This window comes from Rattus rattus, chromosome 3 (assembly GCF_011064425.1).
Source record: "Rattus rattus isolate New Zealand chromosome 3, Rrattus_CSIRO_v1, whole genome shotgun sequence".
Lineage (NCBI taxonomy): Eukaryota > Metazoa > Chordata > Mammalia > Rodentia > Muridae > Rattus > Rattus rattus.
In genome coordinates this window covers 213,636,507-213,780,685 of record NC_046156.1, presented here as the reverse complement: position 1 = coordinate 213,780,685, position 144,179 = coordinate 213,636,507, and the positions used below count along the sequence as shown (strand labels likewise).

At 38.9% G+C, this 144,179-nt stretch overlaps 2 protein-coding genes across 4 annotated transcripts; one reads left to right on the top strand and one right to left on the bottom strand.

Moving 5' to 3' along the window:
- Positions 1-463: 463 nt before the first annotated feature.
- Positions 464-874, top strand: LOC116896077 (glyceraldehyde-3-phosphate dehydrogenase-like). The gene has a single exon (XM_032897058.1). The coding sequence runs from the start codon at positions 464-466 to the stop codon at positions 872-874; it is 411 nt and encodes a 136-aa protein (XP_032752949.1).
- A 34,560-nt stretch (positions 875-35,434) lies between these two features.
- On the bottom strand, positions 35,435-116,719 carry Tmem161b (transmembrane protein 161B). Of its 3 annotated transcripts, XM_032899082.1 has the most exons (12): positions 116,580-116,719; positions 82,791-82,894; positions 71,075-71,158; positions 69,243-69,340; positions 56,710-56,866; positions 48,450-48,601; positions 47,948-48,008; positions 47,216-47,356; positions 44,629-44,742; positions 38,691-38,865; positions 37,772-37,868; positions 35,435-36,696 (listed from the first exon to the last, which is right to left on the bottom strand). In XM_032899082.1, exons 1-12 carry the CDS (start codon positions 116,580-116,582, stop codon positions 36,419-36,421), a joined length of 1,464 nt encoding a protein of 487 aa, XP_032754973.1. In that variant the 5' UTR covers positions 116,583-116,719; the 3' UTR covers positions 35,435-36,418. The 3 variants fall into 3 exon arrangements, with proteins under 3 accessions (XP_032754973.1, XP_032754974.1, XP_032754975.1); XM_032899083.1 differs by lacking the exon at positions 56,710-56,866 and having other exon boundaries at positions 48,450-48,503; XM_032899084.1 differs by lacking the exons at positions 69,243-69,340; positions 71,075-71,158; positions 82,791-82,894; positions 116,580-116,719 and having other exon boundaries at positions 48,450-48,563; positions 56,710-56,823.
- Positions 116,720-144,179: the final 27,460 nt, after the last annotated feature.

The following is a 144,179-nucleotide window of genomic DNA, read 5'->3' as shown; positions in this document are numbered from 1 at the left end:
TACCAGGGCTTCTTTCATGTCTGAAAATGTACATGCTGTTGTCACCAATGACCCCTTCCTTGACCTCAACCACATTATCTGCATGTTCCTTATGACCCTTCCATATAAAGCTCAACCGCACAGTCAGGGCTGAGAAGAGGAAGCTTGTCATTAATGGGAAGGCTGCCACCTTCTTCCAGGAGAGAGATCCTGCCAACAGCAAATAGGATGATGTTGGTGTTGGGTGTGTTGTGGAGTCTGTTGGTGTCTTCATCACTATGGAAAAAGCTGGGACCCACCCACTTGAGTGGTGGGGCCAAAGGGTCATCATCTCTGCCCTTTCTGCTGCTGCCCATGTTTCTGATGGGTGCAAACCATGACAATTCACTCAAGATTGTAAGAAATACTTTCTATATTAACAATGGATTAGCCACCTGGCCAAGTCATCCATGACAACTTTGGCCTTATGAAAGGACTCATGATCATGGTCCATGCCATCACTACCACCCAGAAGACTGTGGATGTCTCCTCTGGGATGCTGTGGTATGATGGCTGTGGTACTGCCCAGAACCTCCTCCCTGCATTCACTTATGCTGCCAAGGCTATGGGCAAGGTCATCCGAGAGTTGAATGGGAAGTTCAATGGCATGGACTTCCATGTTCCTACCCCCAATACATCTGTCATGAATCTGACATGCTGCTTAGAGAAAGCTGCCAAGTATGATGACATTAAGGTGGTGGTGAGTTGGGTATCTGAGGAACCACCAAAGAGCATCCTGGGCTACACTGAGGACCAGTTTGTTTCCTGTGACTTTAACAATGATTTTCATTCTTCCACCTTTGATGCTGGGTCTGGCATTGCTCTTAATGATAACTTTGTAAAGTTCATTTCCTGATATGAAGATAAATATGGCTACAGCAACAGAGTGGTGAACCTCATAGCCTACATGGCCTCCAAGGAGTATGAAGCCCTGGATCACCCACCCAAGCAAAGAGATGAAAGCAAGAGAGAGGCCCTCAGCTGCTGAGGAATCCCTGGCCCAACTCAGCTCCCTATACTGAGTATCTCCCTCACAATAACGGGAGGGGCCTAGGGTGCCCTATTCTCTTGAATACCATCAATAAAGTTCACTGTACCTCCAAATGAATAAATAAATACAATGCTAACTCTATGGTCTTATAACTATTATACATACATATAAACTTAAAACGTGTTCTAATAGGATACAGTATTAAGTGGTATCCTAATTGCTATTTGATTAAGATTTATTTGACAATTAAAAGGCCAGCATTTAGTTAGGTTGGTTTGCCCATGCTGCTTGTCCAACATCCTGACTCTGCTTTCCTAATCTGTTATTTTGAGATAATTATCTGTTGCATTCAATATGAAACCAAGCAGCTAGAGTCTTTTGAATTTCAGAGGTAAACTTACATTCATTTTACTCCACAGAAAGGGCTGCCTTTGGTGATACGGAAGCCCAACTGAAGGAGGTCTGTGAAAGAAGACTAATTTGAGATCAGACTTAGACTTTCGTTACATAAATTTTTAAAATGTATTCTCTCATATATTATTACATCCTGACTGCAGTTTCCCCTCCTTCCTCTCCTTCCAGTTCCTCCACACCTCTTTCCTTCTCCCTCAGTCCATTTTGTTTCTCTTTAGAAAATAGCAGGCCTCCCAGGAACAACAACCAAATAAGATATATCGAGTAAGACTAGGCATCTCTTCTCATATAAAAGCTCCCAATAGGAGGGAAAGGGTCCCAAAAGCACACAAAAGAGTCAGAGATAGCCCCAATCCCACTGGATGGAGCCCCATGAGACCAAGCGACACAACCATAACATATATACACAGAAGGCCTAGATCAGACCCACGCAGGATCCCTGGTTGTCAGTTCAGTCTCTGTAAGTCTCTGTGAGCCCAGGTTAGTTGATTCTGTGGGGTTTCTTGTGGTTTGACAGACTTTCTAATCAAGTCATCTATTTTCCTGTAGGAGGAGATTTCCCTGTTCATAATGCTTTGCATGTTTAACATTTTTAATTGTATTAAGATAAAGCATATACAAAAATTTTAAAATATTGTAGAATAACTTATAATGAAAACCTTTAATCTCTCTCCTCTTTTACCCAGCTTTGGCTTTTGGATTTTCTCCTCTGTTCTTATTTCTTATGAATTTTTTTCCCATAGCCTTTTTCATTCACAGTGCAGATTTTCCTCAAATGACTAGAAATACTTTGTTTCTTTTTATAATTAAAGAATAATGAAAAGAGTTTAAGTGTGGTAGTGTGCACCTTTAATCTTACTACTGGCAAGGCAGAGTCAGGAGGATTTCCGTGAGGCCAGCCAGACTACACAAGGAGATACTGTTATAGTAAAACAATAAAAAATAATAAAAATAAACCATAGTAATAAATAATACAGTAATGTTATAAATTGACTGGTAGCTCCCCGATACGAGTGGTAGTTCACGTAGTGAAAATTGGCTGTATATGAAACACCCATACATTCCACAAGTTTGGAAAGCTTACATGCCTGTGTCAGCTTCCCTGAACTTTGCTAAATTATAGATGATCTTCCTACTTGCCTGGGAATTCGTATGGTTGTCCATATCGTACACAGTAGGGACCATTGATACTTCACCTAAAGTCAGTTTAAAAGACCGACTTTCCCCACAACTCTCGCCCATCTCTGATAGCCTGGGCTGTGAGCCTTCCAGTGTTATACAGAGCTGGTAGCTCCCTCCACTGTAGTCATTTCTGGGTGCGTTCTGTGGAGCGGTTGCTTCAGCCCTAGTCCATCATGTGCCATTTAAATCCATTTCAAAAGATGATGTATTTTTATTTCTTTGTTTAGTTTTGTTGTGTATGTGGAGGAGCACTGTTGGTGAAAGTGCCACTGGAAGCCAGGAACAGTTGTCAGAACCCAAGGAGCTGACCTTCCACGTGTTTGTCAGAGGTCTGCAGCAGATGCTGGGAACTGAACTCCAGTCCTCTGTCTGCAAGTGCAGCACTTAACTGATAAGCTCGGTCTCAAGGCCTCGTCCCTGATTTTTAATTTTGAGAACTTTCCATCTCTCTCTCTCTCTCTCTCTCTCTCTCTCTCTCTCTCTCTCTCTCGCTTTTATCATTTTCAGTGTTGAGTGCTTTCTGAAATTTTATATGGTTTCTGATAATTTATTTATATTGTAGGAAGGTCACAATGATCTATATTGAAGAAGAAATTTGTTTTAAAGTTTTAAAAAAATGTTAAGTATAGTTTTCTCTTATTTAATACAACACCATCCATTGACTTCTGTTGAAAATGGTAACCAGTCTGAGATTAATTTACTGTGAAATTTGGAATGCTCATTTTGTTCTAAGGTGACCTCTGATTATTTTAGTGATCTCACACAAATTTTCAAACTTTTGCTTTATACCATGAAATAAATGGGAAACATTTCATTTGCTATAGTCCTACATTTAGTATCAAAAACCTAAAGAAAAAAAAAACCTTTCACGTTTATTTTAATTTGTTCACACCCTGCATCTTTTCAAAAGCAACTTAAAGAAATAGGAAATCCTCCTTGAACCACAAACATTCAGACCAAGAACTGGCAATCGAACAGTGGCTCTAAGTTTGCTTAGTACAAAAATGGGATCTTTGATTCCTCAAAATTATCATCACTGCCACACAATGCCTAGTGTGTCACATATAATATTTCGAATGGTATAGATCCTTAGACTAACTCTTGCACTCACCACAGGTCGTACCTCTGCATTTCACCATTATACCTCCAGAGCCTGGGAAACGTGCACATCGTGGTCTATAGGGAACATTCCTAAGTTAGAGGGACACACATCCTGACAATGTTCTGAAACTGTCATGTGAGAATGAGAGATGAGATGCATCATCTTTACAGCAAGAATAAGAGCTTGCAGCATGTACATGTCATATGGGTCACCTAAGGAGAATGCAATAATAAGCATTCCAAATCGTCCATGAATGAACGATTAAACAGAAATGACCGAGTACCCAGTAGAAAAGTAAGGGATAGAATACGGGGGCCTGGAGAGATGGCACCGAGTGCTCTTCCAGAGGACCCAGGTTCAATCCCCAGTGCCTACATGGCAGCTCAGAACTGCCTGTAACTCCCTCACACAGACATACAGACAAAACACCAATAAAAAAAATAAAATAATTTTTAAAAGAATAAAAGAAAAAGAACCTGGATAAGTAGGAAGGAGCAGGGAAGAGCTTCAACCTGTGCAAAGATCTTAAGTCGAATATGAGCCAGCTTGCGTGTTTAACAAGAGTAACAAGCTTTAAAGAAACAGTTCCCTTATGAATCACTGACAATAGAGGCTTTCTTTTTCCCTAGATCTATTTATTAAATGAAAGGTTTAAATAGACATGAAGTTGTATTCATCATGTCATATAAAACCATGTTTTTATACAGGGGAGGAGTTTCATACTACATCTGCTTAATTTGGGGCAATTCCTTACTTGTGGTTGGCTGCTCAGAAAGCAAGGGAAAATACAATTTTCTCCTAGTTTGTGCAGATTCTCAGTTTCGCCTCATGACTCTAGATCTTCTTCACTGAAAACAAAATGCCTAGGCATTTGTCCAAACATTCAGATGTGTGTACCATAATCAAATGAACTGGAAGGTGAATTTAGCAAAATTCTGAACTGCCATGAGCAGATCACGGCTCTGGGATACATATTTGCAATGGGACCGCCCTCCGAACAGAGATAGAAGTCACCATCAATTCTAGTTTCTGTGACATGGGAAAACAGCATTTCTACCAGAGCAGAGACATCCAGGACTGAAGAAATGTAGCAGGCAAACAAGGGGAGAAAGTAATGATGGTAAAAAGGTCAATTGCCCTTGGTTCCTCACTCACATTCGCATTAGTTCATCTAAGGAGCCAAAAAAAAAAAAAAAAAAAAATCAGAAAGAAACAGTGTGTGTAGGGTTGGAGGTGGTAAATTCATTTTCTTAAAGTGTTGAGTTTCCTTACAACCACATATGACCTTCCTTTTGCCTTCTCTGAGGAAGGAGGAGGAGTTGTTTCTCTGCCTTATCTATTGTGGCTCTTAAGTCTTGTGAGACAGCAACCGACTTCTCAATTCAGGATAGAGAAAGCAGACAGAGGTATGCTTTAGAAATGCAACCAAGACCGCTAAATAGATGAAATAGTTAGGAGCTTTAAAAGTTTGGGTTGTAGGCACTTGGGTTAATTATATTAATAATCTTAATGCAAAAGTTTCCTCTATCATGACTAAAGTCTAGAGTGACATATTTATTTTAATAAACTATAACTGTTGTTACAACATAGGTCTTATTTTACAGTGGTGCATTGTGAACTTTAATGAGAAGAATGGGTAACATGGTAATAAATCGCACACAGCCAAGTGTTAGAACATGTGCACTCCAGCTCCCACTGGGAAACATCATCGATACGAAAAAACCACACACAGCAAAGTTACCCAGACACTTGTGACCTTGCTAGAACCTAGGGATCTCACAGACCCCTCCAAATAGGCTATTTCTTTGACCTTCTATGTCTTCAGCTTTTTTCTAGGTGAAGATGTCTTTTTTCTAGTTGAAGAGCCCCACAATTGTCATTCTACAGAGGACAATGCACTGTTAACAGTTATGACACCAAGGGGTCACATTTCACTCAGGCTGTCTCAGCTTCATGAAACCAACCGGAGAAGCAAAGTTAGCAGTATGCTGAAGTCGACCTTTAACATTACAAGTTAAATCTTGAATTGGCTGTTCATTTTAAACACCAAAGATCATGTCTCGTTTTCCAGTTTTATAAAAATGGAGCTGTTTGTTGTTTAAATATTTAAATCAAAGTAATGGTAACTAACGGTGGGACAGAAAGAAATTTTCAAAGCCTACTTTTTACAAAGCTTCTCAAAAGTATCAGATTTGACAATGTTAGTCTCTAATGTACTGCATACCTGCCTAGCCTCTATCAGGCATCAACAGAAAGCCCTACAATTGAATTCTGTTCTCATTAGAGCAATTATTTCTTCTTTTGAAAAAAAAATAGAGGGTTACCTTAGAGTTTACATCATTACCCTAAATGGGATCTGTGTGCGAGCAGGCGTTTGCTGTATCCCGCTCTGAGGACAGGCACTCAGCTGCTGCTGCTGCTGGACATCTCTGTGCACGTCTGTTCTAAGTCCCCACGTGTATAGGGAGGGATGCCTGGGAAGACTGTGAGAGCATCGCAGGCTGGACACAGACCCCAAAGCTGAGTCTGTCTGCTGTTGTTCTAGTCTGTCCCAAATTGAAGCACTTTATAAAATTTGTGGCTCTTCGAGAACTTTGAATCATTTTAACCTGCTCATGAAGTCTTTCTTAACCACTGCAAATGAACGAAAGGCACATCATCAAAATGACAGTAATCAACTTCTTCAATTTTAGGTATGAAATTTTTTTCTACCTCTCTCCTCTGTCTCTGTCTCTCTGTCTCTGTCTCTCCCCCCCTCACTTCTTCTCCCTCCTTTTCTCCCTCTCTGTCCCCTCTCTCTCCCTCCTTCTCCCGTCTTTTGCTTACCAAGTGAAAACAAGCAACAACAAGTCTTAAGGACAACATGGAGAACCTCCCTTTCTCAGCAGAATCAAGTGAGCCAATTCCAGAAGGTTCTTAGATAAACAAACATATTTCTTTTGGATCTCTCAAAGAAAGCTGTCTCCTCTCCCTCTCCCTCCCTCTCCCTCCCCTCCCTCCCCTCTCCTTCTCCCTCTCCCCTCCCCTCTCCCTCTCCCTCTCCCCTCCCCTCTCTCTTTCCTTCTCCCCCCCCCCTCCCCCTCTCCCCTCTCCTCCTCTCCCCCTCTCCCCTCCCCTCCCCTCTCCCCTCCCTCTCCCTCTCCCTCTCCTCTCCGTCTCCTCTCCCTCTCCCTCTCCGTCTCCCCTCCCCTCCCTCTCCTTTCCCTCCTCTCTCTCTCTGTGAATGTGCATCTGTCCAGGATCCTACATAATTGGAAAGAAGCCATCTAAAGGTACAAGGACCACTAGCGTAAGTCTTTAAGAATATTCTTGAAGTACGTACCATGTGGTCAGGGGGCGTGGTGCTGCAGCTGGAAGTGGAGCACGCTGTAGGAGTCGTTTCCTTTGACCTGCTCAGAACAGCAGCACTGCCAACCTCAGTGCTCCCTGGTTTTCCTCTGTATTTAAATTACTGAGTAGATTCTACTCGGGCTAGATACTCTCAGCTAATGCATCATTTCAACTCTTGTTCACAATAAAAAATAAACACATAAAACTAAGTACTGGTTTTTCAAGGAAAGTGTCTCAGGCAACTTGTTGAATAACTGTCTTCCATATCCAGGATAGTTTAATACAAGCATCCTATATCCATTTGGAGCACAATTTAAATATACTTTATAGGAATGTAGAAATGGCACGGCGGTTAAGGGCACTAGTTGCTCATGCAGAGGACACAAATTTGTTTTCCAGATTCCATGTGGTGGCTCACAACTGTCCCTGACTCCATTTTTATATCTTTTTCTGTTCTCCATGGGTACCGGGCACACACGTATATGCAGATGAAACACTCATACACATAAAGTATTATAAAATTCAAACACAGTTAAAAATACGTATAAAAGTAAGAACAGTCTTCAGAAGGTAAGGCTGTAGGAACACCCATTATTTCTGCTCCCCTCTAGCTCCCATTGGATGGCACAACCTGTCGCATTGTTCCCCATGTACACAACAAGATAGAAGGTGTCTTTAGAATTTCAGAAGGCACGGCAGGAGACACTGAGTGCTGTCCAGGCTTGTTTCCTAAAAGAAAATATTGACTATAGAAAGTGTGAGATTTCATTATGACATTTGTACACATACAAATAATATACCATGACCATAATCACCATTGCCCTTTTTATCTCACTTTTCTCCAGGTTTCATTTTTTATATAGCATTTTTATTAATTGAGAATTTCCTGCATATGTACAATGTAATTTGTTCATATTCATATTCCCCTAATGCCTTCAAGATCCACTCTCTACTTCTTTCCTCTCCAAAACCTTTACAAATTATTTTTCCTCCACATTAACAATGTTCCTCTTATTTCCATCCTGCCCCACTCAGGTTTCCAAATATGAGAGAAAAATATATGATGGGTGTTCTTGAGAGATGAGCTTTCTCATGGCTGAATACAACTCTATGGTGTTCTTCTTTTCCTACACAGTCTTCATATACTCATTCAACGATGGTCACCTGCACAGAGCCTGTAACTTTAGCCAAGACCTCCCCACCCAAGGGGGTTGCTTGTATAAACACTAACCCAGCTAATATAAACAGCTTCCATTTCATGGGCCTTAAATCCAATCAGAGAGTGATTGGTTACCCCTACATTTATGCCACCATTGCACCTATGTATCATGCAAACATGTTACCACTGTAGATTTCAGTGTTTGTAGCTGCATTAGTGTACATTTTTCCTCTGGGAGCATACAGTGTACTTTCCAGTACAATGAATATCTAGTAGAAGTGAAAGCTCTAGTTAGGAATCAACTCGACTTCTTCATGTTTGATGAGATATGTAAGTGTTGTCTTCAGCAATGCGGTCTCGGCATCAATTTTCAAAGAGCTAACAATAGCTTTGGCAGTAGCCTTAGTGGTTTGGGAGTTTCCATAGGGTCTTTTTGGCCAACAGCTCAAAATATAACCCATTCTCAGCATTGGAAGTTTCATGTGGTGACAGGAAATGTCTAGTTGGGGTTTTGTCTCTCTTGTTATTTTAGCCCAGACATTTGAAACAAGATTTTGGTTTGTCTAAACAGAGATAATCTTAAATTTGTATGAAAATAGATAAGAAGTCAATAGAACTCATATTTCACATATGGCACTTACACCTCCCGTTAAAGATTTTACTTACAATTGCTTCAGATGATCAGGTATCTCTGGAAGTTTTATGCTTTAATTCATTCAAGGAACATTTCAGTAACAGTGAAACTCCATTTCAAAGTAGCATCTGCTTTGGGACCTCTGAAGCCCAAATAAGATCAATAGGGAACATTTACCAGGGCAATCACGGTGTGATATTTCTTTTTTTTTTTTAAAGGTATCTTAATGCTACAAAATTAGAATACTTACGTAGAAGAAAACACCAATGTAGGTCTACTCCCTGTAAGTAAATCTGAGCCTAGGAATGTACTAGAAGTCACTATTGTATGAGTTGTAGAGTTCCGAGGATTATCAATTTTGGGGGATTATCATACTAAGAGATACTTGAATACTATATGGTTGCCTTTGTTTTTATATTTTGACAAATATTTTTATTTCGGGGTGCTGGGTAGATAGAATGGGGCAGCTACCTAGTGGCAACAGTGAAGGGGAATTTGGGTTGCAAAATATCTTTCAATGTTAGCGCAGTCCTATCATAGAAACTTGAGACTACTAAAAGTGTTTCTTTGAGAAATACTCAAATGCATAAACACAGATACGCTTAAGAATAAAATGAGAAAGCACCAATGTTTTGTTATATTACTCTTCAAAAGAACAGCTCTTCCCATCAAATACTCAGGCAAGTGTAGATTCTTCAGAAAGAAATGAGACACACCTAGACATTAAAGATTATGGAACAAAGTCAAAAATATTTTGTTTTAATTTTTATCTAGATATTTAAGGAGTACTCTTTTGCTCCTTCCTTTTCGTGAAAATGTAGTCTTAAAGACGTGGGATGGGCTGAGCAAGGTAAGTGTCTAAGTTGCAGGAGAAAGCTCCTGCTATAATCTGAAGAGATGATTAAACTCAAGTTCATAGGATAGGACCTAAGACCCTGGGAATGTTCCAGAGTTAAGAGGTGGGGCCTTTAGAAGACGATTAAGTCCTGAGAGTTCCAGTCTCACATATAAGGTCTTAATTAAATGAAATAGACTATTTTTCCCTTCTGCTTTTGAATGCTTTATGGTTGCCTTTGTTTTTATATTTTGACAAATATTTTTTTATTTCAGGGACAAAATGTAAGGGGACAACACGTGTTCCACCTAGAAGATATAATAGTATGGTCATCATTTCTGAAACGGATACCTAGGGCTCACTCAGACACCAAATCACTGACCATGACGTTCCAGTGTCCAGACAACGAGTAATAAATTTGTGTTATTTATACATTTTCCAAGCAACAATGTTTTTCGTTGTTTTTTAATTGTTTTTGAAAAAATGTATATGCATTGGTGTTTGGCCAGGTTCCCTGGAAGCAGAGTTACAGACAGGCGTGAGCTGTCATGTAGGTGCTGGGAAGTGAACAGAAGTCTTCTGGAAAAGGAGCCAATGCTTTTAACCTCTGAGCCATTTCTCTAGCACCCTACCTCCCACACACACCCACACATAGTGGTTTTAGTAGCAACATAAATGGACAAAGATATGCCTCATGTTGTAAAGCAGTACACTGAGCATGTCTAAGGTCTTAAGAGTCAGCTTGCAGAAGGTAGATAAATCTGGTATTAATGCACATGAAATAAAAGTGCTAATAGATAATGACTCATGCAATCAATGATGTAAACAAGTTGATTCATTTATAAAAATAGCCAAATTATTTGTATTATTTCTACATACCTCTCCATAATATACTGAAACATTACAGAATAGAATGCCTTTAAAGAGGTAAACAGTATCTTAATCAAGAGATTAAAATGATTCTCACCAGCAATTGTATACCAGCCTAACAGGACACAATGAGAGCAGCAGCAGCACAGGGTTATTCATGTCATAACCCTTCCCAGTGAGCAACTTGAACAGACACATGTGGAAACATCCAGGACATCTAATCTAAAGATCATTGCACAATCACTACATAGTCTTCAAAAACAGTTACAATCAAGAACAATAATTCAAGACAGAAGAAATGTAAGAATTAAACTCATTTTTAATTGGACTTTTTAAATTTGCATTTCAAAGGTTATCCCCTTTCCCAGTTTCCCATCCATAAACCCCCTATCCTATCCCCCCTTCCTCTTCTTCTAGGAGGGTGTTCTTCCACCAAGCAACGAACCCCTTCCCACCTTTCCGCCCTGCCATTCCCTTCCACTGGGGAGTTGACTTTGGCAGGATCAGGGGCTTCTCCTCCCATAGGTGCCCAAGAAGGCAATCCTTTAATACATATGCAGCTGAAGCTATGGGTCTGTCTATGTGTACTCTTTGGGTTTAGTCCCTGGGAACTATGGTTGGTTGGTATTGTTTTTCTTATGGGGTTGCAAACACCTTCAGCTCCTTCAATGCTTTCTCTAACTCCTCCAAAGGGGACCACATTCTCAGTTCAATGGTTGGCTGCCAGCAGATTCCATCTCTGTATTTGTCATGCTCTGGCAGAGCCTCTCAGGAGACAGCTATATCAGGCTCCTGTCAGCATGCACTTTTTGGAATCATTGTGATTGTCTGGGTTTGGGGGCTGTATGTATATGGGCTGGATCCCCAGGTGGGGCAGTCTCTGGATAGCCAAAATTCCTTCAGTCTCTGCTCCAAACTTTGTCTCTGTATTTCTTTCTGTGAATATTATTGTTCACCCTTCTAAGAAGACTGAAGCATCTACAATTTGGTCATCCTTCTTCTTGAGCTTCATGTGGTCTGTGGATTTTATCTTGGGTAATCCAAGCATTTGGGCTAATATCCACTTATCAGTGAGTGCATGCCTTGTGTGTTTTTTGTGATTGGGTGACCTCACCCAGGATATGTTCTAGTTCCATCCATTTGCTTATGAATTTCATGAAATCAATGTTTTTAATAGCTGAGTAGTACTCCATTGAGTAAATGTACCATATTTTCTGTATCTGTTCCTCTGCTGAAGGGCATTTGGGTTCTTTCCAGCTTCTGGTTATTATAAATAAGGCTGCTATGAACATAGTGGAGCATGTATCTTTATTATACATTGGAGCATTTTTTGAGTATATGCCCAAGAGTGGTATAGCTAGGTCCTCAGGTGGTAATATGTCCACGTTTCTGAGGAACCTTGAGACTGATTTCCAGAGTGGTTGTACCAGCTTGCAATCCCACCAACAGTGGAGGAGTGTTCCTCTTTCTCCACATCCTCTCCAGCATCTGTTGTCACCTGAGATTTTGATCTTAGCCATTCTGATTGGTGTGAGGTGGAATCACAGGGTTGTTTTGATTTGCATTTTCCTGATGATTTAGGATATTGATTATTTCTTTAGGTGCTTTTCAGCCATTCGATATTCCTTAATTGAGAATTCTTTGTTTAATTTTTAATACAGTTATTTGGTTCTCTGGAGTCTAACTTCTTGAATTCTTTGCATATATTTGACATTAGGCCTCTATCAGATGTAGGATTGGTAAATATCTTATCCCAATCTTTTGGTTGCTGTTTTATCCTAATGACAGTGGCCTTTGCTTTACAGAATCTTTGCAGTTTTATGAAGTCTCATTTGTCAATTCTTGATCTTAGAGCATAAGTCATTGGTGTTCTGCTCAGGAAGTTTTCCCCAGTGCCCATGTGTTCAAGACTCTTCCCCACTTTTTCTTCTATTAATTTCAGTGTACCTGGTTTTATGTGTAGATCCTTGATCCACTTGGACTTGAGCTTTGTACAGGGCAGTAAGAATGGATCGATCTGCATTCTTCTACATGCTGACCTCCAGTTGAATGAGCCCCCATTTGTTCAAAATGCCATCTTTTTTCGACTGGAAAGTTTTAGCTCCTTTGCCAAAGATCAAGTGACCATAGGTATGTGGATTCATTTCTGGGTCTTCAATTCTATTCCACTGATCTATATCCCTGCCTCTGTACCAACACCATATAGTTTTTATCACTATTGCTCTGTGATACTGCTTGAGGTCAGGGATGGTGATTCCCCCAGAAGTTCTTTTGTTGTTGAGGATAATTTTGGCTATCCTGGGTTTTTTGTTATTCCAAATGAATTTGCAGATTGCTATTTCTCACTCTATGAAGAATCGAGTTGGAATTTTGATGGTAATTTTATCGAATCTGTAGATTGCTTTGCCAAAATGTCTATTTTTACTATATTAATCTTGACAATCCATGAGCATGGGAGATCCTTCCATCTTCTGAGAACTTCTTCAATTTCTTTCTTCCGAGGCTTGAAGTTCTTGTCATACAGATCTTTCACCTGCTTGGTTAGAGTCACACCGAGGTATTTTATATTCATTGTGACTATTGTGAAGAGTATCATTTCCCTAGTTTCTTTCTCAGCCTGTTTGCCCTTTGAGTAGAGGAAGACCACTGGTTTGAATTAATTTTATATCCATCCACTTTGCTGAAGTTGTTCATGAGCTGTAGGAGTTCTCTGGTAGAATTTTTGGGGTCACTTATTTATACTATCATATTATCTGCAAATAGTGATATTTTGACTTCTTTTCCAATTTGTATCCCTTTGACCTCCTTATGTTGTCTGATTGTTCTGGCTAGGACTTCCTGTACTATATTGAATAAGTAGGGAGAGAGTGGGCAGCCTCGTCTAGTCCCTGATTTTAGTGGGATTGCTTCAAGTTTCTCTCCATTTTGTTTGATGTTGGCTACTGGTATGCTGTATTTCGCTTTTACTATGTTTACATATGGGCCTTGAATTTCTGACCTCTCCAAGACTTTTAACATGAAGAAGTGTTGAATGCTTTCTCAGCATCTAATGAGATGATCACATGGTTTTTGTTTGTTTGTTTGTTTGAGTTTGTTTATATAGTGGATTACGTTGATGGATTCCCATATATTGAATGAATTCCCTGCATTCCTGGGATGAAGCCTACTTGATCATAATGGACGATCATTTTGATGTGTTCTTGGACTCCCTTTGTGAGAATTTTATTATTTTTGCATTGATATTCATAAGAAAAATTGGTCTGAAGTTCTCTTTCTTTGTTGGTTCTCTGTGTGGCTTACATTTAAGTGTAATTATGCCTTCATAGAAGGAATTGGGTGGTTTCCTTCTGTTTCTATTTTTTGGAATAGTTTGGACAGTATTAGTATGAGGTTTTCTATGAAGGTCTGATAGAATTGTCCACTAAACCCATCTGGTTCTGGGCTTTTATTGGTTGGGAGACTTTTAATAACTGCTTCTATTTCTTCAGGAGTTATGGATTGTTTAGATGGTTTATCTGATCCTAATTTTACTTTGGAACCTGGTATCTGTCTAGAAAATTGTCCATTTCATCCAGATTTTCCATTTTTGTAGAGTCTAGGCTTTTGTAGTAGGATCTGATGATTTTTTTAATTTCTTCAGATTCTGTTATGTCTCTCTTTTCATTTCTGATTTTGTTAATTTGGATCCACTTTCTGTGCCCTCTGGTTACTCTGGTGTTTTGTTCAGAAATTTTCCCCAGTGTCCATGTGTTTGAGACTCTTCCCCCCTTTTTCTTCTATTAGTTTGAGTGTATTTGGTTTGATGTGGAGGTTCTTGATCCACTTGGACTTAAGCTTTGTACATGGTGATAATAATGGATAGATTTGCATTCTTCTACATGCTGACCTCCACTTGAACCAGCACCATTTGTTGAGAATGCTATCTTTCTTCCATTGGATGGTTTTAGCTCCTTTGTCAAAGATCGAGTGGCTATAGGTGTGTAGGGTCATTTCTGGGTCTTCGATTCTGTTCCACTGATCTTCCTGCCTGTCTCTGTACCAATACCAGTTTTCATATCTATTGCTATGTAATTCTGCTTGAAGTCAGGGATGGTGACTCCTCCAGAAGTTCTTTTATTGTTGAGTATAGTTTTCACTATCCTGGCTTTTTTGTTATTCCAAATGAATTTGCAAATTGCTCCTTCTATCTCTATAAAGAATTGAGTAGGAATTTTGATGGGGATTGCTTTTGGCAAAATGGCCATCTTTACTATGTTAATTCTGCCAATCCATTAGCATGGAAGATTTTTCTATCTTCTGAGATCTTTCTCAATTTCTTTCTTCAGAGATTTGAAGTTCTTGTCATACAGATCTTTTACTTTCTTTGTTAAAGTCACACCAAGATATTTTATGTAACTTGGGACTATTGTGAAGGGTGTCATTTCCTTAATTTCTTTCTCAGCCTGTTTATCCTTTGAGTAGAGGAAGGCTACTGATTTGTTTGAGTTGATTTTATACCCTGACACTTTGCAGAAGTTGTTTATCAGGTTAAGTAGTTCTCTGGTGGAACTTTTAGAGTCGCTTAAGTACACTATCATATCATCTGCAAATAGTGATATTTTGATTTCTTCCCTTCTAATTTGTATCCCTTTGACCTCCTTTTGCTCTCTGATTGCTCTGGCTAGGACTAGTACTATATTGAATAAGTAGGGAGCGAGTGAACAGCCTTGTCTAGTCCCTGATTTTAGTGGGATTGCTTCAAGTTTCTCTCCATTTAGTTTGATGTTAGCTACTGGTTTGCTATATATTGCTTTTACTATCTTTAGATATGGGCCTTGAATTTCTGATCTTTCCAGGACTTTTATCATGAAGGGGTGTTGAATTTTGTCAAATGCTTTCTCAGCATCTAATGAAATGACCATGTAGCTCTTATCTTTGAGTTTGTTTATATAATGGATTACATTGGTGGATTTTCATATATTAAACCATCCCTGCATCCCTGAGATGAAGCCTACTTGATCGTGATGGATGATCGTTTTGATGTGTTCTTGGATTCGGTTTACAAGAATTTTATTGAGTATTTTTGCGTCAATATTCATAAGGGAAATTGGTCTGAAGTCTTCTTTCCTCTTTGTTGGGTCTTTGTGTGGTTTAGGTATAAGAGTAATTGTGGCTTCATAGAAGGAATTTGGTAGTGCTCCATCTGTTTTCAATTTTGTGGAATAGTTTAGACAGAATTGGTATGAAGTTTTCTATGAAGGGCTGATAGAATTCTGCACTGAACCCATCTGGACCTGGGCTCTTTTTGGTTGGGAGACTTTTAATAACTGCTTCTATTTCTTTAGGAGTTATGGGGTTGTTTAGATGATTTATTTGTTCCTGATTTAACTTTGGTACCTGGTATCTGTCTAGGAAATTGTCCATTTCATCTAGCTTTTCCAGTTTTGTTGAATATAGGCTTTTGTAGTAGGATCTGATGATATTTTTTAATTTCTTCAGATTCTGTTATGTCTCCCTTTTCATTTCTGATTTTGTTAACTTGGATCCACTTTCTGTGACCTCTGGTTAGTCTGGCTAAGGGTTTATCTATCTTGTTGATTTTCTCAAAGAACCAGCTCCCGCTTTTGTTGATTCTATGTATAGTCCTTTTCGTTTCTACTTGGTTGATTTCAGCTCTGATTTTGATTATTTCCTGCCTTCTACTCCTCTTGGGTTTATTTATTTCTTTTTGTTCTAGTGCTTTCGGATATGCTGTCAAGCTGCTGACATATGCTCTCTGCTGTTTCTTTTTGCAGGCACTCAGAGCTATGTGTTTTCCTCTTAGTACTGCTTTCATTGTGTCCCATAAGTTTGGGCATGGTGTACCTTCATTTTCATTAAATTCTAAGAAGTCTTTAATTTCTTTCTTTCTTCCTTGACAAAGTTGCCATTGAGTAGAGCCTTGTTCAACTTCCATGTGTACATGGGCTTTTTGTAATTTTTGTTGTTATTGAAGACCAGTCTTAGTGTGTGGTGATCTGGTAGGATGCATGGGATTATTTCTATCTTCCTGTATCTGTTGAGGTCTGTTTTGTGACCGATTATGTGGTCAATTTTGAGAAGGTTCCATGAGGTTCTTAGAAGAAGGTATATCCTTTCGTTTTACGAAGGTATATCCTTTCATTTTACGATGCAATGTTCTATAAATATTTGTTAAATCCTATTGGTTCATAACTTCTGTTAGTTTCTCTATGTCTCTGTTTCATTTCTGTTTCCATGATCTGTGCAGTGATAAGGGGGGGGTGTTGAAATCTCCTACTATTACCATGTGAGGTGCAATGTGTGCTTTGAGCTTTAGTAAGGTTTCCTTTATGAGTGTAGGTGCCCTTGCATTTGGAGCATAGATATTTAGGATTGAGAGTTCATCTTGGTGGACTTTTCCTTTGGTGAATATGAAGTGTCCTTCCTTATCTTTTTTAATGACTCTTGGTTGAAAGTCAGTTTTATTTGATATTAGAATAAACTCTATATTCTAAGAATACAACACAGAATCTTTTTCACTTGATCTTCAAAGCGTAGCTGGGAAACAGGACTGTAGCTTTATTTGCCAAGGACAGCAGTGGCTGAACATGCCTTGTGGTGCGAGCTCAGCAGCCCTGGAGGACAAAGGGCTGAAAACTGAATGTTCCAAACTTTTGCTCTATCAAGTGACATAAAATACAAAATGCTACCACCTTCAGATTTATAGATAACATAATAATTTTCTACTCGAAAATATCCTCCAAACTTGATACAATACTTTCTTTATATGCGTTGTTCATTAAAACTTCGCAAGATTAAGATGCCATATTAAGCACCATTGTGAGAACTAGTAATCTTGTAAATGGACAGAAAGTACCAATCATTTCTAGTCTACACTGAAACTCTTTTGACATAGTTCAGGGACCATTGAGGTGGTGGATGACTTTTAAAAAAATGATATTTCCCAACCACAGCAGAGCAGCTCTACATATGAACTAATAGCTCGGGGGCAGCAAGTAGAGGGCCTGTTCAAGCAGGATACAATTCCAGCATGGAAAAGGAAGATGGACATTAAGTCCCACCTATAGTCAACACGCTACTGGTAACTGGTAGATAGGCGAGGGGTAATTCAGTTGTTTTTAAACATATAGTCCCTGAAAGGTAAAACCATAGTCTAGTGGGAGGCACACATCCAAGAGTATATGGGGAGCAGTAATTGGATTTGATGGATTTGACAAAAAAGAGGACACAAAGTTGCACTAGGATGAAGGGGGTTCTGAGAAATAGAGATAAATGTGATCGGGATACATTGTGTAAAATTCTCAAAGAACTAAGAGATTCCAGACCTGACAGCATTGATACAGTAAAGAGGGGTTACACCAGCTGAATGTTTCTAGTACATGTGATATCATTTGGCACACTAGCATATAACTGCTAATTAAATGACCTTTAATCATGCAGTTCAATTTAGGCCTCCAGTCTTACCTAGAAATTCCACTCATCTTGTGAAAATTAATTTAAAAGTTAAAATATTGCCTCAAGAATTCTGTAAGTAAAATTTCAGAAGTACAGCTCTCCTATTTATTTACTTTGAAACAGAGGCACAGCCCTCAGTCAGTTTCTTAAATGAAGGACTCCTGAAGGGAAACTTGTGATGCAGACATGAATTCTAATTCTATACCACTGAACATGTCTGTCAATCCATGTAAGCTCTGTGAAGGTTGAGTGTATGCACACTCACACATTCCCTCCCTAGTGCAGCCTCTCACCCTCCCTGTTTCTTATGAAACAGGGTTTTCATGCAGCCCAGGATAGTCTTGAATTCAGTTTATAGCTGAGGATGACCTTGAACTCTGGATCCTACCTCCCCAGTGCTCTGTCTGTCTATCTGTCTGTCTGTATGCATGCATGTATTACTAAGCAGCTGGCAGAATCCTAACCTTGGGAATTTAAGTAATTCAAGAATATGAATGTAAGTTTAACTGTTCACATTACTTTTCCCTTTTTCCTTCACATTGCTACTATTCTTCAATTTTTTGACTGAGCTTTTAAAACTAATAATTAAAAATTTAAGATAACTATTCTTTTTATAACCTAGCACTCTGATTTCTAGCCATAACAGAACACTTTTTAACTATAATCTACTTATTCAAAATAGGTTTTTAAAAAACTTCCTTATCATAACAATATAAATTTGAACATTTGGTAGAACTTTATTTTATGCTCGAGTTAACTATTAAAAGCAGTAAGGGAAGAGCAAGCATAAACATATCCACAAAACAACAATTGCAATAATTTCTGTACCCTTTCACTGCTGATTTGTACTTTCTTACTTCTAATCTTGGGATTTTTTTTATCAAAAGTATGAATTACCTCATTTTACTATTACAGAATGAAAAATTGATTACAAATAAAAATATGTGCTAAAGCCATGTAAAAGTAACTTTTATCTGTCAGATGTAATTGTTGTCTTGGAGGCTTACTGCTGAGTAAGTTCACCCTTTCTAGTTCTTTATGAACTCTAGCTGGCTGGTTCAACTCAGCGATTCCAACTCAAAACTCCTCTCCGAGCTGACAGATTCAATCTGGCTTCTCTTGGCTTCTCAGTAAATTGCTCCTGCTTGGAAAAACTGCCTCTGAACTCTGAACTCTATGCACTGAACTGCATTGACTTCATTGACCACCAGAGCTGAACAGAGCTGAAAAGAACTACACAAACTCAACTGCACTCAGATGAACTCACTACAGCGCCTGGACTCAGTTGAATTGCTCTCCACACCTGATTCACTCTGAACTGCTCTCAGGAAGCTACCCTTTCCTGTGTGCTTTCCTGAGAGTTGGGCATATCCTATCTCTGACTCATTCTGTCATATCTTTCTCTAATTTGTCAATTTGTCTGCCTCTCAATTAGATGTCATTTTCAAACATACCTGCTTCCTTCTACAAATTTTATTTTCATTGTTTGTGGTTAAAGGTGTATTGTAAGGGTGTTTCTGTATTCCAGCCAGAGGATTAAAGGGTATGTCATTCCAGCTGGATCGTACAGACCAGGTCTTTGAATGTGACTCCTTGCAAGTACAGCCATATTGTTGGATTAAAATCTCTCTATGAAGCTAATTTTGGTAGACAACGTTAAAACAACACAATATCATCTTTTTCTTAAAAAAAATAAATAAAAGCCATGCTGGAATCCAAATTGCACATGCTCTCAATCAGAGCTATCTACTACCTCATTTTTGAGGTATGGTATTTAATACACTGTATTTATTATATATTAATATCAGTATGAATTAAAATGGTAAGGTTTATACACATTTATTTCCATGGTGGTCTCATAGCAAGGAAAGTCCAACAGTCAGGTTGTTTGTCTGCTAGTGAGTGCACTACAGTAATAATGATATTATCAAGCTGTGTTCCTCTGTGCACACCTGTCCTTCATGTTCTGAGAAGCCAATCTCAGTGATACTTTCTGAACTCAGCCTACTTAAAATTTAAACGTTATCTCCAACTCCATGTTCCCCTTTGAGGACTTAACCTCCTACCTTGAATTTGCCAGATCTCATTCCTATTAACACAGCCTATGAGAGAGACATCCATCTGTTTATTTTAAGCATCCCTCACGAAATTCCATCCAAGGCAGTTTAGCTGCATTTAATTAGTAGGAATTGAGGGCCCAGTGCAAAAAATAAAATAAAAATAAAAACAAAAAACCCAAACAAAAAAACAGAAAATAAAACCAAGCAGCTAATTGCAGACTGAAATTGAATGAGCTAATTTTTTATTATTGTTAGTATTTCTGCAAAATCATGTTAGTTCATTCAAGAACATAAACTGTCTTTTGCCAAATAGAAAGGCTTATATGGAAGAAATGCAAAATGGATAAAAAAAAGAATGGAAGATCACAGACTATAAGCCTGTACCTTATTTTTCTTCTATAGGAAGAAAACGCAAATGAGTGAGAATATTTACTAGTCTAATGAAGGGAAATGTTGACCTCAGCTTTCTAAGCAAGTGTCAGGGCCTATGCAGCTTGTAAACAGCATAATGCATAATGACAAGAGTGGGGGCTAAGAGACCACATGTCCTTAAATCTGAATCTTCAAGCTACTTGAAGTTCTGTGAATATGAAGAATGAACCACATCAAAAAAATCACTTAGTTTTATTTTTCTGCATAAAGCCATATACTATAGGAGTATTTTCAATTATGTGATGGCTCAGAAAACGTGTATGAATTCAGAGAATGTTGAAATCTTATGCTTCACAATACTGAGAATTTAAAGTTTGCATTGAAAAGAACTTTAGTGATATTCCAATTATATATTTTATAATGAATTTGACTCACTGCTTCCTGGACCTAATAGTTCCATCAATACATGATTATCTGTTCTGAATCATGACTCTAGAAGACACGGCCGTATTTTTTTCCAATGGCATTTATTTAAGAAACAATAACACCTAGCACAACTGGAATTTGAAGGAAAGATAATAAATACCCATGTAAATACAGAGAAAAAATGACAGGCTTTCATTTTAGAAATGTGGGAAAAAAAGCTGTCATGAATTTTATAGCATTAGTTGGGAAAGGGCCAAAAATTGTCAAATAAAATTCTACAAATTGTGCAATGCAGTGTTGTAAGAGTTCCTACTTAACGTTTCAAACATAGATTTTAAAGAATGGACTTTGGAGCAAATAACAATGAGTCTAATACAAAAAGCACAAAGAACTATACTGGTCCAAGTGAAGGATACGAATATTACTTAGCAGATAGGTGTGATGGTGCAAGCCTTCATTCCAGCATTTTAGAATTCAAGGCCAGCCTGGTCTACACAGAGTTCCAGAGTTTCAGGACTCCCAGACCTACACAGAGAAACCCCGTCTTGCAAAACAAAACAACAACAGAGAAAAGAATAATAATTAAAAAAAGAAAAATGTGAAAATATTATTTGGTTTATATAAATTATAAAATATGATTCAATTAAAGAACATAATTTTGGGCAGAAAGGTAAAGTAGTTAAATATACTATAAAATAACTTATTTAAAAAATGTGTCTTTTGCCTAAGTCTACAGACTACTTAGGGAGAGTTCTATAAATAAATGAGCCCACAAAACATTAAGTATACACTGTTCCTTACAGCACTGAAGCATGTGTCTTTCATCTGACATACCATATGCAATATGTGAAACATAAAATAGAAACCTTTACAATTGCTGACCTTTAGTAGGAACAATTATAAACATGGGGTGCAATTCTCACCAAGATTAGCATCTCAGAACCTACATACCCAACATAAGCTCAAACTCACCCAATACAGTATTGTAATAAGGTATTGTACTGACTGGTTTTATGTGTTAACTTGACACAAGCTGGAGTTTTTCAGAGAAAGGAGCCTCTCTTGAGGAAATGTCTCCGTGAGAACATGTTGTAAAGCATTTTCTCAATTAGTGAAGAAGGATGGGAAGGCCCATTGTGGGTGGTGCCATCCCTGGGTTGGTACTCTTGGGTTCTATAAGAGGCAAGCTGAGCAAGCCAGGGGAAGCAAGCCAGTAAGTAACATCCCTCCATGGCCTCTGAATCAGCTTCTGCTTTGTGACCTGCTTCAGTTCCAGTCCTGACTGCCTTTGGTGATGAACAGCAATGTGGAAGTGTAAGCTGAATAAACCCTTTCCTCCCCAGTTTGCTTCTTGGTCATGATGTTTTGTGTAGAAATAGAAACCTTGATTAAGGGGGCTGGAGGGATGGCTTAGTGGTTAAGAGTGCTTCCTGCTCTTCCATAAGTCCTGAGTTCAATGCCCAGCAACCCATGGTAGGTCAAAACCATCTGTAATGGGATCTGATGCCGTCTTCTGGTGTGTTGAAGACAGAGAAAATGTCTCTCTCTCTCTCTCTCTCTCTCTCTCTCTCTCTCTCTCTCTCTCTCTCTCTCTCTCACACACACACACACACACAATTAAATTAGGAAAAAAAAGAAACACTAATTTTAAAAAAATTGGCACTGTAAGTGGGGTATTCCTGTGACAACCTGACTAAATTTTGGGGAACTTTGGGTTTCTTTCTTTTCTTTTTTAATTTTTTATTGGACAATTTTTCACTTACATTTCAAATGTTATCCCCTTTCCTGGTTTCCCATCCATAAAACTCCTATCCCATCTCCCCTCCCCATTCCTCTATGAGAATGTTCTCCACCCAACAACCCGACACTTCCTGCCTCCCATGCCATGACATTAAGCTGCACTCGGGGTTCCAGCGTTGGCAGGATCTAGGATTCCTCCCACTGGTGCCCGACAAGGCCATTCTCTGCTACATACACAGCTGGAGCCAAGGGTCTGTCCATGTGTACTTTGGGGTGGTGGTTTAGTCCCTGGGAGCTCTGGTTGGTTGGTATTGTTGTTCTTATGGGGTTGTAAACCGCTTCAGCTCCTGCAATCCTTTCTCTAATGCATCCAATGGGTACCCTGATCTCAATTCAATGGTTACCTGCTAGCCTTCAACTCTGTATTTGTCATACTCTGGCAGAGCCTCTCAGGAGACACCTATTTTAGTATATGTGCTGCCGAAGCGAGCACTCAGGAGACACCTATATCAGGTTCCTGTCAGCATTCACTTCTTGGCATCAGCAATATTGTCTGTGTTTAGTGGCTGTATGTGAATGGGTTAGATCCCCAGGTGGGGAGGCTCTGAATGGCAATTCCTTCAGTCTCTGCTCCAAATTTTGTCTGCATATCTCCTCCTATGAACATTTTTGTTCCCGCTTTTAAGTACTGAAGCATTTGTACTTTGGTGGTGCTTCTTGAACTTCATGTGGTTTGGGGATTGTATCTTGGGTAATTCGAGATTTTGTGCTAATATCAACTTATCAGGGAGTGCATACCATGTGTGATTTTTTGTGAGTGGGTTACTTCAATCAGGATATTTCTAGTTCCATCCATTTGCCTGTGAATTACATGAAGTCATGGTTTTTGATAGCTGAATAAGTACTTCATTGTGTAGATGTACCACATTTTCTGTATCCATTCCTCTGTTGAAGGACATCTGGGTTCTTTCTAGCTTCTGGCTATTATAAATAAGGCTGCTGTGAACATAGTGGAGCATGAGTCCTTGTTATATGTTGGAGCAACTTTTGTGTATATGACCAGTAGTAGTATAGTTGGGTCCTCAGGTAGGACTATGTCCAATTTTCTGAGGAACTTCCAGACTGATTTCCAGAGTGGTTGTACCAGCTTGCAATACCATCAACAGTGTTCCTCTTTCTTCACATCCTCGCCAGCATCTGTTGTCACCTGAGTTTTTGATCTTAGCCATTCTGACTGGTGTGAGGCAGAATCTCAGGGTTGTTTTGATTTGCATTTCCCTGATGACTAAAGATGTTGAACATTTCTATAGGTATTTCTCAGCCATTCAATATTCCTCAGCTGAGAATTCTTTGTTAGCTCTGCATCCCATGTTTTAATTGGGTTATTTGATTCTATGTAGTCTAACTTCTTGAGTTCTTTTTATATATTGGATATTATTCCTCTATCAGATATAGGATTGGTAAAGATCTTTTCCTAGTCTGTTGGTTGCCATTTTGGTCCTAATGACGGTGTCCTTTGCATTACAGAAGATTTGCAATTTTATGAGATACCATTTGTCAATTCTTGATCTTAGAGCATAAGCCATTGGTAATCTGTTCAGGAAATTTTCCCCAGGGCCCATGTGTTCAAGTCTCTTTCTCACTTTTTCTTCTATTAGCTTGAGTGTTTCTGGTTGTATGTGGATGTCCTTAATCCACGTGGATTTGAGCTTTGTATAGGGGGATAAGAATGGATTGATTTGCATTCTTCTACATGCTGACCTCCACTTGAACCAGCACCATTTGTTGAAAAGGCTATACTTTTTCCACTGGACGGTTTTAGCTCCTTTGTCAAAGATCAAGTGACCATACATGTGTGGGTTCATTTCTGGGTCTTCAATTCTATTTCATTAATCAACTTGCCTTTCACTGTAATAATACCATACAAGGTGGGTTTTTTTTTTGTTGTTGTTCTTTTTGTTTGTTTGTTTTGTTTTGTTTTTTATCACTATTGCTCTGTAATACAACTGGATGTCAAGAATGGTGATTCCCACAGAAGTTCTTTTATTGTTGAAGGTTGTTTTTGCTATTCTGGGATTGTTGTTATTCCAAATGAATTTGTACATTGCTTGTTCTAACTCTATGAAGAATTGAGTTGGAATTTGTGGTAGATTTTGCACTGAATTTGTAGATTGCTTTTGCCAAAATGGCCATTTTTACTATATTAATCCTGACAATTCATGAGCATGGGAGATTTTGCCATCTTCTGAGATCTTCAATTTCTTTCTTCAGAGACTTGAAGTTCTTGTCATACAGATCTTTTCCTTGCTTGGTTAAAGTCTCACCAAGGTATTTTATATTATTTGGGACTATTGTGAATGGTGTCATTTCACTAATTTCTTTCTCAGTCCATTTGACCTTTGAGAACAGCAAGGTTACTGATTTGTTTGAGTTAATTTTATACCCAACCATTTTGCTGAAGTTGTTTATCAGGCTTAGTAGTTTTCTGATGGAATTTTTGGGGTCACTTAAGTATACTATCCTATCATCTGCAAATAGCGATATTTTGACTTCTTCTTTTCCAATTTGTATCCCTGTGACCTCCTACTGTTGTCTAATTGTTCTGGCTAGGACTTCGAGTACTATATTGAATAAGTAGGGAGAGAGTGGGCAGCCTTAGGTAGTCCTTGATTTTAGTGGGATTGGTGCAAGTTTCTCTCCATTTAGTTTGATGTTGGCTACGGGTTTGGTGTATATTGATTTTACTATGTTTAGGTATGGGCCTTGAATTCCTGGTATTTCCAAGACTTTTAACAAGAAGGGGTGTTGGATTTTGTCAAATGTTTTCTGATGTGTTCTTTTGAGTTTGTTTATATAGTGCATTAAGTTGATGAATTTCGATATACTGAACCATCCCTGCATCCCTGGGATGAAGCCTACTTGATCATGGTGGATGATTATTTTGATGTGTTCTTGGATTCTGTTTTTGAGGACTTTATTATTTTTGCATCTATATTCATAAGGAAAATTGGTCTGAAGTTCTCTTTTTTTGTTGAGTCTTTGTCTGGTTTACGTATAAGTGTAATTGTGGCTTCATAGAAGGAATTGCATAGTGTTCCTTCTGTTTCTCTTTTGTGGAATAGTTTCAACAGTATTGCTATTGGGTCTTCCATGAAGGTCTGCTAGAATTCTCCACTAAACCCATCTGGTCCTGGGCTCTTTATGGTTGGGAGACTTTTAATAACTGCTTCTATTTCTTTAGGAGTTAGGGGACTGTTTAGATGGTTTATATAATTTAACTTTGGTACCTAGTATCTGTCTAGAAAATTGCCCATTTCATCCAGATTTTCTACCTTTGTTGAGCCTAGGCTTTTGCAATAGGATCTGATTTTTTTGAATTTCCTCAAATTCTGTTGTCTCCCTTTTCATTTCTGATTTTGTTAACTTGGACACACTCTCTGTGACCTCTGGTTACTCTGGCTAAAGGTTTATCTATCTTGTTGATTTTCTCAATGAACCAGCTCCTGGTTTTGTTGATTCTTTGTATAGATCTTTTGTTTCTACTTTGTTGATTTTAGCCTTGAGTTTATTTCCTGCCTTCTACTCCTCTTGGGTGTATTTGCTTCTTTTTGTTCTAGAGCTTTTAGGTGTGCTGTCAAGCTGCTAATGTATGCTCTCTCTTATTTCTTTTTGGAAGCACTCAAGAGCTATGAATTTTCCTCTTAGCACTGCTTTTATTGTGTCCCAAAAGTTTTGGTATTTTTTACCTTTATTTTCATTAAATTTTAAAAAGTCTAATTTATTTCTTCCTTGACCAAGTTATTATTGAGTAGATTGTTGTTCAGCTTCATGTGTATGTGGGCTTTTTGTTGCTTTTGTTGTTATTGAAGACTAGCCTTAGTCTGTGTTGATCTGGTAGGATGCATGGGATTATTTCAATTTTCTTCTATCTGTTGAGGCCTGTTTTGTGACCGGTTATATTGTCAATTTTGGAAAAGGTGCCATGAGGCACTGAAAAGAAGGTATATCCTTTTGTTTTAGGATGAAATGTTCTATAGATATCTGTTAAATCCATTTGGTTCATAACTTCTGTTAGTTTCTCTATGTCTCTGTTTAGTCTCTCACTAATCTGTCCACTGATTACAGTGGGGTGTTGAAGTCTCCCACTATTATTGTGTGAGGTGCAATGTGTGCTTTGACCTTTAGTAAGGTTTCTTTTATGAATGTAGGTGCCCTTGCATTTCAAGCATAGATATTCTAGAAGAGGTTTCATAATAGCAATTTTAATACTCCATCAGGAAACGCTAGAAGAAAAAGAAGAAATCATACCCAAAAGTAGTAGATGGCAAGAAATGAACTCAGGGTTGAAATTAATAAAGTAGAAAGAGAATAATATGAAAAGTAAAAAAAATAAATAAATAAAAAAATAAATGAAACAAAGAGTTTATTGAAAAAAATAAATAAGATCAACAAACCTTTATCCAAATTAACTAAAAGGCAGAGGAGTACACAGCAATAGACACCAAGCAAAGCCAGGTAATCATAAAGACATACTTTAAAAATATGTACTCTATGAAATTGAACAAAATCTAAATAGAAATGGATAATTTTGATATATACCTTGTACCAAAGTTAAACCAAGATCAGATAAACAATTAAAAAGACCTATAATCCCTAGAGAAGTAGAAGTAGTTATCAAATGTCTCCCAATCAAAAAAGCCCAGGGCCAGATGACTTTAGAGAGAGCCAGATGGTTTTAGCTCAGAATTCTACAAGACTTTCAAAGAATTAAAGCCAATACTCCCCAAATTATTCCACAAAATTGGTACAGAAGGAACAGTCCCCAATTCTTTAGGGCCACATTTACCTTGGTAACCTAAGCAAACAAAGACCAAACAAAGAAAATTATAGATCAAATTCCCTTATGAACAGAGATGCAAAAATACTAAAAAAAAAACAAAAAACAAAAAAACAAAACAAAACAAAAAAACAACCCACAAAAGATCATCTGCCAAGATCAAGTAGGGTCTTTCTCAGAGATGGAGGGTGCTTCAAAAAAAAAAAAATTAATGAAAGTATTCTACCATACAAAGTGCAGGAAAATGAAAACACATCATTATCTCATTAGAAGCATAAAGGGCCTTTGACAAAGTCCAATACCTTTCATGATCAAAGTCCTGAAGAGATTAAGGAAACAATGGAAATATCTAAACATAACAAAGACAAAGGCAATTTACAGTAGGCCCATTGTCAACATCAAAATAAATGGAGAGAAACTCAAAGCAACTGCACTGAAAGAAAGATAAGAAGGTTGTCCACTCGATAACTAGTCACAATAATACCTGAAGCCTGAGACACTTTCAGCTGATAGACACTTACAGAAAAATAGCTGGATACAAAATTAACTCACACTAATCAGCCCTCTGTGGTGGTTTGAATATGCCTAGTCCATGGGAAGTGGCACTATCAGGAGGAGTGGCCTTGTCACGGGAGGTGCAGTCTTGTTAGGAGAAATGCGTCACTGCAGAGGCAGCGCTTTGAAGTCATGAATGTATATTTTTCTCTGGTCAGGTCTACTCTGCTCAAGTTTGCCTTCACACTCCCACGCTTCCCACCATCATGATAGTCTCTGAAACTGTAAACTAGCTCCCACCAACTATTTTCTTTTATCAGAGTTGCCTTCGTCATGGTGCCTCTTCACAGCAATAAAACCCAAACCAAGAGAGGAGTTGGCAGAGACTGGGGCATTGCTGTGACAGGCAATTCCTTTTGTTTGGAGGGAAGTGGACTTTTGGGTGTAGCAGTAAATAATACAAAAAAAACCTGTGGAGACCAGTTCCATGCATACTGCTCCTTTCTTTCTCTCCCGGGCTCCCTTTGACCTGGGCAGTTGGCCAGCTGCTATAGCGTGGCACCCTGCCACACCCTGCGCTCACCCAGTTCCCTTGGCAGGTTGCCACCAGGCCAGACATACACATCCCAATTCTGTGGCAAGGCCCAGTGCAGCCCACCACCTCACACTCTTTTGAACTCAATTAAATCGCCACATGAAAGAACACACCACACAATAACCTCTGATCCAACTGATGATATAATTTGTCCATCAAGACAACACAAAATCCTAAACACACCCATCCCTTAAAAAGTCCTAACAACCTGTATCTGTGCGTAGAGAAGAATCTTAAATTCTGTCGCCATGTTCTCCCAGCTCCTCTTTCTTGCTCAGGCTCCTTCTCTCCTGCTCCTCCCTCCCTTCTAAAGCCTCTGTCCTGGCCTTCCTTCTCTCTCGTCCAATCACAGGCCTCATTTGATCTTGTCTGCCTTCACCTGCATAAGGACATCAATCTACCTTTGGGAAGCACTGGAATGCTTTACGTGGACCATAATAGGCCATACTAGTAAAAATATCAACTCTGGGGACCTAGCTCAAAAGAGATTTCAGAGAAGAATGTCAGCGTTGCCTAGAGATTGTTCTTGTGATAGTTTGGTGAAGAATGTGGTTGCTTTTTGACCTCGTCGAGTCTGCCTGACGCTAAAGTGATTTAGATTAATTGCCTTGAGAAAAGAAATGTCAAAACAGCCTACCATAGACTTTGTCCTCTGGTTCACTCTTATGAAAAATGTTTTGATCAAGAATACCAAGTTTAGACAGAAAATGTACATGTATGGTTTATATCACAAGGACACGTGTTCCACTATGTTCACAGCAGCTTTATTTGTAATAGCTAGAAGCTGGAAACCCAGATGTCCCTCAACTGAAGAATGAATACAGAATATATAGCCCATTTACACAATGGAATACTATTCAACTACTTAAAATAAGGACATCATGAATTTTGTAAACAAATGGACAGAACTAGAAAATATCCTGAGTGATGTAACTCAGACTGAAAAGGTCTTTATGTGCTTACTGATAAGTGGATATTAACCAAAAAGTACAGAATACCCATGATATAACCCACAGACTGTAATAAGTTTAACAGGAAAGGCCAAATTGAGAATGCTTCAATCCCACTTAGAAGGGGAAACAAAATAACCATGGGAGGAAGAGGGGATGAATTGGGGGTAAGGGGGGCAGGATCTGGTATGGGGAGAAAACAAGAGAGAAGCCCAGAAGAATGAATGAAAATATGCAGTTGTCTAGGGTAGGGAAAACCTCTACAAAGTTCCAGAGATCTGGGACATGAGAGGCTCCCAGGATTCAGTGGAGATAACCTTAGCCTATATGCCCAACAGTGGGGAGATACAATCTGAGGAAACCACTTCCACTAGATAAGACAGGGCCTCAGTGAAGGAATGGGGTCACCAACCCACCTTCAAAATTTTGACCCAGAATTGTTCCTGTTTAAAAGAAATACAGGTACAAAAATGGAGCAGAGACTGAAGGAAAGGCCACCCAGTGACTGGCCCAACTTTGCATCCATCCCATGAGTAGGAACCAAACCCTGACACTATTACTGATGTTATGTTGTATTTGCAGACGGAGCCTAGTATGGCTGTCCTGAGAGGCCCTATTAGCAGCTGATTCAGACAGATGCAAATACATACAGCCAACCATTAGACTGAGGTCAAGGACCCTTATGGAAAAGTTAGAAGGATTGAAGATCTGAAGGGGATGGCAACCCCATAGGAAGTACAACAGTGTCAATTTGGACCCCTGGGAGCTCCCAGAGATTAAGCACCAATTAAAGAGCATACAAGGGCTGGTCGACGGCCCTCAGCACATATTGTAGCAGAGGACTGTCTTATCTGGGCTCAGTGGAAGAGGATGTGCCTAATCTTGTACAGACTTGATTTCCAAGGGAAGGGGGATGCCTAGGAGGTGAAGGGAGGTACCCTCTCAGAGGCAAAGGGGGAACATGGGGTGAAGAACTCTGGGAGGGGGGACCAGAAGGGAGGCTCAATATTTGGAATGTAAATAACTAAACAAACAAACAAAAATGTATGGTTCAAGTATTAAAAGAGCAACAGGAAGTAGATGCAGCTAAATTCTGTGTTCAAGAAGATAAAACAGATTAAGGTTTTGAGTGGTGACCTTGGGGCAAGATCGAACCCAGTTATGCTTATTATTTATGTGTTTGCAGGTGAACAAGGAATAGTCATATCATATTAGGTTATGCCCTCGTTCTAATTTTCATTTGGACATAGGAGATATTATCCTGTGTCAAATTGACAAGGGATGATTGTTGATGGCTATTCTTGGTTGACAACTTGACTCTATCTGGAATGAGCTACAATCCAGAAATGGAGAACACATCTGTGATCCAGATCTTGAGGCATAGTTTACCAAGATCTTTGAAAAATAATTAAAGAAAAGTTACAGCAGTACACTTTTAATCCCCAAGGTAGAGAGGCAATCAAATCTCTAAATTCAAGGCTAGCTTGGTATAGTGCAAGTTCCAGGCAAAGAAAAGCTTAGGTCCAAGTGTGGTGGTACACACCTTTAATCCCAGCACTCAGGAGACAGAGCCTTGCAGATATCTGAGTAATATGTAACAGAACTAGGGGACCATGTTCCAGCTTCAGGAAGCAGCCAAACATGGTTGCTTCTGCCACATGATCCTAGCTTTAGAGTCAAATATAGAAAGGATTACTGGGACAAGTGATGCTTGTTAGCTAAGAAATTGGTGGTGATTAAGAAGAAACCAACATCACTGAGGTGAAATCTTCTGGGAAATGTTCTCTGAAAGCAAAGAAGCTGTTCTAGAGATAGATTATCACGCTGTCAGCTAGACTTGGTAATGTGTAAGAATTACCCAGGTGGTACTAGTTTTGAAGACACAAAGGGCTCATAGAGAGAAGCTGAAGGCTGAAGATTGAAGGTTTCCTGCAAAAGAGTTGAGGCTTGGCAGCATGAAGAAGCTGAGAGGCTACTGGCGAAAGTGCAGTCTAGTTGCAGCAGAAGACCCTGGCATACTGGAGATGTCAGTATCGTGGGGATAACCAGCACAAACAGCAGTAGTGAAAAGTTCTCAGGGAGAACTTCCCCTCAGGATGGAGGTCCTCCAACTCAATGACCAGACCGAGACCACCGGATGTAATCAGCAAGAGGAGGATTTGGTTTATTGTCGGGATACACAGGCACAGACACCTGTGGGCGCTTCAGTCACTCAGGGGACTGGCGCGCCCCACGGAACCAAGGATGGGCTTTTTATAGGATTTTGGGGAGCAGAAGCAAGCATACAGAAGCAGATGCATGGTTACAGGGATATAATTGGTGGATTCTAATGTGGCAAGGGTTCAGCCCGGGGGCAAGTTCCCTAGCTACCTTTCTGGAACATAACGACTGACTCGGCCCCCCAAGGGTTTAGCCCGGGGGCAAGTTCCCTAGCTACCTTCCTGGAACATAACGGTTGACTGCCCCCCCACCAGGGTGTGGGACCTCTCCTGGGGCTTTTCTCATTGTCAGGCGCCAACCGCAGTCGCCCTGTTGCCATGTTTTCAACCATACACATCTTGCTTGGCAGCCGCTGTGTACTCAGTGTTCTAACCTTTCCCTGAACCAGTCATCTTAAGTACAGCCTTGCAAAATGGCGTTACTGCTGCTAAGCTGGGGTCTTTCAGTAGTAGAGTGGAGTCAGCCAGAGCATGCAAAGTGCTACAAAGGGCAGAGCTGGAGATGTGACCCAAGGCATTTGGAGATGCTCAGACGACCATGTGTGGATCCCGGTCACTGGAACAAGAAGCCGTGAAGTTGAAGTTGACTTGGAGACCCCAAGATGTTAGAGATGCCAACGCCATGGAATACCAGCTGAGAAAAGCTGCCAACTAGAACAGTCGGCATAGGAGAAACAGTTGTGTTGTAGTCAACAGAGCTGAAAGGAGTTGGAGATTTGAAAAGCCTTGACATCTGATATACAGATACAGAATTTGGAGTTTGCCCAGTTGTTTTTGGTCTTGTATTGGTACAGTATTAACTCATTGTGCTCCCTACCCTGTTCTGGAATGATAATGTGCTTGTGTTGGAAATATGTGATCTCCTTTTTTGATTTTAAAGGGGATTACAATTAAGAGATTACACGAATCTCAGCAAAGACTTTGAACTTTGGACTTATTGACATTATTGAGATTATGATAGACTATGGGGAATTTTCAAGTTGCACTAAATGTGGATTTTTGCATTATGGCTAGGTGTGGCCCCATACACTCAAGTGTTTGAGCAAGTCTATGCAGGCAAGGGAGTGGAATGAGGTAGTTTGAATATGCTTGTCCTATGTGAAGTGGCACTACTAGGAGGTGTGGTCTTGTTAGAAGAGGTGTGTCACTGTGAAGGCAGTGTTCTGAGTGCGCGCTCTCTTTCTCTCTCTCTCTCTCTCTCTCTCTCTCTCGTGTGTGTGCGTGTGCGTGTGTGTGTGTGTGTGTGTGATGCAGTCTAGCCAGTGTGACACAGTCCATTCTGCTGCCTGTGGATCAAGTAGAACTCTTGGCTCCTCTAACACCAAGTCTGTCTTCATGCTGCCAAAATTCCCACCATAATACCCCAGCTAAATGTTTTCTCTTTTAAGAGTTGCCTTGGTCATGGAATGCCTTCACAGCAATGAAACCCAAACTAAGTCACCTTCCTCTACATAAATGACAAAGGGGCTGTGAAAGAAATTGAAAACAATACCTTTCACAGTAGCCCCAAATAATATAAAATAACTTGAAGTAACACTAACTAAACCAGTGGGAAAAATCGTATGATTAAAAACTTCAAGTTTTTGAAGACAGAAGTTGAAAAAGATATCAGAAGATGGAAAGATCATACATGCTAATGAATCAGTAGGATTAACACTGTAAAAATGGCCATTCTATCATCAAAAGCATCTACAGATTAAATGTAATCTTCACCAAAATTTTAACACAATTCTTAAGAGATCTTGGAAGGACAATTCTCAATTCCATATAGAAGTATTCAAAGTAAAACAAAATAAAAACACTTGACCTCAAGTCATATTACAAAGTAACAAAAACATCATGGCAATGGCACAAAAGTAGACACATTGGTCAACTGAATACTGGAACACAAATTCTACGAACATCAGTTTTCGGTAAAGATGGCAGAAATACACACTGGTAAAAAAGCGACAGCATCCCTAACAAACGGTGCTGTTTAAACTGGACATCTGTGAGTAGAAAAAAAGCAGGGAGATTGCTAGTTATCATCTCCAACTCTGCACAACGCTCAACTCAAAATGGATCCAAGACCTCAACTTAAAGCTGGGTACCCTGAACCTGACGGAAGAGAAAGTGGCGAACAGTGTTGAACACACTGGTACAGGAGACGATTTCCTAAACAGAACACGGACAGTACAGGTGCTAACACAGAGTAACAATTAGTAAATTAGACCTCCTCAAACTGAAATGCTTCTGGACAGCATCAATAGGACAAAATTGCAGCCCACCAAATGGGAAAAGATTTAGAGATTTTACCAACTTTAAATCTATTAGAGGACTAATATCCAAAGTCTATAACAACCTCAAGAAATTATACCTCAACAAACTAAATAATCTAATTTAAAAAGATATAAGAGATTTCTCAATAGAGGAATCTCACATGGCTGAGAAGCACTTAAAGAAATGTCTAACATCCTTAGCCATCAGAAAACGCAAAGCAAAACTACTATGAGATTTCATCTTTCACCTGTCACAACGGCATAAGTAGCAGCACATGCTGGTGAGGATGTGGAGCAAAGGGAACACTTCTTTATCACTGGTGGGAGTGCAAACTTGTATAGCCACTATGGAAATCAGTATGGTAATTCCTCAGAAAGTTCTCTCCCTCAAGATCCAAGCCTATGGTACTCTTGGTCAATGCTTTATCATACCACAAGTTTACCTGCTCAATCTTGTTCACTGCCACTGTATTCCTAACAGCCAGAAATTAGAAAGCAACCTAGATGTCCCTCATCATTAGATGGAGTAGATACAGAAAATGTGGTACATTTACACACTGGGTTATTATTCAGCTATTAAAAATGAAATTATGTAATTTGTAGGCAAACAGAGGGAAGTAAGAAAAAAAAAACTCATGCTGAGTAAACCGAGACCCACAAAAATAAATATGATATGTAGCTGTTAGCTGTTAAATAAGAATAAGCTACAAGTAGACTTTGAGAGGTTTTAGTATACAGGGACCAGTGAGGGGGCACATGGACTTTCCTGGAGGGGGATATAAAGTCCACTTTCTGACGGTAATGAAGCTGGTATGGGGTGGGAAGGCTGAAAGGAGACAGAGTTGAGAGGGAATGAGGGGAGACAGCTAGAACTGAAGGGCATTTGAGGGCCAGAAGGAAAGCTAGAGCAGTCAAAGGACAATAAAATGACTCCTAATGATTCTTGTATATTCACAGATCAGCGCCTCATTCAGCCGATATCAAAGACACTTCCTCTTACAGCAGATGGGAACAAAAAGAGACCCATTATTGGACATTATGAGGTGGGGAAGAAAGGGAAAAACAGACAGACTGATACATCTTGGAATACAAGGTATAACAAATTTGTCTCCATTAAATCCCTCTCCTCAGGGAATAAATGCAGAGTGGCCTCTAATTCTCATGCCTCTTATTTTTCTGTTAGCTTGGCTATGCTATGATGGTTTTTGTTTTATCTGATTATATTTTATTTTGTTATGTTTTGTTGTTATCTCTTGGAAACTTGTTCGTTTTAATGAGACAGAAAGGGAGTGGATCTGAATGTGAGAGGAGGTGAGCAGAAACAAAGTAGAGGGAGAGGGAACTGTATTTAGATACGTTGTATGAGGAAAGAATTTGTTTAATAAAAGGCAAAAACCAAAAAAAAAAAAAATGAAATTTGTGAGAAATCACCTAATCACCCATGACATTTTACGAACTATTATTATATATGTACAACAAATAAATTATTCTGTTGAGCTTTAAAAAATGTATTTTAATCTCATTCCAAACAGAAATTTCTAGATACAAATACATCTCATTCAATCATTGTTTAACGGACATTCTGTAACTTAAAATATTATAAGGATTCAATATTTTCATCTTTTATAACCTCAATATATTATATATTTAATATATAATATATATACAATACATACACGTAGTCAGCAGGATTACAAAGTAATTCTCAAATTTGATCAGTATTGATAAATATTTTTAGATTAAACATAACTATTTAGAATCAAAGAAAAAATAAAATACAGGAGGCCCAAAACTAACAGTGAGACTGCTAATGTTCGTTTGGCCAATCATTTCAAAAGAACTTTCAAGCCGGGTGGCATACACTTTAAAACAATATTCCTGCTACTCTCAAGTAACAGTGCTTGTGGACACTGGGCGATTTATATCTCCATTCAATTTAAAATTGACTATGCAACTTTTCTTACTGTAATATACAGTAGCTTCCTCTTCCTTTCTGTTGGATTTTTTTTGAAGACTAATACATTACCAACAGAAGTAATTGTAGTTCCTTTCCCTTCCCTCGAGCATGGCTCAGTTTGAAGATTGTTCTACAGGCAGCAACTACGAGTAATAACAGTACCACAACACCATGGAAAGCAGTCAGTTACTGGAGTCCTAGGAGAAGCCTAAAAGACTGTTGGAGGTTTGCAACTGTAAACCAAGGTAATCGGCAGGATTGCCTCTGCAGATAGCCCTCTCACATTAGTTATCCCGATGAGTTACAATTCCAATGCCACAGTGTAACAGTGTAACAACCTATCTTGTGATTTTTAAATATTACAACATGAATTCACCCTGAGAGCACAGAGGAAGCATTCAAAACAAGACACGCCGATACGTTTTTCTCCGTTGTATTTGCATTCTTCTTTTGTCAACCTTCAAGGGCACAGATATTTGAATTTAAAGTGTGACTTGGATATCCATTTTTGACTGAAATTCATGCCACTGTCAGATACTGATGATAGAAAAGCCCAAAAAGGCTTGTAGAAAAGAGGCAAGCAGCAATCCACCATGTCAAAAATGACAGAAGTCCTCGAAAAAGGAGAGGCGTGAAGATGTTTTTTAAGCTGCTCAATGCCACTGTGATTTGCGTAACAGTTACCTTCATCTTCCCATCAGGTGATGGTAGTTCAGGGTAAACCAAGTTGGATGGGAGATTATTATCCACTGGCAAGGGAGAGACAGCTTCTGGATAAATCCCCCAGGAATGATTACCTAGAATATTCAAGACACAAAACTTGATAAGTAAAATGACTCTAAGGCTCAAACAAAACAAAAAAACAGAAGAAAAGAAAACCTTAAATCCCCACCCATATCACACATTAAAAAGTTTGGTGATACAGTAAATCATGTTATGTTGAAAAATAAAGTAATTTTGCTATCTGTTAAAGTAATACAATTAATTAAACCATATTATAGAATGGTTTTAAGTAAAAGTATATTAAAAAAACCAAGTCTGACAGACTGTTAATTCAGTGCAGTGAATTCTGGCAATACATAAGCTATGAATCAACCGCCTTCACTGATAGAGCAGACTCATTAACTTCCTAGAAATCCTTTCTACCTCTACAGTATCATACCAAATATCTTTCTGAGAAACTCTATATGACGTCAATGTGAGAAACTGCTACTGGCTTTCAGAACTGGTTTCGCCCTAAGCTTTTTTACCTTGCACGGGATGTGAATCACACATTGTAACAGCTACCCGTCCCTTATGGTGCACAGGTTTGAAGACACACTCAAACTTAGGATCTGTTCTCAAATGTGAGTGAGTCTGTTCAGATCACACTTAAGAATTTCTTGGAGCTTCTAAAGCCCCACTGCGGCAGGCTGCACGATCTAAGAGAAGGGTAGGTAACCATGGGTAGTTCCTGCGTAATACCACACAAGGAGCCTTGACAGTCTAGACTCCACTTTCACCCTGAAAACCTAAGACAAACTATCTATTTAATCTGCAACCTAGCCAAGTTTACAAAGAGTTTGTAATAACTGAAATGTTAGACCCTAACAATTTAATTCACCTGCTTAGAACACTCAAGTCTAAACAACAGTGCTTAGCCACATAATTTGAGAACTCTGGAATTAACCTTAAGTGAAACCCTTTAGTCATATAATAAAAGTGCACACACCCTAGCTTCTAAACTCAAGACCAATCAACTTCTCCAGAAGATTTTCCCGGCTTCCTCCTAAAGCTACAACAAGCAGCAGCAATGTCATTAGGTTCACGTCCACGCTGGTGACAGAAAGCAAAGGGTGTCCCCTGGGTGCCAGGGCATGCACGCATGCCTACCTAGTGTTTTCAGAAGCAGAGTCATGTGAAGCAGCATCACCAGAGGTGCCACATATTGCAGGGCAATGACACACAGGTAATAAAAGACTCGCGCTACCTGTAACCAATGACAGCCGACAAGTTATGAGTGAATTATACTGTCTGAAAGCCATCACGCTGCAATGCTTATAACTAATTCTTTCATAAGAAAGAAGTGAACTATTATTAAGTTTACATTTCATTAAGTACCCTAACGTCAAAAAGGCTCAACCTAAAGAAAGAGTTTAGAATTTGAAAATATTACAAAATTGAAAAAAAATCTCAAAAGTAAAAGAATTACTAAAATTCCCATGGAGAGCTACTTAAACATCATAGTAAACAACTACTGCAGGATGTTATGGACACGAGCTCTTTTTAAATAAAACACTACATCTTCATTTCATATGAACGTATTTGAGGTCAACCTTTAAATAACACAAAAATATATAAAATATAAAGATGAAAAGCAGGGGTCAACATTCTAGATAATCTAAAAAAAGGATCAGACTCTAGACTCTAGGCCCAGTGTAGTGGTGACCCATCACCCACATCTAACGTCTGTGCTAAGGACTTAGAAGTCACATGGATGCACATGGAGGAGTTAGAGAGAATACTCAGAAGGGATGCAGACACTGCATCGCCCAGTCTCCTAGTCACAAGGTCTGACGACATACTGGAATGCCTTTCAGGTTAGATGGCTCCCCACTCAGCTTTCCCCACGTCACAGCTTTGCAGCACCCAACAGTATTGACACTTAAGGAGCCAAAGGCAGGAGGATAAGCCCTTTCAGCAGCAGAACTGGATAAAGGTCTCTGACAAACGCCAGCTTATGACGATTCCACTCGTTTACAGGACAGATATTACTGCCATTACTTTTTCTTTTGACTGTTATAAAACTTGCCATTTTCTGTAGCTCCACTGTACTTATTCGGCCTGCTTCTTTCTTCATTTGATCCACACATTTCTGGGCCAAGTTTAAATACGCTTGCAAGTGACTTCGCATCATGGCCAACCGCAAAACACATAGCAGGACTATTAACCAGAGTCGAAGAGTATCGAATGTGGCTTCTGTCATTCTAGAGATCAGAAAGTTGATATGGTGCTCTGAGGGATCACAATATATTAGCATAGTCATCAAGTTACCTACCATTCACCGCGTAGAACACAGGAAATCTATACTTTCCTAGACTGAACTGGGAGACCCAGAACAAAAGAACTCCACTCTGCCAAGAACATATCTAATGGCTTCATTTGTACAAAATAACTAAGCATATAAGTGCATAATTAAAATATAAGTCACAATAGAGCCTCCTTACTACCTATGTCTATGGAAAAAAAAGTGTGAGCTATAGCCTGAATGCTCACAGATGACTGTGCCCAAAGATATTATAGGTGAACACAGGTCAACTACTCAAGTCAATGACTCACTCACAACAGTTTTACATGTTTATATACTTATTCGGTTGGAGAGATTTCAGTCTGCTGTTTTTAATTAGGACCACTGGAAAACTAAATAAAAAAATATTCTCACAGTTTAGAAAACTCAAATTTCTCTTAATCTGTTATGTTCTAAGTGGTGCCTCAGCGGTAAGTTTAAGATTTTATTAGCACATATTGTAGTTCAAGACTGAGGTGACTGGGGGGAACAGAAGAGAAGTGATGCTCAGTGGGCAGACAGTCCAGCTGAATCAATGAGCCTCAAAACACTCTGTCCCAGAAAAATATTAGTAGAATGTGATCGAGGAAAGACACCTGATATTGACATTCACACACACACACACACACACACACACACACACACACACACACACACACACACACACACACACACACACACACACAGCATCACTACCATATATACATGCGCATACCCCCCTCCATTGTGGTGCTTTGAATAGGTGTCTCTTCCACGGGCTCATGTTTGAATGCTTGGCTTTATCAGGAACTGTGGCCTTTTTTTTTGAACAAAATGGGACAGGCTTTGAGGTCTCCTATGCTCATGCAACACCCAGTGTGGCATGCATTCTGTCTGCTACCTGCAGATGATAATGGACTAAACCTCTGAAATTGTACGCCAGCCCCAATTAAACGTCCTTTATAAGAGTTGCTTTGGTCGTGGTGTCCCTTCACAGCAATGAAACCAAGCTAGCCTCCACACACAATTTTCTCCTCTGCGTGTTTCTGTTCATTCTACCACTGATTGCAGGAGCATCTTAACGCCAGCTCTTTTTTTTTTTTTTTTTTTTTTTTTTTTTTTTTTTTTTTCCGAGCTGGGGACCAACCCAGGGCCTTGGGCTCGCTTAGGCAAGCGCCTACCACTGAGCTAAATCCCCAACCCCTTAACGCCAGCTCTTATTTGGGAAATCAGTGTGTGCAATTAACACCAAGCATCAACGAGTTAAATCACTCACAAGGTAGCCTTTATTCAAACAGAAACCAGTTCTTATAAAAGAACAATAAAATCTTTAAGCCTTAAAGAGAATCACAAAGTTCATCTTCATTATGAAACTACTTTAAGCTTTTCTGAGCAGTCTAGCTTTTGAAAAGATGTCATAAGAGTTTGTGTTGTCATGCCTGGCTTCTGATGTGGGTTTGGGGACCTGAACTTAGGTCTTTGTGCTTGTCCAGTTGTCAACTTTACTAAATGAACCATCTCCCAGTCTGAAACAATGAAAAAAGCCTAGAATGACTCACAGTAGGTCTTCCCTACACATGCTCTATCACTCCATCATCCCTGTCCAACACCAACTGTCTGGGGAGTGAGCTACAGGTCCCATGTGGGTGCTGGCACACCATGCTGTAGACTAAGAAAGTCAGAGGAAAGGCAGAGAATACTGACAACGTGATTTTGTTTGAGTGTTTTCTGAGCAGAAGGTCACAATGGGAATGAGCCAAAAAACTTGATAATCCATAGTGTTTTGTTCCCTTTATAAGGTTATGAATGCACACGAATATAAAACTCCAATGCAAAGGCACTGTTGGCAAGAAAACATAAACACATAAAACATTTCCACTAGAATAAGTGAGACAAACAGGCCAGTCAAACACACTAACAGTATACAGATGTAAGGGCTGTGCAGCCTTGAAGCTGTCATTCCAAGTGACCTGTCTAGAAATCTATTCCCTGGAGTGTGGAATAAGAACTGACTGGGAACAACGAAGATGGCTACTTCACAGCTATGCAGCAGAACAACATAAAAGTACTAGAATAAACTAGAAAATGACTGGCTCACTTTCCACGTTCAGGATCTGGAATCAGCGACTAAGTATCTTCTAACACATACTAAGGAAAGACAAATTTCTGATAATGTGATCTAATGGAAAGTCTCAAGCAGGAATCTGAGATGGGTTAAGTGTGTAGCTAACAAACAGGCAGAAGTCAAGTGCAGCAGTTCCAGGTGAGCTGTATCAGAAAGTGAAACAGAAGCTCGCATATGACAGACAGTATGGGGAGGCAGAGGCAGATGACCACTGTGAGTTCAAAGTCAGCTGGGGCTGCAGTAAGACACCAACCAACCAACCAACCAACCAACCAACCAACCAACCAACCAACCAACCAATCAGAGACAATGGGAGCAAGGATTCTTCCCATATTCCCAGGTGATAACAGTCTTTAGGATACCGTCTGGTTTTCCTTTCTGGCTATAAACACACGAAGACTGAATGCAGCCACATTTTACTTTTTCAATACTGTACCAGAATATAAACACAGACTTAAGAACATTTCCAAACAGAATAGCAGCACGTCTACTCTGCTTCTGACTACAAGCACAATGCCATATACTTGGTACTTTATGTGACAGAAAAGGAACCATCACTTTCTTTTCGACCAACAGTCATTGTTTCACCATCTACCACATGAAAGCTTAACTTTAAACACATTTTATTTTGAGACAGTATTTCTCTTTTCATTCTGGCTGTCCTGGAATTTGTATCATGGATCAGGCTGGCCTTGAACTCAAGACATTCACCTGCCTCTGCTTTCAATGTGCTGAGATTAAAGGTGGGTTCTACCAGTGGCCAGGATAGACCACTGGGGAAATCAGCCTGGAGGTTCCTCAGAAAACTGGACATGGTACTACCTGAGGACCCAGCTATACCACTCCTGGGCACATACCCAAAAGATGCCACAACATATAACAAAGACACATGCTCCACTGTGTTCATAGTAACCTTATTTATAATAGCCAGAAGCTGGAAAGAACCAAGATGCCTTTCAACAGAGGAATGGATACAGAAAATGTGGTACACCTACACCATGGAATATTACTCAGCTATCAAAAACAATGGCTACATGAAATTCATAGGCAAATGGATGGAACTAGGAAATATCATCCTGAGTGAGGTAACCCAATCACAAAAGAACACACATGGTATGCACTCACTGATAAGTAGATATTAGCCCAAAAGTTCAGAATACCCAAGATACAATTCATTGACCACATGAAGCTGAAAAAGAAGGATGACCAAAGTGAGGATACTTCACTCCTTCTTAGAAGGGTGAACATAATGCTCAAGGGAGCAAATACAGGGACAAAGTATGGAGCAGAGACTGAAGGAAAGGCCATCCAGAAACTGCCCTACCTGGGGATCCATTCCATATACAGACACCAAACCCAGACACTATTGCCGATGCCAAGAAGTGCATGCTGACAGGAGCCTGATAGAGCTGTCTCTTGAGAGGCTCTGGCAGAGCCTGACAAATACAGAAGCAGATGCTCACAGCCAACCATTGGACAGAACACAGGGTCCCAATGGAGGAGTTAGAGAAAGGAATGAAGGCGCTGAAGAGGTTTGTAACACCATAGGAAGACCAACAATATCAACCTACCAGACCCACCAGAGCTCTCAGGGACTAAACCACCAACCAAAGATTACACATGGCTCCAGCTGCATATGTAGCAGAGGATGCCTTGTTGGGCATCAATGTGAGGAAAGGCTCTTTGTCCTATGAAGGCTCGATGCCCCAGTGTAGGGGAATGCCAGGGTGAGGAGGTGGGAGTGGGTAGGTGAGTAGGGGAGCACCCCCATAGAAGCAGGAAAAGGGACGATGGGATGGTGGTTTGCAGAGGGGAAAATGGGAAAGGGGATAACATTTGAGATGTAAATAAATAAAATATCCAATAAAAAAAAAGTAAAAACACCAAATTATTAACTTACAACTAAAACAGAATAAGATAGAGTATATTTAGGCTATAATTTTGATTGTTTATGAAATAGAGAAAAAGCAAACATAAGAAAAAGGAGAAAAATGTTTCAAGACTATTACCTAGGATGTTGTATATAAACAAACTGGATAATGAATTTTGGTACTGCTACATTGGGAGGAGGGTGGGAGCAGGGAGAAATGAGAATTTCATTATGCTGCCCAGCCTGACCTTAATCTCCATGACTGGGATTATTAGATGTGCATCCCCAGGTCTGCCTCCCCCAAAATTGTTGAATAACACCACTAGTCAACTACTTATCTTTAGAGGTGGCCATCTCATCTAGTCAGTGGGAGCAGTAACTATGAACAATCACCACACGAAAGAACAACAGAACGTGCTGAGAATCACCGACACACAACTGGTTTCTGACAAATGCTTGTTCCCTTGCTTTTCCTAATTTTACCTGTAATCTGTCAAGTTAAAGCCATTATTAAGGTTTGGGTATATGAAGAACAGACATTACTTCTTCAGTGGACACTTTCCTAGTTCATTGTCATCACAGGTTCTGTTCCCAAGGCAATCGAGTACATACCGCACACTACACAGAGAGCACGTGCAGCAAGCGAACGTCAGACTTCTTGACTTTAATTCTGATGACACAATAGCCCTTTCCAAAGGGCTGCATTACATGTGATCTTTCACTTCATTCTAGCAAGACCCCTGTGAGGTAGGTATCACTTGCTTTTCCAGATGGGGAAACGGAGACCTAGTGCACTTCAATACCTGCCTCAAGGGACGGTTTCAGTGAGGTGCAAGGCTAGAGTGGGAAGCAGCTGTCTCCCTTTCTAGAACTGTAACAATCCACAACATGGAACTAGCACACAGAGCAGTTATTAATGCCTGTCAATAAACTGCTTCAATATTTCCTTGACATCTTATTCTACTAAAACATAGTTGTCTAACTGGGAAAATAGGAACAATAATAATAATTTTAAGATATTACTTTTAATTTTCCTAAGTATGTTGTAGAAAAAAACCTCATTTGTTAGAGATGGCAATTGCAGTACTTATTATATAAAAATATGTCTCTAATTTATTTGAAAAACATTTTATCTAAAAGCCATGCATGAACCAAAAGGAAATGTTAAAAATTTCCATGGGTAAGGAAATAAATTCCACTTCAGTTTTCATTGGCATTACTTTTCCTGTGTAAGATTCACAACAGAACAATAATTAAAGCACTGTAGAAGGATCCAAATAGGCAAAATGGCAGGTGGCAATTGGACATCAGGAGATGAATCCCAGGGTATATATAGCTAATATTAGTGTAGAGTAATAATCATTAATGTTCATTTTTTAAAAAAGGTCAAAAGTAGATTATATGATGGCCTGAAGCTTCGACTTCAAAACTTATCTTCAGAACTTCCACTAATATTAAAGAACAAAGCACCTCAACTTATCATAAAAACAGACAAACAAAAACTTTAGAAGTATGACATGTCTTTTAGTATTCAGGAGGCAGAGGCAGGCAGATCTCTGAGTTCAAGACCAGACTGACTCACACAGTGAGTTGCAGGATAGTTGGGGCTATATACTGTCTGAAAAAAGTGAGCAAAGCTACCTACCATTAAGAAAAGTAACTTTGCTGTATAACGAAACAAAGCACAGTACTCAAGTACCCATACTTACAAAGGGACACTCTCTTTACCCAATGGTGGGTTCATGATGTAGTCTTTGGTGATTGGTTTCACCCAGAGCAGAACCATAAATAAAGGTGCCAAGAAGTTGATATGAAGTAATGTTCTGAAAGTATACAAGAAATACACATAAAGATCTAGAAACAAAATGCGCAAGTGTAGCTCAGGCATGACATTTCTAATCATTTACTGTTAACCAAAGCCCTTAAGAGCTGAGTTATTATCTTAGTGTTTCGGGTGAGAACAACAAGCAGACCTAGAAAGCTCAATCCAGGGCTCAATAGATGGGTGTTTTAATGATTATCTAATTTCAGTGATCCCAATGGGATATACATACGAGTCATCTGAACATTTTCAACTCAGCAAAGTCAAACATTTGGCTCACCATTCAAAAAAAAAATGACAGTGATTAGAAAAGTCATACTATTAGAAGGCATATGGCAAATGAAACACAACTTACAACTGAGCGACCTTGCAATATGCAATGATCATTTATAATGTTAAAATTATATTACCAAAAATCACACAGGACTCAAAATTTGTATTTCTTCTTGGATTGTTATAAACACAGATGAAATTAACTTCTTTACCATATGCAAATAAGATCATTTACTTTTTGTTCAGTTCTATGGAACAGACCTTGTTACCCAGCCTAGCCTGGCCTTCATGTGACTCTCAGCGTCACCAGAGACAGAAGTACAGTCCTGAGCCACCAAGCCGGTGTGAGTGTGCTGTCATAAGGCTACATTCCTAATGCAGGAGAGGGCTTTCAGGACGGAGCTGTACCCTCTGTTAACTAGTATCTCACTCTCTATCCTACACATACACATGGCAAGCCAAAATTTTTCTTTTTGGAACAAAAGACAAACTTGTCACACTATTTTATTACAACATACTTCTTTCCTTATCAACCAGCGAAGGCTTAACTACAGGTTTTAAAACACACAGATTTTTTACTATTACTACACAGGCAGGTCTGAAGGACACAGGGCTGAGTCAAGAACAGTAAGTCCTCACAAGGAAAGGTGGTTACAACCCAAGGACAGAACAAGCTGCAGTGCCTTGCCACAGGGGTGCAGTCAACGCCCCTCCTTTGCCACTCAGGTTACCCATGGCAGAACTAACTTGCCCATACCGTTACAACATGGCAGAGTGCTATGCTACAACATAAGGCTGTAATAAACTGGAAATAACACAAAATCCCAAATTCCCTAAAGGAAAACCCTTAAAACAAAGCCACATTTTATTGAAGATAGATGTGTCCGTCACCCCTCTCTCCAGCCATCACTAAATGCTTCATGTTTTATAATGGGATTCTTTCATCCCAGAGTCTTGGTAAACCATCCAGGGCAGGGAAGAAAGAGCAGTATTAGGTATGCAGTGTTGCTAGGGAACATTCCAGTATCAAGGAGAAGCCCACAGCGGTTTCAGTAGCTTGTGAAGGGCTCCCCTCCACCCACCCTTTTCAGCTTATTTAAATCCTAACACTGGGGTTAGTGGACTGCAGTGTGTGTGTAGAGAGGAGGGGGAACCAGGTTTTGTCTTAAAAGAAGCCTTTAGAGAGCTGTGTGGTGGGAAAGGCAGGACAGAGTGAAGAGCATGCTGAGTAAAAGAAAAAAGGTGGGGGAGATGAAGTAGTGTGTAACAGGGGCGGGGCAGTAGGAACAAGTAAACACACCTAACCATGGAGAAAACGGAATCAAGGAGGAAAAGTGAAAATTAAAGAACATAGGTAAGAGAGAAGCATGCGAAGAGAAGAATTAGCATCATTTAATAGTGTCTTAAAGGACAGTGAGTTCAGAATCCTCCTAGAGGAGCTCAATGACTATACATATGTATATAAAACAGAGTATTCTCAAGTATGGCTTGTACTGCAGGTAAGACAAGGACCTGCATATAGACCACAGTATACACAAGCTCACCTTTCTGATAAGATGTCTCTACCCATAAACAAACAAAACCCAACCAACCAAATCAACAAAGACCCCCAAATAACTACAGACAACAGCATCGGCTCAGAACTGCAGGCAGAGGTTTAACGTTTTCTCCCCTTGAGAATCAAAACAAGATTTGGGGGTTAAACTAACTCGCTATAGGATGCTGCACAGTTCTTACAATCTCGAACTAAAATAGTCAATTACTTTAAGTCTAGCGTGCAGATCAACAATTTAAAACATTCTTAAAAATGTAACTCAGGCTTGAAAATATATAATTATTGTAAATAAAAATATTAAAATATTAGAATAAACTTTAAGTACCTTAAAATAAACCTTTAAAAAGGAAATTTCATTAGATTTTCAGTGTGAATTGAAATATTATAAATCTCTGAATTAAAAAGAATTAACATAAGCCTTGATATTTTCACTTAAACAGGTAAAAATGAGTTTAACAACTAATGTATTTTTAAAACAGGCTTGAAATTTCAAACAGAAACTACTTGTAGGTAATAGGAAGTGGTGTGACATCAATATTTATTAATATTAATTTTTAATAGAATTCACTTTATCGCAATAATATACCTTAATTAAGATGGAAAACATATATTTATCTGCATGTGCTTATGTACATTTTCCGCTTACTGTGTAATTTTTTCTGTTGCCAAATTCAGGGCATCCAGATGCATTTGAGCCAGCCGTAATCCAGGAAATGTCAAAAAAGCCCCAATGAGTGAGCAGAAAACAGCCAGGAAAAATTTGAAAGTAAGTTTTGAAACAGGACCCCTAAAAATAAAGTTAAAAAAAAACTATTAAGTTTTTTGATAACTTACTAAGAAACATTTTTTCCATCCAGGTAATTTAGAAATCGTAATAATGTCGGTACATCAAAGTATGTACTACATAGATCCACATCAATCTTATTTATATCAGATCATGAACTATAAACTAAACCAGGTATTTCTTAAATAACAGCCAACAATCCAAGGTACACAATAAGGACATATGGCTCAGATACAAGGCAGTGTCATCTTTGGAGACAGTGGGATTGTAAGAGCAAACACAGCTAAGAAGAGTCTAACCAATGACTGTACAAAGTATGAGGAAGGCATTCCTGGAGGTGATGACCCAGGGCTGGCAACAGAGTTCAGGGGTAAGTCTCTCTCACAATGAAGTTTGGGGGTAAGCCCCTACTTGTCTGCATGCGCTGGCCCCAGGCTTGATCCCAATATTGAAATGTGGGAGGGAAAGAAGTGAGACTCCTATCTATTACAAGGGAATTATTTTTACTGATTAAATTCAACTATTTATAGTATGAACTGCTTTAAGAATGAAAAATGTTAAATGTAAATAATGTTCAACTTGTAAATAACTTACTGAGATTCTAAACCCTGCTTTTCAAGAAACTGCATCGCACTGTCTGAAAAATTTGTAAACCCTGTAGGGAAAAAGAGATTAGTCATCATAGCGTGAATATACTCTTCGAAAACAGAGCATCTTATATTCTAATGACTGGCTTCCGTCTGTGTTTAATAAGTAAACTATGATGCAATAAAAGTCAGTTATTAGCAAGAACAGTCTCTAAAATATCCCTTTGATACTTGTACATTCCATGAGTTCATAAAATTTAAATTAATTATCTTTAGCATTACAGAAATTGATTAAACCTTAAGAAAAAACTAAGGTGCACTATTTTGGGGATAAGGTTAATAAAACCTTATAAAACAATAACAATACAGATCTCGCTGAAGATTAGTAAAGGTTAAGTAGAACAGAAACCAACTTCAATTTTAAATATTTATCAGACTAAAACTTAAATACCAAAATAAAAATTATAAAACTAAAATTAACTTTTAAAGTAGTTGTATAAAACTTTTACCTGTTTCAAGTCCAAACTCCAGGTAGTTCTCTGTTACGATCAAAACTGCCATTGCTTTAACGAAGAAAAAAAATCCAAAGGTGACACAAACTGACCTCTCACCTCCATCTTCTACTTTAAAATAGTGTGTAGTTAATGAAAATAGAACTTTGCTGCAAAAGGAAAAGTTCAGGAAAAACCACAAATAACTTGTGGGAGCTATGCACAGCCACCTTTACATGATGCAAATCCAAAAGAATACACAGTACTCGCTCTGATTCTATCCGTCTCTGTCAGAGGTCCTTGGGAAGTGACAACTAATGAAAATCTTAATAGAAATAGAACACAAAGAGAAAATCTAATATGAGTTTATATTTTAAATTAAGGAAAAGTATGACAAAATTAAATTGTAATTATATAATGTATTTCTTATGTATATGATTCGAATTTAAGGTGGTAACAACAGAATCTGAAAACAACAGGTTCAGGACAGCAGCAGCTTGGAAAGGAGGGTAGAGGTTTTAGGCTGCTACTCTTATAGGGCACACTTATCAAACATTTATATTTATTACTTTCGCTTATACAGTACATATTGAAATACCACAGGAGTCATTTGTAACCACTAAACTATTAAATTTGAAAATTACTTATAGCTGCTGGTAAGCTGATATAAGAAAACTATTTAGAACCATCATTTATATGAGGGTTAAACAAAGACAATTCCAGAATATTCCAAACTGATCAAAGTCTCAACCTGCTTACCTTGAAAATAAACAAAAGAACATGTTACCTGAACCCCACATAACGCACATTCACTCCTTTAATTAGGATCAAATCAAATGTAACACAAACCTACCACTTGGCCCTCATGCTCCTTGAAAGGATAAATACACAACATAATGCGGCCAGTAAACAAATCTAGACATAAGCAACGTACAAAACAAACCACAGCTAAAGAGATCTGTGCCAGAGGTTAAGCAAAAACCTGGAAGTTATGCAGTTAGACATATATACAAAATGTAGTTAAGATCAAAACACAGAAATAACACCACTTTAGTAGCAAACCCTTGATAAAATTCAGCATCCCTTCATGATAGAAGTCATGGAAAGGCTAGTAATGGGTGAAGTGAACATCAACATATTAAAAGATATATATATAACACTCCATTAGCTACATCATATTAAATGCAGAAAACATCAAAAACATCACACTAAGATCTGGAATAAAATGAAGGATGTTCATTCTTTCCATTGTTATACAATAGTTTGAAGTCTTAGCTAGACCAATAGGACAGGAGAAGGAAATAAATAGGATACGAATAGGGGGAAAAAAAACAAAAACAAAGTATCCTTTTTTGCAGAAGATGTGATTATGTAAGAGTTCCTGACAACTCCACCAAAAATTTTTATAGATGATAAATACTTTCTGCAAAGTGAGACGATACAGAACACAGGAAAACCAAGAGCTGTTTTCTATACCAATGACAAATACAGCAAAAAAGAAATCTCATTTACAATAGCCATAGTAAATTAAAATAAAAGTGGCTAGCAATAAACCAAACCAAGATATAAAAGAACTCTACAATGAAAACCTTACAACAGAGAATAAAGAAATTAAGGAAGATACTAGAAGATTGAAGAGTGGCCATGCTTATGGATAGGCACAACTAATCTTGTGAATATGGCCATTCTGCCAACAGCAACTTAGAGTTAATGCAATTCGAATCAAAATTCCATGGCCTCTTCACAGACACAGAAAACCAAAAACCAATCCCAAGCATTTCCGGGCCAAAAGGAAGTAGGATAGCTATGGAGATGCTGATCTAAAAGATGTTGAGGGAGTTCCACCATACTTGATTTCAAATTATACCACAGTATACTACAATAATAAACACAGCATAGTACTGGCACAAAAACAGAGATCGATGGGAGAGAACTGAGAACCCAAATGTAACTACATTTATATAACTACAATGTAACTACAATTATATAGATTGTAAAGATGTCAAAGATATATTGAAGAAAAAGTGTATTTCATCACAGGATGCTGAGGCCTAGATATCGACATGCAAATAAAATTAGTTGCACAAAACAACTACAAAAGGATCAAGGGCCACTTCGAAGAATCCTGACACTATAACACTAGGAGAGGAAAAGCTTCCACTTACAAGAACAGGCAAGACGTTGGCGAATAACACGCCAGTACCCAAGGGAATAAAACCAACTGACAAATGGTATCTCACAAAACTCAGAAGCTTCTGTACAGCAACGTGAACTGTGCAACAAGTAAAAGGCCCGTTTACCAGCTATTCACTTATTGGGGATTCATGTACAAAATATATAACGAACTCAAACACAAAACATTAAGAAAATCAAGAATCCAACTAAAATATGGGCTATGGAACGGGAAGAGAAAATTCTCATACAAAGAGCCAGGAGACACCTTAAAAAGTGCTCGCCGGCACCGCTGCCCGTCAGGGAAATGCGATCACAACTCTTACAAGATTCCATGTCACCCCAATCCAAACCGCCATCTCCAGTAATACGAACAACAGCAAAGAGGGAAATCCTTATGTACTGCTGTTGGTGGAGGACAAACTAGTGGAAATCAGTTCTGAAGAAAACTGCTTAGGATCCAGCTACACTCCTCCTGGCCACATTCAAAGGACTCCATACTCTACCTCAGAGACACTCAGCATCCATGTTCATGGCTCCTCTATTCCCAAGAGCAAGAAAATACACAGCCGGGATATTCCAACAGACGAATATGTAAGAAAAGTGGGCATACAACACAGCGCTGTTCAGGCACAAAGAACAACAAAATAAATGGACAGACTGAAAAACTGGCATTTCAGGCCCACATTTCCTCTTATATTTGTATCCTAGTTGCAAAGTTTTGTTTTGTGTATTTAACTTGGAAAACAAGTTGAAACCAGGAATGGGGGTTATGGGAAGGTACCTTATAAGGGAGGGGAAAATAGATAATAGGCAAAAAGAAAGTAGCAGAAAAATTGGGGGTGGAGAGGCTTATGCAGGAAGCAGCATGTAAGAAAGGGTGTGTGGAAACCAATGGAGGCCTAAGAGGATCCACGGGATATAAAAGGAAGGAGACTGGGGTGAGCTTAACAAATTATGTGGAGGTGTGGGTGGGAGAATGGGCAAGTGGAAAGAAAACAGTAAGAAGGTTAATCAAAACTACGGATGTAAGAAAAAGCATTACGGAAACCGACTTGTTTAGCATGCTAATTTCAAAACAGTAGTTTGAGCAAAGGGACCCTATACAGATGGACAATGCCATTCCCAGAAGACACTGGTATTAAATAAAAATCACAGTGCGAGGCATGAAATGCTTCCCTATGAATTATTAGATGGGAAGGCCAAGAGATATTAAAATCTATCACAGATTATTGCCACTGCACTTGGCCATGCACCCTAGCTACATGGTAAAATCCTATTGCTCATGACACCACACACTTGGGCTACTGGATGTGAAGAAATGAATGTCACAGCAAACAGGGGACTTCCTGATAACTAACCTTCACAGTGCTACTCAGAGAACATTTCCTACCTCAACTGAACTTCATGGAAACTGAAATGTTTTCAACCACTGAGAGATGATATACTTATTTTTGTGACTATTATTAAAAATGCTAGTCTGATTTTTCCCTTATTCAAACGACTGTTTCCCACTTCTATTTTTCTTGGTGGAAAAGCAACTAAAAAATAATTACATTTTTCATTTTATATTATAAAATGAGACAAACAAAACCCTAAAAATATTAAATCTCTATTACAAATTTTCATTTAAAGCTAATTTAAAATAAGCACATTCACTCCTATGACCTATTTAGCAAAATCTTTCAAGATAACCATTCCAATTCAACAGTACAAAATGTTTGTAACATTACCTTAAAGTTTTATTCATATTTTACTAGATGTGTAGGCTTAATTATTACTTAGGAAAAAAAAGAAACATAAAATTCTTCCAGACATTAGAAAAAAGTATCACACATATTTTCAAGTATATCAAAAAATAACCTTACAGTGAGCCAGGGTCAATCCAACCAGATAACAGAGAAAAATACCAATCATAGATGTATCAAAGCATAAAGATGGGCATTATTTCAAAAGACAGAAATGACCAAGGTTCTAAATTCTAATAAAATAAAACGCCACCCTTGAATTTTTAGCTTCAGAAAAAAAGTCACTTCCTACCTAGAAGGAGCATATCAAACTAATTATAGATGAGGAGACAGACAAGGGACTACTTTTTAGCAGCTGTCTCTCATTCTACGGTTCTGACCAGAAATCGTAGTAGTCTGAAGTACTGATATCACAAAAAGCCTCATAAAGTTAGAAACAAGCCTGGGTTGGCAGACTGGCCAGTTACAAGTCTGTACGTGTGTACACACACAGAAGACAAGCTTAGACATGCTTGTTATATCAAGTTTTCAAGTTCAAGTTGGTACCCTGGCCAAGAGTCGGTAACTGTTCCTTTTGGATTAGATTTGACATCTAAAGCAAACTACTTCAGAGTTCCAACTTCCATACTAATTTGAAGCAACACATTTGTACAAATGAAGACTGTAGTCATTTGTAATCTTTTAAGGGATTTAGAAGTGGTTACCAACTGACTCACCCGACTTTGCTATGGCTGTTTCCCACAGCAAATAAGGGAGCATTTAACTTCGTTACCTTGCATGTCTATAAATAAAATGGCCTCAACTGGAAAGCCATAGGGACTTATTTTCATTTAAACTATTTACAACTTGGCTTTATAAATGTTTGCATGTCCATAATCATAGCAAATTAAAAAGTCAGTAGGTATAAAGACACGCACAATGCCTTCTGAATCTTACACATTTGACATTGTATAATATAGTGTGGGAATGTGACTAATGAGTTAGTCTTTAGCCAAGCACAATTGGTCTGAGAAGCTTTAGAATATAAATGTATACATTGTATACATTTATACACTATATACATCTTATACATTTGACACTGTATAATACAGTGTGAGAATGTGACTAATGAGTTAGTTCTTTAGCCAAGCACAATTGGTCTGAGAAGCCTTGGAATTCTTTGCAGCCCAGCTTTCTCCTTGAAATTCATGGAATTGACCTGACACTACTCTGTGCTACAGTTTATTCTGAAGAAAGTTTATTTTAAAAAACCTGCTTGTATGTTGTAAACTACTTAACATTTTTCCTTCTATCACAGGATCATTGGCTTTTGCTATGATTTTACCTTTTTACTTTTCATTTATTCCTAATGAGATTAAAACGCTTCATAATCCTAAGATCGTAGACATTTTTTGATAACTCTACAACGTCAAATGAAGCAAGGATCACCAGTCCAGGTACTTCCCTGTGCTGTGAGGTCTTTGCTGTCATCGGACACTGCAGCTCATGGCGTAAGTGGAACTGCAGCATACAGACTAGTCACTGATGACCTGCAGACATGCAAACCAGCAAGGGGAAAGCTCAGTCAGTGGAGTTTAGAGTGCACTGATGACAGAGGTGGCCACTTCCAGGCTCCAACACTTAAATTTATTGTCATGCATTCAAAATGCCAGTCTCCTTCTAGGACTCTCAAGACTACAGAAAACATTTCTGCTGTCGGATGTAAGTACATCAATATAAATAAACCAAGAAAAGAGACAAATGATTATGGAAATAAAATAACTGGCTTATGTAACTTAATCACTGAAATGATTAAGTTAAATGTATCTAATTTGAGAACTACTCTGACCAAGGATATTTCATTAGTAAGAACTGAAGAGAACTTCTGAGTCAATTACTATATATGTGCTTGGAATTCTGCAGACCTTCATTTGATTCCTAAGTAGGGACACACAGTAAGTAAGGAGATGGAGAAATCCCAGACGGTAGTCACTACTAGTAAATTTGGTTCACAGAGTTAGAGATGAGAGCAGGTATAGCTAGGACGAGCGTAGGCTGTCAGCACATTTTTCTCTGGTGTCAATGTAGGCATCTGGCACCTAATTCTGGCCTCTTGAATGGATGTAACTGCAGTAGGTTATCATCTCACACTCAGTGTTAAATAAAGCTCGCACACTCAAGTTACTTATACTGTTCTACTTCCTTCTTTCTCTAACATCTTCACAGAGAGCTAAAGCTTAAAGAAAATGGCCTGCCTGGCTTGTAAGTAAACTACCATTTTCTGTAGTCTCTACTAGAAGCACACAGCAAAGCCCAATACTTCTGTGGGGGAGATTGTTTAGAAACCTTTATGAGAACACCATTTAAATGGAGTAAAACTAGTAAGATTGCTTCCATCACATGAAGCAATGTGAAATAAAACGAAAAATGACAGAAAATATGTGAGTAGCTAGTTCCAAGTGTGTGTGTGTTTCTTTAGAAATATACCAATGGCTCTGCCCCAGAACATAATCTGTATAGGAAGCATATACATTCTCACATAGGTATAGACTGTAACTGAAGTGGGGAGAAAAGCATTCTATATGGAATATTTATCATTAATAAAGATATACAAAATGTAATCATGAGACAGGTTTTCATAGGAGTTAAAAATTAAAGACCTCATGAACATTTTAAACTATAGTAAAAGTCTAAGCAAGAATCATAAGAAAAGAGTTGAGAAAGTTAAGAAAATTTCCTAAAAACCATACACATGAATACAGACGATTCTAATAATGCTAATGTAGGTGACTCTACTGTCTCAGCAATGAGTACCCCAAATGTTGAAATGACGAGGAACTCAGCAGATAGGTAATTACAGAAAAGCTTCCTCGAATTCATGAACATGAATTTTCAAAACAAGTGATTTTACAAGAACAAGAGCAAATCCTCCCTAAGACACAGAATCTAACTTTTGTTTTGTTAATCTAAAGGGTAAAATAGGACTTAACAGAAAAATTTCAGAATACAAATAGTAATTAAAAAAACAAACAAACAGAAAATAGGAAAAAAAGGAAAAGAAGTTCCAGAGAGGTCGTACTTAGGTGGGGGAGGTACAACATGAGAGTTAACAGGGCATCCAGTTCTTCAACACTTTAAAGCTCTAAAGAAAACCTGGTTTTGCAGTGGAAGGGGAAGCCATGGGTCCTGCTAAGACTGAACCCCCAGTGAACTAGACTGTGGGGGGGAGGGCGGTAATGGGGGGAGGGTGGGGAGGGGAACACCCATAAGGAAGGGGAGGGGGGAGGGGGATGTTTGCCTGGAAACCGGGAAAGGGAATAACACTCGAAATGTATATAAGAAATACTCAAGTTAATAAAAAAAAAAAAAAAAAAGAAAAGAAAACCTGGTTTTGAATTTTCTGCTGAGCCAAAATATCAAACAATTAAGACAGCTTGACATACGCAACACTTCAAAAGCTTCTTTCTAAAGAATATCACACAAGAGTTCATGCTTTCACACAGTGAGCCAAGGGACACCTCAAAGGTTCACAGGGACTTTAGGAGGACAGCAAGGAACAGTGTTCCAGGGCAAGACCTCTGCAAACAAGGCTGGTGAAGCCGGAAGTGGAGAGGGTGTGACAGCGCAGGGCAGCCTGATGACCTGAGCTCTCAAACCAGCATGGTAGAGAATGCAGACTCCAGCCAGCTGTCTGTCCTCTGCTCTACCAACATGTGCACACACAGAGTAACACACTAAACATAACTGTCTAAAGTTTATAAAGAAATGAGGGTTTCAGAAGGAGAGTTCTATGGCAAACAAGACGGACCTGACGCATTGACCCACTGATGCATCACTGCTCCGGAAAAGCTTACTTCCCATGAAATGAAAATAAATTATTGAAGGACGGCAATAAAATATGCTTTATACAAACAATATTCTCATAGGAAACTTAATAAAATGCTGTCTGCATTGGAGGGAGTGGAGGAGGAGAACGGAACATCATAATATCTATGTCTCAGGATCACAGAGGAATTAAGCACCTGGAAGGAAATCCTTCCTTTGTTACAGAGGGGAAAATGTCTGGTCGCCTTTCTGATATTCTACATGGATAAGAAAGAAATGGAATGAAATTACACCTTTTTCTACATTTCCCTATTTTGAAATTTTTAAGAAGTTATAAAAAGAATGTTTGTTGAACACAATCAAGTTACACTGTACACATATAAGAAACTGTCAAAGAAGAAAGTTCATATATCCTAAAAATTCTGTAAAGAACTCAAAAAGGAAAATTCTCTAACAATCGACGAATTTTTTCACAATTAAACACAAGGTCTAATGGTATAAGTTAAAAAAAAAACCAAGTAAGTTCACAGTGTTAATGATGGTTTGAAGGATACATTGCAAAAGACAAAACCAGGAGGCACCAGACTAAGCTGATATTCATTTCCTGTGTGGGCTTCATAAAGCTGTAATAGACTTCAGTTACTAAATACACAACAGTAGCAGCCACCGTGAAGTCCACCAGCCACTGGTATTCTGGAAAGTAATGCAGTGCTGAAAAAGAAAAGGTCAAGACAAGTTGCAGTTAAATTTTAAGCTTACAAGGATAAATCCATATACCATTAAGAATGTTAGACTCCATCCTATTTGCACACTTGAACTGTAAATTTTACTACTATTAAATATGAAGGGGGGGGGTGTTGAGGAACTGGGGATAGCCACCAGAGGGTTCCAGACACCAGGGAAACGAGGTTCCCAGAACCCAACCAGGATGATTTTAGCAGAGAAGGGGACCACCTCCAGTAGATAAGACACAATCCCTGGGGGAGGGATAGGGGCCACACACCCATCTTAAAGTTTTGAACCCAGAAATGTTTCTGTCCAAAGGAAGAACAGGGATAAAAAATGGAGCATAAGCTGAAGGAAGGACCATCTAGGACTGCCCCACCTGGGGATACATCCTGTCTGCAGATACCAAATCCAACACTGTTGCCACTGCCAAGAGGCACCTGCTGACAAGAACCTGGAGTGGCTGTTGCCTGGGACTTTCTGTCAGCAACTGACCAATGCAGATGTGGATGCTTGGAGCCATCAGACTGAGCTTAGGGACTCTGGTAGGGGAGCTGGTAGAAGGAGCGGAGAAGTTAACCCGGACTGCAACCCCACAGGAAGAACAAGAGCAGCTGGCCAGCCGGCCCAGTGCTCCCAGGGACTAGACACTAGCCAAGGAGTGTACACAGGGGCTTCCATGGCTCCAGAGACATAGGTAGAGAAAATGGTCTTGTCAACGGGAGGGGAGGCCCTTGGTCCTGGAGGGGTGTGGCAGGAGAAGGAGGTGGGGTGGGGCAGGAGAGGGTGGGTAGACGGGGAAGACCCTCACAGAGGCAAAGGGGAGGAGAGGGAGGTTGTGGGATGGGGAGTTTGTGGAGGGGTAACCAGGAAGTAGGATATCATTTGAGATGTAAACAAATGGAGTGATTAATAAAAATAAAAAATGCATCAAATTTTAAAACCAAATTTTGATAGTTTATAAATTAAGTAATGAAAATAATTCTGAACTGATCTTTACAAATTATTTATATTGCTGTTAAAACATGAATGCAAATGTATTTGTTTTCTTAACCCACTAGCTTATTTCTACAAAAATTACATGAATAATTTTCTTTTGGTTATATTTAGTTATTATATTGACTTCAATGAATGCAATTTGGTTTAAACTACAGAAGTTAACATTTGTTCTTAACCACTGATAGAAGAGGAGTAACTCTTGAGTTACTACACAAACAGTAAGTGAACAAGCGCACTTTTTATTCTCTCTTAGAAATAAGAGGGGGACATGATCTGGTGGTATTGGGTGGGGGGAAAGGACTGAAGCCCTGAGGGCCAGCAGAAAGAATGGAAACAGGTGACCTCAGAAGGAAGGAGGCTGGGAGGACCCTCCAGAATGTACCAGAGACCTGGGAGGAGAGAGACCCTTACGACTCAAAAGGAGGACCCTAGATGAAAGGCCCTATAGTGGGGAGAGGCAACTTCTAGAACCCACCTCCAGCAGAAAGACAGAGCATCAAGTGAGGGATGGGGTTGCTATTCTACAGCCAAAGCTCTGACCCATAATTCCTCCTGTCTGAAAGAAATGCAGGGATGGAAATGGAGAAGAGCCTGAGGAAAAGAACCCAACAGGCCCAAAGTCGGTTTCAGCTCAAGGGGAGGCCCCAAGACCTGACACCATTACTGAAGCTATGGGCTGTTCACAAAAAAACAAAAACAAAACAAAACAAAACAAAACAAAAACCTGCCATGACTGCTCTCCAAAAGACCCAATGAGCAGCTGAATCAGATGCAGATATGTGCACCCAACCAACTAACAGAAGCTGCTGGCCCCTCTGGATAAATTAGGGAAAAGCGGAGGAAGCTAAGGAGGAGGAGAGCAACCCTGTAGGAGGACCAGCAGTCTCAATTAATCTGGACCCCTGAGATCTCCAACCAGGCAGCATACACCAGCTGAGACGAGGCCTCCAACACATATACAGCAGAGGACTCCACGGTCTGGGTTCAGTCAGAGAAGATGCACCTAACCCTCAGGAGACTGGAGGCCCCAGGAAGTTTAGAGGTCTGGTGGGGTAGGTAGGGTAGGGACATCTTTGTGGAGACTGGGGAGGGGATACAAGGGGTGGGGTTATTGGATGTGGAACCTTTAGGTGGTGGACTGGGAGGGGAATAAAAACTGGAGTATAAAATTAATTAATAAAAGAAGAAAAACTGATATAATGCTGATTTTTACATACAGCCACAGCCCTTCAAAAAAATGACTCCATAATTCAGCGCTTATTCAAAATACAATTTTCTGACAAGTACAACTAATTACACATTTGATTTAAACTTTTTTCAATGTATAGTGTGTGATTTATTTCCTCCAAATATGATAATTACCAATTATGTACACAGGCAACCCAAGTAAAACTGATATCCTTGACTATATTAACCTATCTGATCACATTTTTTATTTCTATTCAATAAAAATATTGAATTCATATTCATATATTTCTCTTCAATAAAATAGCAGGAGTCAAAAGAAGTTCCCAAGGGCAGAAAGCTCAGCTGTGAAGTGACCCCTCCGCAGAGCCATACAGACATGGCATGCACTAAAGGAAGCACATCGTCAAGGGACATGCCACTGCTACTCTGCTTAACAAGAATGCTCCTGACCAAAACTGTTGTTCTTCCTATGGGGCTGCAAACCCCTTCAGCTCCTTCAGTCCTTTCTCTAACTCCTCCATTGGGCTCCCCATGCATGGCTTCAGCTGCATACGTAGCAGAGGATGGCACTGTCTGGCATCAATAGGAGGAGTAGTTCTTGGTCCTGTGAAGGCGTGTTGCCCCAGTGTAGGGGATGCCAGGGTGGTGAGGTGGAAGAGCATCTTTACAGAAGGAGGGGGAATGGGGAATGGGAGAGGGGTTAACCAGGAAAGGAGGTAACATTTGAAATATAAATACATAAAATATCCAATTAAAAAAATGGTCCTGATATTAAATAACCAGTTATTAAACTAGTACCATTTGCAAGTAGTTCTCAAAACTGTCTACATAAAACCGTATGTTCAAGAAACTACATGCTAAAGCCACATTACTGAAGTAATTGTTAAAAAATAGCCAAGTTCTCACTGGGTTGTTCTTTGACATCCAGATTATAACTGTGCCCAATTATTTACTTTTTTATAAATTAGAAAAAAGGCTGACACCTAATGGTATCTGCTACTCTCATAGATGGTGTCCATTCTAATCGCCACCAGGGAGGCTTCCTCCAGCAGCTGCTGGGAAGGTGCAGCCACAGCAGAGCAATACTTTATGCATTATCCAAACTATTGTTTAGGCTGGTGTAGCCATCTTACTACGTGGCAAAATAGAACGCCAAGGAAAAGTAATGAGGGTAGGGAATGCCACTACAAACTCATCCAAGTAAACTCCATGAAAGACATTGAAATTCTGAAGACATGTATACATATATAAGGGCACCCAAGTTCATAAAAGAAACACTACGACAAATAAACTTACATTCTGACCCTCGAACACTGATAGTGGAAGACTTATACCCGACTCAGACAGAGAAATGAAGGACCTAACAGACCTTAAAAACCAAGTGCACCTACCGAACTCCTTCTATGAAGCCACAATTACTCTTATACCTAAACCACACAAAGACCCAACAAAGAAAGAGAACTTCAGACCAATTTCCCTTATGAACATCGACGCAAAAATACTCAACAAAATTCTGGCAAACCGAATCCAAGAGCACATCAAAACAATCATCCACCATGATCAAGTAGGCTTCATCCCAGGCATGCAGGGATGGTTTAATATACGGAAAACCATCAACGTGATCCATTATATAAACAAACTGAAAAAACAAAACCACATGATCATTTCATTAGATGCTGAGAAAGCATTTGACAAAATTCAACACCCCTTCATGATAAAAAGTTCTGGAAAGAATAGGAATCCAAGGACCATACCTAAACATAGTAAAAGCCATATACAGCAAACCAGTGGCTAACATTAAACTAAATGGAGAGAAACTTGAAACAATCCCACTAAAATCAGGGACTAGACAAGGCTGCCCTCTCTCCCTACTTATTCAATATAGTTCTTGAAGTTCTAGCCAGAGCAATCAGACAACAAAAAAAGGAGGTCAAGGGATACAGATCGGAAAAGAAGAAGTCAAAATATCACTATTTGCAGATGATATGATAGTATATTTAAGTGATCCCAAAAAAGTTCCACCAGAGAACTACTAAAGCTGATAAACAACTTCAGCAAAGTGGCTGGGTATAAAATTAACTCAAATAAATCAGTAGCCTTCCTCTACACAAAGGAGAAACAAGCCGAGAAAGAAATTAGGGAAACGACACCCTTCATAATAGACCCAAATAATATAAAGTACCTCGGTGTGACTTTAACCAAGCAAGTAAAAGATTTGTACAACAAGAACTTCAAGACTCTGAAGAATGAAATTGAAGAAGACCTCAGAAGATGGAAAGATCTCCATGCTCATGGATTGGCAGGATTAATATAGTAAAAATGGCCATTTTACCAAAAAGCGATCTACAGATTCAATGCAATCCCCATCAAAATACCAATCCAATTCTTCAAAGAGTTAGACAGAACAATTTGCAAATTCATCTGGAATAACAAAAAAACCCAGGATAGCTAAAACTATCCTCAACAATAAAAGGACTTCAGGGGGAATCACTATCCCTGAACTCAAGCAGTATTACAGAGCAATAGTGATAAAAACTGCATGGTATTGGTACAGAGACAGACAGATAGACCAATGGAATAGAAGTGTAGACCCAGAAATGAACCCACACACCTATGGTCAGTTGATTTTTGACAAGGAGCCAAAACCATCCAATGGAAAAAAGAGAGCATTTTCAGCAAATGGTGCTGGTTCAACTGGAGGTCAACATGTAGAAGAATGCAGATCGATCCATGCTTATCACCCTGTACAAAGCTTAAGTCCAAGTGGATCAAGGACCTCCACATCAAACCAGACACACTCAAACTAATAGAAGAAAAACTAGGGAAGCATCTGGAACACATGGGCACTGGAAAAATTTCTGAACAAAACACCAATGGCTTATGCTCTAAGATCAAGAATCGACAAATGGGATCTCATAAAACTGCAAAGCTTCTGTAAGGCAAAGGACACTGTGGTTAGGACAAAGCGGCAACCAACAGATTGGGAAAAGATCTTTACCAATCCTACAACACATAGAGGCCTTATATCCAAAATATACAAAGAACTCAAAAAAGTTAGACCATGAGGGAGACAAATAACCCTATTAAAAATGGGGTTCAGAGCTAAACAAAGAATTCACAGCTGAGGAATGCCGAATGGCTGAGAAACACCTAAAGAAATGTTCAACATCTTTAGTCATCAGGAAATGCAAATCAAAACAACCCTGAGATTTCACCTCACACCAGTGAGAATGGCTAAGATCAAAAACTCAGGTGACAGCAAATGCTGGCGAGGATGCGGAGAAAAGGAACACTCCTCCATTGTTGGTGGGATTGCAGACTGGTACAACCATTCTGGAAATCAGTCTGGAGGTTCCTCAGAAAATTGGACATTGAACTGCCTGAGGATCCAGCTATACCTCTCTTGGGCATATACCCAAAAGATGCCCCAACATATAAAAAAGACACGTGCTCCACTATGTTCATCACAGCCTTATTTATAATAGCCAGAAGCTGGAAAGAACCCAGATGCCCTTCAACAGAGGAATGGATACAGAAAATGTGGTACATCTACACAATGGAATATTACTCAGCTATCAAAAACAACGAGTTTATGAAATTCGTAGGCAAATGGTTGGAACTGGAAAATATCATCCTGAGTGAGCTAACCCAATCACAGAAAGACATACATGGTATGCACTCACTGATAAGTGGCTATTAGCCCAAATGCTTGAATTACCCTAGTTGGCTAGAACAAATGAAACTCAAGACGGATGATCAAAATGTGAAGGCTTCACTCCTTCTTTAAAAGGAACAAGAATACCCTTGGCAGGGAAGAGAGAGGCAAAAGATTAAAACAGAGACTGAAGGAACACCCATTCAGAGCCTGCCCTACATGTGGCCCATACATATACAGCCACCCAATTAGACAAGATGGATGAAGCAAAAAAGTGCAGACCGACAGGAGCAGGATGTAGATCGATCCTGAGAGACACAGCCAGAATACAGCGAATACAGAGGCGAATGCCAGCAGCAAACCACTGAACTGAGAACGGGACCCCCGTTGAAGGAATCAGAGAAAGAACTGGAAGAGCTTGAAGGGGCTTGAGACCCCATATGTACAACAATGCCAAGCAACCAGAGCTTCCAGGGACTAAACCACTACCTAAAGACTATACATGGACTGACCCTGGACTCTGACCTCATAGGTAGCAATGAATATCCTAGTAAGAGCACCAGTGGAAGGGGAAGCCCTGGGTCCTGCTAAGACTGAACCCACAGTGAACTAGACTGTCGGGGGGAGGGCGGCAATGGAGGGAGGGTGGGGAGGGGAACACCCATAAGGAAGGGGAGGGGGGAGGGGGATGTTTGCCCGGAAATGGGGAAAGGGAATAACACTCAGAAATTAAAAAAGAAATACTCAAGTTAAAAAAAAAAAAAAAAAAAAAAAAAGAAACCAAGTGCACCTAACAGATAACACAACATTTCACCAAACACAAAACTATTTACTTTCTTCTCTGTACCTCATGAAACTTTCTCAAAAATTGATCACTTATTTGGACTCAAAGCAAGTCTCAACAGACACAACCAAATTTAAATAACTTCCTGCACTCTATCTATCATCATGGACTGAAGGTGAATCTCAACAACAGAAGCAACAAGAAGCTTGCAAACTGATGGGAACTGAACAACTCTACTGAATGAAAACTGGGTCAAGACCAAAATAAAGAAAGTAAAGGCCTCCTAGAATTCAGTGAAAATGAATACACAGCATATCCAAACTTATGGGACACAATGAAAGTGGTTCTAAATTTATGCAAGTTCAGAGAATTAAGTGTTTACATAAAACAAAGAAAACAAAACTAGAACGATCTCGTATAAGCAACTTAATAGTACACATCAGGATTCCAGAACAAATAAAGAAATAATACCCAAAAAAGAGTAGACAGAAAGAAATAAACTCAGGGCTGAAATCAATAAATAAGAAAAAAGTGTGCAAAGAATGAATAAAATGAAAAGTTGGTTCTTTGTGGATATCAGCATTGATAAGCTCTTAGTCAAATTAACTAAATGGTGAAGAGAAAAAAATCCAAATTAATAAGAGGTAGAGATAAAAAGGGAACATTACAACAGACACCTAGAAATGCATAGAATCATAAGGACAAATTTTAAAAACAAATGTACTTTACTAAACTGAAAAACCTAAAAGAAATGGAGAAACTTCTTGATATATACAACTTAACAAAGTTAAATCAAGATCAGATAAACAATTTAAGTACCTACAACACCTAGTGAAACAGGAGCAGTCATTAAAAGTCTACCAACCAATAAAAGCCCAGGGCAAGGTTAATTCAACAGAGAATACTAACAGACCTTTAGAAAAGAACTCATATAAGTACTCCTCAAATTATTTTGCAAAACAGAAACTGAAGGAAGACTGTCTAATTCTTTTTATGAGGCCACAATTACCTTAATACCTAAACCACCTACAGACCCAACAAAGAAGAGAATTACAATCTAATATCTCTTAATAACAAAAATGTATTAATTCTTAATAAAATACTTGCAAACCAAATTCAAAAACATGATCATCCATCATCGAGTAAAAAGGTCGTAAAAAGGTAGGAGTGGTTCAACATAAATAATAGACACAATCCACCAAATAAACATAAAGTACAAACACAACACTATCATCTCATTAGATGCAGAAAAGGCCTATGACAAAAATCCCACAACCCTTCATGATAAAAATCCTAGAAAGACTAGGGATACAAAGGACACACTTAAACATAATAAATGCAAGTTGTAGGAAACCTATAGCCAACATAGACCTAAACTGAGAGAAACTCAAAGAATTTCCAGTAAAACCAAGAAAAAGACAAAGGTGTCCACTCTCTCTCTCCATCTATTTACTATATAGTACTTGAAGTCTTAACTAGAGTAATCAGATAACTGAAGATCAATGACATACAATTAGTAAATGATAAGACAGGATATATAAGAAACCTTAAAATGTCCACCAGGAAACTTCTACAGCTGATAAACACTTCAAGCAAAGTAGCAAAATTTGAAACAAAAATCAGTATACAAATGACAAACTGAGTGAGAAATAAAACAGGGAAGCAAAACCTTTCATAATAGCCTCAAAAGCAACAAAATCACATGGGACTCCTCTAACATAGTAAGTGAAATCAGTGTATAATAAAAATTTTAAGACACTGAAAAAAGAAATTGAAGACATCAGAAGATGGAAAGATGCCCCATGCTCATCAATAGGTAGTGTTTATACTGAAAACTGCAATCTCACTAAAATTAATCTACAGATTCAATGCAATCCCCATCAAAATCACAACACAATTCTTCACAGAAACTAAAAGGACAATTTTCAGCTTCATATGAAAACACAAGAAACTGAGAATAGCTAACACATGATGGAATAAAGGAACTGCAGGAAATATCATCATACCCCACGTCAAGGTATACTACAGAACTATGGTAATAAAAGCAGCATGGTATTGTTATAAAAGTAGGTACACAGATCAGTGGAATCAAGCTAAAGACCCACACATATGGACACCTGATTTCTGACAAAGCCAGAAATTCACACTGGAAAAAACATTAACAAATGATGCTGGTCCTACTGGATGGTTGCCTATAGATGAATGAGTAATACAGATATTACTATATACAATACATATACAATATATTTACTTATACAATATAATACAATTACTATATACAATACTATATACAATACATAACTTTAAATGGATAAAGGCCCTTAACATAAGGCCAGCCATACTGAATCTGACAGAGGAAAAAGTGAGGAAAAGTCTTGAATTCCTTGGCGAAGGAAAAGATTTTCTGAACTGATTACAGACATAAAGAACAATTAAAAAATAGATTTTTATGAAACAAACTGTAAAGCTTCTGTATGGTACAGAATACCATCATTTTTGACAAGTGATAGATTACATAGAGAACGGGGAAAGATTTTTACTAATTACACATCCGGTAAGGGCTAATATTCAGAATATGTAAAGAAAAATACTAGACATCAAGAAACGTAACCCAATTTAAAAATTTGGTACAGGTCTGAACGAAGAATTCTCAAGAGAAATCATGAATAGCTAAAAATCACTTAAAGAAATGTTCAACATCTTTAGTCATCAGGGAAACCCAAATCACAATTACTTGGAGATTCATATTATTCCTGCAAGAATGGCCAAGATCATTACAACAATGACAGCTCATGGTGGCCCAGATGTGGAGTAAGGAACATTTATCTATAGCTGATGGGAACACAAACTTGTATAGTCACACTGAATTCAGTGTGGCAGTTCCTCAGGACGCTGAGAGTCCATCTACCTCAAGATCTAGTGATACCGCTCACGGGCACAAACCCGAAGGGTTCTACATCCTACTAGAGATACTTGCCCAGCCATGTTCATGGTTACTCTTCAGAGTCAGAAATGAGAAACCATGTAGATGCCCACCAACTGATGAATGAAAACTGAAAATGTGGTACACTTCATAATGAAATGTTATGCAGCTGTTAAAGAAAAAGACCCTGAAATTATGAAACTTGCAGGTAATTGGATGGCGTTAGGAAAAAATCATCTGGAGTGAGGTAACCCAGACCCAGAACGACAAATATGCTGATATGTGGATGTCAGCTTTCAAGCCTTCACTTGGCATGCTCCAAATATAACTAGACAGCCATGGATAGTTGGTACTGAATAGCAGGCTAGCAGGATTGGGGACCTCCCAAAAAAGCTGAAATGAAGTATATAGTTATAGAGAGACAAGAGGGAAACTGGAGTGGGAGGATTAAATAGGAAGAAGATGGAATAGAGGGTAAAGAATGAGATATCAGAAGGGACAGCTAAGGACCAGTTGAGGGGTCATATGAAAGCCTACAGAAGCTTCCTATTACTCATGCATGAACAAAACGTAATTGGAGTAATAATGCCCCAACTAGACAGCTTTCACCACCAAGTGAAAACTTCAGTGCTAGGAATAGGTAACATCTAGTTTGCGTAGGCAAAGAGGTGCCAGGGAAAGCGCAAACATCTCAGGCCATTAGATGCTCTCTACAAATTATGGTAAGGCCCTATTGCTGAAGACAGCACATACAATTTCATTGAACACAAAGAGGGCAAGCTGATAGCTAACCAGAGCCTTTCTGGCTACTGCCTAGGTTCATGGCACTGGAAGAAACGCTGCATGTACAAGAGGAAAAGGTAAACATTAACTCAACTACGAAGCCTGTGATCTGTAATGATAACCTGCCTGCAGGATATGCTGGTGCAATACTCACACATGTTGTGCGAGTGACCACCCACTCTTTGGCTGGATTGAAATCCCACTCCAGGGCATGGAAGCCACACCTGCACTGCTCAGGTGGCCATCAGAGACTGGATAGGCCACAGGCCTAGGAGAAGAGCAAATAGTATTGTTCTGCTAAATAAAGGAGCATCATGATTCTTAAGGACACTTTGCTAGACATCATTGTCTTGCTTAGCCATCATCAGATAGCTTCCTACTGCAGGAGACAGGATCTGACGCAGACATCTAACTGAACAGTGTGCTTCAGAAGAGTCAGTCCTGACTAGGATGTCTTTATCAATTCAAACTCTCCTTACAGGGTTCAGGAAGCCACACTGTAGAGGAGGAGGGAAGACTGTAAGAGAGGAGAGGTGACAGTGTCTTCCAGACACAGACCTCACAGAGACTGGCAGCACAGCATGCAAGGACCTGCTAAAGTGGAAGTCAGACGGGACCCCAATGCAAGAACAGTGGATATGGGATTCACTCCTACAAACGGACACTGGCTTGCAAAGGCAAATCATTTTCTCCAGTCTCGGCTTAGTGGGTTTTTTTTAGTCACACTTAAGTGTGCCCCGTGTCCAGCAACAGATGGCCAGCACAAAACTAATTCCCTGGTATTTTTGTTAATTTTCTGTCTCATAGTGTTTAGGGTATTTTTGTCTTACTGATCTTTTGCTTTTTTATTATGGTATGCAGTTCTGTGTTTGTAATAGATTTTAGTGGGATTTTGTTGGCAGTGGCGGTGGTGGTGCTTTGTGTGGTTTTGTGACTTTTTAAAATTCTGGCTTGATTGGGGTTTTTTTGTTTTGTTTTATTTTCTAAACAAGGGGGGAGAGGCTTGGAGCTGATAGAGTGAAGAAGTGGGAGGATCTAGAGGAGTTAGGGGAGAGGAAATCTTGATCAGAATATAAAGTATAATTTTTTAAATAAAAAATTGATTAACGTGGTAGTTCCCCATTTTTCATGTATCCCAGTGGGGTTCTTATATCTGATTTAGAATCAAATCAGATATGAAGCCAAAGTCCCAGAACCAATGAATTTTTTCAAGATTTGTATGAGATTAATGTATGAGAGTACACTGTAGCTGTCTTCAGAAACACCAGAAGAGGGCATTGGATTCCATTATAGGTGGGTATGAGCCACCATGTGATTGCTGGGAATTGAACTCAGGACCTCTGAAAGAGCAGACAGTATTCTTAACCACTGAGCTACCTCTCCAGCCCTGAATCAATGAATTTTTTAAGATGAAAATAGGAATCTTTATTTCTAAAGATCTCTTCAATAGTATAATGTATAAGGCTTGAAAACCAGTTAGGAACAACACTTCAGACACCTTCCCCTCTAACATTCAATTAGCTTTATATAAAATTCATTTTAAACCTAAAATCATTATAGTCATATTATTACAGAAACAAGGGGGAAAAGTTCATTATTTATTTTGATACACTCATTATTAATTGAGTTAATAGGTGAATTGTGAATAAAATCTTCTCAACTTCTTAATCCCTAATACCATTAGAATAGTTGAGTTACTAAAGTTTAGATAACTAAATTTGCAAATGTAGTTTAAAGTTCATTATGACAGTAATAGATTATTAAAGGAGATAAGATTGAAATTTATGATCACAAGACTGGTTTCAGCCCAATAACCAGAAGCTGTAGCAAGGCTGAGTAAACGTGCCATTCTCCAGACTGGGGAGAATACCATATAAACGGAAGAGAGAAATTTTATTTGAATATAGTCTTTGGAACTGGAGAAAGTCAGTTGTTAGATTCCATGCAAACAAAACATAGCTACAACAGATACAATATTTTCACTGCCGTGGACTGGTGTATGCAGAACACTTTACAAGATTCCCCTTACCTAAAGTATCCACTTCTGTAACGGACTTGGTTTCTAGATGAAGGTCAATGTCTTTTGGAATGGTTAGTGGCTTATTTTCAATATGGCCATTGTATTTTCTGCAAAAATTAGAAAAGTAACACAAAAACAAAATACTTAGTTATCCAAGCACTTACATTATCCTAAATGCAAGATTTTAGTTTCATTCTAACCTTACTCTAGAGGAGGTCAGATACTCAAAAGCAGTTTTCCAAAGCAGACTACAAGATGCTGAGGTAAATTATGTGACTGTCAGTGATCAGAGGGAGAATTACCTAAACTGCAAGAGCATCACAATCTTGCTTGCCTGCTAGCATCATGTTTCACACCCATCTTTCCTACTCTCTTTTGCAAATTAAAAAGCACCCCTAGTATCCCTTTGGTAGGTACAAGATTAAAGGAAAGGAGGAGAAAATGAAATTCTCTTTGAATGTACATGTACACACACATTCACAAAAACAGCTGTAATGTAGGTCAGAGATGAGTAAGTTATCAAAGTTAATGTTCGTAGGAAATTCAGAAACATGAAAAGGCAACCGTGCAGGTGCCTCCGAAGATGTACAGATGGAGGAAACTAACGAAGCTCTGTAAGTGTAGTCTGCCACTCCCAAACTTAAGCTTTAAGGACAATCAAATGGATGTACAAAGTTTTAATAACATTACTTTCAATTCTGTATTTCCTCATAAGTAAGCAGGCATGGGGGGCTCTTGGTGACAGTATCTCACCCAAATGAACAAGCCCTGATTGCTGTTATTAGTGAGAAGAGAGAACATCATCAGGGTGTTCCCACACTGAGCTATCCGGGAAGAGCTGGACACTCAGCTCAGCGGACACTGCCTGCCAGCATGGCTTGCATAAACCCCCTGGTTTGCTCTAGAATGGCATAAACAAGGAATGGTTATATACATGGCTGCTATTGAGGAGGTCATCTTCTGTACCAGCCTGTGGCACACGAGAACCCATTCTAAAAAAAGAGCAAATTAACAGACTATGAGGAATCCAAAAAGAATCGGAATATTTTTGAAATGAATAATAAACTACATAATTAAATCCATGGTAACATGGTAACAATGGCCAACAGCAAAGTTTTAGTGGATGAAACAAAGAACAAAAAATAAAGAAAATAAAAACCAACCTGTATCAAAAAACTGCTTCTTAAATACATAAACTTGAGAAATCCATTTGACATTTTTTAAAAATTATTTTTTATTATTTTTATATGTGAGTTTTTCTGCCAGAATCTGTGCAGCACATGCATGCAGTGCTCTTTGAAGACCAGAAGAGGGCATTATAGTCAACAGAACTGGAATTAGACAGATGGTGAGCTGTCATCTGGGTGCCAGAGACAGAATCAGGACCTACAGAACAGCTGGTACTCTTAACCACCGAGCCATCATTCTAGCCTTCGAATCAACAGAATTTTAGTAAATGTAAATTAAATTATGTAGGGTGGCTGTCTATAGCATGTTGCAGCTGCACATAAAATTGCACAAAAACATTGGTTAAGAATACTTTATTAAAGTACTGAAATTTAAAAAGGGGAAGGGCTCATGATTAATAATCCACTGAAATTCAAGATTAATATAAAAGATATCCTCAGTTGATGGATGCCCAGTTGAGAACATTAAAGCTGATATGGACTTTCTCATCAACATACTTTTTCTAAAAAGAACCCCCATGCTCCCACCCCCGGCAAAGACTCCAAAATGGCATGTAAATATCAATAAAATAGTTCTCATAACTTAATGAGAATAATAATAATCAATCAATTAATTAATGTTTAATAAGTTAGAAGCTCATCAACATAATTTACCTGTCTTTTTTACTTTTTCCTTTCTGCTGCTTCCCTGCAAGGATTCTTAATTCTTCTTCGGAAGGGTGTTGATACCATCTCAAGCTAAGGGAGGAAAAAAGAACCCTGTGAAGTAAGTCACTTAAATGACCAAGTCATCTGTTTACTCTCCAAGTCTTTACTGAGTTTCCAATTGGAGGACACTGTGTGGAAATAGGTGACAAGTATGGTGCAAAGAGACACTGCTGCTAAGCCGTGGGCTGAGATGCTCGCCCTGCCAGCATTAGTAAGCACTTACTAGATGCCAGGCCCTGCTACCCTGTATTTCTAACAGTTGCCATTTCATAGGCAAAAATGACACCAACTCTACAAGCAATTTTCCACCTATGGTCCATTCAAACCAAGAGATAGTTATCTTTAAGAGAGCTGACAGCATGCTCTCACATTTACAAATCTTTCCTTTTCTTCCTTTCTATTACACAAAATATCCATGTCATTTAATCTTCCCAAGCACCAACCACTTCACTATGACTTTCCTGCTTTACTGAGGTCTCACTATTTACCAGTCACTTAAATATAATAGTTATATCTTACCCTTAGTGTATCCATATTCTACTATCATTTTTGTGCAATGCTGTAAACTCTCCCCACTCTACAGCAAACACTACTCCAGACCTGTGCTGTACCTGGTCTTCTGTAGCCATGACTATCACAACACTCTCTTACCTGATCTTCCTGCTTCCCCTTGGACATCCTCCTCGTCCTCCTACCCTGAGCCCATTCTTAGTGCTTTTCCATAATAGATACTCTATCAAAGTACATCAGCCAATTTAAACCCTTCTCAAGGGTGCTCAGGCAGAACAATGCATAGACTACACAGAGGCTTTCATCAAGGTCCTCACCCCTATATTGCTGCAAAGAAGGAATACATATCTTGTGTTGCTATACTACTTTTTAAATCACGAACTCTAGATTATAATGAGATAGCTAAACTTAAATATCAACAACTAACTTGCTGTTTCAAAAAATGCTACAGAATTGACAATTTGAGTCATGACTCAGTATCTGATATAAAAAAAAGGTTAACACTCTAAGATGGCATTGGGATTCTGTTAATTTTTAAGCTTACATAATTTAGAAGGATAACTGAGACATTTATGGCTAAAATAATACAATGTTTGAAATTTGCACCAAAACACGTTGAGGTGAGTGTAGATGGAGCCAAGTACAGGAAAAACAAGTCTAGCTATTGCAATGAGTGCACAGGAATTCATAATAGTCTGTCTACTCTGAAAATCTCCACTAAGACATGGTATAGGCCTGAAACGTGCACAGGACTTGTGATTTCCTGCTTCCAAGGCTTGCAGGATGAGCCCAGAGCTCACCTCTCCAGATACCTTTTTAGTCATTCCCTATTTCAAAAGAGCACACCATCTTGAGTAAATGATAGTTTATTTCTAAGAAATTCTTTCAGTTTTTGATGCTTTTGCATATATTCTTCTGTCTATAAATATCTGTATTACAATTTATTTCCTGTTTCACAAGGCAGTATTCCAGTGATATAATATAGAATGTATCATCTGTTCACTACTCATTCTGGACAATGCTTCAAAGTCCATCCTGACAGTCACTTGTTATGCTAATGAAGTAACACTAGTAGACTCTGGCCATGGAAACCCCATACACATGATTGAAGCGCTGAAAGTTTCAGTCACTTAACCTCCAGTCACGGGAAAGAGACTAGAGTGCGAGTTCAATCAGTTTAAATCAATGATATAAAATCTATTGCATAAAATTCTACCTTTCAATGAAACTCCCGTAAAAACTTTGGATGTCAAAGCTTGTTGTAATCTTCCCGTTGGTTAACACCGGGATGAGCGCAGAAGGGAACCCTTCAAGGTGTTCTTATGTTGGCAGCAGTGGGGTGGCCACAAAGGACAAAGTCTATTTAGTAACACAGCACTGCTGTGGACACTCTGGACACTCAGCATGCATTCTAATGCTAGACACATCCAGAGGGCCAGGCAGGAAGCACACTGTAGCCTGCGGAAATCTCCAGTGAGCAGTGATAGCATCTACGGATGACTCTGTTGGCAAAAATGCAGCTTTCTCATGGGTTTTACATAAACAGTCTTAAGACAGAGGCCGGTGTCCCTGTGTCTGTCTACAGGCCTGTGCAGCAGCCTGCAGAGGTGACTAAGCCCTCGGATGAGTACCCTGAGGCCTTTGCCTGCAGTGTCTCATCTGCCTGTGACTCTTCCCATCTCCTAAACTCCAGGCCTTCCATGGCCCACCTTTTTCCTGGCATGAAACTTAGAGCTCACAGTTGAGCTCTGTCCAGGAACCCAGACAGAGTTCTGCTTTCCTGCCTCCTACAAACCCTAAACCCTGCCTTTACCCAAAGAAGGGAACCAAACTGCATTAATCCCTTCTGGCAGGCAGCTTTTGAACTGAGCATCCAAACTTTTATCATAGAAGTGTGTTATATGTTTCCCGCAATTTCAACCCATCTCCTAAATGCTTATAGGGTTACCTCTAAAAGGAGAATGTTGAGATGTCAGGAAAAGGCCTTTACCTTCTAGTCACAGAAATGAAATCTGTCTGCGCAAAGACAAACTGGTAAGAAGAGGGGAGCAATATTTTACTCCTTTAGTGAGTAACAGACCTTCCTTCCCAGAATCCCCATCCTCTGTACAGTTTCTCACAGAGCAGCTGCTCTCTTCTAAAATGCTGAGAAAATTGTAATTTTTCCCTTGTCTTCTTTCAATCTCTTTACAACATGCTGCACCTGACGCTCTGGGTCCCTGGCTCTTTGTCTAACAATTCCCACCCCCAGTTCTTAGCAGTGGCTTCCTGCTTCTGAGCCTCCATGCCTAACTTTAAGAGGCACTTTCTCCTCTCCAGCCTGGTATTCCAGGCAACTGCTGAGATCTCCTGTTTGCCTGCCCTGTAGTTTTTCTTTTAAGAAAAACTTAAAAGTTGATACAAAATTTTCTTATGAGTCTCTTCTTAAACTCTTTAATTAATGAGAATAAATACCCAAGAGGGGGATCTGCATGTGAGGACTCTAGTGGTCCTTCTCAAAGTTTTTGATAATATTCTGATCCCACATACAAAGGACACAGAAAATAATGTGCCTGCCTTTGCCCAGATCTTATCATATTTGCATCTTTGACAATATTATAAGGAAAGAAGTTTCCAGAAGTCTATGAATCCCTCTACATGCCATCTACAAGTCGGCTAGATGGAAACAGTAATCCTCTAATTTTCCTGAAGCTGACTTACTATTTTTCTATTTTTTGTATAATGCAAAGCTAGTATAGTTGCTGGCATATAGTAAGTGCTCAAAAAGGAACACTGAACCAAAATAGTTCAATTTCCCTCCTAGTTTACTGAATATAAATATACATATTTGTTTCTACACACATACACACACAACACACACACAACACAAAACACACACACACACACCAAAAAGTCTCTAATTACAATTAATATACACATATCACAACACACACACAACCAAAAAGTTTCTAATTAAAATTAATATACACACATCACAACACACACACACACCCAAAAAGTCTCTAATTACAATTAATACACACACACACACACACACACACACACACACACACACACACACACACCCCAAGTCTCTAATTACAATTAATAGGTGAGGAGGAACTTCCTGCAATTTCTATTCAAGTCCAGAACTTTGACTTACAGTTGACTCCTGTTATTCGCGGTAGTTATGTTCTATAAAGTCGCCGCGAAACACTGAATCATTGCTCCTAGGGGAAATACAGGGTTAGGTTCCTGCGAGCCTCTGGTCACAACAACTTTCATTAACTGATTGAGACGTAACCCTGCTATATGTGTTTCTGTTTTGACATGCTTTATATAAGACTGCTGATTCATTAACACTGGCTTCACAGCAAGCAGCACCTTCCCATGCCTGAATACAGCCCTTCTAATGTCTGCAATCATGAATACAGCATTTTCCCGTGTTCTGCTCAGTCCAGCAAAATTCCTATGAGATACATCACAGCTTTTGTATCCATAAGAGTATCAGGCAATGACTCTGCCTTATGTTTGGAGGCTATTTTATTTTATACTTTATTTGGTTTTTGTGACAGATCTCTCCATGTAGTAGTCCTGGCTGTCCTGGAACCTACTATATAGATACAGAACCTGCCTCTGCTTCCTGAAAGCTTGGATTAAAGGCGTGCACGGCGTGCCTGAAACTATCAACTAAAAGTCAAAGTAAAATAAAAGTGACCTCAATTGGAGAATTAAAATAAGTAAGCATGTCCTTGTTAGTCCCTAACTGGGAACATTCCTGAAGGTCCACATAAACTTTTCACTATTTGTGGAAGTCCATGGCTGACTAGTAAGGATCTACCTACATAGTGACTCTGCTGTTATGTGAGAAAATCTCAAATGTAGAATCCACAAATCATGGGGAATGTATGGTATTCAGAAGAACACCTAAGTAATAATTCCTTTAAAAGACTAAATTTAGTTTTTTGGCTTTGAAAAATAATATATGAATGAAAATCACAGAACTGATGAAGTATCTTAAGAACCTGTTATCTTCAAAGAACTTTTCCTTTTAAAATTGCTTCAAGGTGGTAGTGTGGGAAATGGTGTATGCAAGTGTATTATACACTTACACATACACGGAGTAGAGGCGGACAGAGCCCTGGTGCCCCCTCTCACACCTCACTCTTCTGCCCTACTCCTTGGAGGCAGGCGTCTCTCCTGGAACTTGCAGGGGCTCATACATGTGTGCATTTGTTTGTTGTTTGTTTTCTGTCAGTCAGGACAACAAGCTTCACAGATCCTCCTATCTCTGTCAACCGCAGTGACAGGAGCATTATTTGAGCACATTTGGTTCATTCTGTGGGTGCTCAGGATCCAATTCAGGTCCTCACAGCCGCACTGCAAGTATTTCTCAGTCACTGAGCCATCTCTCTAATCCCTAACTTATTTTTGTAAGTCCATTTTTCTAAATGAAATACATAGTATAGTTCTTATTAGATAATTTAAAATTATTTTCTTTAGTAATATTTTCACATCTAAACTACAATGATGTGGGAGCCAATGAAGAAGATGCATTTCTGGTCTACCTCCCAGTTATTCATCAGCTACGGTGATGATCTATGGAGAGTCCAATAAGATCCAAATACTCTGACATGGTTATACACGTGATTCAAAATCAAATCCAATAAAAGCCAAAAGTCTGCCCCCTTTGATGATTCTATTCCAGTCAGGGTAGAATTATTTTTCTAATGAAAAATAAATTGGAAGTTGTGATACCACATTAAAAAAAAAAAAAAACAAATGAATGTGAAAAATATGAGTCTTCACTTATTAGATATATTAAAAAATGAAGAAAACAAGAAAACTTCCCTGGAACAGGATTTTAACAGCATCCTAATGAGTAAGAAACTGAGAGAAGAACATTGAAACATCATGTCTGAGAGCACAAAAGCCTAAAAAATACGTAACTAAAAAGCCAATGGGCAAATAAGTTCAGCAGAAAATGCAGGGGGTAAACTCAGAAGCTAAGAAAGGATCAGAGCATGCGGAAGTCTACAAGTGACAGAACGGAGGATGGATCTTATATTAACTTAGGAGAGAGGCACTGCACTTACACTTTGAGACTTGTTTGATGCTCTGTAAACCTGTGGAAGGCCAGAAGAACTGGCAGGCAGATGCATTCTGGATAGTAAACCAACAGGCTAAACTCAGAAGGGTCCTTGCCTGATTCCTTTACTAACAGTCAGGACTCTGTACACAGTTCCATTCAACAACACATGGTTCCCATTTTCTCTACTTTGTCTCAAGAAAATAACTGCATGTTGCAGTGTGCTTTTCTAGCATGGCTCTAAGAAAGTACTTAAAGGAAGATCGTTCAGTATGCTAAGTAAAAAGCATAATGTAAATCTCTACACACACTATGGCATAACTAATGGACAAAACCAAGTAGAAAAGATTAGGAAGAAATATAATAAAATTGACACTGATTACCTGTAGGTCATCAGCATTTAATTAATCTGATACCATATATATATATATATATATATATATATATATATATATGTATCAGTTTGTCATCTTTATTTTTCATACTATAAAAGGCTCTCACTATGATTGAAACTCTTACATTTAAATGTATTAATTTCAATATATTTGCCAGCAGGTAACTTGGTTTGCTACTTACTCTGTGTTTTTGTTTTTGTTTTTTTTAACTTATGTTGAATTTATATTAGTAGTAATCTTCCAAATAATAAAGTTAAGCTGCTGTTGTACTTTACTAAATTCCTGAGTCAGGTTTACAGCAGTCATTCTCATATAAGTTACTTCCATAAAATATGTGAGCACGGTAACAATTCAGCAACACTGAAGAGGGAGTAGAGGAAACAACAAAATTACCAGTCTGGACTTCACATGCAGTTAAGAGCAGTGCCATTTACACCAATCCTCTTTAGAAAGTTTAAATGGAAATCTGAATATTAACAAGTACACAAAAGCAGTATTAAAAGAACAAGGTATAAAACTTTGACCATTTAATTATGAAAAAATTTACTGCACTGTATATAAGACGGGACATTGCTAGAAACAAAATGTTTGTGCCTCCCAAACTCTTCGGTTAAAATCTAGTAACCATTGTGAGAATATCTGGCTCTGGACTCTGGGAAAGAAAGGAGGTCATAACCATGGAGTCTCAGTGAATAGGCTCCACGCTCTTTCAGAACAGAGCTTTACTTACACTTTCTGCCATGTTGAGGATACAAAGAGTCAGCGAGCAAACTAGGAAACTAGGATCAGCCCATCCTGATCTCTGTCTGAGCTGTAGAACTGTGAGACAGGTTTTTGATTTTACAAGCCCCCAGTCTATGGTACTTCGTTATAGCAGCTCACACTGACAAAGGCAGAAACTGATCACAAGCTTAGTTTTCACTCTAAATGTCTACAGGTGGGGAGAAATAATCCTCTGCTATTTGTTGAGAAATTTCAAGGAACATTCTGGACCTGGAAGTTAGCTAAGGCAAAGAGAGCAAGGACTCTAACTTCCATAAAGGCAGAAGCTGAGATTTAGCTCTTTCCATTAGGGCTGAGGTCCTACCTACTGTGCATTTGAATAGTAGGTTTCTCCCATAAAAGGGAGCTTACAGATTGTTGACTCAGACAACATGCAACCGACAAGAAGCAAAAACGATGCTAACAACTGAATACTGAGATGCTACATCACCCTGCCCACGCAAAATGGAATGAAACAATATGGCAGTATATCTGATCAAACTATGAGAGAGAAAGAGAGAGGGATGAAGGGAGGGAAGGAGGGAGGGTGGGAGGGAAAGGGAGAGAGAAAGAGATGGGGGAGGAAGGGAGGAAAGGAGGGAGGGAGAGAAAGAAAGAGGTGGGGGAGAGAGAGAGAGAGAGAGAGAGAGAGAGAGAGAGAGAGAGAGAGAGAGAGAATGAATATGATAGTACAAGAGCATGCATGCCAGGGCACAAATGTAGCAAATTAGCTTTTTCCTCTACCATGAATTTGAGTAACTGAACTCAGGCCTTCACACCTGTGTGGCAAGCACTTTCCCCCCTCTGAGCCATCTCACAAACCCCTAAATACATTTCTGCTAAGAGATGTACGATTGAAGGAGGCAGAACCAAGTGAGAGATTAGAAAAAGAACATGTAAAGAGAAGGACTGCATGCATGAGACTCAGGCTGAGCAATGGGAAATCTGAAAGCAAGGTAAGGGAAAGAAGCATGGGTGTCAGACGCACGCTGTTCATGAAACCCACCACTCAGAGGTAGAAAGACTGTCACCTAACACTTACCTTTGCAAAAGAGGGGCCAAGCAAGCTTCAAAACAAGTCACTTTAATTTCAACAGTTTTACGTAGAGAAAGCTGCTCACTCTACGTAAAGAAAGCAACTTCTCAGAACTGTCCTTACGGTGAGAAACTGGGCGTCTTAAAGTCTCAGATTCTAGAGTTGTTTTCAAGGTCAGCAATAGAGCTCATAGGTTACTGGCCTAGAAATGCTACACACTACACAGCTTCGTATTAAAGGAGAAATTCCTTCACTGTAGTCTAGCAATCTTACAAAACAAAAACACTAACATTTCATATAAGTGAGGCCAAGTAAACCTGTAACCAAATGCTTAGGACCAGATGAGTTTTAGGGTTTAGATTCTGGAACACCACTAAGAACACAGTAAGTACGATCATATACTAGCTGCAACCATCTGCGTGTGAGTGTGTGATGTGTTTATATAAGGACACAGGACACATCCATGACATTCTCAGAAACAAAGCACTGCACGGACAGAGGAGAAAAAGACAACCCTACTTTACTCAAGTGCCAACAGGAATCTCAGTTCTACCCATGGTTAGAGATCACATTTACAATCCTGTTCACACAGGACAGTTCCAGGACAAGATGTAGAGTGCATGAGAAGCCATCAATGTAGCAAACTGGAGTTCACCCTATTCAGTGGTATGTACCATATAACCTTAGTCAGTATTTGAAATTGCAGACACATCAAACCCTATATATGCTGCTTTTATGCATATATACTTCTTGATAAAGTTTAATTTATAAATTAGGTACAATAAGAAAGTAGCAATGAGAAACAAGTAGAAAGACGATAGCAAGACACTATAATAAAAGTCGTTAATGTTGCCTCTCACAATCTCACGGTACTACTGACTTGTTTTGCGACAGAGTGAGGTAATACAATGCCTGGGTGATCAGATAATAGGAGGGGTATATGATATAAGCAACCTGATCTATGATGTAAATATAACTTGAATAAAGCACCGTGATATCACAAAAGTAAACCTCGTCCCTACCTGGGATTAACTGGTGGACAGGCAGGTCACGTGTAGTGTGAGCAATTAGGAACAGAGTGCAGTTTCCTTATGTTACTCAGAATGGTGTGCCATTTAACAAACTGTTTATTTCTGAAGCTTTTCCATTCAGCGTTTTCAGACTGTGATGGAATGCAGTGCAAAGCACCATCACAGCTTTAGGGGAACTACTGCACTAGACCATGACTTGGGCTTCGAAAGGAAGGTCTGGAAGTGGTTACTTCTCATCATATGGCCTGAGTACATTACTCACAACTTGTCCCTCGTGTAAAGTGGAACTGACACTACCTATTCCAACAGAAACACAACTACGCGCTAATCTTGGTATTTCCAAGTACAATAAAATCACCTCAGCTTCCCTTGACTTCAGCTGCTACTCGCCAAAAGGCCCAGCTTATGAATGCGGGAGTCTGACTTCTAGGCTTGATACCCCAGAATCTTTTGATTCATCGTCCACTCTTCACTTGCTAACCAGCACAGCATTTTAACAGTCAACTCCGAGGTCATAGAGAGAAAAGCCCACGAAATGCAGAACGAGTAGAATCTCTTTCACCACTTAAAAGATAACTAAATTCCTTCATCACCATTTTGTGAGGAGTCCACCTGAACAGCTGTCCAATCACACTGCTGCCTCAGTTGACCCCATTCCTGTCTGACAGAAGTAAAGCCATATTAACCAGGCACTGGAACTCCGGAGGTTACAACATGTCCCAATATATCTCTTTCCTGCTTCACTCAGAATATCCAAATGGTGTATTGGGTTTTTAAAAATTTGTCAGTATACTTTATATGAATACGAAGACTTTACAGGGTTTTTTTTTTTCCTTTTTAAATAACAACAATAAAAAACCCACTACTTTCAAAAACGGTAGTATCTACTCATGTGAATGGTCTTACTAAACCGTTCTATTAACATAGAATTCCCAAGCCATCATATAATAGTTTTCAATTGCTCAAATGGCTTCAAATAAAAACTATCATTTATGACCAATCGTACATAAGCCACTAAGATGGTATCAATTTTAAACACAGTATGATTTCATATCACTGAAGGTTGACAGTAGAGTAATTAATCCTAAATGCTATAAATCAATGACCTTATTCTATTGAGTTAGTTCACAGTCCTGAGAATTGGCTTATGTTGACTTCAAATGATGTCAGCATAAAACTTTAAAAAGGTTGGTAATTTTAAAACACAAGACAAAACAGTAAGAACAGGAAATAAGAATAGAAAAGTAACCTTTCTCTAATATATGGCTTTTTAACAGAACTTCATTTAGCATTAAAGGAAGCCTTAATCAATACAAATTGTTTACAAGAATAAGTTACAAACACAAGAAAATCAACTTCATGTTTCATTTTAAAGACTGAGTATCATTTAAATTATTTACATAGTCTTATGACACATCTTATAAGAGATCAAACTTCCATAGAATGTAGCTCAGTAAGAACTCTTACCTCTTAACATATACATTACAAACCCTGGGTTCAACTGAAAAGCTTATAACATATTACTTTGAGATTAACAAGTTTATTTTATAATTTAAGATTTTATATGTTTATTTCTAAGTCATTTACTTAAGCCTAATGATAATTGGCCCAGCTGATATTTTATTCTTTCATAATCTACTGAATGGAAATTAAGTTACAAGATTATGGAAGGTAGATTAAACCTACATAAAATTCCAGTCACAAGACAATTTTATCAAAAATGTCCATCACTCTTTATTCATTTAAAATACACTTGAACAGTTTATTTCAGTACATAATAAGTACACATGCAAATATGCAGTATTAAAAACTTTAAAGTTTGAATATTTTCCTATATTTGACTATCACAAAGAAAAAAGTATAAAACATAGCAAACACGAATAAAACAGCAAATAAAGGTGAAGGAAACTTAAATTCTGTAAAGATAATAGCTTAAAGTAAAGGCTTACTTGTCTTGCTGTACAAAAAAATTATTAGTAAGAGAGCCACTCATGGTGTTGAAACTTCAAAGATCTAAACAAAAACAGTAGCCAGCATTTGATCAGCTACTCAAGTAGCTATTTATCACTGACATTTCCTAACTACACAGGATTGCTCACAGCTTGTATTTTTGTATACAGACTTCTCTATAACTTTATCATCTAACTTCTTTTTTTCTGATTTTATTATATTACGAGAATCCTAGCATGTCAACCTAAGTCTTTTTTAGAAGCAAAGAAGATAAATAGTATTATGCTTACAGTACAATACATTAAATAATACAATATAATTCCCCTCCCTCCTCACTGAATTGAGATTAAAATTATCTGCAATAAAACAAAGAGTATCTGGTTCTTATACTAATTTTTAAGTTAAATCATTAAAAGCATGGCATTTATTCTAATTTATTTCCAACATTTAAGCACTTGCTTCAAACTTTTCGCCCTCTTGCTGACCAGCTTTTCAAGGTAACTAGAAAGGTACTTCCTATTTTCAGTGGTCAGAGTAGACAGAAGGAAAAGAAAGAATGGAACTCGGAACTGAATTTTATCTCTTGTCCTAAGCCTTTGTGCTACACAGTTAAACCACCATGTCAAGAGAGCAAGACTTTCTCCTAACATTCACACTGTTATTTTACAATCAGACTGAAATTAGTACATGGAGGAAGTTCCTCAGCCTTCTATGCGGGAGCCTCCAGGCTTGTCCAGGAGAGCTGGTGTATGCTCACAATCCTAGTACTTTTAAGGCAGAAAGAGAAAGACAGGGAACTGAAGGAACCTTAACTACATAGTGAAGTCTAGGCCAGCCTGGGCTATAGAAAAGCTTGTCTCAAACCAAACAAAAAAATGTGCCCATTGCAATCAGCCTATCCCTTCCTTACCTGCCATTACAGAGTAGCCATCGAGCAAGAGAATAGTGAGGTATAATCTTCTGCATGACACTGGCCATCACCATGGTAACAACCAGCTGTATACCTATCACACCCTGTATGAAAAAAGAAACAAATTTAACAATAAATTATTAATGTTTGGGGACCCTGTTGGAAAACTCTCTATACATTTTGAAAATTAGTTTTAAGAAAACTGGTTTTAATATTAAAATATCTTGTTCCTGTAGTATTTAGGTATTAAGAACAAATACTTAGTTTAAACTACAGTATGGGGTGTCACTTCCATAATTCTCTTCAAATTACCAAAGTATCACATGCATGTGAATACGTGTAAAATAGACCAAACATTCAAAATTTATTCCCAAGAATAGTCCATATAAATTAAGGATATCTGGTCAATTTTGGAAAAAGTTCTATGAGGTGCTAAGTAGACTGTTGATTTTGTTTGGGTGAAATGGTCTATAAATATCTGTTACGCTCATCTAGTTTTTAACATCACTTAGCTCTAGTGTTTCTATCTAGTGCTTGTCTGAATGGCCTGACTACAGGCAGGAGTGAGACAGTAAAATTTCCCACTATCAGCAGGTGAGGGTCAATATGTGATTTAAGCTTCGTAGTTTTTCTTTTATGAACTTGCGCATCCTTGTGTTTGGTGCATAGATAATACAAAGTTAAATGCGTTCTTGGTGGATTTTTCCTTTGATATGTATGTAGTGTCCTTCCCTATATTGACTGATTTTGAAGTTTATTTGTCAGATATTAAATAAACTATACCAGCTTGCTTCTTAGCAATTTGCTTGGAAGATCTTTTCTATCCCTTTAACAACCTAAGCCTGTTTCTTCAGGTGTGTTTCTTGGATGAGGCAGAAAGATGGTTCTTTCCTGTTCATTCTCTTAATCTATGCCTTTTTTAGTGGGGAATTGAAACCACTAATGTTGAGAGATATCAATGAGCATTGTTTGCTGATTCTTGTCTGTGTGTCCCTCTATTTGCTAGCCTGAGATTATTGCATTTTAACACACACACACACACACACACACACACACACACACACACACACACCCTCTCAAGATTCTTCATATATGTATTTATGGCTTCCAGTTTATTAACTTTTTAAAATGTGAGTCCTAGGTAACAAGTGGGTCTCCACATCTACATCTGTTTCTTGTAACTTTCCCTGGGCTCTTTTCCTTCTGTTTGTCTTGTCCTAATCCAATGTGTTAGTTTTTCTTTTCTTTTATTATATTTTATTTTACTATTTACTTAGAAGCCTACTTATTTTCCAATAAATGATAGAAAGGGAGTAGATCTGGATTGGAGGGGAGGTGAGGAGAAACTGTGAGGAGTAGATGGAAGGAAATCTGTAATCAGGATACATCCCGTGAGGGGGAAAATCTATTTCCAAGAAAAAAAAAAAACCAACAATAAATTTAAGAGTATGAAATATGGTGAAAGTACTAATTTCTTCATCATTGTCTAATTCATTTAAGAACAAAAACAGTAAACTTTAAAACTACCAGGCTGGGCATAGTGGCACATACCTTCAATGCCAGCCAGAGGCAAGAGGCCGCATAGTGAGACCCTGTCTCAGAACACACACAAAGAATAGTAGACGCAAAGCCAGGCCTGTAGTGAACGGTAAAGGAAACTGAGGCAGGAAGCCTGATTCAGAGTCAGAAGCCAAGGCACATCTCTAAAGAAACAGACGAAAAACAAAACAACACTAACAAAAAGCAACTCAAGCCAGCTCTTTAGTCCCTGACTGACTGCACAAAGTGAGAGAGTAAAGACCATTGACTGAAGAAGTGTGCAGGCAGAACAGGATTCCTCATCAACTCCTGATCTACTTAGCTGAGTGGCTCCCGCATACCATCCAAACAGTGGACCTTTGTTTCCATGGAGACAACAATCCAATCTACCTCACTGAACTGGGTAAGAGTAAGAACAAAGTGATTACTGTCATTAGAAGATAGAGAATTTCTCAAATAAGGAAGTTGAGAGGTGCTTCTTAAATAGGACTGCTTCTAAAAGGTCTATCAAATTTGGCTCAAGTCCACTTTTTTGGCACGTGTTTTACTGCCTTAAACTCGGGCAACTGGATACAAATAGGCATCTTTCATTTGGTTTTGCATTCATGGTTATATTACTGTACTTTACATTCTCCACTGTCTGACCTGTAGTTTGTAACTGAAGTTCGGTACTGCCTATACCCTGAATGTAATCACAAAAGACTCTTCAACAGCCTTGGCTTCTTTACAATTACAGAGTAAATGACAAAGAAGTTTTGAATTACTAGTTGTAGTAGCTGGGTGTTGTAGACAAAGTGAGCCTCACCCAACCTGGCCTTGAAAATGGTTCTAGCAGCCCAGAATCTCAAGGTCAGCCATACAGCCACTCACAGACACGCTGTCAATGTAACAGCACAGTCATTTCTATCCTGAACAGTAAAACCATATTTTAGTCACATTTAATAAAACTCACTGCCATAAAATGCTATTGCAGGAAAACTGATCTAAAAGTTATATATGATAAACTGGAGAAAGCTACCACTTCTCTTCTTTCAAAACACAAACTATACTGAGATACTGCTGTTAACAACTCTATCTACCGTTAAAAAGATGCAAACAGGGGCTGGGGATTTAGCTCAGTGGTAGAGCGCTTACCTAGGAAGCGCCAAGGCCCTGGGTTCGGTCCCCAGCTCCGGGGAGATGCAAACCATGTAATGTACAAATAATCCATCAAAAATCAGAAAAACAGATTTAATGATCCAGGTTCCAAAATAATGACATTATACCTTTGGTACCTAAAGGAGAAAAAACATTCTAGAGATAATGTTGAAAAAATTGAAAGACTGATCAAATATGAAGCCAAAGACAGACTTAAATAAACTCACCTTGAGAAAGGCAAAGGTGTTATATTCTCAGTATTTTACCTCATGTACAAATCAAAAGTCAAACTCGCATCTGTACAACTTACTATGTCACTTTCCCCTTCTGAAGTGAAGCTGAAAAAAGCTTTTGAAAGCCTCATCCACATGTTGTGCTAAGCACGTGTTATATAACAGGAACAGGAATTTCCTAAAGGAAATCAAGTCTTCCCCGGAAGGTGTCCCTGTGAGAGGACTACATACATGATGCTAAAAGCAAACATTACTTCTACCAGACAGCATGGATCTAGGGAAAGAGGTTCTTTTAAAATTATGTGAAAACAACTTCACTATAGTTTCTTCTTTCCACACACATATAGTAGGACACTGTCAAAATTGTAATTTTTGGAGAATTGTCTCATTAATTTACTATTTTACTAGTACTAACTTAGACCAAGTTCTACAGCATAAGCAACTGTAGTATTATCAGATTTGAACGTTTTCAAGTCTCTTAAATGTTCTGAATTTTTTAAAATTTCTTTAACAAGATACTTTTGAAGAAATGTAACTATTAGAAATGCAGTTTTTTAATTGTGAAAAAAAAAAGAAATGTAACTACGGAGTTAAGCAAATTTCACAACACAAAACTTTTAAACAGATGCACTGAAGCTTCAAAGACCGTCTTGGCTGAATCTCAAGCATGCCACCATGTAATCTTGATGGTTTTATTGGGGCCTTAAAATAATAACTCGGCCACACAGTTTCTATTTGGATTCACTCACTGCTTCTGTTCAAACCCCCTTGACAACTGAAACCAGGAAAGTTAACTTATGAAGCAGTTAGGACACAAGAAGCTCGTGAAATCTAAGGCCATGAAGAGCGAGGAATGGTTTAGAATGACTATTTCAACTTCTGTCAGTAATATTTTCTGAGCAGGTTAAAAAAAAATCTAACCAATGAAAATTAGGTAGTTCTCCAAGAAATCAAAAATGCCAAATACCCATACTTTCTTTTGCTTGACAACACTAGAAACAAAACTTCAATAGAGAAATACAAACAAACTGCAATTTTAAATTTCAAACTTTGAAACTTATGTCACCTTCAGTGAAGTTGACATTGTTGTTTCATTAAAGTAGGTCTCCTGCTGGCAAACAAACTGAAAGGAAACACACGCTATTTACTACTAGAAGGCATATTTGCATGCAAACTTGGGGCTCACATCCCCCTAAATAGTTTCAATTATCTTCTCCTGAGTAAGTTAGGTAACAAAAAGGAGAAAGGCTATTTATTACCCATTGACCTTCACCTTTTTTCCCTGTTTCTCAACAGTTTAAAATGTTCAGTGGCTAATAGCAAAATATGTTGAGGAAGATTTCTTAAACATGTGAAAATCGTTTTACTCCAAAAGAACAGAAAGCACACCATTTCAACCTAGAATAATACAAAACTTCAGAATTCATACTTCAGGTACTTAAACAAACCTTTTCTAGGCAATAGCAAAAGGAAACATCTTAAACGACCTAAATCATACAGCTACTTGGTTATAAACTTAAAAATAGAACCCAAGTACCTAATTTCAAATTTAATGATTCTTCTACTAAAGTCTATTGAGTTCACTAATTAACATGTACTCAGGAATAAGCCATTGCTTGGTGCTTTAGAAAAGCAGCAGCAAGGAAATGTCTATGGTCTTGACCTTGTGGCTATTCAAGTTATGAGAAGATGGGCATTCTACGACAATACAACAAAAGGGGAGAGAAGTTGAGAACAGAACTGTGAGAGGTCACTTTGGAAGGTCAATTCAAGAGGCCACAGTTTGGTCAATCAAACGTGCTAGCTGCTGTATAGGAAAGATGGGAGGTCCAAACCAATATCAAGAGGTGAAACTATCAGATTTAAAATTTAAACGTAAGGCTATAATATCAATGAAACATGGTAGGATATGGTGAGTAGTTAAGAAAAATTCTTCTGGAGACAAGAATGACTGCAGAAGAGCAAAGCAGCACTAACCCAGTGGCTCAAATTTGAGGAGAGGACCTGAATTTCAATTAGAAAACAGGGCGGCAGTGTCTCTTACCTCAGTGACAGGAACTATTTATTTATGTCTGTGTTTGTCACACAGTTATAGTTTAATAATTTCACACAATAACAAAGCACTATAAATCAATTATATCATAACAGAAATAAATCTACAAAGCAAAACTGTGCTGTCCTGCTGGTTACGGTGACACATGTCTGTAACGTCAGGAAACTGAAGCAGGAAGAGTACAAGTTTGAGGGTAGGCTTGGCTAGGAAAAGTTTGTATCCTGCCTGGGCTACACAGGTAACATATTTCAAAGCAAACAAAACTCCAAAACCTCTAATATACAGCTGATATCTGGCTAGCAGTGATCAGGGACTTAGCATAAAAGCCTGTTTTTATTGACAGTTACACCTCCAGCACTCAGGGCAATATCATTTAGAATAGTTTAGAATGTGACAACCGAATGAATGAAATCATAAAGAATCAGTGTTATCAAAATTTATAATCCAAGATTAACATACAAGGGAACATCAAGTAAGATAGCATTTGGGCATAAACTTGCACAGTATAAGGAAGTGCTATAGAAATTGAAAAACTGGATATATAAGTGTCATAGAAATGAGGAAACCTAAGATGGAAATTGAAATTTCACAGACAAAGGAAATTCCAGTCTAAATGACAAACATAAATGAGAGAGAGAGAGCGAGAGAGAGCGAGAGAGAGAGAGAGAGAGCGAGAGAGAGAGAGAGAGAGAGCGAGAGAGAGAGCGAGCGAGCGCACTCGAGCGAGCGGAAGCGAATGCGAGAGCTCCCAAATTTGAGATCACCAAGAATCCATGAAACACAGGAGTACTAGGTTGAAACTGAAACATTCCCTCAAAAGAACTCATCTCCAGGCTGCTAAGTGAGAGATAATATAATTGACCCAACATAACGAAGGCTCAAACTTACTGAGTGGACAATCCACTGATGGGGTCATAATTTGATGGCATTACTGGGGCGTGGTAGGAACTAAAAGGTGAGTGGGCACCGATGAGAGAAATGAAGTCCCTCGGGAGTACCTTTAAAAGGTACAATTTGTTCCTATCCCTTGCCCATGTGCCTTTCTGTCTTCTTTTCGAAATGACAAGTGCTCTCCTGCCTCTGCAAACTGTCAGAAACAAGGGAGCAGTTGTCATGGGCTGATAAAGCCTAATGCTTTTGTATTTAATCATGTCAGGTATTTTGTCATGGCAACAAAGCTTCTAATGTGGGACGTATTTAACTCATATTCTGTTTGATTAAAAATACCATTCTAGAAGTCTAAGTAGTCAGAAATAGGGCAAAGCGTACACAGAATTAGACACATTGGTATCTGTTTAATCAAGGAAAAGTTCTAGTACACTTTAAAAAGCACTTAAATCCAGGAGGCATGGACAGAGAGACAGAGCATTTCAGAAAAATCAAACTGAGTATGTCTGAGTGTAAAGGGTAACAACAGGAGAGTACAGCTGAGGAGGGCTCATGCTATGTTGAGAAGTTCCTTTTGGGGTGGAAAACAGAAAGAATCCCAAGAAGCAGCTGACAAGCCTCAGACGCTTCCCAAAAACACTTCAGTGCAGACTCAGCTTTTCAGAAAATACCTGTTTACTGATGTGGTAAGAGTAATCAATCTGCTTGTGACAGAGTAACAAAACTCAGGTTTGTAAAAGTGAATGGTATAACTTAACTTACAGGAAAATGGAAGCTAGCAAGAAGATAAAGCATTGAGTTTACTAAGGACCCATTCAATTACCGTCTTAATGTATAAGTTACACAAGTAATCAAACAGGCTGGTTGGTAAGTTTAGCACAGAAAACAACAAGTATCACTGAAGGACATTTCACTCAGGCAACGCTTAAGACTGATGAAAATTCACACGCAGTAGACCTTTGTAATATATAAAATACATTAAACCACAAATAGTTATGAATATGTTTTACTTGACTACTTAAAATATTTTCTTTAGACTTAAACTGATAACACAAACTTGTCTTCTCTTCATATAAAAAAAATCTCATGAAACATTACTTCTTTTGACACGTAAATACAACTGATATGGATATACTCTAGACTGCATAGACCAAAGAATAAAACCATATCTAAGTTCAATGTAAAAGGATATATTATTTCATAACATTGTATGTTGATTTCATGCAACTCTGAAATGTTAAATGTTAATCCTTCAAGACACCTACAAATAAAAGGTGGTAAATCTTAAAATAAACATCACTGTGCAGTGTTAAGCAACCCTCCAAGTTTAGGGAACAATTAAGTCTACAAAGGTGGTCTCAGAAAGCCTGGTTCAAGGAATGACATTTGATTCACTCAAGGGCCATTCCAGTCAAGTAGGCGAACAGTGGACCCATACCTTTCGTCCGTCCTCCAGATCCCTGGTCTCACCCTCAGCTCTGCAGCAGGAAACCCGCTGAGGTCTCCTTCTCTCTGACTCACACAGATCTTTTCACCAGACCTTCCTTCTCCCTATCATCCCGCTCTCCTAGCCTCCAACACCAGTAAGGAATTCACTGGGAACAGGACAGAGAGCTGAGAGCAGAAGGGCAAGGACACAGGTAAGCCAACTTCATCACTCCCTCCTTCCCCTCCAAATCCAAACCTGGAATCTCGTGCTCAACTTTGTAGCACAACATTCACGGCAGCTCTTCCTACTTCCAATCCTATGGATTCTAACAGATCTTCCCCTTCTAACTCCCCGCCCCCAACTGCTAACCCACCACAAGCGAGAAAAGCACACAGGATACCTGCAGGTCCACTCTTCTCTATCTGTTCCACAGATCCAATAGCCCGGCCTCATTTCGAGCTCTGCAAAGGAATGCCTGCTGAAGCTTGCTTTCTTTCCTCCTCTGCCTGCATCCCTTGTGGGTCTCACAGACCTTCCCCTTCTACCTTCCCTCTCCCCATTTGCTGCTTTAGCCTATCCCTCAATTCCAAGCAGGGACCTCCCTTCTCTAACCCATACCTAGTCTCATTCCCAGTACTATATCATGCCCTGTGGGGTGACCTCTCTTCACTGCCTGTCCCCCACCCCCATTCCCACTTTTTTCTTTTCTTTAATTGATATTTTATTTATTTATATTTCAAATGTTATCCCCTTTCCCAGTTTCTACTCCGGAAACCTCTATCCCATCCCCTCTTCCCCTGCTTCTATAAGGGTGCTACCCACCAACTCTGGTCCTCCCTACCCTGGCAGTCCCCTACACTGGGGCATCGAGCCTTCACAGGATCAAGGGCCTCTCCTCCCACTGATGTCCTACAAGGCTATCTTCTGCTACATATGCAGCTGGAGCCACGGGTCCCACCATGTGTTCTCTTTGGTTGGTGGTTTAGTCCCTGGGAGCTCTGGGGGCTCTGGTTGGTTGATATTATTGTTCTTCCTATGGTGTTGCAAAGCCCTTCAGTTCCTTCAGTCCTTTAACTCCACCACTGGGGACCTGTGCCCAGTGGTTGGCTTTGAGCATCCACCTCTGCTATTTGTCAGGTTCTAGGAGAACCTCTCAGGAGACAGCTATATCAGGTTCCTGTCAGCAAGCACTTCTTGGCATCTATAATAGTGTCTGGGTTTGGTGTCTGTCTATGGGATGGATCCCCAGGTGGGATAGTCTCTGGATGGCCTTTCCTTCAGTCTCTGCTCCATACTTTGTCTCTGTATTTCCTCCCTTGAGTATTTTGTTCCCCCTTCTAAGGACTGAAGCACCCACACTTCAGTCTTCCTTCTTCTTGAGCTTCATGTAGTCTGTGGATTGTTATCTTGCATATTCTGAGCTTTTGGGCTAATAGCCACTTATCAGTGAGTGCATACCATGTGTGTTCTTTTGTGACTAGGTTATCTCAGGTTGATATTTTCTACTTCCATCCATTTGCCTAAGAATTTCATGAAATCATTGCTTTTGGTAGCTGAGTAGTATTCCATTGTGTAGATGTATCACATTTTCTATATCCATTCCTCTGTTGAAGGACAACTGGTTGTTTACAGGTTCTGTCTATTATAAGTAAGGCTGCTATGAACAGAGTGGAGCATGTGTCTTTGTTGTATGTTGGAGCATCTTTTGGGTATATGCCCAGGAGTAGTCTAGCTGGGTCCTCAGGTAGTACTCCAGCATCTGCTGTCACCTGAGTTTTTGATCTTAGCCATTCTGACTGGGATGAAGTGGTATTCCAAGTAGACGAAATAAGCAGTATCTTTGAACACTGTGCTCTCCTCCCTCCTGTGGATCTCCTTACACCCTTAGCCTACCCTATTCCTATGTGTCAACCCCCAATACCCAGGTAACACCCAGGCATCACTCTCAAAAAGACAAATCCAGAAATCAGCACCTAGGCCTAAAATCAAACCAATTCCAGATGCCTAGACACCAGCAGAAAAACACAGTAACAACCAGGATAACACATCTCCACTAGAACCTGGTTATCCTATACCACAGCATGACCCAATATCCCAACATAGCTAAAGCACAAGAAAAGGAACTTAAAACCAACCATACGAAGATGACAGAAGTCTAAAGAGGTAACGACTAAATCCCATACAGAAATGAGGAAAACTTAAGCAGTGTGATGATATGAAGAAAACTGTTTAAGAATATAGAAATAGAATTTAAAAAAAAAACCTACAAATGGAAGGAAGGCAAGATATGAAAAATGTAGTAATTCCAACAGGAACTACAGACGCAAGCTTCATGAACAGACTATCAGAGACAGAAGAGAGAATCTCAGATGTTGTAGCTATGATAGAAGAAATGGATACATCGGTCAAAGAAAATCTCAATTCCAAAAAAGTCCCAAAACAAAACATACAGGAAATCTGCAACACTATGAAAAGATCAAACCTAAGAATAATAGGAATAGAGAAAGGAGAAGAAAGGTCCAGAAAATGTTTATCACAAAATTCTCCTAACCTAAAGCAGATGTCTAGTAGAGATACAAGAAGCATAGACTACCAAATAGATTGAACCAGATAAGAAAGTCACCTTGAGGCAGGGCATGTAACACATGCCTTTCATATCAGGATTGAGGTAAAGGAAGGCAGACCTCTGAGATTTCAAGGTCAGCCTGATCTACAAAACAAATACCAGGACTGTTACACAGAGAAACTGTGTCTCGGGTGTAGGGGGTAGTCTCCTCGCCACATAATAATCAAACATACCACAAGAATATTAAAAACTGCAAGGGGAAAAAAGCAAGTAACATATAAAGGAAGACCAATTAGAAAAGAGACTCTAAAAGCCAGAAAGTCCTAGACATATATGCTGTAGTGATCACAGATGCCCACCCAAACTATTATACCCAGCAAAATTTTCAATCACCGTAGAAGGAAAAATAGAATATTCCATGATAAAGCCAAATTAAAATACTATCTACCTACAAATCTACTCCTACAGAGAGTGCTAGAAGGTAAACTCCAAATTAAGGTAAACTATACCCATGAAAACACAGGGAATAAACACCAGCAAAATCAGAAGAGAAGCATGCACACACAGAAGCACAAGCATGCACAAAAATGGAAGCGCAGTCTCATGCGTGTGCACGCGCACGCGCGCGCGCACACACACACACACACACACACACACACACACACCCCACTACCACCACCATCACCAATAAAAGGAATCAAGAACCAAATATCATTGATATCTATCAACATCAATGGTCCTCAATCCCCCAGCAAAAAGACACAGACTAACAAAATGGAAGTGAAAACAGGATCCATCCTGCTATATCCAAGAAACACACTCAACATCAATGACAGTTACTACCTCAGGGTAAAGGGTTGGAAAAACTATTCTAAGCAAATGGACCCCAGAAGCAAGGTAAAATAGCTGTTTGAATATCTATCAAAACAAACTTCAAAACAAATCAAATCAGAAGATATAGAAAAGGACACTACATACTCATTAAAAGAAAAACCTACCAAAGAGACATTTAAATTCTCAGCATCTATGCCCCAAACACAAGGGTACTCAAGTTTGTAAAAGAAACACTAGTACAGTTTAAATCACATATTGACCCTTAAACACTGATAGTGAGAAACTTCGGTACCCCAGTCTCACTAATAGATAGGTCATCCAGACAAAAAGCTAAGAGACATTACCAATTGAATGACCTAATAAATATCTACAGAACATTTCACCCAAACACAAAAGCATATACCTTCTCAGTACCTTCTGGAACTTCCTCCAAAGTCGACTACATTTCTAGGCATAAAACAGGTCTCAACAGACTCAAGGAAAGTGAACTAACTCTCTGAATGCTATCAGAACACCACAGATTAAAGCTGGGTATCAACAAGAAGCAACACTAAGCATACAAACTCACAGAAACTGAACAACTCTACTGAGTGAAAAATTAGGTCCAGAATTCAATGAAAGTAAATACAGAGCGCATCTGGACTTATAGGACATAATGAATGCAGTTCTAAGAGGTAGGAATAAAGCAATAAGCACCTACATTTAAAAACAAAGAAACAAACAAACAAACAAAAAAAAACCAAAAATTTAAAAAAAATTGTAAAAAACAAAACAAAAACAAAAAAACCTAAAGAAATCTCATACAAGCAATTTAATAGCACACCTGAAAGCTCTAAAACAAAAAGAAATCACACCCAAAAGTAGTAGATGGCAAGGAATGAACTCGGGGCTGCAATCAATAAAACAGAAACAATGAGAATAATAATAATAATAATAATAATAATAATAATAATAATAATAAATCAATGAAACAGTTTATTCTTTGAGAAAAAATAAAATCAACAAGCCTTTATCCAAAATAACTAAAAGGCAGAGAGAGACTATCCAAATTAACAAAGTCAGAAATGAAAGGGGGAATAGCAAGACACCAAGGAAAGCCAGGCAATCGTAGGACATCCCTAAATAACGGCACTCCATCAAATTAGAAAATCCAAAAGGAAATGGATAATTTTCTCGATAACCACTTACCAAAGTTAAACAAGACTAGATAAGCAATTGAAAAGATCTATAACCCCTATTAAAATAGAAGCAGTCATTAAAAGTCTCCCAAGCAACAAACAAACAAACAGCACAGGGCCAGACGGTTTAGCACAGAACTCTACCAGCCTTTAAAAAAAATAAAAGACTTAACACCAATATTCCTCAAATTACTCTACAAAATAGACAAAAAATACACTGCCCATTCACTTTAGGAGACCGAAGTCATGAAAACTACATAAAGACAAAGGAAGAGAATTATATTCCCTTATGAGCATAGTTGTAGAAATTAAAAAATAAAAAATAACCTTGCAAACTGAATTCAAAGACACATCAAAATGACCATCTACCATTACCATGAAGACTTTATCTGAGAGATTCAGGAATGGTTCAATGTATGAAAATCAATAAATGTAATCCACAACATGAACAAATTGAAAGAACAAACAAACAAACAAAAACAACAACAACAACAACAACAACAACAAAAACCACCATCTAATTAGTACAAAATACATCATGATAAATGTCCTGAGACTAGGGATATAAAGGACATACCTAAATATAAAAGGGAATTTACAGCAAGCCCATAACCAATATCAAATTAGAAATGCAAAACAACTCCACTAAAATAAGGAACAAGACAGGGCTGCCCACTCTCTCCATAATCATTCAATACAGAACGTCAAGCCTTAGCTAGAGCAGTAAGACAGCTGTGAAGATGGAGGGGATCCAGGTTCCAAAGAAAGAAGTCAAAGGAGATGACTTTATTTGGAGATGATATGACAATGCACACAAGTGACCCTAAAACTCCACCAGGGAGCTCTGATATCTACCTTCAGCAAAGCAGCAAGATACAAGAGTAACTAAAAATCAGTGGTCCTCCTATGTACCAATGACAAAGGGGCTGTGAAAGACATCAGGGAAGCAACACTTTCACCATTCCCGACTTCAAGTTGTACTACACAATTATGGTAATAGAAACCTGCATGAAAAGGCAAAGGACAGTCAATTGAATGAAGCAGCAACCCAGAGAATCAGAGAAAATATTTTTACTAATTCCGCATCTGATAGAATAATATCCAAATCATATGAAGAATTCAAACTAGATATCAAGAAATCAAATAACACAATTTAAAACTGGGGTCCAGATCTAAACAGAGAATTCTCAAAAGTGGAAAATCAAATGGCTGAGAAGCATTTAAAGGAATGTTCAAAATCCTTAGCCATCAGGGAAATGCAAATCAATACTATTTTGAGATTCTATCTTATACCTGTCAGGATGGCCAAGATTAATAACACAAGCGACATCTCATGCTGGCAAGGATGTAGAACAAGGCTAACACACATCCATTGCTGATGAGAATGCAAACGTGTACAGCCTCTATGGAAATCAATATGGTGTTTCCTAAGAAAGTTGGGAATCAATCTACCTCAAGACTCAGCCATACTACTCTAGGGCATATGCCCAAAGGAAGCTTCATCCTACCATAAGGACCCTTGCTAAACCATGTTCATTACTGTTCTGTTAATAATAAATAGAAATTGGAAACAACCTAGGTGTTCCCTAGAATAAGAATGGAATATACTTAGCTGCTAAAAAAAAATAAAAATTAAATTAAAAAAATAAAAAGAAATTGAAATCATGAAATTTATAGGCAAATGGATGGAAGTAGAAAAAAATCATCCTGAATAAGGCAACCTAGATGCAGAAATGTAAATGTGGTGTATATTTACTTATAGTGGTTATTAGCCAGTGAGTAAACACCCAAGACTGATGATACACCTCCATCCGTATCCAGAGAGGCTAAGCATAGAGGGGACTATGCATCTCCTGAGAGAAGAAAGAGATGTTATGGGTGGACTGAGGTGGGGCAGGATACAAATGGCAGGGTCAGGAAGAGGGGGAAGGGAGACAGGGTTGAGGATGGGAACGTAGAGACAGGTAGAATCTAGAATCGAGGCGCATTTGAAGTATAGTATAGTATGGAAACCTCCTGCAGGGGAAGCTCCCTGACATGTGATGGTGATCCTACCGAGGCCTCTGAATAATGGAACGGAATGAGTGCAAACTGGCCATCTCATCACTAAAGGACTCTTCCAGGACTGGGACTAGGTGTCATTCAAATGAACGGTTGGCCAGCAGGGTATCAGAGACAACCCCAAACAATCCAGGGGTTGCTAAGACAATGGCTTCCTCTTTGCAAACTCTGCAGGGCCCCACTGCCAGGACAACTTCCACACAACTCAATGAACATGGAGAAGTCGAGGTGGAGCCGATGAGCACCTCACCCACATAGTTTAGTATCTTTCCTGTGGGAAGGTAATCTGCAGGCTCCCAAATGAGAAATGGAAACACTAACCCAGCCACAAAACCTGTGACCTATAATGCCTGCAAGATATGCTAGGGCAATGGTAGCAAAGAATTTATAGGAGTAGTCAACCAATGTCTGATTTGACTGAGGCCATATCCACACGATGGAACTCACACCCAGCACTGTTTGGATGACCATGAACCAGAGACTAGATAGTTCAGAGATGGAGAAAGCCAACACTACTGTTCTAAAGAAAAACTAGCAGTAAAATGACTACTAATGGTACTCTGCTCTACACATCGCCTTATGCATCAGAGAGGCTCCCTCCGGCAGCAGATCGAACAACTACACAGAGACCACAGGCAGGCCTTACAGAGAGAGACTTTAAAACCTGACTCGGAAAACTCTACAGAAGAACGGTAGAATGAACTTAGGGGAGAGGGAAGATATGGAAGACACCAGGACAACAGGGCACTCTGAATCACCGAGCAAGGCTCATGATCTCACAGAGAATGGAGCAGCAGGCACAAGGCCCACACGCCTGTTCCTCACATCACACAGCTTTATGTCTGTGAAGGAGTTGGTCTCTGATTCTGTGTCTGTTCTTGAGGCTTTTCCATTGTATCGTGTTTTGTTGGTATCTCCTAAAAGCCTGTTCTTTTCTAATCAGAGACAGAAAAGGAAGTGCATCTGGAGGGGAGGAAGGGAGAGTGCTTTGAAGAATAAAGGATGGGAAAACTATAATCAAGATACTATATGAGAACAATCTATTTTCAATAAACAATCAAAAATAGTTCAGACCAAAAACAAACAAAAAACACAAACAACCAGACACAGACAGACACACAAAGACACGTACAGTACATGTGTATAGCAAAAGAGGAAGATTCAATGTTATCATTTATGGGTCAGATTAGACCCAAGTCCTAAGAACAAAATGTATCTTTAGGCCTCTGTCCTATTGAGTGGGAGTATAAGTGTAGACTACATCAAATGTGAAAACTGTGGTCATCAAAGGTATTAACGAACCAGGTCAGGATAAAGCAGATAAATGGTGTCAAGATTCTAGAAAACTTTGCTACTACCACACAGTTATGTTGAAAAACCCCTTGGATTTTTTTTTTTCCTGAGTTTTCAAATTAGCTCCTAAGAATGAGAATGGGCAGAGGATATAAGCTATAAAAGGATGGAGGCCCTCCAAGTTATGAGAGTTTTCGTTAAGCAGCACGGAGGCATTGCACGGATGATTACCCAAGCGACTGCTAGTCTGCCCAAGTGACTGCAAGTTTAGGTACAGTATCAGAAAAATGAGTTATCAGGATTAGAACCTTTAAATGTTACGAGAATTAATAAACACAAGATGAAATAGCTTATCAATAGCCAAATAAAGCACCAGGCGACATTTGAGATGTCCTTGAAGAACAGCCATACAACCAACAGGACCACTGAAGGTGGGAAAGAAGTCATAAAATAAATACTAGGGCTAACATTAAAATCAATGTCATTCAAAGAAGGGTTAGAAAACTAAAGGGAAAACTCTGATAAAAATCACATAGGTAAATGACTAGCAGTCCTAAACTGAAGCTTTGAAGACAGGTGCTTTAAGAAGTCAAAGCATTAGAATGGTTGCTTTAATAGGTCAAGGGATTAAGAACAGTTTAGACTTAATCCAAAAGAGAAATCCTCTACATACTCCACACCTGGTAAAAGCAACATAAAACAGTCATGAGCGTCAAGAAGTCATTCTCATGAGCCATCTCCAGTACCACAGAATTGAGTGCATGAGCTATCCCTGCCTACAGTCAGCCATTAGTCTCACAGTAAACTGGACTTTTCAAAACAAGGCTTTCACTTTATAGTGAACGAGAATAATAGAAGAAGTTTGTAGTAAAGCAGCTCAAGAGGGCTGGCAAAACGGCTCGGTGAGTAAAGGTGCTTGTAGCCAAGCCTTATCACCTACATTCAATCCCTGAAGGAGAGACTACACTCACAAACTATCCTCTGACCTCAGCAACACATGTGTCTCCCCCAAATAAATGCTTTTTCTGTAATGATAAAAAGGAAAGCAGCTAAAACATAAGTGCAGCAATCGATATAATTCATTGATTGATTTATGAATTCATATCAAATAGCAGATAGCTAACCATCTTCTGCTACAAAATAACTATCATAATGTCCACTTTATTCCTGCAAATAAAACCATTATATCAACTATGAGTTGAGCTCAAAAGATAAATTTTTAAAATTTTTATTTTTATGTGTATTGGTGTTTTGTCTGCATGTATGTCTAGGTGAGGGTATCAGATTTTAGAGGTAGAGACAGTTGTAAGCTGCCATGTGGGTGCTGGGAATTAACCCAGGTCCTATGGAAGAGAGAGCATTCAGTGCTCTTAACCACTGAAAAACTTTAAGCTGAATTGTTGACAGAACTCTTTAGTGTGCTAGTATCAATGTTTCATTAGCAAAAATGCTTTTTAATTTCTTTAAAGTAAAAGAAAAGTTTACTGTTCTTTTTCTAACTCAGAAAAAAGTTAATGCATTTTAAAACTGAAGTGCTGGCTTGAAGAGATAGCTCAATAATTAAGAGTACATACTAGCAGTCCCCACCTTTAATCCTACCTCTCAGGAGCCAGGGGCATTTGGAGCTCCTCCTGAGTTTGAGGCAAGTTTGGTTTACATAGTATATTCCAGAACAGCCAGGGCTACAGAGACCCCATGTAAGAAATGAAAAAAAACAAAAAAACAAAAACAAACAAACAAACAAAAACAAAAACAAACCAACAAACAAAACCACCAGAGTGCTCTCGTGGAGGACCTTAGCTCTGGTCCGAGATCCTTTTCAGGAAGCCCACAACTGGCCAGTAGTCCTTCTCCAAATGCATCCAGCATTTCTGGCTTCTTTAGGAGCCTGAACTCGGGAACATACCCACCCGCCACAAACGCATAGATAATTTTTAAATAGTAACAAAATACTGCTTTTTAAAGATTTATTTATTTTATCTGTGCTAGTGTTTTGTCTGTGTTTATGTCTGTGAGGGTGTCAGATTCCCTGGAACTGGAGTTACAAACAGGTATGAGCTGCCAAGTGGGTGCTGGGAACCAAACCCACATCCTTTGGAAGAGCAGTCAGTGCTCTCAACCACTGAGCCATCTTTCCAGCCCCCGGTAACAAAACAATTTTAGAAAATTGTTAAAAGTGATGTTTAAAAGCACAAATTCCCAAGAAAATGCCCAAATATAAAGTAACTTTCCTAAGAATTAAACCTATGATGCAACAGAATACATGCAATTGACAGCCTGTATTCAACAGCAGCAGCTCTACAGTTTTTGGTAGACATCTAGGAGAACTGATTAAATTAAGAAATAACAGAAGAATTTTTCTTCAAAACAAGCTGATAAAGCAAACAAGAGACTAAAAAATAGAGCAAAGATAAAGACGCACGCGAATTATATACAATTTATAAACTAGCATACTGGTGTTGAAATTAATAGTTGTCTATCTTAAAAGATAATTTTCCAGTTATAGCGGTTGAATAAATTGTGCAATGCCTCATATAAAGCAATACTGTAGTCATAAAAACACTGCCAATGAAGCAAGCATTGTAGACGTTCGTCACTTCATCTCTAGCTAAGGTTCTTGTTCTGAAAAGTTACAGAGACGGTTCAGTGTGAAAAGCCATCCTATATTCCCCACTCTTTTTTTTTTTTTTTTGTTCTTTTTTTCGGAGCTGGGGACGGAACCCAGGGCCTTACGCTTCCTAGGCAAGCGCTCTACCACTGAGCTAAATCCCCAACCCCATATTCCCCACTCTTAACTGTAAGAATGTTTTCTGACATTGCACAAAACAATCCTATAGGTCTATATTCAATGGAGCTATTTGCTGAAAGCAATGGACATTTGATTTTTACAAATCATCTTGTTCAAAACAATTCCAACTCAGTTAACATTCACTTTCTGAAACCTTTGACAGGTTTCTACCTACAACTGGTAAGGACACTCCAAACTACCCACTGTGAGCTCAGCTCTGACCAGTGACTGAAGGGAGGATCTCCCCACTAAAATTGTACTCATTTCCTCCACTTCACTCCAACCTCCACTCCCAGAAAGTTATCACGGTAGTTTTAATACCACAAAGTTAATATTTACTTCTTGATGAAATAAAGGATAAAGGATAAACTTGCCCTACTGCTTAATTACAGGCACTGTATGAAGAAGCACTGAACTTTAACATAAAGAAAAAGTACTCTTTTCTTTATGAAAAATTCCGATATATTAATCATGTTCTCTATGCCTCCAAAGACAAGACGTGCGAGCAATAATCGTCTTCATTCACAGTAAGGGCTATTTGTGTTACAAACACTTTCATTAACACAAGCTACATATCACAACCATGTTAAACACACTAGTAATGGTTCATAAGCAAATTAAAAACAAAAATTCAGTTACAAATTCAAAGTTACAAGTACAAAAGCCAAGAATATATCTGTACAGTTAACAATTCGTTAAATGCATTCATGATGAATATTTTAATGCACTGAATAATTAAACACACTAGAGTACTAGAGTTTTGTTACTAACAACACAACAATTAGAAAATCTCTCTCCTGGACTTATTTGCTATCTCTAAAATAAATGCCAAATGATATCTCGAATCCCAATTTACCAAATATACAAACAGCATTTGAAAAAGTTAACACTTCTACACCACCAGCAAAGTCTCTGATACAGGTTTTCAGTCAGCGGTAATAAATAACAGAAAGAATAAAAGGAGCTACAATTTATAAGAAGTTTAAAAGGAAACTAAGATTTGCAAATTAATGTAAAGTAGTAGACTTAGCCCACTACTCAACTGCAACTAGTGCTTTAAAACAGACAGACAGACAGACAGGATCTCCAGGGTCACTGACATGCTTGGAGGGTTAAGGCCTTTACTGCCAGGCCTGAGGACCTGAGTTGGATCCCTGGGACCCACCAGGTAGTAACTCTTAAGCCCCAGTAATCTTCAGAGCTTCATGCACGCTCCACATCACCGCGGGTGCACCTGCTGCACACCCACAGACACTCAACTTCTCAAACATGCTACTCAGCTCCAGAGACTTAGGACCCACTGAAGCCTACAGTCTTGTTTTTATTTATTTATTTGGTTTTTGAACTCTATATCAGAAACTTAGTAAATTCTCTCTTTAAATGACTTAGAGAATTTTATTTTTAAATGATACAGTATTGTTTTCTAGTCAGAGAAAGGAGTTGAGGATATCACTTAGTACTAGGAAAATAATTAAACAAAATTGCCTGAGGGTATTAGTCACACTCAGCACTTGACAGGATTTTATCAGGACAATGGGATCAAGATCAGCCTGACCTACAGCATTACATTCCAGGGCACCCAGAGGTCCCCATGGAGGAAGAAGGAAAGATGACATGAGACCTGAGGACCACAATAGCTCTAGTAAAAATGACTAATGGATAAGTTATAAAAATAAAATGCAAGCACTCAATAGTAAGCACTGGTTAAATTATACTAGAAAAGAATTTCAATCTTAAAAAATAAAGTGTTTCAATGTCATAATCTACAGTATGTTGAATGTTTCAGATTTTTTTCTATGTGTTTCTAATGGTTAGAAAAATGTTGGCAATTACTTCCAAAATACAATTGCCAAGTCTTCGACCTTTTTTTTTTTTTTTTTGTCTTAAAGAACATAAGACAATTTTTAAGGACTATAATGCAAACCGTAGCTAGGCATGGTAGCCTACACCTGTTGGGAGTCTGTGGCAGAGGGAGCAAGAGTTTGACACAGCAGGAAAGACAGAGTGAGTTCCATGCTAAACTGGACTCATTAGCAACTATGGCAAAAATCAAAAAGCAACACTTATGAGATAAGAAATCATGCTTTCCCATTTGAATAAGGCTAAACAGAAAGGAATGGTATCAGTGACAGAACAAATCCATTTACACAGACAACACCACAAGCCTCAAGAATATGAACTATTTATAATTAATCACTTATAATCATCATAAATATTGTTGAAATCTTCTGGGATGATAAAAACATTTAAAAATAATGAGCTAATGAAGTTTTGGCTTTGGTGGAAAACCATCTTCAAGTATGACTTCCCTTCAGGGAAAGGAAGCAGAAGGTGACATTCATTTCCCAAGCAGATGATAGCGGTAGAGCAAACAGTAGCAATCAGCAAAGATAGCCTAACACCAGTTGAGCACGGCATGGTGTGAAGGACAAGCAGATACTTCAGATAAGTGAGATTATTATTTTTAAATGTTTCTATTTATCGCAAAGATAAATATGTGAAGTTTACTTTAAAAAGTGAACTCAGGGTTCTAATTCAGTGTCAAAAACTTCCCTCAGCATTGCCAAAGTCAAGTAAAACGAAAACCTGATTGTGCTAAGTATTCATGGTAGACATCAACCATTGGCGACCTACAATAAAATATACATAAAACACAACAGAACAACATGCTCAAGAGTCCTGTTGATATGCCAGTTACACTGAACAAGTTTCTTTTTCTCTTTTCAATGTCCATTCAGACTAACCATATTTCCTCATAATCCAAACTTCTCTATTCCCAAGATTTTGCTGCAAAAATACTACCAACCAGTGACACGCACTGCAGGACAACTATGAATGCAACCCAACATAAAACTGTAAATTTACTAAAATTTTTTTAATATGATTTCTCTTGTAACTCAACTGTTGTTGAGCATGACCTTGCATATACTTTATCAAAATATCCCATTTTTCCTCTTAAAAAAATCCATGCTAATGAAACAGTGCTCATACAGAAGTAACATAGAGAGATAGTTTTGTGTCTGCTGACCATATGGAAGGGAAGGGAAATTTCCTAAGAGATTATAGCTTTGTTTGAACTCATTCAGAAGCAAAGATTCAGATGTAAGCAAATCCTCACAAGTGCAAAGAGGAGGAGAGAGCCAACTGCTAGAGTCCTGGGAAAAGAAATGGGTAAGTATGACACATGCTTGGAACAAGTACGGTATTGAACCCTTACAACAACTAATTCCCCTTCGCAGTTTCTCTTCTGCAATTCCTCCTCATTCATCAGCATTATTTCAAGTGTGTGACTGCACAAGTTCCTCCAATTTCGTGGTGCCTCCCTCTGTACAACTGGAAGTCAAAACAAAACAAAACCACAGAACTCAACTACTTCCTAAATATTTAAACTTCTAAAAATACACTTAGGTTATTATAGTTACTGATGAAAAGTAAAATTCAATTTGTATTCATCTGTAGCACTTATGTCTTTAACTTTTAAAAATCTTACGTTTTCTGCTGTGATAACCCTGAGAAAAGCCACTACGCTTACCTGGCTTACAGTCCTACAGTCAGGTCACACTACATCCACAGTAAAGACCAGTAAGCAGTGAACTAATACACTCATACCAGGGACCAGCATGCTTCCTCACCTTAACAGGACGATCTCCTTCCTATGGAGCAATTCACTTACAGAGAGGGTGGGCCTTCCTACCGCAATCAATTTCCTTAGGAAACATTAGAATTTTTCCTTTTTAACTTTAAATCTTACAATTTATGCCAAAATTACAAAATATATTAGTATAATTTAATATTAAAATTATTTTGTCATATTTAATGTTAAGAAAGTAAAACTGGGATTTTGGGTGGCCAGGGTATATTTTCTCAGAACTCTATGAGGCAGAGCACTACTGTAGCAGGCACACTGTGGACACAAAAATGAATATATAGCAAGGCTGCAGAATATAATCTAATATACAAAATAAATGTACTCATTCCATTAATAGAACAAGACCCTGCCTTTAAAAATTAGCATTTTATCGTTCCTACCTGTGCCCACAGCTAAAAGCTAGTGGCCAGGAGCACTGACACATCTGAGAGCAGAGGTAAGACCAACTCTTCTGCTCTAAGCAACCCGCTTAGTGGTCTCAGGACACAAATGCAGGAGCAGTCTGGGACAGGGCCCTTCCAGTTTCTGCCTGCACTCAGAGCTGACCCGGTCCCACAGCTCTGTACCCAGATCCAGCAGAAAGAAAACAGGTCTACAGGAGTGCTGACACACAGGCATGCAGAGACAGCAAGACAAGCTAACACCAGAGACAACCTGATGTCAAAGGGCAAGCTCAGGAATCTAAGCAACAAAAACCAAGACATCATCAGAGCCCAGTTCTCCCACCAAAGCAAATACTGCATGTCCAAACACGCCAGAAAAGCAAGGTTTAGATTTAAAATCACATCTCATGATGATGATAGAGGACTATAAGAAGGACATAACATCCTTAAAGAAATACAGGACAACACAGGTAAACAAGAAGCCCTTAAAGAGGAAACACAAAAATCCCTTAAAGAATTACAGGAACACAACCAAAAGATGAAGGAATCGAACAAACCCATCCAGGATTTAAAAATGAAAATAGAAACAATAAAGAAATCACAAAGGGAGAAAACTCCTGGAGATAGAAAACTAGGAAAGCGATCAGGAGTCATAAACGCAAGCAACCAACAGAATACAAGAGATAGAAGAGAAAATCTCAGGGGCAGAAAATACCATACAAAACAATGACACAACTGTCAAAGATAATGTAAAACACAAAAAGCTCCTAGTCCAAAACATCTAGGAAATCCACGACACAATGAGAAGATCAAACCTAAGGATAATAGGTATAAAAGACTGAAGACTCCCAACTTAAAGGGCCAGTAAATAAAATTATAGAAGAAAACATCCCTAACCTAAAGAAAGAGATGCCCATAAACATGTAAGAAGCCTACAGAACTCCAAATAGATTGGATCAAAAAAGAAATTCCTCCCATCACATAATAGTCAAAACATTTCTATTTCAATAGCATTTTCAACAAATGGTGCTGGTTCAACTGGAGGTCAGCATGTAGAAGAATGCAAATCGACCCATTCTTGTTGCCCTGTACAATACTTGAGTCCAAGTGGATCAAGGTCCTCTGCATAAAACCAAAAAAACATTAAAACTAATAGAAGAAAAAGTAGGGAAGAGTCTCAAACACATGGGCAATGGAGGGAAATTTCCTGAACAAAACACCAATGACTTATGCTCCTAGATCAAGAATCAACAAGTGGGACCTCATAAAACTGCAAAGCTTCTGTAAGGCAAACAACACTGTCATTAGGACAAAACAGCAACCAACAGATTGGGAAAAGATCTTTACCAATCGTTCATCCGAGGGCTAATATCCAGTATATACAAAGAACTCAAGAAGTTAGACTCCAGAGAGCCAAATAACCCTATTAAAAATGGGGTACAGAGCTAAACAAAGAATTCTCAGCTGAGGATAATAGAGTGGCTGAGAAGGACTTAAAGAAATGTTCAACATCCTTAGTCATCAAGGAAATGCAAATCAAAACAACCCAGAGATTCCACCTCACACCAGTCAGAATGGCTAAGATCATAAATCAGGTGACAACAGAAGCTGGTGAGGATGTGAAGAAAGAGGAACACTCCTCCATTGTTGGTGGAATTGCAAACTGGTACAACCACTCTGGAAATCAGACTGGAGGTTCCTCAGAAAATTGGACATTGTACTACTTGAGGACACAGCTATACCACTCCTAGGCATATACCCAAAAGATGCCCCAACACACAACAAAGAAACATGCTCCACAATGTTCAAAGAAGCCTTATTTTTAATAGCCAGAAGCTGGAAAGAACCCAGATGCCCTTCAACAGAGGAATGGATATAGAAAATGTGGTACATCTACACAATGGAATATTACTCAGCTATCAAAAACAATGACTTTATGAAATTCATAGGCAAATGGATGGAAAGTATCATCCTGAGTGAGGTAACCCAATCACAGAAAAACACACATGGTATGCACTCATTGATAAGTGGCTATTAGCCCAAATGCTTGAATTACCCTAGATGCATAGAACACATGAAACTCAAGAAGGATGACCAAAATGCGAATGCTTCACTCCTCCTTTAAAAGGGGAACATAAATACCCTTGGGAGGGAATAAGAAGGCAAAGTTTAAAATAGAGGCAGAAGGAACACCCATGTGTTCCCTGCCTGCCCCACATGTGGCCCATACATATACAGCCACCCAATTAGACAAGATGGATGAAGCAAAGAAGTGCAGACCGACAGGAGCCAGATGTAGATCTCTCCTGAGAGACACAGCCAGAATACAGCAAATACAGAGGCGAATGCCAGCAGCAAACCACTGAACTGAGAACGGGACCCACATTGAAGGAATCAGAGAAAGGACTGAAAGAGCGTGAAGAGGCTCGAGACCTCATTAAAAAAAAAGAAAGAAAGAAAATATCATGCTGAGTGAGATAACCAAATCACAAAAAAACACACATGGTATGCACTCACTGATGAGTGGATATTGCCGAAAAGCTCGAATTAACCAAGATACAATCCACAGATCACATAAAGCTCAAGGACGACCAAAGTGTGGATACTTCAGTCCTTCTTAAAAGAGAAAACAAAAATATTCATAGGAAGAGATATGGGGACAAAGTTTAGAGTAGAGACTTAAGGAATGGCCATTCAGAGCCTGCCCCACCTGGGGACCCAGCTCATAAATATACAGCCACCAAACCTAGACAATATTGATGAAGCCAAGAACTGCATGCTGACAGGAACGGGATATAGCTGTCTCCTTAGAGGCTCAGTCAGAGCATGACAAATACAGAGGCAAATGCTAGCAGCAAATCATTGAACTGAGAACTGGGTCCCCATTCGAGGAGTTAGAGAAAGGACTGAAGGAGATGATGGGGCTGGCAATCCCATAAGGACAATGCCAATCAACTCAAGCTCCCAGGGACTAAACCACTACCCAAAGAGTACACATGGACAGACCCATGGCTTCAGCTGCATATATAGCAGAGGATGGCCTTGTTGGGCACCAATGGGAGAAGCCTTTGGTTCTGCCAAGAGTGGACCCCCCAGTATAGGGGAATGTCAAGGCGGGGAGGTGGGGAGGTGGGAAGGGGGGTAGTTAGGGAGGGGGAACACCCTTATAGAAGTAGGGGGAGGAGGATGGGATAGCAGGCCTATGAATGGGAAACCGGGAAAGAAAGTAACATTTTGTAATATAAACAAAAATGTCCAATAAAAAAATTACCATTTTAGCTGAAGATTTGTCATAGTTGTAGAGCACTTGCCTGGCATGAAAAGTGTTTGCCTTATTCTTCAGATTCAAAAAACCAACATTTTTATATCAGCACCAAAATAAAGTAAAATAATTAATTAAACATGTAGGAAGTTATAGCTAGGCATGGTCACACACACCAATCTTAGCACTTGGGAGGAGAATAAAATAAAAGATTAAGGCAAGAAAGGAAAAATTTTAACTTAAAAATACATTATTTTAATTAAATTTCTGAAAATTTCATAAATGCATACAAAGTATTTTGATCATATTTACCTGACTCCTCAGCCTATATTCTAGTTCACCCAAACCTTTTAACTTCATGTTCTCTTTTCTTAAAAACTAAAAAACCACACAAACATACAAAAGTATTTAATATATAATATATATATGTAATATATAAAAATCACACACACAGAGGAAAATTAATTTTAATTGAGGTAGGGACACCCTCTCTGTCGGTGACTAAGAAAGAGATTGACTACTCTATGAGATTAGAAAGCAAGTTGACCACAATTAGAAAACAAGTTGGCGACAAGCTGGACATCAACTTGGTCTGTATACAAAGTGCCAAGCCAGCCAGGACTACAGTGTGAGACCCTCCCAGTCTTAAAAATAGAAAAAGAAAATATATAAGCAAGATCTGATGAGGAAAACTGAAAGACTCTGATATCAAATGCAGAGGCCAAAATGAATGGAATATACATCATGTTCCTGTTCACAGATAAGCAAACTCAATATTGTCATGACGTGGGTCCTTTTTAGCATGATGTATACCAATTTAACACTAATCAAAATCATGGGAATAAAGACTAGATTGGTGACTTCTGATTAACCCTATATACTGTTCTTATCAAAATCTGGTTCCCAGCATCCACTTCAGACAAATTACAACTGCGTACAACTTTAGCTACGAGGCAATATAATGAATGCCACTTTCCTTGGGCACCAGGGCACTCAAGTGCACATAATCATAGACACACATAGTTATAAATAATAAATCTCTAAAATCATATAAAATTATTCTATACATTTAAAGAATGATCCCAAAATTTATAAAGACAGGTTAAAAGAGCTAAGATAGAAAACAAAATCTTGAAGGTACACAAAGTTGGAAGACTGACATGGAAAGACGAAGACTTATAAAGCTATAGTAATCAATAGTGTAGTATCCCAAAAGGACAAACAAACCAATCACTACAACAGAATAGAGAAGCCAGATACAGGTTCACAGAAATAGAGTTAATTCAGCTTTGACAAACAATAGTATCAAAAACAAGGAAGAAAAGTCAGTCTTAGGGAAAAAATGATGTTGGAACAACTCAATATTCACAAATGAACACCATTACAAAATTTTATTTAAAATCAATCACAGCTTTAAATGTAAAACACAAAACTTAAAAGAGTCCCTATAAGATAACTAGGAGGCAACTTGGTTGATCTTAGGTATGGCGCTGGCTTTCTAGACCTATATCAATAAGGCAAAGTCCCTTCATTAGAAAATTAGTTGAGGGGACTGGAAAGATGGCTCAGTGTTTAAGAGCACTGGCTGCTCCTCTAGAGGACCAAGGTTTGACTCCCAGCACCCACCCACAGAAGTTTACAACTGTCTTTAATTCCAGTCCTAGGAATCAGAGGTCCTCTTCTGAACTTCATAAGCACCAGGCATGTAAGTGTTACACAGACATTCATACAGACAAACCACCCATAAACATAAATGTAAGAACAAAACAGTGGGTTTTGTTGTTTTTGTTTGTTTGTTTTGTTTTTAATGAGGTCAATCTGAGCACGGTGGTCTGCTGGCCCAGGTCTGCTTTTCCCTTCAGGCTATCCAGGTACACTGAGTACCAGCCTGGACTGGAAAGAGTCTAGCTTAGCAGGCAGGGCGGTAAGTCAGGATCTCAGTTGGTGTGTGCACAGGAAAAACTGCCTTTTCTGGAGATGGTTTTGAGTTTATTGGGGGCTTTATTGGGGGCTGGGAGGAAAAGGGCTTTATAACTTTGGGGAGTGGGTAGGGGTTTGGAGAGTGAGCACATATTATTATTGGCTGGGGCCCAAGATGCTGGGAATACCTCATTTGGATGAAGAGGAATTTCAGGTGCTTGCTGGACATGTCCTTATAAGGAGAGAGAAGTTTAACCAAAAATGTGGCCACCATGCTATGTGACCACCTCAAGGACAGCAGAGGCAGGGGTCTTAAGGTTCATGTGCTGGGACAGGACAGAGAGCCCAGAACAAGGAGGAAAGAGTCCTGCTAGTCTCAAGATGAGACTTTCAGGATTTGGACATGTACTCTTCTCGTTCCAGACTAGCTCCCTGATGCATAGCTTTCAAGCCCCACAGAGGTTCACCAGGTTGGTTAACAGTTCCCTTAGAGATTAAAACATTCCATCCAAAGGGAAGCTTTTTTAAATAGGAAGGTAAAAAACTCAAAGTAATTCAGTAAGACCCTGAAACTAATCAGACAGATTCCCTAGTGCCTTCCCGGCCAGAGTAAGCAATAAAAGCTGAGAGTGACCCTCAGACAGAAGGATGTCAGGCTGTGAAGAAGACTCAGACAGCCAAGCTGCAAAGACTTGTAACTACAAAAGCTGACTGGAAGAAGCAGGAAGCAAGTCAAACCTGAAGAGGCTTAGCCCAGCGGAGGCACCTGGAAAGAGCACTGTGCAGCCTACTGAGCTACCTGTACAGTGCCCTCATGGTTCCCAGCTTTGTGAGCTGTCGTCTGTGCTAGGTGTGTGTTGGGTGGGGTGGGGTAAGGGGAGGGCTCAGTGATATAGATGTCCGAGTCATTTCTGCTACTGTAAGTAGCCCCTCCTCACCCATATTCTTTTAAGTTCCCCTACAGAACACATCAAATTGGACTTTGGTGGTATCTGCACTTAGGTCTGTCATGGGCTCCCTAGGATGTGTGTTGCATCTCCCCAGGACAAGTTTTGTCCCACAGCACACCCCCTGCAATCCAAGTACCACTGACTGGCAAGTATAGGACCTGGCTGTCTTAAAATAAAGGTAAGAAACACAGTAGGAAAGGAAGAAGAAAACTATCAAAGACCTGTAGGGGGTGGGACCTAAATATTAAAAAGTAGAAGCCAATGCTCAGGGTTATAATATTGCATGGTTCCATTTATATAGAATTCTGAAAAGCCTTGATTATAGAAAAAGATCAATTGTTGTCCCCAGCTCCGAAAAAAAGAAAAAGGAAAAAAAAAAAAAAAAGATCAATTGTTGTCAGAGGAAGTATGATTTCACGGGAGTTAAAATACTCTTATACCATAATGATGAGTATACATAAAAAAAATCTATTCATCCAAATCCATAAAAAGTATGATCAAAATATATTATAAAATTCTCAATGAATGAAAATATATTATTTAAAACAATGAAGAGACATATCACTCTGGTAAAAATGGAGACATAGAGACATAGACAGTGGAGAAGACATAGAGAACAACAGAATCTGTGCACACAATCTAAAGCTAAGCTAAAGCTCTCTTTAAAAAAATGCCTGTAGGGGCTGAGGAGATGGCTCAGTACTTATAAGCAGCGGCTATTTTTCCAAAGGAACTTGGTTCAGTTCCCAGTACTGACATGAGTACTAATAACCACCTGTAACTCCTATTCCAGGAAATCACCTGTAACTCCTATTCCAGGAAATCTGATCCCCTTCTACGTCCTCTTCAGGCACTGCATACACATACATGCAGGCAAAAGAACAATATACGTAAAACTTAGTTAAGTCAAAAGTAATTGGTTAAGGACTCGCTAGCGATGGTTCAGTAGTAGTTAAAGCACTTGCTGCTCTCCTAGTTCCAAGACGGGTTCAGAGCACTTGCTTATGGACTCACTGTCTGTTACTGCAGTTCCAGGGGATCAACACCCTGTCTGGACTCAGTACCAAACCTACAAATGATACATGTGTATTCATAAATGCACACACATGTACCTATACACACACAGCCTTCACTTTTTTCAGGACATGATGTAAAACTACATCTATGAAATAAATACCATTATCTACATGCTTAAAAATAGCTATCATCATCCTGTTCACTGAAAACCTATGGAAGTCTTCTACAGCTAACCAAAACGTAAATTTGTGACTACTTCTTGGTGTCTTACAACTGCTTAAATGCAGTTGTTGAATTTGCATAGATATTTATCAGTGAGATTATTTACATGTCCCCCTCCCTCACTACACCTTACAACACCACCATCACTTTCTACCCTCTGCCTTGTGTCACTTACCATGACTAGAAGACTGTCCCACTAGTCAGCCTCTCCTAATGAAAAGAAAAGCTCCACGAAGCATAGGTGTCCGTTTTGTAAGTAGTTATATCCTTGGCCTGCCAACGTTGACAAACAGTGAGTGAGTGACTGAACAAGTATCCTGAGATAAGAGGGCTTTTTGAAAACAGTTGTCTGGTAAAGCAAAGGGTATGGCCATTTCAGCCAAACCACCAGAATATTTACTTCACAAGGACTTGAAAGTTGCTTTGTTTGTTTGTTTCATATAATTCCAGAGCAGATAAGATGGCAAACTATGGTTTGTCCTCTCTGAAATTCACACTAGGGTTGAACTTCCATTAAATCAGGAAAATAGAAACTTCGCCTAACTCATTTTTCAGGGTAGTGCCACTGGGATGTGATAAAATTCCACAAGATCATCATAGTAAAGTTCCTATAGTTAAATCACAAAAAGGAAGGACTCATGCATTCACACACATACACCCCACCTCTTGTGATTTGTTAAAATGGTCCACTGTCAGCAAAGCCATCGCTAGATGAGTCCCTCTACCTTGGACCAGGACTCTGAGCAAATCCATACCATGTCATTAACAATGAAAATAGAATCAAACAAGCAAAAAAGTAGAAGGCAGTTTACAAACGTCTGTTTCTGCAAAGGTGGTCAGAGACACGCTGAACTAACCAAATACTAACTGGAGAAACACCAAGTTAACATAGATTGACTAGGCCTCTTCAAAAAGAGCAAAGAATCTCAGGAAAGGGACAACAGACAACTTCAGAAGAAACTCAGATCTCTGCTACTACACATTCAATGTTAAAACCTCCTTCAAATCTTCAAAATGACTGATTTTCATTCAAATGCAAAAGAACTTCTAATAAATACACCCAAGGTTCTTAGCCTTCCATTTTCCTCTAAGAAGACCACTTATTTCAGACTTAACTACAGAATTTATTAGGAATTAAATTCTGACTTGGGCGTGACAGTTCATACAATACCCTAGCAGGAAAGGAGGGAGTTCAAGGACAGCCTGAGCTACTGACTTAAGAACCTGTTTTGCAAAACAAACAAACAAGCAAAGATTCTGAAATTTTATTACTCAATAATGGGATCCAAATATACATTTTTTTTAATTTAACCAAAAATCATAGGTAATTTTTTTTTTCTGAATAACACAGAATTCACTATACACCGGGCTGGCCTTGGGCTCACAGATCCCATGCTGGAAGTTAAGGCATGTACCACCATACCCAGCCATTCTTAAAGAAAGTCAAGGATCCCACATTCACTACTCAATGGCTCAATGACTCTGCACTAGTTTCTTTGCATGTGAATGAAAATTAGTAGTAGTCAGCTACTCAATGACTCCCCACTTTACCATCAATTCATTGCTCTGTACTCTAAATGTACTGTGTTTCTCTCATACACACACCACATTACTCTTCCCTGCTCTACTTCTCACCAACTCTGACTATAGCAACGCTTTCCGTCTCCCCACAATTAACAGCAGCAAATTATTAAACTGCTACATTGACTAAACAAGCCACCAGGGACCTGTAGCTCAAAATGCTGCTCTAATTGTGCTACTGTTCTCTCATAAATCAACATGAATGCAAGATTTCCATCACAAGAGTAAGTGGAACAATTAGTATACCTGCAGTACATTTTCTACCAAATATTTTCACAAACTGAAAGCAAATAATTTAGAGAGCTCAGTAATTTTGGTTGTATCACAAGCCTATTGTCACTGCTCACAATACAAGAACCTGATATACACGGCGCATCTCTGAAGTTTGGGACTACATACCAGATCAGAGCATGAGAGGGAAGAATAAACGTATAACCAATTAAACATCAGTAAGTCCAAAATATCCATTGTGGGGTAGCATTTATAACACAGTAGTGAAATACTTGGTCTACTATAAAGACAAGGATTCTCAGACTACCCAAGTGATGTAAAAGAAGTGATATATATGATTTTGTAAAAAGGAACTAAAAGGGCTTTTTTTTGCTCTCTTTTTTTAACTCATTTACTTTATGTCTTGATCACTGCCCTCCTCCCACAATCCTTCTCCTGCCCCTTCCTTCTCCTCTGAGCAGCAGGTGGGGGGTCCCCTGGGTATCCCCCAACCTAGGCACATCAAGTCTTCGTACCAGAGATTAAATCTTATTCAGAAACATGTATTCATCATGAAACAAGGTTCTAAGTCTCTGAATGTAAAGAATCAGAAGATGACTAAAAGCCAATTCTACTTTTGTCAGGTATTTAGAACTTCAGAGAGTTCAGACTCTTACCAAATTCATGTAGGTAAAGTAATGGGCGGAGCCTGTGTCTTGAGAGTTCATGTCCAGTGAGTGCTCTTCTCATCGTATGGCTCACAGTTTAGAAGTGAACTGTTAATTCAACCAACCTCACCCTAAATTCAGACCATCCTCACTTTATTTTGTTTAAGGATTCCAAGCATTGGCTGCAATTACATATACAAACACGATCAATTTCATAGCGGTGAACAACTTCAGTCAAGTAACTAACTCAAAACCAAGACAGATCAATGTCACAATGGAGACAGGCCCCACATTGTGAACCATCACCATGAGACTAGCTTCTTCTTTAGAGCTGCCAGAATGATTCTGTGGATCTCAGAATACAGAGAACACATTCTCATTCAGCGTCTCTGTGACTGTCATGTATTTAATCATTTTATTTAAACACTATTGTCAGCTTTCTAGGTAAGACATCAGGTATGTCATTGCCTCTTTCTAGACTCCACATTCTTCCTTCTGTAAAATTTAAAGGGATGGGAGGTTGATAGATTTTAATTCCTTCCAGTGATAATGTTCCCACTCTAATTTCATTATCCCAAATGAAAACAGAATTCTCTTATGGAATGTAAGTCATACTATTCAGAGGTTCAAATAATAATGACAATAATAATAACAATAAAAATAAGCCACTAAAAGAATCATAAGTCACCTGGTAGTGTGCTCCACAAAGTCCTGCTAAAATCATCATACATAACAGCTAAAATTGGCAATATCTGACCCTGAAAATAGGGGCGTAGTCAAACTGGGAGTAGTGGCACATGCCTTTGATCCCAGCACTTGGGAAGCAGAGGCAGACGGATCTCTGAACCAAATGGCAGTCTAGTCTACAAAAAGGGGCAGCAGTATGGTCAACTGAAGCTTGAACCCAAGACAGAAGTCCCTGCAGATCATTGAAATCTTTCATGTGGCTGATGGCCTGTTCAACTTTTCTTGAAACATCAAGTATCTTTTTAAAATCCTTTTTATGTTCCAGAAGAGTTGACTGCAGTCACCTTCACTTGCCCTCCTCCCATATTCCTACAATAAAGCCAAACCTAGATGTTTCAAAATCTCATTGTTCATTTCATAAATTAACTTCTGAACTGTGTCATCAGTCAGCACCCATTGCTTCTTATCTAAATTTGATTAAGATGTTCTTTGTACAAGTCCCTAAACTTCTTTCAGCCTAAAACAGCACGGAACTCTCAGAATGACTGGTCCCACAGTAAAATACCCTTTTGTTACTCCTTTCCCTGCAACCTTCTCACACCAAGTTCTTTTTATATTTACTTATTTCTATGAAATCCTTTTCACCTTACCTTTAAAACACTTGCAAATAATACGACTATTCTTCCTACTCCATAAAACTTTACAATAGGAAATTACAAATTTTCCTTTCAGGTTAAATGTGTTGGGACTCAACTTGGACATTTTCTTTAAAAGTGACATTGGTTTTTCAGTTCTGTAATAGTTGAGTGTTAAGACAAGCCGATTTTGTGTTAAGTGCCTTGGTTGTGTCCAAGGAGACAGGCAACTGCTCAAAAGGTACTCCTATGTTCTTAAATTCTCGGCCAAAAGCCTGCGGCGGGAAAAGGTGGCAGGGACACGGTGGTGAGTTGAGCAAGGTCATCTGTGGGCCACCTGATGCCACAGGCCACACGCCACGGCAGGCTACTTAGTCTGGGTACTCAGACAGACCCGCCCCTCCCGCGACCCCACAGGTCCCCGGGCTGAATGGAACCCCTGCGGAGGCCGCGCGCACTCTGGGCAGGTGGGGATCCTGCCAGCGGTTCATCCCAACGCTCCAGCAGGCTCCATTCGGAGCAGGGGCACCAACCGGCTCCTTTCACAGACTGACCTCCCCGCCCTTTCCTCCTGAAGGTTGTCACTCTGACGCTCACAAGACTCACCATTACGCCTATAGACACTCTAGAGTCCACAGTACGGTCCCGACTCGCCCCTCCAGGTTCTGCAAAACGGATCTCTAGAAAACGCGAGGGAAAAGGTCTTCCGCCTCGGCCGGAAGTCCTGCCCGCACGGGACAGGAAGTTCCTCCCTCTCCTGACCGCCAGCGACCCCACGCCACGCAGAGAGGAGGAGACGCAAGGCGTCCTTTAAAGCTACTTCCGTGGGTGTGAGGCTAGGGCGGGAGGCGGGGCTGACCTTGAGAGCGCAGGGGCGCAGGCGTACAGGTAGATGGGCGGGGCGGGGCGGGGCGGGGCGGGACGCTGTGCCCGCAGGATTCCTAGGTAGGTGTGGTATCTTTCTCTGGACCCTTTCGTCCGTCTATGTTGGAGCAGGATCAGCTGAGTGGGTGTAGACCTGGTACTCTGTCGGTTTAGTGAGGGTAAAGAACATTCTAGGTTGTATTCATACTAAGATCACTCAGAAATTGTCTAGCTCAGCCAGCCTCCTTTCTGGCTGCTTTCCTTATGCAGTACCTTGGAATCTCAGTAAAAACTCATGCTGTCCAAGCACCTTCCTCTCTTAGGTCAATGGAATGTGACCTTTAGAAGTTCTTCGCTCTTCACAGATGCCAGCTGAAGCCAGACGATATCTACCAAGAGCAGAGGAACTAAGAAGAAAATTCAGTATGGACACTTTCTACCTACTTAATACCAATATGAACAAAAAGGGTACTATAACACTTAATACACACACACACACACACACACAATGTTTTGTGACACCTCCTCCTTCCAAATCTATACCGGTGAACTTACCTTTTTATTGTGATGAGAGTCAGCCGTAGAGTTAAGTTTGAAATAAGTTCACAGAGCATCTCTTCCAGAAATCACACAGCTTAACAATACTTACAGAAACTTGCTTTTCTTACCCTTCTCCATGAGATACCTTTTATTATAATGTGGTTTGGTCATGAAGTTAGAACTGGGGAGGGAATTAATCTTTAGCAGTCAATGATGCAAAACTGAAATGACTATGAATACGGAGTTTTAGAATCCTGACAGAATACCTGAAAGTAATGATGTTCAACATCCAAATGGCACAAGGACCCTGGGAATCAATTCTGACCCACCTAAAGAAGTTAAATTGGGCTATTTGAAAAGAATACAAATTTTATACCTTATGCTGATTTTTAATGGTGGGATAGGATGATAGGTGATAGGAAATTATGAGAAATGGGAGAAGCTCATCCAAGTCCAACAGCCTTGAGGAATAGTTTGTGAGACAGTATGTTGCTGATCAACCCTGAACTTCCCCAAGGGTTCTGCTTTGTAGAGACAAGGCCCCAGGGCAACTGCAGTGTGGTAAAGGGGTCTGGGGTTTATTGCTGCTGTATCTGGGAGAAGCAATTGCTATTCTTGAAGAAGAAAAGGTGGAGAAGAAGAGCAGCTATCAGCCTGTAGTGACATCACATTCTGTGAAGTCTTATCTTTCATTTGTGACACAGTGGGTCTTCCATCTGTCCTAAAACTGGCAACCTCATTGATCAGAAAATGTCTCCCATATGATAGTAAGTTTGGAGTGCTTAGCAGGATAGAATCCATTCCTGCTAGAGGAAAAACAAGAAAAGAACTCAGTTTTTGCTATCTTATCACTTTTAATACACTGTCATTCTATATTTTTTATTTTGTACGTGGCACATTAATTAGCAATCCTTGGTTAAAATCCTTTAATTTCACATGATTATCTTTGATAAAACTATTTTCAAAATCCATTACACAAGTAGTATTGTTAATGATTTGTATGTGCATATGTTTACATATACAGCTATATCAAATCTTTTCGTCTTACTTAAAAAACAATATATTCCATTGATTACCTGTTTTTTTTTATTTACCCCCTTCTACTTCTTAAATGGATAGAAGTCTTTTGATGAAGATTCAAAGAAAGAATTGAGAAAGGGAGAGAGAGAGGAGATGTGATGGTAAAGATTATAAGGTATTTTTGGCAAATTAGTTATTATTTTGGCAAATTAGTATTAGTTTCGTCTTTGACAAAAGTCTTGGTTGCTTACCATTTGGGGTTTGTGACATCTTAAAATGTTCTCTCTGAGAACTGATCTCAGATATGTTTAAATATCAACAGAAAATGATTTCTATGCGCACTCTGACCCAAAACTCTTCCAATTATTAATATCTATCACTTTAATAGTCTAAATCCTGTCTTTAACAAAATGGGTTGATTAGTTTTACTTCTAAAAAATTCAAACCCTTTTCTCTTTCATTTACTAAATATGGTATGTCTTATTCTGTGATTTATATTGTTTTATAATTAGTCTGTAGCTATATGGAAAGCTGGGTCTTGTTTTTGTTGAGTTTTGTTTCCTTAGTTAAATTGTGCTTAAAGTTCTTTATAGGCCATAGTAGGAGCAATCATGTACCAGTAGCAATAATGTATCCGTCATGTTCTGCCATATATTGTTAATGGAACATTTTGTAATTATTCTAAAACGCCACTAGACTCTATAGTGGAAAATAGTTGTTTTTTTTTTTTTTTTATTAACTTGAATATTTTTATATACATTTGAGTATTATTCCCTTTCCGGTTTCCGGCAAACATCCCTCCCCCTCCCCTTCCTTATGGGTGTTCCCCTCCGACCCTCCCCCATTTGCCCCCCCCGCAACAGTCTAGTTCACTGGGGGTTCAGTATTAGCAGGACCCAGGGCTTCCCCTTCCACTGGTGCTCTTACTAGGATATTCATTGCTACCTATGGGGTCAGAGTCCAGGGTCAGTCCATGTATAGTCTTTAGGTAGTGGCTTAGTCCCTGGAAGCTCTGGTGGCTTGTCATTGTTGTTCATATAGGGTCTCGAGCCCCTTCAAGCTCTTCCAGTTCTTTCTCTGATTCCTTCAACGGGGGTCCTATTCTCAGTTCAGAGGTTTGCTGCTGACATTCGCCTCTGTATTTGCTGTATTCTGGCTGTGTCTCTCAGGAGCGATCTACACTTCTGCACTTCTTTGCTTCATCCATCTTGTCTAATTGGGTGGCTGTATATATATGGGCCACATGTGGGGCAGGCTCTGAATGGATGTTCCTTCAGTCTCTGTTTTAATCTTTGCCTCTCTCTTCCCTGCCAAGGGTATTCTTGTTCCCCTTTTAAAGAAGGAGTGAAGCATTCACATTTTGATCCTCCGTCTTGAGTTTCATTTGTTCTAGACATCTAGGGTAATTCAGGCATTTGGGCTAATAGCCACTTATCAATGAGTGCATACCATGTATGTCTTTCTGTGATTGGGTTAGCTCACTCAGGATGATATTTTCCAGTTCCAACCATTTGCCTACAAATTTCATAAACTCGTTGTTTTTGATAGCTGAGTAATATTCCATTGTGTAGATATACCACATTTTCTGTATCCATTCCTCTGTTGAAGGGCATCTGGGTTCTTTCCAGCTTCTGGCTATTATAAATAAGGCTGCGATGAACATAGTGGAGCACGTGTCTTTTTTATATGTTGGGGCATCTTTTGGGTATATGCCCAAGAGAGGGATAGCTGGATCCTCAGGGAGTTTAATGTCCAATTTTCTGAGGAACCTCCAGACTGATTTCCAGAATGGTTGTACCAGTCTGCAATCCCACCAACAATGGAGGAGTGTTCTCTTTCTCCACATCCTCGCCAGCATTTGCTGTCACCTGAGTTTTTGATCTTAGCCATTCTCACTGGTGTGAGGTGAAATCTCAGGGTTGTTTTGATTTGCATTTCCTGATGACTAAAGATGTTGAACATTTCTTTTAGGGTGTTTCTCAGCCATTCGGCATTCCTCAGCTGTGAATTCTTTGTTTAGCTCTGAACCCCATTTTTAATAGGGTTATTTGTCTCCCTCTTGGTCTAACTTTTTTGAGTTCTTTGTATATTTTGGATATAAGGCCTCTATCTGTTGTAGGATTGGTAAAGATCTTTTCCCAATCTGTTGGTTGCCGTTTGTCCAAACCACAGTGTCCTTTTGCCTTACAGAAGCTTTGCAGTTTTATGAGATCCCATTTGTCCGATTCTTGATCTTAGAGCATAAGCCATTGGTGTTTTGTTCAGGAAATTTTTCCAGTGCCCATGTGTTCCAGATGCTTCCCTAGTTTTTCTTCTATTAGTTTGAGTGTGTCTGGTTTGATGTGGAGGTCCTTGATCCACTTGGACTTAAGCTTTGTACAGGGGTGATAAGCATGGATCGATCTGCATTCTTATACATGTTGACCTCCAGTTGAACCAGCACCATTTGCTGAAAATGCTATCTTTTTTTCCATTGGATGGATTTGGCTCCTTTGTCAAAAAAAAATCAAGTGACCATAGGGTGTGTGGGTTCATTTCTGGGTCTTCAATTCTGTTCCATTGGTCTATCTGTCTGTCTCTGTACCAATACCATGCAGTTTTTATCACTATTGCTCTGTAATACTGCTTGAGATCTGGGATAGTGATTCCCCCTGAAGTCCTTTTATTGTTGAGGATAGTTTTAGCTATCCTGGGTTTTTTGTTATTCCAGATGAATTTGCAAATTGCTCTGTCTAACTCTTTGAAGAATTGGATTGGTATTTTGATGGGGATTGCATTGAATCTGTAGATCGCTTTTGGTAAAATGGCCATTTTTACTATATTAATCCTGCCAATCCATGAGCATGGGAGATCTTTCCACCTTCTGAGGTCTTCTTCAATTTCTTTCTTCAGTGTCTTGAAGTTCTTATTGTACAGATCTTTTACTTGCTTGGTTAAAGTCACACTGAGGTATTTTATATTATTTGGGTCTATTATGAAGGGTGTCGTTTCCCTAATTTCTTTTCGGCTTGTTTCTCTTTTTGTGTAGAGGAAGGCTACTGATTTATTTGAGTTAATTTTATACCCAGCCACTTTGCTGAAGTTGTTTATCAGCTTTAGTAGTTCTCTGGTGGAACTTTTTAGCGTCACTTAAATATACTATCATATCATCTGCAAATAGTGATATTTTGACTTCTTCTTTTCCGATCTGTATCCCTTGATCTCCTTTTTGTTGTCTGATTGCTCTGGCTAGAACTTCAAGAACTATATTGAATAAGTAGGAGAGAGGGCAGCCTTGTCTAGTCCCTGATTTTAGTGGGATTGCTTCAAGTTTCTCTCCATTTAGTTTAATGTTAGCAACTGGTTTGCTGTATATTGCTTTTATTATGTTTAGGTATGGGCCTTGTATTCCTATTCTTTCCAGGACTTTTATCATGAAGGGGTGTTGAATTTTGTCAAATGCTTTCTCAGCATCTAATGAAATGATCATGTGGTTTTGTTCTTTCAGTTTGTTTATATAATGGATCACGTTGATGGTTTTCCGTATATTAAACCATCCCTGCATGCCTGTGATGAAGCCTACTTGATCATGGTGGATGATTGTTTTGATGTGCTCTTGGATTCGGTTTGCCAGAATTTTGTTGAGTATTTTTGCGTCAATGTTCATAAGGGAAATTGGTCTGAAGTTCTCTTTCTTTGTTGGGTCTTTGTGTGGTTTAGGTATAAGAGTAATTGTGGCTTCATAGAAGGAATTCGGTAGTGCTCCATCTGTTTCAATTTTGTGGAATAGTTTGGATAATATTGGTATGAGGTCTTCTATGAAGGTCTGATAGAATTCTGCACTAAACCCGTCTGGACCTGGGCTCTTTTTGGTTGGGAGGCCTTTAATGACTGCTTCTATTTCCTTAGGAGTTATGGGGTTGTTTAACTGGTTTATCTGTTCCTGATTTAACTTCGGTACCTGGTATCTGTCTAGGAAATTGTCCATTTCCTGTAGATATTCAAGTTTTGTTGAATATAGGCTTTTATAGTAAGATCTGATGATTTTTTGAATTTCCTCTGAATCTGTAGTTATGTCTCCCTTTTCATTTCTGATTTTGTTAATTTGGACACACTCTCTGTGTCCTCTCGTTAGTCTGGCTAGGGGTTTATCTATCTTGTTGATTTTCTCAAAGAACCAACTTTTGGTTCTGTTGATTCTTTCTATGGTCCTTTTTGTTTCTACTTGGTTGATTTCAGCTCTGAGTTTGATTATTTCCTGCCTTCTACTCTTCCTGGGTGTATTTGCTTCTTTTTGTTCTAGAGCTTTTAGGTGTGCTGTCAAGCTGCTGACATATGCTCTTTCCTGTTTCTTTCTGCAGGCACTCAGCGCTATGAGTTTTCCTCTTAGCACAGCTTTCATTGTGTCCCATAAGTTTGGGTATGTTGTACCTTCATTTTCATTAAATTCTAAAAGTTTTTAATTTCTTTTTCTTTTTCTTCCTTGACCAGGTTATCATTGAGTAGAGCATTGTTCAGTTTCCACGTATATGTGGGCATTCTTCCCTTATTGTTATTGAAGACCAGCTTTAGGCCGTGGTGGTCCGATAGCACGCATGGGATTATTTCTATCTTTCTGTACCAGTTGATGCCCATTTTTTGACCAATTATATGGTCAATTTTGGAGAAAGTACCATGAGGAGCTGAGAAGAAGGTATATCCTTTTGCTTTAGGGTAGAACGTCCTATAAATATCGGTTAGGTCCATTTGGCTCATGACTTCTCTTAGTCTGTCTATGTCTCTGTTTAATTTCTGTTTCCATGATCTGTCCATTGATGAGAGTGGGGTGTTGAAATCTCCTACTATTATTGTGTGAGGTGCAATGTGTGTTTTGAGCTTTAGTAAGGTTTCTTTTTACGTATGTAGGTGCCCTTGTATTTGGGGCATAGATATTTAGGATTGAGAGTTCATCTTGGTGGATTTTTTCCTTTGATGAATATAAAGTGTCCTTCCTTATCTTTTTTTGATGACTTTTAGTTGGAAATTGATTTTATTTGATATTAGAATGGCTACTCCAGCTTGCTTCTTCTGACCATTTGCTTGGAAAGTTGTTTCCCAGCCTTTCACTCTGAGGTAGTGTCTGTCTTTGTCTCTGAGGTGTGTTTCCTGTAGGCAGCAGAATGCAGGGTCCTCGCTATGTATCCAGTTTGTTAATCTATGTCTTTTTATTGGGGAGTTGAGGCCATTGATGTTGAGAGATATTAAGGAATAGTGATTATTGCTTCCTGTTATATTCATATTTGGATGTGAGGTTGTGTTTGTGTGCTTTTCTTCTCTTTGTTTTGTTGCCAAGACGATTAGATTCTTGCCTCTTCTTGGGTATAGCTTGCCTCCTTATGTTGGGCTTTACCATTTATTATCCTTTGTAGTGCTGGATTTGTAGAAAGATATTGTGTAAATTTGGTTTTGTCATGGAATATCTTGGTTTCTCCATCTATGTTAATTGAGAGTTTTGCAGGATACAGTAGCCTGGGCTGGCATTTGTGTTCTCTTAGGTCTGTATGACATCAGTCCAGGATCTTCTGGCCTTCATAGTTTCTGGTAGAAGTCAGGTGTGATTCTGATAGGTCTGCCTTTATATGTTACTTGACCTTTTTCTCTTACTGCTTTTAATATTCTTTTCTTTATTTTGAGCGTTTAGTGTTTTGACTATTATGTGACGGAGGTGTTTCTTTTCTGGTCCAATCTATTTGGAGTTCTGTAGGCTTCTTGTATGCCTATGGGTATCTCTTTTTTAGGTTAGGGAAGTTTTTCTTCTATGATTTTGTTGAAGATATTTACTGGTCCTTTGAGCTGGGAGTCTTCACTCTCTTCTATACCTATTATCCTTAGGTTTGATCTTCTCATTGAGTCCTGGATTTCCTGTATGTTTTGGACCAGTAGCTTTTTTCCGCTTTACATTATCTTTGACAGTTGAGTCAATGATTTCTATGGAATCTTCTGCTCCTGAGATTCTCTCTTCCATCTCTTGTATTCTGTTGGTGAAGCTTGTATCTACAGCTCCTTGTCTCTTCTTTTGGTTTTCTATATCCAGGGTTATTTCCATGTGTTCTTTCTTGATTGCTTCTATTTCCATTTTTAATTCCTTCAACTGTTTGTTTGTGTTTTCCTGGAATTCTTTCAGGGATTTTGCGATTCCTCTCTGTAGGCTTCTACTTGTTCTCTAAGGGAGTTCTTCACGTCTTTCTTGAAGTCCTCCAGCATCATGATCAAATCTGATTTTGAAACTAGATCTTGCTTTTCTGGTGTGTTTGGATATTCCATGTTTGTTTTGGTGGGAGAATTGGGCTCCGATGATGCCATGTAGTCTTGGTTTCTGTTGCTTGTGTTCCTGCGCTTGCCTCTCGCCATCAGATTATCTCTAGTGTTACTTTGTTCTGCTAATTCTGACAGTGGCTAGACTGTCCTATAAGCCTGTGTGTCAGGAGTGCTGTAGACCTGTTTTACTGTTTTCTTTCAGCCAGTTATGGGGACAGAGTGTTCTGCTTTCGTGTGTGTAGTTTTGTCCCTCTACAGGTCTTCAGCTGTTCCTGTGGGCCTGTGTCTTGAGTTCACCAGGCAGGTCACTTGCAGCAGAAAAGTTGGTCTTACCTGTGGTCCCGAGGTTTGAGTTCGCTCGCGGGGTGCTGCCCACGGGCTCTCCGCGGTGGCAGCAACCGGGAAGATCTGCGCCGCCTCTTCCCGGAGCCTTCGTGCACCAGGGTTCCAGATGGCCTCCGGTGTTTTCCTCTGGAATCAGCAATGTGTGTAGAGAGCAGTCTCTTCTGGTTTCGCAGGCGTGTCTGCCTCTCTGAAGGTTTAGCTCTCCCTCCCACGGGATTTGGGTGCAGAGAACTGTTTATCCGGTCTGTTTCCTTCAGGTTCCGGCGGTGTCTCAGGCAGGGCTCCTGCCTCACCTGGGCCCTCTCCCACGGGAGCCCAGAGGCCTTATACAGTTTCCTCTTGGGCCAGGGATGTGGGCAGGGGTGGGCAGTGTTGGTGGTCTCTTCTGCTCTGCAGCCTCAGGAGTGCCCACCTGACCAGGCGGTAAGGTATCTCTCCCACCAATAGTTGTCTTTTAATTTAGAAGGAGGACCAGAGTATAGAACCTTCATGATATGCTAAATGTCCTTGTCAGAAACAAAAGAGCTTGCTTCTCCATTGTTTATTTTGCACCATGTGAGAACTTAATCAGAACTCATTTGCCAACCACAAAGAGGGCCCTTTTCACCTCCACCATTGATAAATCTGAGAACTGATTTTGTGGTTTAAGTCACCCAGTTTATGGTACTTTTGTTATAGCATCCAAAGTAAAGAATGCAAAATTATGTTCAGTGTAATTGCTTTGACCTGAAAAAAAGTCCCTACACTCACAGAAAAAGATAATTCAGAATGTATTCATTACCCTCAGCATTCATTTCCAAGACTGTTCTATAGTAAGGAAATGTTTGAAACAATTGTTAGGAAAAAACTGTTCATCAATAAAGCTTCTTCCTAATTTGGGAGAAAGGGTCTTCAGAAGTTAAATCAGACATATGACCATAATCTCAGCAGTTGGAGGGTATAGACAGGAAAATCAGGAGTCCAAGGCCAATCTGTGATACATAAAAGTCACAAAAATAAAAATGTAGTGCACTCCTTCAATAATTCAGTAGCATTCCTATAAATCTTTATTTCCATGTTGCTTCCCCTCATTGATTGTAGAAATTGAGTGGAATGACAAATTTTGTACAAGTTGTATAGTGTACATTTTCATAGGATCTGGGGTAGAGGGAGCCAAAGACAAGTGTCCATCCTCAGGAGCTGCCCACCGAGCGTTTAAAGATGTAGCCCTCCCTCTGACCTCTCCCCTCACCTGTAACTTGCTATGTACATTAAGCTGGGTGGCCAGCAAACAATAACAAGTTTGCTTTGTGTGTGTGTGTGTGTGTGTGTGTGTGTGTGTGTGTGTGTGTGTTTTGAGAATTTGGTTTTAAGCATAGGTTCTAAGACAGCCAACATTTTATTACCAGAGCTATCTTCCCATAATGGGATCTGGATGTCATTTGAAACTTTTTCATTTCCCCTCCTTCAAGTCATCTCAGATCCTCCCCATATTCCCTCACACTCATCTTCTTCTTCTTTCTCTCCTCCTTTCAACCTAAACAAAAACTCTAAGAAAACAAAGCAAAACAAAACAAACAAACAAAAGCCAAAAAACACAACCAACCAAAGAAAGCTACCAAACTATTAACAGGAAAACACCACAGGGCCTCATAGAACTAAAAAGTTTCTGTGTATCAAAGGACACCATCAAAGTGGCAGCCTATAGAATAAGAAAAAAGATTTACCAATTGTACATTTGACAGAGCCTTCCTATGTAGAACGTTAAAGAAAAGTAAGTGAACATCAAGAAAACAATCTAATGTAGAACTAAGACTTCTTAAAAGATGAAACAAAAGGGATGAAAATATTCATCATTTTTTCTTATATATCCCAGGTTGCACAGTCTACAATGGTCTAACCCCAGCTCCACATCAACTGTTATTTAAGAATACATTCCACAGACCAGTGATGAAGCCAATTACTTAACTCAGGTTCACTTGACAACTGCAGCTGGGACACTAAGTTATTTTCCTAGCTGTAGAAATGTCTTCTTCAAACACTCTACCTAGATTTAATCCTCAGAAAAATACAACAGAACACACATACATACACACAAACACACACACCCATCACAGACAGCTTTAAACAAAACCTTATAAAAGTACCTCTAAAATATAAGCTAGCTTTATTCTATCATTAAATATTTCTTTTCATCTTTCTACCAATTATTATTATACACTAAAGAAAATGGGAGAAGTGTATTTCCTATGATCTGAAGATTTTTTTTTACTACTAAAAGTTACTTTACTAGTAAAAGAAGTACTTTTACCAGAAATGGCTCGTAAGTGAGTAACAAAAATATAAGGGTTAATTACTAAAAAGGTGCTATTTAAGCCATGTCAATGACAAAAAAATCCTAGTTTTGCAAAATTTTGGGAAGCACAAACCCAAAACTGTAATCCAGCTGAATATATTTCAAACAATTCTCTCTACAACACTATAACTAAGCAAAACTAAAGAGTCACTCAACCATAGAGATAAGATTTCATACCGTCGTGGTAACAACTTTAAACTGGCAGTGTCCCTGGAACATTTATATATGAACATTTATATATTTGTAATAGTTGGCACTGATACCAATTCAGAAAACAATTTGACTTTTCTAATAAAATTCAAAATAAGCAGTATCTCTGATCCAAGAAAACGTACTAAAACATAGACAAGAACATTTGCAACAATGGCATATAAACTAGCAGAATTTTAGTAATAATACATTGTAGCTTAATAGGAAAATAGGAAATTATGTTAAGAATATACATTAAGTAAAATTTAACAGGAAAAAAATCTAAGTATAAAATGGATAATACGTTAAGGATTTACTCTTTTTTCTTCATGTGTGCCTTGCATATACATGTTGATGTAGCTGAGAAGGCTCTGCACCTTAAGACAAGTTCTCTCATTGAACCCAAAGCTCTCTGTTAGACAGACTAGGCTAGTTGGACATCGAATTGCCAGAATTTGCTTGTCTTCTCTTCCATCATCAACCCTCGAAGATGAGGTTACAGGTACAAGCTGCGAAGCTTGGCTGTTCATATATTAATCCTTTTGTTTAAATAACCCACACACTTACCCACTGAGCTATCTTCCCTGTCCCTAGTTATTCTTAAAGTAACATTGTATATACTAAATTAGACTGTTCATTGAATGGTTCATCTGTGTCTCTTACATTTTTTTTGGTAAATACTCATTTGAAAGTAGTCAATGAAATGATTGTAGATGATAGCCAATGATAATACAGTTTTAAAATATTTGTGTATATAATAAATGTAAATAGGATCTAATTAAAACCATTATCAATATAGACATTATGGATAATATGTACCTGACATTTGTGTTACATGTTTTATAAAAATGACATTACCTTTATGGAAATATCTTTAAATAGTTGGTATATATATTTTACCTCTGAAGAATAAGTCTCCCAAAAACCTACATAATTTTTCCAAAAATATAGCATATTTAGCAAATCAGAGTTTGAGTGTGATGCCAGACTATATGTTCTCAACCATAGTAGTAGGAAGTATAGTATCCACTGTTAGCCTTTTGCTCTTGCCATATACATCACTGATAGTCTGATAAAATCTATATAGCTCTCTCTTTTTTTTTCTTTTATTGGATTTTCTTTATTTACATTTCAAATGTTATTCCCTTTCCCAGTTTCCCGGATATAAGCCCCCTCTCCCATCCCCCTCCCCTACTTCTATAAGGGTGTTCCCTTCACAATCCATCCCCCTTCCTATCTGCCCCCCAACATTACCCTACACTGGGGGGGTCCAGCCTTGGCAGGACCAAGGGCTTCTCCTTCCATTGATGCCCAACATGGCCATCCTCTACTACATATGAAGCTGGAGCCATGTGTCAGTTCATGCATAGTCTTTGGGTAGTGGTTTAGTCCCTGGGAGCTCTGGTTGGTTGATATTGTTGTTATTATGGGATTGCAAGCCCCTTCAGCTCTTTCAGTCCTTTCTCTAATTCCTCCAAGGTGGATGCCATTCTCAGTTCAGTATCTGGCTGTGCCTCTCAGGATACATCTGTATCTAGTTCCTGTCAGCCTGCACTTCTTAGCTTCATGACTCTTATCTAGATTTGGTGGATATATGTGTGTGTGTGTATATATATATATATATATCATGTGAGGCGGGCTCTGAATGGCAGGTCCTTCAGTTCCTGATCCAAACTTTGCCTCCATATCCCTCCTATGAATATTTTTGTTTCCCATTTCAACATGGAATGAAGCACCTGCACTTTGGTAATCCCTCTTCTTGAGCTTCATATGGTCTGTGAATTGGATTTTGGGTAATTCGAGTTTTGAGCTAATATCCACTTATCAATGGGTGCATGCTATGTGTGTTTTTCTGTGATTGGGTTACCTCACTCAGGATGATATTTTCTAGTTCCATCCATTTGCCTATGAATTTCATGAAGTCGTTGTTTTTGATAGCTGATTAGTACTCCATTGTGTAGATGTACCACATTTTCTGTATCCATTCCTCTGTTGAAGGGCAACTGGGTTTATTCCAGCTTCTGGCTATTAGAAATAAGGCTGCTATGAACATAGTAGGGCATGTGTCTTGGTTTTATGTTGGAGCATCTTTTGGGTATATATAACCAGGAGTGGTATAGCTGGTCCTCAGGTAGTGCAATGTCCAATTTTCTGAGGAACCTCCAGACTGATTTCCAGAGTGGGTTGTATGAGTTTGCAATCCCATCAACAATGGAGGAGTGTTCCTCTTTCTCCATATCCTCGCCAGCATCTGCTGTCACCTGAGTTTTTGATCTTAGCCATTCTAACTGGTGTGAGGTAGAATCTCAGGGTTGTTTTGATTTGCATGTCCTCAATGACTAATGATGTTGGATGTTTCTTTAGATAATTCTCAGCCATTCAGTATTCATCAACTGAATATTCTTTGTTTATATCTGTTTCCCATTTTTAATAGGGTTTTTTGGCTTTCTGGAATTTAACTTCTGAGTTCTTGTATATTTTGGATATTAACCCTCTATTAGATGTAGGATTGGTAAAAATCTTTTTACAATCTGTTGGTTGCCCTTTTGTCCTAATGCCTTACAGAAGCTTTGCAGTTTTATGGGGTCCCATTTGCCAATTCTTGACTTTAGAGCATAAGACATTGGTATTGTGTTCAGGAAAATTTCCCCAGTGCCCATGTGTTCTGGACTCTTCCCCACTATTTTTTCTATTAGTTTGAGTATATCTAGTTTGATGTGGAGGTCCTTGATCCACATGGACTTAAGCCCTGTACAGGGCAATAAGAATGGATAGATTTGCATTCTTCTACATGCTGACCTCCAGTTGAACCTCCAGCAACATTTGTTGAAAATACTATCTTTTTTCCATTGGGTGGTTTTAGCTCCTTTGTCAAGGATCAAGTGACCATAGGTGTGTAGGTTCATTTCTGGGTCTTCAATTCTATTCCACAGATCTACCTGCCTGACTCTGTACAAATACCATTCAGTTTTTATGACTACTGCTCTGTAATTCTGCTTGAGGTCAGGGATGGTGATTTCCCCCAGAAGTCCTTTTATTGTTGAGGATAGTTTTCACTATCCTATGTTTTTTGTTATTCCAAATGAATTTTCAAAGTGCTCTTTCTAAATCTATGAAGAATTGAGTTGGAATTTTGATAGGGATTGCATTGAATCTGTAGACTGCTTTTGGTAAAATGGCCATTTTTACTATATTAATCCTGCCAATCCATGAGCATGGGAGACTTTTCCAATTTCTGAGCTCTTCTTCAATTTCTTTCTTGACAAGAGTTGAAGTTCTTGTCATACAAATCTTTCACTTGCTTGGGTAGAGTCAGACCAAGATATTTTATGTTTTTTTGTGACTATTGGGAAGGGTGTCATTTCCCTAATTTCTTTCTTAGCCTGTTTATCCTTTGAGAAGAGGAAGGCTACTGATTTGTTTGAGTTAATTTTATACCCAGCCACTTTGCTGAAGTTGTTTATCTGGCTTAATAATGTTCTCTGGTGGAACTTTTGGGGTCACTTAAGTATACTATCATATCATCTGCAAATAGTGATATTTTGGCTTCTTCCTTTGCAATTTTATCCCTTTGGGCTCCTTTCATTGTCTGATTGCTCTGCCTAGGACTTCTAGTACTATATTGAATAAGTAGGGAGAGAGTGGGTACCTTGTCTAGTCCCTGATTTTAGTGGGAATGCTTCAAGTTTCTCTCCATTTAGTTTAATGTTAGCTACTGGTGTGCTGTATCCTGCTTTTACTATATTTAGATATGGACCTTGAATTCTTGATCTTTCCAAGACTTTTAACTTGAAGGGGTGTTGAATTTTGTCAAATGCTTTCTCTGCATCTAATGAAATGATCATGTGGCCTTTTTCTTTAAGTTTGTTTATATAGTGGATTACATTGATGGATTTTCTTTTTTTTTTTTTTTTTTTTTTTTTTTTTTTTGGTTCTTTTTTTGGAGCTGGGGACCGAACCAGGGCCTTATGCGCTTTCCTAGGCAAGCGCCTACCACTGAGCTAAATCCCCAACCCCGATGGATTTTCATTTATTGAACTACCCGTGCATCTCTGGGATGAAGCCTACTTCATGATGATGGATGATCGTTTTTATGTGTTCTTGGATTCAGTTTGCAAGAATTTTAGTGAGTAGTTTTACATCATTATTCATAAGCGAAATTGTTCTGAAGTTCTCTTTCTTTGTTGGGTCTTTGTGTGGTTTAGGTATAAGCATAATTGTGACTTCATAGAAGGAATTGGTTAATGTTCCTTTTGTTTCTATTTTGTGGAACAGTTTGGACAGTATTGATATGAGGTCTTCTCTGAAGGTCTGATAGAATTCTGTACTAAACCCATCTGGTACTGGGCTCTTTTCCATTGCGAGTTTTCTAATAACTGCTTCTATTTCTTTAGGAGGTATGTAGTTGTTTAGATGGTTTATCTGATCCTGATTTAACTTTAGTACCTGGTATTTGTCTAGAAAATTGATCATTTCACCAGATTTTCCAGTTTTGTTGAATATAGGCTTCTGTAGTAGGATCTAATGGTTTTTTGAATGTCGTCAGATTCTGTTGTTAGGTCTCCCTTTTCATTTCTGATTTTGTTAATTTGGATACTGTCTCTGTGCCCTCTGGTTAGTCTGGCTAAGGGTTTATCTATCTTGTTGATTTTCTCAAAGAACCAGCTCCTGGTTTTGTCGATTCTTTGTATGGTCCTTTTCATTTCTATTCAGTTGATTTTGGCCCTGAGTTTGATTTTTTCCTGCCTTCTACCCCTCTTGTGATTATTTATTTCTTTTTGTTCTAGAGCATTTAGGTGTGTTGTCAAGCTGCTGACATATGCTCTCTCCTGTTTCTTTTTGCAGGCACTTAGAGCTATGAGTTTTCCTCTTAGCACTGCTTTCATTCCATCCCATAAGTTGAGGTATGTTATATCTTCATTTTCATTCAAGTCTAAGAAGTCTTTCATTTCTTTATTTCTTCCCTAACCAAACTATCATTGAGTAGAGCATTGTTCAACTTCCATGTATTGGTTGGCTTTCTGTTGTTACTGTTGTTACTGAAGACTAGTCTTAGTCCATGGTGGTCTGATAGGATGCATGGGATTATTTTTATCTTCTTGTATCTCTTGAGGCCTGTTTTGTGACAGATTATATGGTCAATTTCGGAGAAGGTATCAGGAGGTGCTGGGAAGAAGGTGTATTCTTTTGTTTTAGGATGCAATGTTCTATAAATGTGTGTTAAATCCATTTGGTTCATAACTTGTTAGTTTCTCTATGTCTCTGTTCAATTTCCATTTTGATGATCTGACCATTGATGAGAGTGGGGTGATGAAATCTCCTGTTATCATCATGTGAGGTGCAATGTGTGTTTTGAGGTTTAGGAAGGTTTCGTTTATGAATGTAGGTGTCCTTGCATTTAGGGCATAGACATTCAGGATTGAGAGTCCATCTTGGTGGATTTTTCCTTTGATGAATATGAAGTGTCCTTCCTTATCTGTTTTGATAACTTTTGGTTGAAAGTCGATTTTATTTGATATTAGAATGGCCACTGCAGCTTGTTTCTTGGGACCATTTGCTTGGAAATTTGATTTCCAGCCTTTTACTCTGAGGTAGTGTCTGTCTTTGCGTCTGAGGTGTTTTTCCTGTATGCAACAAAATGCTGGGTCCTTTTAATGTATCCAATCTGTTAGTCTATATGTTTATATTGGGGAATTGAATCCATTCATGTTAGGAGATGTTAAGGAATAGTGATATTGTTGCTTCCTGTTATTTTTGTTGTTAGAGGTGGAATTACATTTGTGTGTCTCTCTTCTTTCAGTTTCATTTCAGGGAGATTTGTTTCTTCTTTTTTCTAGAGTGTAGTTTCCCTCCTTGTGGTGTAGTTTTCTGTCTATTATCTTTTGTAGGATTGGATTTGTAGAAAGATATTGTGTAAATTTGGATTTGTAAAGGAATATTTTGGTTTCTCCATCTATGTTAATTGAGAGTTTTGGTGGATATTGTAGCCTGGACTGGCATTTGTGTTCTCGTAGGGTCTGTATGACATCTGCCCAGGCTTTCTTTCTTTTTATTTTTTTTTAATTTTTTTTTTGTTTGGAATTCTCTTTATATATATCGTTAAAATTTTATTTCACAAACTCCTGAGAAAGGGCTTGTACCTTTTAAAAATCACAGTTACACTTTTGTGTGCTCTATTTTCTCTGTAGTTCTTCTCCTTGGCCAGTATGAGCCCTCCTTCATCTTCCTCTGCTAGTTCTCCCTGCACCTCCAGATCTTCCAGTCTTCCACAGCCCCTGCCTTTGCAGCTGTTCTGGGCACTGACTCACCCTTAAGTTATTCAGGTTTTTGTTGTAGTGACAAAATTCCTGAGAAAAAGAATTTAAAAGTGGAAAAGTTTACTTTGGCTCTCTGGTTCCATAGCTGTCTCCACTGAGGTTTAAGCTATTGTGAAATACAGCAGCATGGCATAGGACGCACAGTGGAGCAAAGCCGCCTATATCACTGTGCCAGGAAATATAAAGACGGGCCACAGAAAGGAAACAAGGGAGGAGAGGGTCTTCCTGGACAAGGCATACCCTTCATTGACATGCGCCCTGTCATCTAATGTCTCCAAATAGGCCCCATTACCTCGAATAATGCTGTTACATGACTAATCCATCAGTTGGGTCAGAGCGCTTATGAACTCGTTGCTTTCCCAAATCCTCACCTCTGATGATTCATGGGACTGTGTCTTTGGGAGACATTTCACATTCAAATCACAACTACCATGATGGATTGTCCAGATACAAGATGTTCTTTCCAGTCTCCTGTTCAGCCTCAGATACTTCATACTGTTTCTGTTTCCCTCACCCAGCTCAGCCTCTAACATCCCACAGCAGGTTTCTCCACCATGTCTGCACTCCCTTCACCATGTCCAAGCATCTCATTTGGTTCTCAGTAATGTCTTCCTCATTACTCAGGTTATTTCTCCCTTGACTTTATTTCCAAAGCTTCATTTAATCCTGTTGTCTAGAATCTGAGACTTCATAGCTATTTTCTCCTATGCTTAAGAGATGTTGAGAGATATTAAGGAATAGTGATTGTTGCTTCCTGTTATTTTTGTTGTTAGAGGTAGAATTATGTTTGTGTGTCTCTCTTTTGGTTTCATTGCAAGGAGATTATACTCTTGCTTTCTGTACAGTGTAGTTTCTCTCCTTGTGTTGGAGTTTTCCATCCATTATCCATTGTAGGGCTGGATTTGTAGAAAGATATTGTTTAAATTTGGTTTTGTCATGGAATATCGTGGTTTCCCCATCTATGTTAATTGAGAGCTTTGCTGGATACAGTAGCGTGGGCTGGCATTTGTGTTCTCTTAGGGTCTGTATGACACCTGTCCAGGATCTTCTGGCTTTCATAGTCTCTGGTGAGAAGTCTGGTGTAATTCTTATATGTCTGCCTTTATATGTTACTTGACCTTTTCCCCTTACTGCTTTTAATAGTCTTTCTTTGTTTTGTGCATTTAGTATTTTGACTATTATGTGATGGGAGGAATTTCTTTTCTGGTCCAATCTATGTTCTGTAGGCTTCTTATATGTTTATGGGCATATCTTTCTTTAGGTTAGGGAAGTTTTCTTCTTTAATTTTGTTGAAGATATTTCCTGACTCTTTAAGTTGGGGGTCTTCACTCCCTTCTATACCTATTATCCTTGGTTTTAATCTTATCATTGTGTTCAGCATTTCCTGGATGTTTTGTGCTAGGAGCTTTTTGCATTTTACATTATCTTTGACAGTTGTGTGGATGCTTTCTATGGTATCCTCTGCCCCTGAGATTCTCTCTTCTATCTCTTGTATTCTGTTGGTGATGCTTGCATCTATGATTCCGGATCTCTTCTCTAGACTTTCTATCTCCAAGGTTGTCTCCCTTTCTTCTTCCTTTACTGTTTTTATTTCCATTTTAAAATCCTGGATGATTTTGTTCAATTCCTTACCTGTTTGGTTGTGTTTTATTGTAATTCTTTAAGGGATGTTTGTATCTCCTCTTTAAGGGCTTCTACTTGTTTCCTTGTGTTGCCCTGTTTTTCTTTAAGGGAGTTATTTATGTCCTTCTTAAAGTCCTCTACCATCATTATAAAATATTATTTTATATCCAAATCTTGCTTTTCTGATGTGTTTGGATATCCAATATTTGCTTTGGTGGGAGAACTGGGCACTGCTGATGCCAAGTAGACTTGGTTTCTGTTGCTTAGGTTCCTGAGCTTGCCTCTTGCCATCAGGTTTTCTCTGGTGTTAACTTGTCTTGCTGTCTCTGACAGTGACTTGACCCTCCTGTAGGGCTGTGTGTCAGCACTCCTGTAGACCTGTTTTCTTTCAGCTGGATCTGGGAACAGAGAGCTGCCCCTAGGTTTATGTGACCTAAAGCTTCCAGGTGAGTTGCTTGGTGCAGAAGAGTTGGTCTTACCTCTTCTTTCAGGGTGTAGGTACTCCTGGTAACTGGCTTTCAATTCTTGGTGCAGGCAAAACCTAAGGGTCCTACCTCTGACTGTTCCTAGGTCTCTGTGCCCAGACACAGATGGCACTAGGTGATTTCCTCTTGGGTCAAGAATGTGGGCAGAAAGTAGTTCTCTCCTCTGAATTCTCAAGAGCGTTTGCACTTCTGGGTCTCCAGCTCTCTCCCCCAAGGGATTTGGGAGCAGGGACCTGTGGACCAGTTCAATTCAGTTCCAGGTGCAGCCAGAAATCAGCAGGTTCCTGCTGCCGACTGCTCCTATATTCCTGTATCTAGAGACACTATGCAGTTTCTTCTTGGGCCAGAAATGTGAGCAGAAGTGGACAGAAGTGGTGATCTTCCCTGAAGTCTCAGGATTGTCCATACTTCTGGGAGTTCAGCTCTCTCCCCCACAGGATTTGGGTGAACTATAGAGCTCTCTTTAGAATGATGCTTTTAAGTACATAAAACATAATAAATGGTATCAACTGTTTGTGATACAGCAATAAAAACATTAAATGTACACATGTACTTTTAAATGACTGCATTAATGGAAGGTCTAATTGTAATGTTTTGGAATAACTTCAAGTTATATCTTGAGACACATAACTATGATTATGTGACAGAAAAATATCTATCTTTTATAGGCAAAAATGTCACCATTACACTCGCAACATTGATCTATTGTCTGTGTCCACTAATTGAAATTAGATTAGACTTAGAAGTCAGCAGACATAGGACTCCAGATCTGGGTCATTGGAAGAGCATTGGTTAGCATGGATGAGGTCCTGGTGTGAACTCAACATAATTAAAAAACCTTAGCAGACATGAGACTGCAGGTGTGTGTCAGGAAGACCAGTCTTGAGACCCTGTGTTTGATCCCCAACATAGATACATGGCAGACATGGGACTGCAGGTGTGCATTAGAAAGAATGACTTGGTTAGTGTGTCAGATGCTGAGTTTCATCCCTCATGCAAATAAAACTGCAGAAAGTGAGATGGTAACATTTCTCATCTTGATTAAAGCCTCTTTATTATCTCAACTTGTAGACTTTCTGACATATGTTTTACTTAAAAAGATCATCCTCGAAAAACCTACTTTCTGGCTTAAGATTATAATCAAAAAGTGATATGCAAATGCATTCAGTTTATTAGAAAAAAATACTTCCTCTGTTGAGCTTGTGGGTTGAGAAATGTTAGAGTAACCAACATCCTGTACAGACAAAAGACAGTTCAAGGCGCATACACAAGATTCTATGCACGAGCTTTGAAATTGGTTGCCGACATTTACTGCCATATGCTATTCATAAAATAATTTATTATTAATTAAGTACCATACAGCATATGTGAACTTTCAATATCTATAGCCATGCCATCCATATTCAGAGAAGAACATTCAAATAACTGGACAACTTTAAAAGTTTCCTTGGGCTAATTTTTTTAAGTGAAGTTTTATACTTGCTTTTCTTATGATTTTAACATACTGGCACAGCACCTGGGGAACTTGACTCCGACCAACAAGGAGGAATTGCTTGGCTAATTGAAAGTGACAGAAACCTTGGGAGAAAGCAATAGCACACCAAGGATAATTATAAAAAGTAACATGAACACTAAAGAATACTGTTAAGATCCTAAAGCTCCCAAATGAGGTTAGACTTGCAAAAACAATCTACAAGAGGACAAATAATGGACCTTTTAAAATTCCGCTCAGAACCAGGAGATAATCAGGGGAAAGTCAGGTGCAGCTTCTCACACTGGCTCGGTGCTAACAGAGAAAGCACAACTCCATGTCTTGCTCCATTTGTAACAAAGGAAGCATGTGCTAGGACAGTGACTGAGCCGTGTTTGTGGTGTCAAGCGCCTGGCTTTGATTTCTGTTCACAATATTAAAATGTACCGAGGGCATGCATGGTATTGAACTGAGCTTCTGCTACAAAGCAGACAAAAATGGAGGCTCCCTGCTACAGCTGGACATCACCAAACTGAAAGCATCCAACCCCCAATTAGCTAGTTTTAGCCACAGAATAAGGAATATGCTCTGTTGTAAGCCTGCTAGGAGAGTAGCTCTGAAGTGACCAGTTGGCTTTGTATTCCTCGTTTGTGCTCTCTAGCCTGTTCTGCTTATGAAGCCCATTGCATCATCCCAACTCATTGGATCACCTGTATTAGAGAATGAAACACTACTCAGTTTTAGATTTCATCTATAAAAGCCAGTCTGTATTTTAAGATAAATGTATCGTGATTTTGACATTTGGCAACACTTAAATTTATTATGCTGGATAGGGGTTTCTCCCATCTATAAGATTGAAACAATATTTCTCATAGGAATTTTCTGAATAATGGAAATAACATTTTTAACACACCGAATCAGGCTCACAAATAATACCTGAAAATAGTAACTCCAACTTGCTAATTCTTCTTAAAAGTAAAGTTTAAATAATAGTGAAAAGAATGCTATTCCCATATAGGTGTAGAAATTCTGATAGTTCCTAACAATTAAAGTTTAGATTATTGCACCTGCTATGGATTATTTGCATTCAAGGCTTCTGACAGAAAATTAATAAGATCTGAAAACAGTCATACACATTATTTGAGGAATTTCAGGAAACAGAGCAAAGTAAACTAAACTTGAGCAAATGTGTACCTTTTAGGGCAAGAAATGGAACTCTTGAAGAATGTTGGAAATATCAGGAATTCAAGGCCCATACCTAAAAATAATAAAAGCAATGTACAACAAACCAACAGCCAAAATCAAATTAAATGGAGAAAAATTTAAAGTAATCCCTCTAAAATCAGGGACAAGAAAAGACTGCCCACTCTCCCTCTAATCAATATAGTACTTGAACTTCTAGCTAGAGCAGTAAGACAACAGAAAGGAAATCAGGGGGATGCAAATTAGAAAGGAAGAAGTCAAGGAATCAGTAATTGTGGATGGTATCATAGTATATTTAAGTGGCCACAAAAATTCTACAGCGGAAAAACAACTTCAGCAAAATGGCTGGATATAAAATTAGCTCAAACAAATCAGTAGCCTTCCTCTATACAAATGATAAATGGGCTGAGAAGGAAAATAGGAAAACAATACCTTTCAAAATAGTCACAAATATTATATAATATCTTGATGTTACTCTAACCAAGCAAGTGAAAGATCTGTATGACAAGAACTTCAAGTCTCTGAAGAAAGAAATCGAAGAAAACCTCAGAAGATGGAAAAATCTCCCATGCTCACGGATTTGTAGGATTAACATAGGAAAAATGGTCATCATATCAAAAGGATTCTACAGATTCAATGCAATACAATCCCCATCAAAAGCCAACAAAAATCTTCACAGACATGGAAAGAAGTCTCAATTTCATATGGAAAAACAAAAAACTCAGGATATCGAAAACAATTCCTAACAATAAAATAACATCTCGTGGGAATCACCATTCCTGACCTCAAGCTATATTACACAGCAATAGTGATTAAAAAATAAAGACTGCATGATATTGGTACACAGTCAGACAGGTCAATCAGCGGAATGGAATTGAAGACCCAGAAATCAACCCACATACCTATGGACATTTGATCTTTGACAAAGAAGCAAAAAGTATATATACAATGGAAAAAGGATAGCATCTTCAATAAATGGTGCTGGTCTAACTGGTGACCTGAATGGAGAAGAATGTAAATTAATCCATATTTACTCCTTGTTCAAAGCTCAAGTCCAAGTGGATCAAGGACCTCCAGACTAAATCAGATATACTGAGTTTAATAGAAGAGAAAGTGGGGAAGAGCACAGGAGAAAATTTTCTGAATACTATACCAATGGCTCAGGCTCTAAGATCAACAGTTGACAAATGGGTTCTCATGAAACTGGAAAGCTTCTTTAAGGCAAAGGGCACTGTCTATAAGAAAAAATGGCATCCTACAGTTGGGAAAAGATCTTCAGTAACCGTAGATTAAATAGAGGTCTAATATCCAAAATATACAAAGAACCCAAGAAGTTAATCTCCAGAAAAATCAAATAGCACTATTAAAAATGGGATACAGATCTAAACAGAGAATTCTTTTTAAAATTTTTTATTAGATATATTTCTTTACTTACATTTCAAATGTTATTCCCCTTCCCGGTTTCCTGTCCATAAGCCCCCATTCCCTCCCCTTCTACTCCCCGATACGGGTATTGCCCCTATATATTCCCCTTCCTCCCCCCCCCCAACCCTTATTCCCCTGCACTGGGGGTCCACCCTTGGCAGGGCCAAGGGTTTCCCATTCCACTGGTGCCCCAACTATGCTATTTTCTGCTACATATGCAGTTGGAGCCCTGGGTCAGTTCATATATAGTCTTTCGATAGTGGTTTAGTCCCTGCAAACTCTGGTTGGTTGGCGTTGTTGTTCATATGGGGTTGCAAGCTCCTTCAACTCTTTCAATACTTCCTCTAATTCCCCCCAAGGGGGTCCTGTTCTCAATTCGGTGGTTTGCTGCTAGCATTTACCTCTGTATTGGACATGCTATGGATGTGTCTCTCAGGAGAAATCTATATCCAGTCCCTTTCCGCATGCATTTTTTAGCTTCATCAATCTTACCTAGTTTTGGTGGCTGTATATATATGGGCCACATGTGGGTAAGGCTCTGAATCGTCATTCCTTAAGTCTTTGCTCTAAACTTTGCTTCCATATCTCCTCCTATGGATATTTTTTTCCCTTTTAAGAGGGGTGGGAACATTTGCATTTTGGTCATCCTTCTTCTTGAGCTTCCTGTGGTCTGTGGATTGCATCTTGGGTAATTTGAGCTTTTTGGCAAATATCCACTTATCAATGAGTGTGTACCAAGTGTGTTTTTCTGAGATTTGAGTTACCTCCCTCAGGATGATTTTTTTCTAGTTCATTCCATTTGCCTATGAATTTCCTGAAGTCATTGTTTTTGATAGCTGATTAGTACACCATTGTGCAGATGTACCACATTTTTTGAATCAATTCCTCTGTTGAAGGTAATCTGTGTTCTTTCCAGCTTCTGGCTATTATAAATAAGGCTGCTATGAACATAGTGGAGCATGTGTCTTTGTTATATGTTGGAGCATCTTTTGGTTATATGCCCAGGAGAGGTATAGCTGGGTCCTCAGGTAGTAGAATGTCCAATTTTCTGAGGAACTTCCAGACTGATTTCCAGAGTGGTTGTACCAGTTTGCAATCCCACCAACAATGGAGGAGTGTTCCTCTTTCTCCACATCCTTGCCAGCATCTGTTGTCATCTGAGTTTTTGTATCTTAGCCATTCTGACTGGTGTGGGGAAGAATCTCAGGATTGTTTTGATTTGCATTTCCCTGATGACTTAGTATGTTGAACATTTCTTTACGTGCTTTTTGGCCATTCGATAATACTCAGCTGAGAATGTTTTGTTTAGCTGTGTACCCCATTTTTAATAGGGTTATTGTCTCTCTGGAGTCTAACTTCTTGAGTTCTTTGTATATTTTGGATATTAACCCTCTATTAGATGTAGGATTGGAAAAGATATTTTCCCAATCTGTTGGTTGCCATTTTGTCCTAATGACAGTGCCTTTGCCAGAAGCTTTGCAGTTTTAAGAGGTCCCATTTGTTGATTCTTGATCTTAGAGCATAAGCCATTGGTATTTTGCTCAGGAAATTTCCCCCAGTGCCCATGTGTTCAAGACTCTTCCCCACTTTTTCTTCTATTAGTTTGAGTGTATCTGGTTTGATGTGGAGGTCCTTGATCCACATGGACTTAAGCCCTGTACAGGGTGATAAGAATGGATCAATTTGCTTTTTTCTACATGCTGACCTCCAGTTGAACCAGCACCATTTGCTGAAAATGCTATCTTTCTTCCATTGGATAGCTTTAGTTCCTTTGTCAAAGATCAAGTGACCATAGGTGTGTGGGTTTATTTCGGGGTCTTCAATTCTGTTCCACTGATCTATCTGCCTGTCTCTGTACCAATACCATACAGTTTTTATGACTATTTCTCTGTAATACTGCTTGAAGTCAGGGATGGTGATTCCCCCCGAAGTTCTTTTATTGTTTAGTAGTCTTTGCTATCCTGGTTTTTTTGTTATTCCAAATGAATTTCCAAATTGCTCTTTCTATCTCTGTAAAAAAATGAGTAGGAATTTTGATGGGGATTGCATTGAATCTGTAGATTGCTTTTGGCAAAATGGTCATCTTTACTATATTAATCCTGCCAATCCATGAGCATGGAAGATCTTTCCATCTCCTGAGATCTTCCTCTATTTCATTCTTCAGAGCCTTGAAGTTCTTGTCATACAGGTCTTTCACTTGCTTGGTTAAAGTCACACCAAGATATTTTATATTATTTGGTACTATTGTGAAGGGTGTCATTTCCTTAATTTCATTCTCAGCCTGTTTATTCTTTGAGTAGAGGAAGGCTACTGATTTGTTTGAGTTAATTTTATACCTCGACACTTTGCTGAAGTTGTTTATCAGGTTAAATAGTTCTCTGGTGGAACTTTTGGGGTCACTAAGTACACTATCATATCATCTGCAAATAGTGATATTTTGATTTCTTCCCTTCCAGTTTGTATCCCTTTGACCTCCTTTTGCTGTCTGATTGCTCTGGCTAGGACTTCGAGTACTATATTGAGTAAGTAGGGAGAGAGTGGGCATCCTTGTCTAGTCCCTGATTTTAGTGGGATTGCTTCAAGTTTCTCTCCATTTATTTTGATGTTAGCTACTGGTTTGCTGTATATTGCTTTTACTATGTTTAGATATGGTCCTTGAATTCCTGATCTTTCCATGGCTTAAACAGAAAATTCTTAACAGAGGAATCTCAAATGACTGAGAAGCATTTAAAGAAATGTTCAGAAGCTGGAGAGATAACTCAACGGTTCCTGAGTCCAATTCCTGGCAACCATGTGGTGGCTCAAACCATCTGTAATGAGAATCTGATGCCCTCTTCTGGTGTGTCTGAAGACAGTGACAATATACTCAAATATATGGAATAAATAAATTTTAAGAAGTAGTGTTCAACATCATTAATCGTCACAGAAATGAAAATCAAAATGACACTGAGATTCTACCTTACACCATTCAGAATGGTTAATATCAGAAACTTAATCAACAGTACATGCTGGCAAGGATATGGAGAAAGAAGAACACTCCTCCATTGCTGGAGGGAATGCAAACTGGTACAGTCACTCTGGAAATCAATCTGGACATTCCTCAGAAAATTGGAAATAGCTCTACCTGAAGACCAAGCTCTACTACTGTTGGAAATATACCCAAAAGATGCTCCACCATACCACAAGGACATCTGCTACACTATGTTCATAACAGCCTAATTTTAATAGGCCAAATCTGGAAACAATCCAGATGTCCCTCAACCAAAGGATGGAAACAGAAAATGTAATTCATTTACACAATGGAATATTATTCAGCCATTAAAAAATGAGAACACCATATATTTTGCAAACAAATGGATGGAACTTGAAAATATCATCCCGAGGGAGGTAACACAGACCCAAAAGGACATACATGGTATGTACTCACTGATAAGTAGATATTAGGCCAAAAGTTCAGAATACCCATGATACAACTCACAGACATTAGGAAGCTTAACAGGAAGGAAAGCTCAAGTGTGAATATCTGAAACCCACTTTGAAGGGGAAGGAAATAATCATGGAAGGCAGAGGGAAGGAGGAAACTGGGTGGGAGAGGGGAAGGGGAAGGGGGAAAGGGCAAGATCAAGTATGGGAAAAGACAAGAGAGATGCCCAGAGGGTCAGGAGAATGAATTGAAGTATGCAGTCATAGGGGTTAGGGGATAGGGGGAACCTCTAGATGGTCCCTGAGACTACCCGTGAGAGACTACCAGGACTCAATGAGGATGACCTTAGCCAAAATACCTAATAGTGGGGAAGTGAATCTAAAGAGACCATCTTCCATAGATAGACCTGGCCTTCACTTGAGGCAGTGGGCTACCTACCCATCTCAAAATTTATGACCCAGAATTGTTCCTGTCTAAAGGAAATCCAGGGACAAAAATGGAGCAGAGACTGAAAGGCCATCCAGTGACCAGCCCAACTTGGAATTGATCCTATGCGTGAACACCAAATCCTGACACTGTTACTTGGGCCATATTGTGTGTGCAAAGAGGAGCATAGTATGGCTGTCCTCTGAAAGGTTCTACTAGCAACTGATTGAGACAAATGCAGAAGCTTTCAGCTAACCATGGGT

Coding starts and splice junctions, on each gene's coding strand:
- LOC116896077 (XM_032897058.1), top strand. CDS start 464: ATGGTCCATGCCATCACTACCACCCAGAAGACTGTGGATGTCTCCTCT.
- Tmem161b (XM_032899082.1), bottom strand. Junction 69,341..71,074: donor GGAAAAAGTAAAAAAGACAG/GTAAATTATGTT, acceptor TAATTTTTGCAG/AAAATACAATGGCCATATTG. Junction 56,867..69,242: donor TACAGAAGTGGATACTTTAG/GTAAGGGGAATC, acceptor TTTCTTTTTCAG/CACTGCATTACTTTCCAGAA.